The sequence below is a fragment of the Phascolarctos cinereus genome, unplaced genomic scaffold (assembly GCF_003287225.1).
Source record: "Phascolarctos cinereus isolate Bilbo 61053 unplaced genomic scaffold, phaCin_HiC Scaffold_1;HRSCAF=81, whole genome shotgun sequence".
NCBI classification, from domain to species: Eukaryota; Metazoa; Chordata; class Mammalia; order Diprotodontia; family Phascolarctidae; genus Phascolarctos; species Phascolarctos cinereus.
This window is the reverse complement of record NW_027555514.1, coordinates 169,684,135-169,807,255: the sequence shown is the minus strand read 5'-3', so window position 1 is coordinate 169,807,255 and position 123,121 is coordinate 169,684,135. Positions and strand designations below refer to the sequence as shown.

The 123,121-nt window shown below is 40.0% G+C and overlaps 2 long non-coding RNA genes across 2 annotated transcripts; both read left to right on the top strand.

Annotated features, from left to right (window-relative positions):
- The first annotated feature begins 1,527 nt into the window (after positions 1-1,527).
- LOC144455380 (uncharacterized) lies at positions 1,528-58,791 on the top strand. Its single transcript, XR_013484116.1, has 4 exons — positions 1,528-1,936; positions 7,723-7,804; positions 43,351-43,467; positions 58,286-58,791. It is a non-coding gene; the product is annotated as an uncharacterized LOC144455380 (long non-coding RNA).
- A 20,494-nt stretch (positions 58,792-79,285) lies between these two features.
- Positions 79,286-90,187, top strand: LOC110193343 (uncharacterized). The gene is made up of 3 exons (XR_002320454.2): positions 79,286-84,125; positions 87,068-87,278; positions 90,001-90,187. It is a non-coding gene; the product is annotated as an uncharacterized LOC110193343 (long non-coding RNA).
- The last annotated feature ends 32,934 nt before the right edge of the window (positions 90,188-123,121 follow it).

Genomic DNA, 123,121 nt, shown 5'->3' with positions numbered 1-123,121 from the left:
AGAGAAAATAGTATGCTTCAGTCTGCATTCAGACTCCATAGCTCTTTGTCTGGGTATGGATAGCATTTTCCATCATGGGTCTTTTGAAATTGTCCTAGATCATTGCATTGCTCAGAAGGTATCTTGCAGGGTTGTTTTGAGGATCAAATGAGATAATAATGGTAAAGCACTTAGTATAGTGCTTGGCACATAGTAGGTGCTTCATAAATGCTTATTCCCTTCTCCCTTTTGCCTCATACTCTGCAAATTGGCAAAAATGACAAAAAATGGGAATAGTCAATGTTGAAGGGGCTATGTGAAGGTAGACACTCTAATGCACTGTTGCCAGACTCATAAATTCATCCAATATTTCTTGATATCAATGTGAAATTATGCAAGAAAAGTGGCTAAACTGTCCATACTCTTTCACCTAGAGATCCTATTACTGGACATATGCTTCCAGGAAGTCAAAGACCAAGGCCCAAAATATTCACGTCATTGTTTTGTTGTTCATCTGTGTCCCACTCTTCATGATCCCTTGGACCAAAGCACTCCAGGCCCTTCTTTTAGCATTTTACTACTGGCTTCGGAGTTTTCTTGGCAAAGATGCTAGCATGGTTTGCCAGCTGCTTCTCCCGTGGATCACCTTTTGTCAGAGGTCTATGCTCTGATCTGCCTATCTTGGATAACCCTGCATAATGTAGCTCATAGTTTCATTGAGTTACGTGACCCCCTCTGCCACAATCCATAAGGGGAAAATAGTCATAGCAGGGCTCTTTGTAGCAGCAAAGAGCTGGAAACTTAAGTTTAGGCACCTCTCAGTTGGAGAATTACTGAAAAACTTGTAATTTACAAATGTCGTAAAATATCAATAAAAAGAAACAAAACACTGGATACCCCCCAAAAACCCAAAGATGGGGGGAAAAACCTTTCAAAGGAACCCAGAAGACAGATAAACATACCTCCTTACAGCAATCAATCAATCCGTCAACAAGTATATATGGAGCCTATATGCTAGGCAGAATGCTGAGGACAGACAAAAAACCAAAACAAAAACAGAGTACCTGCTCTCAAGGAGCTTACTTTCAATCGGGGAAACATTATGTTCACATATGAGCTAGGTAGCACAGTGGATGGAGTGTTGTACTGAGAGTCAGGAAATGAGTTCATATTCTGCCTTAGACCTTTCCTAGGCCTGTGACTAGCACTATATAAGTGATAGCTATTATTATATACATAAATACAAGACATAAAGTAAATACAATTTACTGAATTACTAGGGCAGAATGCTTTATACATTATCTTCTTATGTTGTCACTATATTGACTGTTTTTGCTTAATTGAGGGTTTGGTTGAAGAAAGAAGGCCTTCCCACTACCCCTAGAAATGATTATGAAGTAAAGACAAAAAGCATCAGTAAAACACCAAAAATCTACAAAATAAATAAAGTGAGAGAGAAGATGCAAAGAAAATTATTATTTAAGCATTTTATAATTTCTAAAGGAGTTTAGAATAAAACTTGTTAGGTATTTTTTGCCCCCAGGAGATAGAACAGAACTGTGGCAGGCATTGTAGAGATGAGCCCACTGTATGTACCTCCAAGAAGAGCAGCTGGCTTGATCATAGACAGGTCAGGGAAAATAGCTGTGCCAGAAAAGAATCAATGGAGCGTGAACCACAGGCAAAGAAAAACAATCCTAATGAACTCTTCCCCCTCCTCCCCAGAGCCCTGGAGAATGTATTCATTTCATTTATTTGGTGCAGAAAATATCCTGATTCTGTATCACGGTTGCATAGATTCTACATATGGTAAGTATCTATGTGATGCCATTCTGTGAATGGTATTTGTGTATGGCTTCTGTAGGTGGTGTCCTTGTGACTCTATGTATGAAATTTCATTTATTTGGTGCAGAAAATATCCTGATTCTGTATCACGGTTGCATAGATTCTACATATGGTAAGTATCTATGTGATGCCATTCCGTGAATGGTATTTGTGTATGGCTTCTGTATGTGGTGCCCTTGTGACTCTATGTATGACCAGCTGAAAAATTGGGAAGAAAAAAGGACAGGCATTTTAAAAAGTTTTATGTTATATTTGTTGTGCTTTAAATGCTAGACTAGTAGCAACAGTGAAGGTAATGGAGATTATAGACGGGTAAGAAGCAAAAAAAGATTATGGAAATGGTAAACAAAACAAAAAATCCTTTACAAGGACTAACAAAGGTGGTAAACCATTAGCTGACCTGACAAAAAAAAGGAAGAGAGAAGAAATCAGATCAACAAAATAGCTAATGAGCAAGGTGAAATCATAACAAAATCAGAAGAAATGAGAGAGTGATCGAAACATGCTGTGCACAGTTATATGCTACCAAAACTGAGAACACAAAAGAACTAGAGAATATCTTCAGAAATATAAAATATCCAGATGCACAGACCAATAGAGATTTTACATAATCCAGAAAAAGAAATAGAACTAGCAAAGAAAAAAACTTCCTGGTGCAGATGGATTCACAGGACAATTCTATCCAACTTTTAAAGAACAGTTAGTACCAATCTTATACAAATTAGTCTTAAAAATTCAGAAAGAAAGCACTCTACCAAATTTCTATTATGAGACAAATATAGTCCTAATATCTAAACCAGAGAAGAGTAAGACCAGGAGGAGAACTCTACCCACATCATTAATGAATATTTAAAAAATTTAAATAAAATCCTGTCAAATAGACTACAATTCATTCAAGGAATTATTCATTATGACCAAGTTAGATTTGTATTAGGCATGCAAGGATGGTTCAGTAGTAGGAAAGCAAGTATCATTATCACATGTAAAACGAAAACATCCCAAACCACAGGATTATCTAGTTCAACGGAGGCAGAAAAAATCTTTGATAAAATACAACATCTACTTATGCTAAAAACCCTTCAAAATATAGACACAAGGGGACTTTTTTTTTAATATCATAAAAAGTATCTATCTTAAATGAAAAACAAATATAATGTGCAATGGAGAAATACTAGAGCATTCCTAACTAAGTATAGGAGTAAAGCAAAGATACCCACTTTCTCCACTATTATTCGGTACAATTCTGAAAATGTTAGCAAAAACAAAAAAGCTGAGAGAAAAAAGTTAAAGAAACAGAGATAGACTCAGATTCCTAAAATCTAGCCACTGCTCCGATTCTTAGAATCTAGCCAATACCTTACAAACTCTCAGATTCCTCAAGAGTCTGGCTAATATGGCAGATCTTTAATAAACCTTGTCTTTGGCTGAAAAAAAAAAAGAAACAGAGATAAAACCATCCCTATTTGTTGGTAATATGAGGTTTTATTTAGAAAATCCTAGAGCGTCAGCAAAGATACTAATGGAGACAATAGCTTAGCTAACTTTCAGGCTACAAAATCAACATCATTTCTATATAATAATAATAATAAAAAATCCAAAAGGCAGTAATAGAAAGGGAGATACTGTTTAAAATGACTATAAAATGCATTAAATATTTTTGGGGGGTCAATCTACCAGAGCACATAAAGTATTTTCATAAATTCAATGTTAAAATATGGGCAGGTAGGTGGCATGGCTGGACCTGGAATCAGGAAGACTCATCTTCCTGAGTTCACATACTTACTAGGTGTGTGAGCCTAGGCAGGTCACTTAACCCTGTTTGCCTCAGTTTTCTAATCTGTAAAATGAACTGGAGAAGGAAATGGCAAACCACTCCAGTATCTTTGCCAAGTAAACCCCAAATGGGGTTACAAAGAGTTGGACATGACTGAAAATGACTGAACGACACCAAAAGTGCAAAGGGCTCCTTAAAGAAATAAAGAACAATTTAAATAGCTGGAGAAATATTCAGTGCTCATGGTTGGGCCGTGCCTATATAATTCAAATGACAACACTACCAAAGTTAACTTACCGTTTTAATGCTATCTATGTCAATCAAACTATCAAAGGGATACTTTATAAGCATCCTACAAAATAACAACAAAATTCATTTGGAGAAACAAAAAATCTAGACTATCAAGGGAAATAATGAAAAAAAGTAACAATGAAGGGGGAATAGCACTTATAGGCCTTATTCCATATTATAATGTAATAGTCATCAAAGCCATTTGATATAGGTTAAAAAAATTGAGAAGGAAATCAGTGAAGGAGGGAGAATCAGAAACAATGAAACTCAACAACTGAGTATTTGAGAAACTGGAAAAGGTAAATTACTTAAGAAAGAACTCTCTACTTTTAAAAAACCACTAGGGAAACGTTTCTGACAGAAACTAGGCTTAGATCACCATCTTATGGTATATTCTATAATACCTTCAAAATGGACATATGATTTTAATGTTACAGATCATCTCATTAAAAAGTAGAACAGAAGCTTGTCACATATACTTTTAAAAAAATTATTTTATCTTCAATTCACAGAACAAAATGAGCATTTCCATAACACAGTATGATAAAAAAGATGATTGCACGTGAAATTGCAGATTTACCATGTACAACTTGCTATCCCCTCCAAATAGACAGCAAAGTTATCATGGAAAGTTCTTTTTTTTTTTTTTTGCTTTCCCCCCCCTTCCTTCCACTTCCCCCCCACTCTAGAGATGGCTGCCATTAGATACAAATAGGCATATATATATATATATATATATATATATATATATATATATATATATATATATATATATATATATGTTAAATTATTCTATTCATACTTCTGTTTATCAGTTCTTTTTCTGGAAACATAACATTTTTCTTCATATGTCCTTTATTTTTAATTTGTGCATTTATAATAGTCAAAATGACTTAATTGCTCAAAGTTGTTCTTAAAACAACATTGCTGGGGGCAGTTAGGGGGCCCGGTAGATAGAGCACCGGCCCCAGAGTCAGGAGGACCTGAGTTCAAATCCAGCCTCAGACGCTTGACGCTTGCTAGCTGTGTGACCCTGGGAAAGTCACTTACGCCCGATTGCCTCAGCAAAAACAAACAAAAAACCCCAAAACCCAACATTACTGTTGCTGTATACAATGTTCTCTGAGTAGGAGATACTTTCTTAACCAAAGGATAGAAGCAATTACAAAAGATAAAATAGATGTAGTGTAGAAGAATTTGGATGAAGGACATTGAGCCACTCAGGGATAACAGTTAATAAAACTTTATTGTACTCACAAGTGGAGTTGGAGAGTAGCTATCAACAGGAAATAGTCATCTTGTGTTACTGTCATTGCCCCCAGCCAAGAACAGGGTGTGGTGGGGTGGTTTCTGAACATGAAACTGTAAAAAGGCTTTCACACTTTAGTCAGAGGCCTAGAACTCATTAGGGTCCAAATTGATAGTTTTAGAGAGACTGGTGATCATCTGTAGGGGAAGACAGTATATCATTAGTACTTGTGAAATGAAGTTTTCTAAACTGTCTAATAAGGAGTGAGGAATGAGGGGCCAATTCAACAAGAAGCTGGGTGTGGGGGGTGTGCTAATGTCTACTTTTTGAGTTTATTAGCCTTGGCATAATGCATCCTGGGGGCATGGGGTCTTACCAGTCAAACATGTTTTCATTGTTTCGCATCAGATAACTGATTACATGAAGCTGAAAAACGTCTGTACTAACAAAATAAAATGCATTTAGGATAAGAGGGGGCGTAGTTGGATGGGGAAAAAAATTCTATAAAATTTCTCAGATACGGGTTTGTTATCCAAGACACATACCCATATGTATGTGTACATGTATATGTATATGTATATGTATACATATGTATGTGTCTATATATACGTATGTAGTGTCCCAAAAGTCTCGGCGCAATTTCATCTTTAAATCTTAAAAAGACGGCACTAAATACTTTTGAGGCACTCCGTATATAAGACCAAAAGCAGTTGATAAGTGCTCAAAGCATATGAACAAAATGTTCTCAAAAGAAAAATTGCAAATTGTTAATTTGTATGAAAAAATGGGGCAGCAGCGAATAGAATGCCAGACCTGAAGTCAGGAAGACTCATCTTCCTGAGCTCAAATCTGGCCTCAGATGCTTACTAGCTATGTGACCCTGGGCAAGTCACTTAACCCTGTTTACCTCAGTTCTTCATCTGTAACACGAGCTGGAGAAGAAAATGGCGAACCACTCCAGCACCTTTGCCGAGAAAACCCCAAATGGGGTCACGGAAAGTCAGGCACTACTGAAACAACAGAGTAACAACAACAGTGAAAAAATGCTCCAAATCCTAGATCCCAAATGCAAATCAAAACAAACCTGAGTTTTCACCCCATATCTGGCAAATTGGTAATTCTGACAAAAGATAAAACTAGTGTTGGAGGGATTGTGGAAAGATAGGCACACCAGTATGTTATTAGTGGAGCTATGAAATGGCACAACCATTTTGGAAAGCAATTTGGAGTTATGCAAATAAACCGACTAAAATGTCCTTACCCTTTGGCCCAGAGATTCCATTACTAGGCTTATACCACAAGGAGGTCATTGATAAGAAGAAAGTTCAAAATATGTACCATATACACGTATACACCGTATATACACCGTCTACACCAAAATATTTACAGCAGCACTTTTTTGTGGTAGCCAAGGCAAAGTGGATGCCTACTGTTTAGGGAATGGCTAAACAAATTGTGGTGAATGAATACAATAGAATATTAAAATGCTGTAAGAAATGATGTGTGTGATGAATACAGAGAAGTTGAGCCAGGAAAACAATTTACACAATGATTATAATAATATAAATGGAAAGAACAACCACAACATGATCAAAAGCATATGTAAAATTACAATCAATAAACATGGTGGACAACATAGGAAAAGACACCCTTAGTCCCCCTCCTTTTCTCAGCAAATGAAAGAAAAAAATGTGGCAACAGTGAACTGTCATCAAAAAAAAGACTGTCAGGACAAGAGAAATGAACTTGACATTCATCTTGGTTGCTGCATGCTCTTTGGGGGCGTTGGTGCAGAATGATGCTGCAGAAAGAGATTGATATGACTGGAAGGGCACAAGCTCTGGATGTGGTACATTGCATGTATATTGGGATGTATTCATTGGTTTGGGCTAATTGTTTTTCTCTTCTCCGTCTCTTTCTGTGTCTCTTCTTTAAAATATTATTTGTTATATGGAATAGTTTGTCTTGCAGCTGGAGTAGGGATACTGGGAGACATTTTGGTGATATTTTTTAAAACATCATAAAATTTATTTTTAAAATGCAATAATGAAGCTTGAGGGTGAAAGCTGGCATATGCAGTATTTTGGTGTAGGTATCCTGAGGATGAAATATTCTGAGCTATTATCTGGGTGATTATTAATGATCTGGCTCTCAGATCCTGTCGGTCTGAAGCACAAGTGGAAAAATGCAACTTGTATTTCCCTTTGAGGTTCTTTATTTCACCAAATGTAAGAAAAAATGTGGTAATACCTGTCATTTAAAAAAAAAGTGCTAGCAGGGTGAGGATTTTATTTTTCTTTCACATTCTGCAGGGTTTCTGCAAAATTTGCAGACTGATGTTGCAGAAAGAACATGATTCAGTGGAAAAGAGCTTTGATCTGGGATGAGAAGACTTGAGTTCAAATCTCCCCTCCACTGATTTCTACCTCTGTAACCATGGGCCTATCACTCAATCTCCCTGAGCCTCATTTTCCTCATTTGTAAAATAAAGAAATTGAAGTAGATGGTTTCGGAGTCCCTTTCAGCTCCAGATCAATGATGCCCTATGGGAAAAATGAATTTATGTGATCTCTTTCATTCTTAGGATTCTGTAGAAGTCTATAGAGTTGGAAGGAAATTCGGAAGTCATGGAAGAGGATAGAGTGAATGACTATGAGTGTATAGAGGTAATATAATAATAATAGCTAGTATTATATAAGTTTGTATAGTGCTTTACAAATATTATCTCACTTGATCCTCACAACACCCATGGGAGGTAAATGTTATTATTATCTCCATTTTACAGGTAAGGAAACTGAGGTTAAGTGACTTTCCCAGGGTGACACCTGGTAAACGTCTGAGGCAGGATTTGAACTCAGGTCTACTTTGATCTGTCTGGCTACCTAGGTATACATACATTGACACTTATTTCTACTTCTCATCTAGTACAGAAGCATTTAAGTGCTTTTATTGGGAGAACAACATATTGTCTGCGATGACTTCCCAAATTCTGGCTTTGAACGAAACCTCTACTTAATTTGAGAAACTTAACTTCCACACCTTCAATTTTACTTAATGACACCTTCAATTTTACTTAATGACAGTGTGTACAAGTGGATCAGCCTCACTCACTACTTTTGGGAAACCTTAAATTGAGGTTGGGGCACCCAAGGCTGATGATGAATTTTTTTTTTTAAATTGTGGAGGTATCAGCTTCAGCTGTAACCTTTTTTATACCTGACATTCTTCAGGAATGGTAATAGGACCCTTTTAGATGTCATTAGGGCAGTTAGGTGGCACAGTAGATAGAGTGCTGGGCCCAGAGTCAGGAAGACTCATCTCGCTGAGTTCAAATCTGGCCTCAGACACTGTCGCTGTGTGACATTGGCTAAGTCACTTAACCCGGATTGTCTCAGTTTTCTCATCTATAAAATGAGCTGGAGAAGGAAATGGCAAACCACTCCAGTATCTTTGCCAAGAAAATCCCAAATGGGATCATGAAGAGTCAGATATTACTGAAAAACAACAAGATTGGTTTATATCAATCCAGGAAAAGAATAGCAGACCACATACAATTTTTGCCATTCGGCTGGTGCTTTCTTAAGAAATGAATTAGGGGGGGGGGCAGCTAGGTGGTGCAGTGGATAGAGCACCGGCCCTCAGGTCAGGAGGACCTGAGTTCAAATCCAGCCTCAGACCAAACACTTGACACTTACTAGCTGTGTGAACCTGGGCAAGTCACTTAACCCCGATTGCCTAAAAAAAACCCAAAAAACCAAACAAAAGAAGTGAATTAAGGGACTTTATTTAGCCTATCTCTGACTAGTTATTGAAGTATGTTAGTAGTTTGGCTCTGAGTAGTTTGACTATGACTCAAGAGGTACAGAGTGAGGTGGATGGGAGGGATATGCTGAGAATATTGGGACGTTGCCTGAAGACTTACCCTGGAAACATTAAAAGTTTTCCCATTGTCAAAATCTACAGCTTGGATTGCCTTAAAAAAGTGGGAAGAGATTACTATTTTCTAAGAGATCAGAACATCCTTTTGGAGGAAACACTGTTTTAGTGGCGCAGGCAGATGGAGCCCTGGGCCTGGAGTCAGGAAGACCTGAGTTCAAATCCAGACTCAGACACTTAACTAATTATATGACCCTGGACAAGTCATTAATCTGTGTTTGCCTCAGTTTTCTCAACTGTAACATGGAGGTCATAATAACATCTACATGTCAGGGTGTTGTGAGAATCAAATGAGATAATATTTGTTTTTTTTTCTCATCATGTCTTTATTTTTAATAGTATTTTTTCCTAAGTATATGTAAAGACAATTTTAGCATTCATTTTTTCCTCTTTCTCTTATTAAAATATTTATTTATTTATTTATTTTTAGTTTTCAACATTCACTTCCATAAGATTTTGAGTTCCAAAGTTTCTCTCCCTCCTTAACTTCCCCTACCCCAGGATGGCATGCCATCTGATATAGGCTCTATGTATACATTCCTATTAAACATATTTTCACATTAGTCATGTTGTAAAGAAGAATTAGAACCAATGGGAGGAACCATGAAGAAGAACAACAACAAAAAAGAGAAAAAATTGTATGCTTCGATCTGTATTCAAACTCCATGGTTCTTTTTCTGGATGTGGACAGCATTTTCCATCATGATTCTTTTGGGGTTGTCTTAGATCCTTGCATTGCTAAGAAGAGGTAAGTCTATCAAAGTCAGTCATCACATAATGTGGCTGTTACTGTGTACAATGTTCTCTTGGTTCTGCTCACTTCACTCAGCACCAATTCATGTAAGTCTTTCCAAGTTTTTCTGAAGTCTGCATACTCATCATGTCTTATAGAGCAATAGTATTCCATTATATTCCTATACCACAACTTACTCAGCCATTCCCCAACTGATGGGCCCCTCAGTTTCCAATTCTTGGCTGCCATGAAAAGAGCTGCTATAAATATTTTTGTACATGTGGATCCTTTTTCCATTTGTATGATCTCTTTGGGATACAGATCTAGAAGTGATATTGCTAGATCAAAGGGTATGCACAGGGGTTTTTTTTGTTTGTTTTGTTTACTTCTTTTAAAAAAATCTATTTTTAGTTTTCAGCATTCGTTTCTACAAGATCTTGAGTTCCAAATTTTCTCCCCATCTCTCCCCTTCCTCCACAGCAAGATAGCATGCATTCTGAATACCCTTTCCCCTGATCTGCCCTCCCTTCTATCACCACTCCTTTCTCTTTTCCCCTTCCTTTTCTATTTTCCTGTAAGGCAGGATAGATTTCTATACACCAATGCCTGTATATCTTATTTCCCAGTTATGCACAATTTTATAGCCCTTTGGGCATAGTTCCAAATTTCAGCATTCATTTTTACAAGATTTTGAGTTCCATATTTTTTTCCCTCTCTCCCTCCCTCTCCTTCCCTCTTCCTAAAATGGTAAACAGTTTGATATAGGTTATATATGTGAAATCATATAAAATATATTTCTATATTAGTCACAGTTGTAAAAGAAGAAACAGACCAAAAGGAAAAGACCATGAAAAAAATAAAGTGAAAATAGTATGCTTCAATCTGCATTCAGAGTCCATCAGTTCTTTATCTGAATGTGTATAGCATTTTCCCTCATACGTTCTTTGTAATTGTCTTGAATCATTGTATTGCTGAGAAGAGCTAAGTCATTCATAGTTGTCCATCACACAATGTTGCTGTTACTGTGTACAATGTTTTCACTTTGCATCAGTTCACACAAGCCTTTCCAGGTTTTTCTGAAATCATCATGTCTTATAGCACAATAGTATTCCATTACATTCATATACCACAACTTATTCAGCCATTCCCCAATTGTTGGGCATCCCCTCAATTTCTAATTTTTTGCTACCACAAAAAGAGATGCTATAAATATTTTTGCACTTGTAGGTCCTTTTCCCTTTTTTTTTTTATCACATGTGATAATATTTGTAAGCTTAGCACAGTGCCTGGCACATAGTAGGTTCTCCATAAATGCGTCTTCCCATGAAATGAATTGTGATTCTTACACAATTAGGAAGGCTGGCTATATTTGGCTTGTACACTTACATGGGAATTGCTAAAATGGACCGCTAAAGCCTGAGGCCTATGGGTCCAATGTTTTCTTATCTCAAGCATCCTACAGACTTGGAGTGTCCAAGTTAAATGTATAAATGTTGTTTCCCCTAATTGAGTATAAGCTCCACCGAGAGGGCAATAAGGATTGCTTTTTTTTTTTTGTCTTTCTAGCCTCAGGGACTAGCATAGTTCTTGGCTTATAGTAGTCACTTGGTAAATGCTTGTTCATCCGCTGGATCACATCCAAATCTATACAATAACAAGTCTAGCGGTGTGATGGCAAATTTTAACAGCGCCTCTCTGAAAAGCATGACCCGCTTTAAAATTTAATCTGCATAATTGACATTTTCTCCAACACTTTCTTAAGTCTAGACAACCAAAGAAACAGTGTTTGCAGATTTCCAACATGCAAAAACTTACACTGAAAATTTAACAACCAGCTCCAGCAGGTATGAGTTGGGTCTAGCACATCCTTTGAAAAGTCTTATCTTCTTCTGTAGCCACTTCAGAAAGAGGATGATTCATTGATCTGAAAACATATCAAAAGGATCCAGCCTCTGTTTAGGATGTATGATAATAAAAAACAGGTTACCAAGGCATCTGAGACTCTAACCGAACAGTAGGGGCAGCGGTGGGCAGTTGGATAGTCAATTCTAGGCTTGCTCCATGTCAAATAAGCAAGCATGGGATCGTGGATTAGAGCTGGAAGGATCTTTAGCAGCCATTGGATCCAACTCCCTCATTTTACAGGTAAGGAAACTGAGGCACAGAGCTATCCAATGACTTGCCTAGCCTCAATCACATAGCCAGTGAATGTCTCGGGCATGATTCAAACTCAGCTCTTCCCAACTCTAATGCTCTACCTATTATTCAGCGCTTGCATGGTTATTTATAGAGCTGACAGACTCAATGAGATGCTTACCTTGTTATTTATACCAGCTTATCAGGAGATCATAGAGCTGGTCTGGAGACAAAAACTGCTTGTGGCAGAGACAATAAAATGTGTGTGTGTGTGGTGTGAATAGGGTGAAGTAAAGGGGGGGGTTTCAAACAGAACTTTACACAAAGATTATATTATCAATGGGGAAGTATCTTTCTTTACCTGATTGTTATAAATTGGTTGTTATACAGTAACTTTATAAATAATTACTTAATAAATAATCATTATAAATTGGTTGTTGTATAATACATAAATTATTGTGATTTAGTAAATAACAATTGTTATAAATTGGTTGTTATACAGTATATACTATTATACAGTTATAAAGTTATACAGTACTTTACAAATAATTCACACTTATATAGTGTTTTAAAACTTAAAAATGCTTTCTTTATAGAAATCTGTGAAATGGGCAATAGTAATAGCTCTGAACAATTTCATAGCTAATGAGTCAGAGCAAGGGTTAGAATCTAATCTCCTGCCTCCATTCTAGTGTCCTTTTTTTTACAATTTAATTTTTAATTTTTATTTTATGGAATAAAGCAAGCATTTCCACAAAATAGTATAATAAAAAAGATGATTGCATATGAAACTACAAATCTATGATGTACAACTTGCTATTCCTTTTAAATATACAATAAGTTTATCCCCTGCCCTACCCTAGAGATGGCTACCATTAGAAACATACACACACACACACAGACACACACACATATATGTATATGTAAAATTATTCTGTACATACTTTTATTTATCAGTTCTTTCTCTGGATGCAGATAGCATCCTTTTTACTATACCCTTCTGATCCACTGGTGGGCATTGTATAAAGAACTGCTGAGAAGCAGTTCTATCTTTTGGCATCTGCAAAATTTGGACTGGTCTCAGTCACATGAATGAGTGCCATTGGTACCTACTGATCTGCCCATGAGACTGTGACCTCCTTGAGGGCTAGGATTGTCTTTTGCCTTTCTCTGTATCCCCAACACTTAGCACAATGCCGTAACAAATAATAAAGGCTTTTTTGGACTTACTCCTCACCCTATTAAGAGTTGTGGGTTACAGTTTCAGTTTTAAGTGTTTGTTAGTCCACGCTTATGAGTCAAGATTTCCCCATAATCTAATGACCTTTTTAGTCACTGACTAATTCTCTTTTAGAGTTGATTTCCTTTACTGTTCAAGAATTGAATTAGGAGAAAGTGAGAAAGCACTCTGAGAAATTAACAATCTCAGTCTGCTGCCTGACACAAAAATCCATCTTTTTAGTGCAAATGTTCTCCTGCTGTCTGGTTACAAATTTTGGAACACTGTAATTAATATCTGAAGTTAAGGTTCACGTGACTCCAAAGGCAAGATGCATGGTGAACATAAATACACTCTAACTTCGTATTTATCTTTTTTTTTGCAACAATAATTTATGCACAAGGGGTAGTATATGGAATATTGATTAGGGAATGTATGAGTAGAAAAGGAGGTAGCCTGGTTATGTGATGAGAGAGAGGGAAATCAGATGGACATCCCAAGCTTCTTATTGATACCACCAGAGGAAGGCCCCCAGTGCCTCGGGGACATCCTCTCAGGAGGATCTTCAGGAGAAGGAAGACAAGAATGGTACAGAATGAAAGGGTTAATGTGTGAACTTCCTGGATCTATGTCCCCTTCTGTTTTCCTTTGTGCTCTTGTGTTGCTAAATGTAGTATGAGTAATCAGGAAAGCCCCTCCCGTCTGCCAGACCTGGACCTACCGACCTATGCTTATTGTTCTGTGGATTATAGCTAGGGAAGGACTTGTGCAGTAAGCTGCTTCTGGGTAGACCTGTGCCCTTATCTCTCTAACACTGCATGACTTCTGCCTTGAAATCAAGTCTTTATTACTTCCTCTGAACTTGCTTTTTGGGACGATGAAGTAATAACTGGGAGGTAGGTAGTGTGGTAGGTATAATACGGGACCTGGGACCTGGAGTCAGGATGAACTGAATTCAAATCCAGCCTCACATACTTACTAGCTGTAAGACCCTGGGCAAGTCATTTAATCTGAATTACCTCAAAAAAACTTACTTTGTAATAAATAAGCATATTTTTTCCACTTTATTTTTCTTGCTTTTTTTTCCCCCAACATGGCAATATGGAAATATTTTATATGACTTCACATGTATAATAGATATCATATTGTTTGCCTTCTCAGTGAGTGGGGGAGGGACTGGAGGAGGGAGAGAATTTGGAATGGAAAAAAAAATTAAGTGTTAATAAATAAATAGATAAAAATAAACTATCAAAAAATTTTAAATAAAGGCTATTAAATGGATAAATAGCCCCTTATGGTTTAGTGGCCAAACCTCCTTTGGCATAGTCTCCTCTTCCATCACTGGGACCAAAATGACAAATAAGTTAATAATAATAGCTAACATTTATATAATGCCAGGCACTTTGCTAAGCACTTTACAGTTATTATCTTATTTGACCCTCTCAATAACCCTGTGAGGTAGGTGCTTTTATTGTCCCTATTTTACAGATGAAGGCTGAATAAAGTATGATATATGAATGTAATAGAGTACTATTTTGCCCTAAGAAGTGATAAAAGGAATGGTTTTCAGTAAAACCTGGGAAAACTCGTATAACTGATACAAAGTGAAATGAGTAAAACCAGAAGATAATTTTCTAAGATAACAACAACATTGTAAAAACAAATAACTTTGCGAGTTATAGGAGCTCTGATCAGTCCAATGACCAGCCATTTCTCCAGAGGACTGATGATGGAACAGGCAGTCTCCCTTCTGGCAGAAAGGTGATAGATTCAGGATGCAGAATGAGACATTTTTTTGGACATGGCCAGAGCAAGAATTTGTTTTATCACTGGCATGAGTGCACACATTTATTAAAAAGCTTTGGTCTGTCTTTTTTTTTTTCAGTGGTAGGGGAGCAGGGAATAGGAGGGAGAGAAAATAGATTTTTGTACATTGAAAAAAAAAGTAACATTAAAAAGTGTATGGAAACATTTGCTAAAATGCAATAGGCATTAGAATATGGCATTAGGAACATGAAACAGACAAAAATAGTATCAATCAATCAAGAAGCATCATTAAATGCTTATTATGTGCCACACAGTGTATGTGTTAGTGACAAAAATGAAATATTACCTGCCCTCAAGGACCTTACATTCTAATGTGGAAGGCAGCATGCACATAGACAAAACCTATATAAACAAAACCTATATATAAAGGTAGGGGAGAGGGGGAGAGGAGAAGGCCCTGTCATTTTGGTGAGAGGAAACTAGGAAAGACCTCATGCAGAAGATCTTGATCTGGGTCTTGGGGGAAACTAGGGATTCAATAGAAGTAGAGGTGAGGAGGGAATTGATTCCAAGTATGGCGGCCAGTACATCGAAGCACTGTGTGCGATGAATAGCAAGATTCAGCAAATAACAATGTTGTTATGACGTAACAACAGATAAATAGCAAATAACAGTTTGGTTGGACCATAGTGTATATGGAGGGGAGAAACGTGTAATAAGACTTGAAGGGGAGCTTGAAGGTTGGGAAGGCCTTTACAAGCCCAAAAGAGGAATACTGTATATCCTGAATCCTAGGACAGCCCTTCTTGGCTTTTCCCTATTTTAACTTCAATTCAATTTGACAGATATTTATTAAGTGCCTGTCGTTTTCAAGGCACTGGGCTACCTTCTGGGGATACAAAGACAAAATCAGACAGCCCCTGCCCTCAAGGAACTGAGGTATATGATATGTATATAGTCATGTAAAGTACTTTGAGGTTGAGAGATTAGCAGGGGCTGGAAGGATTTAGCAATACTTCACAAAAGAGGAGAGAATCTTGAGTTGACTCTTGCAGGAAGACAAGGATTCTGAGTGGTCAGGTTAAGGAAGGATTACATTTCAGACATGGGTGTAACTACTGGTAAGTAAGAGGTGGGTTAGCCACAAAACCCTCTGGGATTTATAGTTCTCCCCAGTTTGGGAAGAGAGGAAACTGAGGAAGGATCAGCCCTCCCTCCAAATGAGGGAGGAATGAAGGAAAGGTGTATGCCTATGGTGGGCCTGGCTGAGAGCTCATCACAGTCATAGGAATACTGGGAAAAAAAACCTGGTATGAGGAAAAGGTGGTTCCTTACTCTGCCCCTGCCTCCTACTTGTGTATTTTAAAAAATTGTTAGAAGACTACATTTACTAGATTTTTAATATCCATTTTATAAACACCTGCGGCTGATCTTGTCTTTAAGTCATCAGGGTCCTTTGTTTGCTGCCCCAGGTGTAAGAAAGCATTGGGAGCCAATGGAGAGAGGGGCCTTAGTACAGGGCTGGAAGCTAAAACCCCAACCCACTGTTCAGCTCTCTAACTGGGGGCATGAGCACGAGCTATTTCATAATCACAGAATCATTGCAAATCTGGGCCCTATTGCATAAATGTGCCTCATAGACTTGAGCCAAGGTTACATGGGTGATGGCCTGAGTGAATGCTGGCTTTGTTTGTCAGCTTATTTACTTGTTTTCTGAAAGGCATTTGGAGGAAGGAGCTTGCAGAATGAGATGCTCCAAGCTGTGACAAAAGTGGATGGCTTTATCCCATGTCTTTGGCTTCAAATAATTGATATTCAACCCTAACTCACTGTCTGGAATCATGGTTTCCGGAGCCAAGAGAAAACATGATTTGAATTTGGAATGAAAGAAAACACTAGGAAGCATCATTGTCCAACTTTTTTCCTCATTTAGGGCACATATGGCAGTGATTTCTACTGCTTTGTTTGAAGACCACTTTTCATATGGCAGAGCCATAATGAGAAATTCTAGGGCCAGGAGCAACTTCCACAAATGGCAAGTGGCAGAGAAAACATGTGCCCAGTTGACAGGGAGTAGGAGGTAAGGAAGGAGCAGGGCAGGCAGAGGACAGGAAGAACTCACCCCACGCCATCTCTGGCAGGTTCCTAGAGTCAGTGTGGCATAGTGAATAAAAAATCAGTGTTGGATCCAGGAAGATATCCTTCTGACACATATTGGCTATGTGCCAACCTGTAACTCACCAATATAGCTCATTGTACCGATGAAATCACAGGACCAGTCCCTATCTCCAACTAGTTGCTAAGGTCTGCTGTTTCTAGCTGCTCTTCCTTCAAAGGGCTCTCAGTGCCCTTTCAATTCTGAGCCCTGGGACAGAGCCTGAGTTGCCCCAGCCAGGCAGAATAGCTCCAGGTGGTGGAGATTCTCCAGACAGGGAGCTGGCATTCCCGGGGAAACCAGAATATTCTTCCTGCTGCTTTTCTATGCAGTTGGGGGACAGTTGCCTTCCACTACTTTCTGGTTAACATGATATAATAACATTTGTAACACTCATGGTAGAGTCAAGAGCTAATTAAAAAAACAAAAACAAAAGCAAAAAACCTTTCTCCTTTGAGTGCATTTAATAGAATTGGAGTGACAGCCTTGAAGACCTAAGACTGTCTTTATGTAGCCATAGGAGGAAGAAGGCAAGGGGACAAGCATTTATTTAGTACCTATTATGTGCCAGGCACAGTGGTAAGTTTTTTACAAATCTTATCTCATTTGGGCTTCACAATAGCCCTGGGAAGAATGTGCTATTTTATCCCTATTTGTCAGATGAAGAAAGTGAGGCAGAGCAAAATTGAGGGTCAAACAACTAGTAAGTCTCTAAGGCCATATTTGAACTGAGGTCTTCTTGACTCCAGGCCCAGCACTTTATGGACAAACACAGGCAGGGTGCTAGTGTGTGGTAGACAGGAGGCAAAGAACTGGGGGGAGAGAGAAAGAGAGAGACAGAGACAGAGACAGAGAGAGACAAAGAGACACAGAGAGAGAGACAGAGAGAGACAGAGAGAGAGAGAGAGAGAGAGAGAGAGAGAGAGAGAGAGAGAGAGAGAGAGAGGGAGAGAGAGAATAGAGGACAGAGAGAGAGGCAATAAGAGGATGTACAAGGTGGTAATAGCCAGAAGATAGAACTGGTAAATCCAATGCATCTTGTAGAGCTAATGTCGCCCTACAGAAAATGTCATCTACAGGGTTTTTTGAGGGATTCATAGAGCAGTTTGGGAGCTAGGGCAAGCTGCATATCTCAGCAATTTTTTTTAAAGGACAGCTCTGAAAGAGGAACGCAAGGACTGGTAATTTAGTCCACAGAGGAAACTCATAGTGTGGGAAACCCTCAATGACTAGTCTTCTCACGTGAACTTCATCTCCTGTGCCTTTGCACTGACTGTCCCCCTTTGCCTGGAATACACACCCTCCTCACTGAAACTTACTGGAAATATTTAGTTCAAAGTTCAGTTCAAGTTTCATCTTTAGCAAGAAACTTTTCCTTGATTTCCCAGATGCTAGGACCTCTCTCAGCCCTCCCATATTAATTTTGTATACACTTATGTATGTCTCTCCAGATAATATTTAAGTTCTTTTAGGGCAGGGACTATTTAATTTTTGTGTTTGGATCATCAATGCCTAGTACAGGGATGGGGAACCTTCGGCCTCCCTGGAGGCCCCATGTAGCCCTCTAGATGGACCTAGACCTAGACCTAGACCATGGGGCCTTGCGGGAAGCCGAAGTTTCCCCACCCCTGTACTAGTATAATGTCTGCTACATAGGCTGTTAATACATGATTCTTGATGGTTTGATAGAAGATAAATTCTAGGGAGTCGCCTAATGCCTTGAGAGGTTAAGTGATTTACCCAGGATCGTGTGTTCAGTAAATATCAGCACCTAGACTTGAATCCAGGCCTTCCTGACTCCAAGGCCAGCATAGTGCCCATGAGGCCAGGGTGGCCCACCTGGCCAGACAGGTCCATAGTTTTTATGAGTGTAATGGGATATTATTGCTCTGTAAGAAATGACATATATGAGGAATTTGGAGAAATTTGGTAAGACTTGTATGAACTGATACAGAACCAAATAATCAGAACCAGGAGAACACTTTACACAACAACCACAACAAAAAGGAAAACAATGTTGAAAGCCATCAGAACTCTGACCATTGTAAATGCCACCCATCACTTCAGAACACTGATGTATGCCTCCTGCCTCTTTACAGAAAGGTGGTGGACTACAGGTGCTGAGTTAGACATATGTCATAAGATATGGTTGGTGTGTTAATTTGCTTAACTTTACTTATTTGTTATATTGGAAGGTTCTCTCGAGTAGCAGAGAGAGAAGCTGTTGGCAAACGATAACAAGGTGGTGTAATCCATTAGATTGTAAACTCCTTGGGGGCAGAGACTGTCTTTTGTCTCTGTAACCCAAGTGTTCAGCTCACTGACTTATGTGTGGTAAATAGACACTTAATATATGTTTATTGAACTGAAGGTAAAAAAAAAAGCATTGTTTTTTTAATTTAAAAGTCAAGCCAGGGAGGAAAAAGATTATTTATTGGTTTTGGGGAAAGAGAATTTGAATTCTTATTGTGTTGTTTATAATTGGACAAGCCATTTCTCTTCTCTAGGGCCTTGGTTTCCCCATTTGTAAAGTTAGTATCTACATAGTGCAGTGGATAGCATGCTGGGTCTGGAGTCCTAGACTCATCTTCATGAGTTCAAGTATGGCCTCAGATACTTACTAGCTGGGTGACCCTGGGCAAGTCACTTGACCCTGTCGGTCTGTTTCCTGATTTGTAAAAATGAGCTGGAGAAGGAAATGGCAAACTATTCCAGTATCTTTGACAAGAAAATCCCATACACGGACATAAAGAGTCAGACGTGACTGAAAAATGACTGAATAACAACAAAAATGATAGGACTAGAATAGATCATCTCTCCCATTTTCTTCCAGCTCTAAATTTTATAATCTTATAAAAACAGCTTGCTCAATAGGGGAAATTTCTACCTTTGCACTCACTTGGGCTTCCTGATAGTTCAGGACTATGTTTAAGAAGACTGCCTGACCTTTGGAGATCCTGCTGGAGAAGTCTTCTCCACCCCTTTAAAGATTATGAAATTCTAATGATAATGAGCCTCTCAGGCCCTGTGTCAATAAGACTAGATTCTTTCCATGTCAGTAACTTTTTTATTGCTCAGTCATTTTTCAGTTGTGTCTGACTCTTCATGACCCCATTTGGGGTTTTCTTGGCAAAGATCCTAGAGTCGTTTGCCATTTCCTTCTCCAGCTCATTTTACAGATGAGGAAACTGAAGCCAACAGGGTTAAGTGACTTGTCCAGGGTCACACAGTTAGTAAGTGTCTGAGGCCAGATTTGAACTCAGCAACATGAGTCTTCTTGACTCCAGGCCTGGCACTCTATCCACTGTGCCACTTAGCTGCCCCCATCTTATCCCACTGAGTTGGTTTGACCATTTGGTTAGCTACTGGATGACTGTGAGCCTGGCACTTGAGCCTTGTTCCTGATCTGGGTCTCCAATCCATCCCAGCAAGATAAGCAAGCCCTGTCTGCCTCCTTCCACCCTGCCCCCTTGCAAGGGCGGTGAGGACAGGGTACAGTTATAGTCACTTAGCTCTGCAGGCTCCTGAGCAGACAATGCCCTTCTTGCTCATACTCTTCATTACATCCCTATGAGTCAGCACATACGTCAGCACTCAGCACCCCACTGAGCCCCTCCATCACTGGGTGACTCACTTAGAGAAACTGTGCTAGTCTTCCTGTCCCTGGGCTCTAACATCTGGCATAGAGCCAGACTCCACTGAGGAGCTAGTATAGGGACTCTGATCACTTACCCTGCCCTGGGAATATGGGCCACTGCGTCATATGGCCCCATTTACACTATTTCTGCACCCCTCTCCCCCTCAAAGAAAAAAGAGATTTCAGTGCGTATAAAAAGCAATACACGCACTCTTGTTTGACAAGAAAAAGGTTTTGATTCTTGCGAGTTTATACCTACACAGAAAGTGGAACAATGATAAAAGTGTCTTAAATGATTCTTAAGCAAGTACAGAAGCTATACCTTTTAATCCAAAAAGTGGTATGTTTTATCCATGGAAGCAAGGGTAAAAAAAAAAAGCAAACTTATGGTTCTTGATCCTTAGAAAAAACTTTAGATCTCCGGTAAAAAAGCCATTAGATCAAATAATAGCTTCCATTTCTTGGAGGTCGTGTAGTATCCGGCAGCGGTGAGGAATGCCGAGGCCACATGTGGCCCTCTAGGTCTGGGGTGTGGCCTTAAGGGGATTTGTTCTGTGAAGTTTGGATTCAGTAAAAGGGCTACACCTGAGGACCTAGAGGGCCACCTGTGCCCTGGAGGCCGCAGGGTCCCCATCCCTTGTATAAGGGAGCAAGGCAGGCTTTGGATTTGAGTTCTACTTCTGGCCACTCATTGTGAGTGTGACCTTGGGCAAATCACTTAATCTCTCCCAGTCATAAAATGAGGAGGCTGGATGCCTATTCTCCGAGGCCCAATGCCTGTTCTCCGAGGCCCCTGACACTTCTAGCCCTATGATCCTATATTACTAAGTAGCTTACAAAGGGTTCTTATAAAATCCCTGTAAGGTTTAAGATCACTGTGGTATTTTGCAAGGCTCAAATAGGACTTGAACTCAGGCCTCCTGGCTTTAAGCCTAATGATCTTTTGGCCAATCAGTGAGTCAACAAGCATTTATTAAATGCCGACTTATATGCTAGGTACTGTGCTAAGTACTACTGCTTCTCAATACAAAATGAAATGTATGCTGTTTTACGGTTCAAGTGCTCATATATATGTATATATATGAATACACATATATTTATTTGTTTGATCCTCACAACAGGTAATGAGACAAGTAATGTGTTGTCTCCCCTACTAGAATAAGAATTCCTTGAGAAATTGGGGTGCCTTATTCTTCTACTTGTATCCCCAATGCTTACCATAGTACTTGGCACCTAGAAAGGGCTTAACAAATGCCCTTTTCATTCATTCATTCATAACGCAAATATTATCTGATCCTTTTTATAGTTAAGCAAATAACGCAATGATGCTCTTAGACTGGGAAGGGCTTTCTTTTCTCACCTTTGTACGTCCAGAGCCTAGTACAATGCCTGGCATATATTAAGCTTTTAATAAATGCCTGCTGAATTAAATTGAATTGAAGGGCCTAAGGTCACACAGAGGACCAGGGGGCGGAGCTAATAAGTGGTATTTTTCTGACTCAACATCCATCCTCTTTTTACTGAAATCATCATTGTCTAGCTTTGCTTCGTGAGTCAATTTGACCATTCAATAAAATCTAAGTAGGACATGGGAATAGATGGGAAAAGTCCCTGGAAGTAATTCAGCTGTGCAGATTGAAGAAATCGTTTTTTTTTTTTATTGTTGTGTATCAACATACGTCTTAGCTGATTTTTTTTTTGATATTTGATTAGGAAAAGAGTAAAAATGGTTGTTAGTACTGAGGCCCCACACCCTGGTTGTAAAGATCACATACTTTGAATGAGGCCACTTGCTTTATCTGCTGACTCAAGGGCAGTTACATTTTAACAAGAGTTTACTAGGCACCTGCCCCATTCACCTCAACCTGAGTGGTGCCAAGACCAGGACCATCTGACCACCTTTACATGCTCAGGCTAATTTTCTCCTGGCTACTGACATGGCTGAAATTTTGTTCTGCTAGAGAAAAAAAAATACAACTATAGCAGTATTTACAAATCCAGAAGATGACCCTGGGGCAGCTAGGTGGCACAGTGGATAGAGTGCCGGAGATTCATGTTTCTGAGTTCAAATCCAGCCTCAGAGACTTACTAGGTGTGTGACCCTGGACAAGTCACTTCACCCTGTTTGCCTCAGTTTCCCCATCTGTAAAATGATCTGGAGAAGGAAATGGCAAATCACTCCAGTGTCTTTGCCAAGAAAACCCCAAACGGGGTCACAAAGAGTAGGACATGACTGAAATGACCGAACAAGGTGGAACTGATATATGTTGTCTGTTGGATGTGTGTTTTAGAGATATTAGATGATGAAAGCCCTTGGTAACCTGCCTCTCCCCCCCCCCCAACACTTTCCCAGTCTTCTTACACCTTATACCTCTAAATGGACTCTTGGATCCAGTAACAGTGGCCTTCTTGCAATTCTTGCTATAAAAAAAAATTATATATTCTTGCTATATACTTTAAACCCCAAATCCCGACTCCAGGATTTTCTATGACTTTCCCCAATGTTTGGAACTCTCTCCCTCCTCATCTCCACCTAAATTTAGGCTTCCCTAAATTCCTTCAATCCCTGCTAAAATCTCATTCCCAATCCCCCTTAATTCTAGTTCTTCCCTTTCTTAATTATTTCTAATTCATCTTGTATATGCTTTGTAAGTAGCTATTTTCATGTTGTCTACCCTATTAGATTATGAACTCCTCAACAGCAGAGACTATCTTTTATTTTTCTTTGTATTCTCAAGCACTTAGCACAGGGCCCAGAACATAGTAAGTGCTTAATAAATGTTTCTTGACTGACTGAAGAGAGCGAAAATACAGAACCTCAAAAACAGATGTTGCTTTTATTATGAAACCAACCTACATATACACGCATATAGATGGTGTCTACTTAATGTATACTCAGCTTTCCTGACATCTCAAGAAGTCATTGGATAGTAGGATACTGGAATCTGAGGACCTGGCTTCCAATCCTGCCTCTGAGGGTTCCTAACTGGCCTTGACATAACCTCCCTGGGGTTTGCTTTCCTTATCTAGACAATGAGGAAGTTGGATGAGACAGCCTCTGGGGCCATTTTGGTCTCATTGTACTATCTACTACCTGTGTGACCTTAGACCTGGACAAGTCATGTAACCTGATAGGCCTAGTTTCCTGCCTTGTAAAATGAAGGTGACTAGATGACCTCTAAGATGACTTTCAGCTCTCTACATTCTCATCATAGACACAGATCTCTCTGTGAATATCTGCATATTATATGCATTCTTCAAATAAATGACATTTTCAATCAACCCATTAATAAACATATTATTATATGTTATATGATGACATATATAAGCCTGGTACTGTGTTAAGCACTAGGGATACAAAAAGAAGCAAAAGATGGTTCCTGCCCTCAGAGAGCTTACACTCTAATGGGGGAGATGACATACAAACCAACAGAGAATATACAAAGCAAACGATATACAGGATAAATGTTATTGTTGAGTGTTTTTTCAGCTGTGTCTGACTCTCTGAGATCCCATTTGGGATTTTCCTTAATTATTTTTTCTTTCTTTCTTTTTCTTTCTTTCTTTCTTTCTTCCTTTCTTTCTTTCTTTCTTTCTTTCTTTCTTTCTTTCTTTCTTTCTTTCTTTCTTTCTTTCTAAATTAATTTATTTTTAGTTTTTGACATTCACTTCCACAAGATTTTGAGTTCCCAATTTTCTCCCCATCTCATCCCTCCCCCCATCCCAAAATGGCACGCAATCTGAATACATTTGGGATTTTCTTGACAGAGATAGTAGAGTGGTTTGCCAGTTCTTTCCCCAGCTCATTTTACAGATGAGGAAACTGAGGCAAACAGGGGTAAATGACTTGCCCAGGGTTGAGGCCAGATTTGAACTCAGGAAGATGAGTCTTCCTGACTCTAGGTGCAGCACTCTATACACTTGGACACCTAATTGCCCCCCATACAGGATAAACAGGAGATAATCAACAGAAGGAATTTTTGCTTAATATTGTAGCTTATGAACATTCGTGGTTTACCTTTTTTGGGGGGAAGCAAGCCTGTGATTTCATTGTAATAGGGAACGTCAAAGAAGGAAATTCTCTCTACAAGTACAGATTGTTACCTGTCTCGTCAACCATAGTCTAGACAGTTGCTGGAGGCACTGAAAAGCTGAGTGACTTGTCTGGAGGTCACAGAAGCCAGTTTTTGTTAAGGATAGGACTTCAACCCAGTTTTTCCCCATTCTGAGACCATTGTGGTTTAACATATATTAATTATATACTTTAAATATATTTGGATAAAACACTTTTTTCCTCCCCTCTGCAGATGTTAAGGGAAATTTATTTTCACAGAAGGCAAGGTCAGTTTGCCTTTCCTTAAAAGAGGGCTCAACAGGTTTTCTTTTCCCTTTCTGATAATATTATAAACCTACTTTTATATAATCAGATGTCATGGTTATTTTCTTCAGTCATTGCTGGAAAACTGATAACCTACTGGAGCAAAGCATAGACTTTTTGGTCTTAAATGTGACCATTTGTAGGCTTTTGCCTGTGTGCTGGGGGTCACGTTCAGGATAATTATCCTCCAGTGACTTCTTGGCATGTCAGGAGAATGCTGAGTCAGACCAACAGATCAGCCAGCCAGACAATCATATGGTAAAGATCATAAATTAATCATTAACCAACAATGACCACAGAGGAGGTGAGCAAAGACTGTGCCCTCTTCTGTGGATAGGCCTAGTTTATACAAAGACCCTTGCATTGTTCTGTAACAGACGCCAGACCAGAGGTGAAGGTATTTTCTGAGAATTGTTTTTTTAAAAGAATTGACTTCTTACAGACAAAACAAAACACTCTTCTCAAATCATTAAAAAAAAAAGTTAATGATTTTTTAAGAATCCCAAGTTCCCCTCAGTGATTCAATCAGATAACTTTTTCACACTTTGTAAAGGGATAAACAGGGTGTAGACAAGTCTTTGTATGTTAGTATTAGCATATCAATATTTCATTAACTATTATTTTATTATTATCTTTTATGTGTAATCCCAATCATGGGTTGGGGGGGGGAGGGAAGACAAATAACTCCCCTCCCGTTTATCTTTTGTTTTTATACCGCCTTCATTTCCAGATAAATCCCTTATCCCTTCTCTGTTCAAAGGACCATCCTGTAAAACAAAGAATAAAAAAGAGAGGAAAAAAACCCCATTAACATAATGGAGTCTGACAGTACATGCGATATTGCATACCCATAGTCCTTTGCAAAGAGGGGATGAAGGGCCATATATTTTCTTATCTCTTCCTTGGAATCAAGGTTGCTTATTATAATTACACATATTACAATTTTATTCTCAAATTATTGGATAACAAATGAAGAGCGACATAACATATACCTGTCTAATTCACACCCATACTTACTGGATATTACTATTCAGCATGATTTTCCAAGTAGTATCTCCTGGTTATGATGAAATACTTTGAGAATCTGTAATTTCATTAGTTCCTTTGTCTAATTCCCCTATAATGTAGCAAGAGACTTTGAAATAATAATAATTGATAATACATATGTAACACTTTAAGATTTTGAAGTGCTTTACATATATTATTTCATTTAATTGTCACAACAGTACTGAGAGATAGATGCTGTTGTCCTTATTTTACAGCTGAAAAAACTGAGGCTGTGTTCTATTTAGTTATCATCTATCAATTTTATCTATCTAATAATCTATCTAGCTATCTACCTATCTCTAATTACTTCTACCTATATTATCACTTATGTAATGTCTATTTTATCAATTATCTAATTATTCTTTGTTATCCAACCATCTCTATCTTATCATCTAATATCTATTTTATCATTTATCTAATTATTCTTTGTTATTCAATCATCTATCATATCATCTAATACCTGTATCTTATCACCTACCTAATCATCTCTATCTTATTTATCTAATCCACTCTCTTATCAATTGTCTTATCAGCTATATCTTATTATTTATCTAATCAGCTCTATCTTATCAATATCTGATTGGCTATATCTTATTATTTATCTAATCAGCTCTATCTTATCAATATCTGATTGGCTATATCTTATTATTTATCTAATCAACATCTATATGATAATCTCTAATAATCTGTTCTTTCTGTCTGTCTGTCTCTCTATCTATCTATGTATCTATCTCAGGAAGGTGCCTGTGATTGGTGGTTTTCATGCTGGCTTCCAGGTCTGGGGATTGTGAGGAGAGAGAGAGAGGGAGAGAGAGGGAGAGAGAGAGAGAGAGAGAGAGAGAGAGAGAGAGAGAGAGAGAGAGAGAGAGAGAGAGAGAGAGAGAGAGAGAAAGAGAGAGAGAGAGAGGGAGAGAGGGAGAGGGAGAGGGAGAAGGAGAGGGAGAGGGAGAGGGAGAGGGAGAGGGAGAGGGAGAAGGAGAGAGTATGTATGTATGTATGAGGTAGTAGGGGCAGGGATGGTAGGAAGTGGAGGAAGACCTAAAATTTGCTAGGAAGTTATCAGAGGTCTCTGGCCTCTGAGACTGAAAGTGGTGTGCTTCTGACAGCTTGGACAGATGAGAGATGTGCTGCATTCATTTCAGAGCTGCACATAGTTCCTGGTCTAGGCAAAGAAGCTCTGGTAGCATTTCTTCCAAGCACCCTCTGAGGGAAAGAATTATCATCTGGGGCCACTGAACTGAGACACCAGCCTGCAGAGAGCAAAATCAGACAGTGGATGGAGAAGCTCAGATAAGCCTCCCTTCCCAACAGGCTGAGCAACCTTGGAAGGGCTGTTGGTGCCATCTGCTGGGCACTACTGAGAATTGCAGGCTGAGTAATGCAGACTGTATTTGAGACTTCATGTGCTAAAGGAAGGATTGCTCACCGGCTACAAGTTATTTTCTAGGGGCTTTGATTTGAGTCCCATTTGCTTTCCCTGCCACCATAAACCTGTTGGTTCTTTAAGCCTGTTATATTTATGTGCTTGTAAGGGGAGCTGGCGATCTAGTGCTAGGTGTGGTGTGTTAAATAATGAAGTTCCTAAATTATCTGCGTGGAAGCAAATGAGCCAGAGAAGTAGAATCCCTACAAAGTGACCAGGGGCTCATATCAGGTATCAAGAGGTAGCCTCAAACATGATACTTACTAGCTGTGTGACCCTGGGCAAGTCACTTAACCCCAATTGTGTCACCAAAAAATAAAGAGGTAGCCTCTGACAGAAAGTTACAATAGAAATGTAGAATCTTGGAGCCAGAAGAGATTGAAGAGATTATTTAATCCATTCTCTCCTCACTATGGGCCAAAAGACCCATTTAAAGCAAAGCTTAAAATGTGAATGAGGAAGGGTTTATCTTTGGGTGCTAATCACTTTTTCTTTCTACCTTTCTCTTGGTGAGGATCTCTGTGAGATGATATTGCCTTTCATCCTCCTAATCTTTAAAATGAGTGGGTTGGACTGCATGCCCTGAGAGTTCCCTAAATCTACAATTCTATGCGTTAATGATGATGAAAGTTTGATACATGAGCTTTCTTGCAGCTATTGCATCTTTTAAAAAGAGGGTAGAATTTTGAGAAGTTTTGCAGCTAAGCTAATATTGGGAAAAGTCCCGATAGGTAGGGATGGCCTCTCTGTAACTCTTCAACATGTAAGGCGCTTGTATTCACTTGTGGGTGTGAGGCCTGACTCCTTCACAGGTGCTTCTTAGCAAGGGAAGCTTTCTGTTCCCCAGAACATCAGGAAATACTCCTAATTTCAAATCTCTTCTTGGTCCACCATTGGCTTGCCAAGGGGACAGTCTGCTTTTCTGTTAAATAGGTTGTGCAAGAAACCACACAGTCAAAAAAGTGAGATCTAATAATCTGATCTGACTGGCAAAAAAAAAAAAAGGCTGTGAATAGGTTAGGACAAGCAAATAAGATAGAACAAGATGCTTTGCAAATCAAAACGGAATTAAGCTCGTGTTCCTAGTAACTCCGGTTGCTACCATGAGGGTGCCAACATTTGGAATTCATAGATACATTTGAATCTGTAGAGCTGTAGTGTTTCCCACTAACCCTAATTAGGGCAATAGTCTCTCTCTTACCCAGTAGGCTTTAGATAAAAACGAGGAGGGTGGGAGCCTCTAAACTGTTTGGGTTGGCCCCGTTATATTGTGTTGGTAATGTTGTGCTGGACCTATGGTCAGGAAGACCTGAGTTCAAATCCAACTTCAGACACTTATTACATCTCTGGCAGTGGGCAAGTCACTTAACCACTCTCTGCCTAAGTTTCTTCATCTGTAACAATGGGCATCATAATGGCATCTTCCTCCCAGGATTGTTGTGAAGATAAAACAAGAATATTGGCATAGCACTTTGCTTTAAAGGGCTCTATAAATGTTAGTTATTGTTATAATATCAGGGAGGAAGATTGCAAGAGGGCCAAATGGGACTTCCGCTGCCCCAGAGTATCAGGATTAAGTGGGTGCTTTTGCCTCCGGAAATGTTTATGTTTTGTGGGATGTGGATACACTTGGGGAAAGTCTTGTGTCTGGGAAGCATACTCCTTGTCTGGGTCTCAGACAAAGATGACACCAAAGCGTTGGGCAATGATGACTGCGTTGCGAGGTCAGAGACAGCTTAGCTGCGCTCTAGGCCCCAGTGCATAAGCCCTTCCCTATTCTTTTGGGTTTGTCTCAGTCAGAGGCCACAGGACTTTGGCAGTCAGCACTTTGGGGTGGTTAGCTATTTTGGGGCACTGCTGGTAAACTAGATAGAGACTTGGGAGTCAGGGGACCTGGGTTTGAATTCTATTTCAGATACTTCTTAGTTGTTTAACCATGAACAAGCAGTCACTTAATCCTCAGTCTTAGTTTCCCTATGTGTAAAATAATAACAATACTACCTATCTCATAAAGTTTTGAGAAAAATGCTTTGCAAACCTTAAAGCACTATTTAAATGTGAATTGTTATTACTTACTGAAACAAGTTAACCAGTATAGGAAAACTTCTCTTGACTTCGTTTAAAACTTTCTCTTCATTTAGTTCTTCCTCTCATGTGCCCCCCATCTTTTGGCACTCACAGAAACCTGGCTTCCCCCATGACATGTCATCCCTAGCCATCCTTTCCAGTCTTGGCTGCATTTTCTCTGAGCCCCCCCCACCCCAACCGACTAGTTCTAGAGTGGGAGTTAGAATACTCCTTGTTCTGCCTTCTAGATTTCTCTACTATCACATTCACAGCCTCTCCTCCTTTGAGGTTTACTCTATCCACATTTCTCACTCAGCTCCATCCTGGTGGTTGGAGGTTATCTACAAATCTCCGAGACATTCTCCATCCTTTCTCAGTGAGTTCCGTGGTAGGCTGATAGTATCCCTCTCCACCCCAACTCTTCCACTCCTTTTTACAAGAGATTACATCTTATGGGATGATTTCTAAATCTACTGAACTCCCATGGCTTACTTCTATTCTCCATTTTATTTATGCTGGAGGATGGTTATACCCTTGATTGTTAAATCACTTGTAAATTCCACTTCCGTCACCAGGGACTCTGAAATTCATTTATCCAATCATGATCTTTTATCATTCCATATCTTTCTATGCCTTATTCCTCCAGTCCTTATCCCCCCTTAGAACTTTCTCAGGCCATCATCCCTACTCTAGCTTATACCTTCCACCCTTCTCAATCTTGACCCCTTAGGGAACTACTTTCAATTCTCTCCTATCTTCTACCTTGCTTAATTTTCCTTTTATGGCTTGTACTTTGCCAAATTCCAATCCTGCTTCCTCCACTCACATTTATGTGTACCTGAATGGAGCAGGAGGAAGTCAGTGCAGCCAGACAACCCTTTTACTCCTCCCTAATTAATAGTAATATTAATAATAATAGCTAACATTTATAGAGTGCTTACTGTGTGGCAGGGACTGTGCTAAGCACCTTACAATTATTATCTTATTTGATCCTCACAACAATCCTGGGAGGTGGGTACTATTAGTGTCCTCATTTTACAGAGGAGGAAACAGACAGAGGTTAAGTGACTTGCCCAGGATGACACAGCTAGTAAGGGTCTTAGGCTGGATTTGAACTCAGATCTTCCTGACTTCAGGTCCAGCATTCTATCTACAATGCCACCAAGCTGCCCACTTATTATTGTTTCTTCATCCTACTCATCACCTTTCTTTTTTCTTCTCAAGCTTCCCATACCACCTTGTCCCTGAACCCAATAAGCAGAGAACCTGACCTCATACAGTACTTTACTGAGAAAATTGAGGCCATTCACTGTGAATGGTCTTGATTCTGTTATAGGGCTACAGGCAGAAGCTAGGACAATTTGCAATGGAAATGCTAGACTTAGTTATAGTCGTTAGGTCTAGGGCAGAGGGAATTGGCAGTCAATAAAGGCAAAAAAGCAACATGATTGCTTTAAGTCAGGGTTGGGGAACCTGTGGCCTCGAGGCCATATGTGGTGGCTCAGTCAAAGGGCTGCACTTGAGGACCTAGAGGGTCACATATGGCCTCGAGGCTGCAGGTTCCCCACCCCTGCTCTAAGATGACTACATAACTTGCCTGAATAATAGTTTGGGTCTTTTAGCCTCCTTTAACCAGGATGATCCAGCTACCCTCCCGCTTAATCCAGCCAGCCTCTTGCCTGTGGCCTGTCTTCACTTCTGGGACTTCTTACAGAGCATCAGATTTAGCCTACATCAGCCAAGGCACAGCCTATCTGCTTGGGGCCTCTTTGATCCTGTCTTTCCAAGGTGTCTGGTGTGAGTCCTGGATCCAGTCCTTAGGCTTCTGTCTTCTGATTTTATCCAATGGACTTTTCCAGTGCTTCAGAGACTATTCCCAAAGCAGACCCATCTTGAGTTGCCAGTCGCTGCCTCTGTCCAGACTCCTCTCCACTTCTCTCTCCCTGACTTTCTCCTCTCCTGCCAATTATGAGGTGGGCTTCCTGGGCCTCACAGGACTCAGCATCACCACCAGCTGCAAGGTTGGACAACAAGGAAGGCCCTGAATAGGCTAATCACCTCAGGCCCTTCCTCAGTGGACTTCGTTCCAGTCACTGATAATTTGCTTGAACTCATTCTCCAATAGTTAGCGTTCTCTCAGCCCGTCAAACTCCCATTCCAAAGATTCTGAACCCTGGGCTACCACTATACAAACCTATTCCCATTTCTTGTCCCCCACCACTTGTTCCCATGCTCCCTTACTCCATCTCCCAATGTCTTGCTCCAGACCTAAACCTCTCCTTCCTTTGTCCTCTCTGGAATGCCTGCTTCCTGGTTAAGAAATTTGATTTCACGGGGCAGCTAGGTGGCCCAGTGGATAAAGCTGTGGCCTTGGAATCAGGAGGACCTGAGTTCAAATGTGACCTCAGACACTTGACATTTACTAGCTGTGTGACCCTGGGCAAGTCACTTAACCCCATTGCCTTGCCAAAAAAAAAAGAAATTTGATTTCATCTTATACCTTATCCTTTCTCACTTCTTCCATCTTTTAACAGTCACTGAGTCCTAACTCCCTTTTGATGTCCAGACATCCCTGGCCACCTTTTCAACAGTGGTTACACTTTGGCTCACACTCACTGGTCATGGTAGGGGAGATAGAAAACTCCTTGTTCCCCACTGCCACTTCGAGATTCTTCCTCTATTTCCATTATCATGACCTCTTCTCCTTTGAGGTTCATTCAATTCATATTTATCATCCAATCAAGTCTTTAGTAATAGTTGTCTACCAACCTAAAGGACAGTCTTCTTCCTCAATGAGTTTCTTACCTGTCTCAGAGTCTTTCTCTCTTTCCCCAATCCTACTCTCTTACTAGGGAACTTCAACACACATAATACTACTCCCTCAAATACTCAACTTCCTCAGTTTACTAATTTCCCATGATCTACTCCAGTATAGACACTATTCAGCTACCAAAGTGATCTTCTTCAGGGTCAGATGTGACTATGCTAACCCCATATTCAATAAACTCTGGTGGCTACCCATCCCCTCCAGGGTCATATAGGAAATCCCCTGTTTGGCTTTTAAGCTCTTTATAACCTGGCCCCTTACTACCTTTCCAGTCTCAATACTTCCCTGACTTCCCTCAACATATTCTACCAGCAAGTGACACTGGACTCCTTGCTGTTCCTTGTATAAGACATTGCTGAATCTGTCCCCTATGCCTAGAATAATTTCCCTCCTAACCTCCCATCTAAGCTAAATTCCACCTTCTGTAAGAAGTTTTCCCTGTCTCTTTTAAAGCTAGTGTTTTCCCTTTTAGATTATGGTCCACCTACCCTATATATATATATATATATATATATATATATATATATATATATATATATTCATACACATACATACATACCTTATGTATATGTGATTATTTTAATGTTGTTGCACTATTATAACATTGCCACAATTATAGTACTGTTATAATATCTCTTCTTGAAGGCAGGGATTGCATTCATATCCTCAGTGCCTCAGCACTATGCCTGGCACAAGGTAAGTAATTAACAAAGGCTTATTGACTATACACTTCCTTTTCTCCTCTTCTCACCTTCTATTCCCCTGACATCCTCCCTCACTACCTCTTTCATTTCTCCAATATCTCATAGAGAGGTGACCTGTATCTTTGCCAAGGCCTTGCCCTTTACATTCACCCTTGATCCCTGCCCTCCTGGGTTGCCCAATAGATTGCCCCATTATCATTAGCCCTTTCTCATTAATCTTCAATCTTTCCATATCTGCTGGTTCCATAAACATAGCCAAGTCTCCCATTCATGTGACCCTTGTCAGGTCACTTCACTACTGTCTACTTCAGTTTCCTCAACTATAAAATGGGGATAATAACAGCATTTACCTCTGAGGGTTGTTGTGAAGATCACATGAAATAATATTTGCAAAACGCTTAGCAAAGTGTCTGGTACATAATAGGCACTTTTAAAAAATGCTTGTTTCTTTCCCCGTTCCCATTCTTCTTTTTTAGGGCTAAACTCCTTGAGAAAGTCATCTACACTCAGTACCCCCACTTCTCTTCTTCTCCTTCTTTTCTACATTTTCTGCAATCTGGCTTCCTTATTCAACTGAAACCACCTTCTCCAAAGTCTTATGTCTCTATTCCCATCTCAGTCAAATTCTTCGAAAAATAAGTCTTCACTCATCATCTCTCCTTTTCTTCTGAAGCTTCTGACATTTAGCTTGCAGCTTTTCCCCCAAAACAGCCATCCTTCTGGTTTGGGTCCTTATCACCTCACTCCTGGACTAGGACAACAGCTTTCTAATTGGATTGTCCTGCCTCAAGTCTCTCTACTCCAATACAGCCTCAACACGACAACCAAAGTGATTTTCCTAAAGTGCTCATCTGACCATGAGAATCTTCTCCTCAGTAAAGTCCAGTGGCCCCCTCTAGGGTCAAATATAAAACCCTCTGGCATCTAAAGTTCTTCTACACCTGGACAACCTTATTATACATTACTCCTTGCCGCATACTCTATGGCCCAGCAATATTGGCCCTTTTGTAGTACCTCATCCATGACATTCCATCTTCTTTGCACTGACTCTTCCGGATGTCTGGAATGCCCTCACTCTTCACCTCCATCCTTTAGAATGTCTGTTTTCTTTCAAGACTTAGCATAAGTACACCTTCTGCTTGAGTCCTTTCCTCATCCCCTTTGCAGTTTGGACCTTCCTTTTCCAAATTACTTTGTATTTGCTTTGCATGTGTTTTGTATATTCCTGTATAGGTCCATATTGTTTCCTTTGTTACAACATAAGTTTAACGACTATTTAATTTTTGTCATTGTGTTCCCAGCACTTACCACGATTCCTGGCACACGCTAAGTACTTAATAAATGTTTATTGATTGATAGAAGAAAGCACAGGGCAGGGCCAGATGTTTTCTTTTAGCCTTTGCTTTTTTGTGAAAAGATTAAGAGGCTCTTACTATAAACTAACAGTAATGAATAGGACTTGGCCCAAGGATCTCTGATTGCACGATGAGCCAAACATATTATTTTTCCATTATCTTATTATATTTTCTGTAGTAACTCTTTCCAAGAGATTTTGTGAAGAGATATTATTAGTTTCTGTGCATAGATATTATGGATAGGAAAAAAAATGGGGAAATTATGAAGGCAATAACCTGCTTTTCCTCTCTTTTGGAGAGCAGGGCATGGGTTGTATTTATTTTGATTTGTCTGTGCCTAGCGTAGTGCTTTGCATAGATGCTCAATAAATGTTTATTGAACTGAATCGTTTTAGGTGAATAACCCATGGATAAGGACTACAGCTCTGAACTCATATGGGTTTGATCTTTGGGTCCATCATAATAACAATAACTCAAATAATGGCTTTAGGAAGGACACTGATAAACTAGAGACTGTCCAGAAGGGAATAACCAGGTTGGTGAAGAGCCTTAAGATCATGCCATATGAAGGTTTGTTGAAGGAACTGAAAATGTTTAGTCTGGAGAAGAAAAGATGGGGTTTGATTGCTGTCATAAAGTAGGGTTTAGTCCTGGTGGTGCAGTGGATAGAGTACCAGGCCTGGAGTCAGGAAGACTCATTTTTGTGAGGTCAAATCCAGCCTCAGACACTTATTAGCTGTGTGACCCTGGGCAAGTCACTTAACCCTGTTTGCCTCAGTTTCTTGAGCTGGAGAAGGAAATGGCAAGCCACTCCAACATCTTTGCCAAGAAGACCCCAAATGGGGTCATGAAGAGTTGGACATGACTGAAACAACTGAACAACAACAAAGGCCTGGCACCACCTAAATTAGGCCTGTTTTTGGCTCTTTCCTAGATTTTTTCAGTTCTCTTGTAAGCATCAAGCTAAGAAACAAGTTTATTAAAATGCATGTAAAAAACAGAGAAGAAATTAATATTTTAGCCTCTTTAGCAAAGAAATTGTTAGATTTGATTCCACAAGTGAAATTTCCCTCCTCTCTCCCCGATAAGGTTCATTCAGTCTCCACAAAGAAAAAACAAAAAAACCAACCAAACCCCCAAGCCTCCCCAAACCCCAAATAAAACAAGATCTTACCGTGCCAATTAGTGAGGTTCCTGTTGCGTGAATAAAATAGAAAACCTCATAAAAGAGCAGCATCAGCATCTCTTCACTTAGCCGTTTCCATCCGTGATCATGGCTCACAGCACCACCATATAGTCATGGCTCCTACAGCTACCAGGCTTGCTTCAGGACCTCTGTGCCATTCACCTGGTTGTCACGGTCTACCTCGACTGCTTCTGTTTGCTGCTACTGGCTCACATTCCTCAAAGCAGTGGCACCCTGGAAGCCCTGCCCATCTTCCTTATGGCTCCTTTCCCCTGCAATCCCTTCTCTCTTTTTTTCTTTGCATGTTTATCTCAGGCTTATGATTTTCTGGAAAAAGCTCCTGGTCTTTTTGTGTTGTGGCTTATATTCCCTTATGGATGGTCCAGCTGGGAAGGGAGGGGCTGCTTTGCTCTACCTCTTCTCTGTATAAGTCATCCCCTCTGCCTGCCGCAGAGACATTATTCTTCTTGTTCACTGTCACTTGAGAATTGATGGGTCCTATTCTCAGACAATAATTAAGGAGAATTTCAGTTGTGAAGTGGTGTGATTACTAAATGGCTTATACAATCTTTCAAATGGATTCCAGTAATGGATTTACAGGAAAACATTTCCCAAACCCTTCCCACAGTCACCAGCACCATATGAACGTCACATCTTATGGTCAAGCATGTCATTTACCGTGAGCTTGCTAACATGGCTGCAGGAGGAGGGAGCACTGTGCATCCCAAGGCTGGGTTAAGGGATGCATTCCATCACCATAAAGAGCTAAAGTGTTGGGGGTGGGGGCCAGGTTGGCTCACTTAGCTTATTGGTGCTCCCGGCAGATTGCTTCCTGATCCAGTTTGCAATTACCTCGCTGTTTTGAAATCTCAGATTTCTGATCCAGCCTTGTGTGGTTTTTGGTTTATGCTGATTTAGATCCTGGTGTGAATTCTGCCTTTTCTCTTTGCCCTGGGTGGGATTCTTTTCCTCATTTGGCTACATTGCTTGTCCTAATCATCATATTGTACATTTTAGTCTCTTCATGAAGATACAACAAGAATAGTAGTTTGATTCTATGTACCAACCAAAATGACTTTAAATTGTACCAATTTCATTTTCTGCTATGATAATGTGAAAAACCATTCAGAGAAGGAAGAAGCAGTGGATATAATTTATCTTGAACCAAGAAGGTTTTTTTTTTAGTTGAACTGATTTTTTTTTCTTTTATAAAAATTTGTCAAAAGAGACAGTTACTAGGGTGGGGGTGGGGAGAATACAGGTAGAGCAAAAATAAAAGGGACCTACAAAAATTAGGGGATAAGTGGAAAAATAAAGAAGCAAATAGACCCATTAAATAAAAATTGGGAATAAAAGGGACAAGTAGGGAAGCAACCTTGAGGAAGTGATGTGAAGGAAATTACACAGTAGGTCTCTATGACAAAAAACACTGCACCTTCCAATGAGTCCCTCATAGGTCATCAGGTAATAGTTAAAGGCAGCACATCCTTAGTAGTACCACTGTAATTAAGCATTAACACCTCAAATGCAAACTCTAAGTTGGAATCTTATACCACTTTACAGATACTTTTAAAAAGGCCTATTATGAAAGACTTTTTTCAGAAACAATCTCCTGAAATCAATAAATTAATTTCTACACAGCAACTTAAAAAAAGCCAGTAGGGTACATGTGATTCACATTAAAACACACACAAGACATCTGTTTTTTTTCTTATGAGTCAATTTTTTGTTGGTTTTTTTTTTTGGTTCGACATATCATTCTTACTGACAAGAGAGGTGAGTATATTCTTGACTATTTGACTATTTTATAATTAGACCAATGAATGTCCAAGGAACTAGGCATAGTTATCAATAGTTTGGTATGAATGGTAATGTATCAAGTTGTGTTTTATAGGGATCATGATGTTCTACAGCCCATTCTATTTCTTGATGAGACATCTTTAGTGGTGAGAATTCACTCATCATTACATGGAATTGGTACTAAATTAGGTGGGATTTCCGATACTTGAGTGGGTGGGCAAAGGATTGCATAGAACAGAAATGCCACTTGTCTGATTCTATAGCCAGCAGGACTGGTCATCACATGAAGATAAAAGAACTACAGGAAACCTGGACCCCAGACTTCTGATATTTAGACAGAGGTCCAGTGGACTCAGAATCTCAGCTTTGTTCATTCATTCATTCATTCATTCATTCATTCATTCATTTATAGCACATTTATAGAACGTGGACTAAGCCAATATAGAAGCTCCTACGGCCATTTTATTTTTATTTTTTGGTTCTGGCAGTCCTGTCACTAGTAGGGACCTCTCTTCTAATGGGAGCTAGTTCATTGCTCCCAGACCCAACTGTTGTATTGCTCCAGAAAAAGAACTGATGCCACCATGCTGCCCTGGTATTCCCCTTTGCTCTTCGCCTTGACATCCCTCTCCTGTCTTGACTCATCATATTTCCTGTCACCCACTTTTCTTTTGATTCATTTACCAAAGCTCTGCCACTCCCATTTGGGTGAGGAGATGAAGGTGATTAAGTGATTTCTTCTAGCTTTACTAAACCCTGCCATCTTCTGATAAAGATTTTGTTGCCGGTTGATGCTGGGAAAGTCAGTGGCTCTCTCCTTTTCCCAACATCACTCTGCTTTCCAAATAAGGATGGGTATAACTTCTAACCCTAGGGGATATTTTGAGAACTCAGGGCCTTTCCAAACCCTTCTAACCCTAACACTCACTGTCTTTTATTCTTTCTTTTAAATAATCATCAAGAAATAATCTGCTTGAACCAAGAGAACTTTGTACACAATAACAGCCACGTTATGCGATGACTAATATTATTAAACTGAACCCTTCTCAGCATTACAAGGATCTAAGACATCTCCAGAGGCCTCGGGATGGAAAATGCTGTCCACATCCAAAGAAAGAACTATGGAAGTTGAATTGCTATAACTTATTTTTACCTTCTGTTGAGTTTTGTTTCATCTTTCTGATGGTTCCTCCTATTGGTTTTAATTTTTACTTACAACTTCACTAATGTGAAAATATATTTAATAGGAATGTAAATGTAAAGCCTATATCAGATTGTGTGCCATCTTGGGGAGGGTGGGGGGGAAGAAGGGGGAGAAAAATTTTCAACTCAAAAGCATATGGAAGTGATTGTTGATAAATAAAAATAAATTAATAAAATTTAAAAAAAATAATAAAAAAAGAAATAATCTGCCTTAGTAGATACAAACTCTCTAAGACACTTAGACCTTAGAACCACTTTTTAAAATTTCAGAAATGGATTTGGCAGCATTCATAAGCCATCTTGTGTAATGTGTTTCAAGTCATATGGGAAATAGAATTCTAATTTCTTGTAGTAGTCTAGACAAGGAATGCAAGATTAAAAAAAATCACTTCTTTTGTTCTAGTTAAGCACCAGGAAATTAGATCACATTATCTTTGTGAAAAGAACAAAGGTTGAGTGTCAACTGTTTTTCCATTATTTCTGTTCTAATCTTTATTAGTAATTAATGTGTAATTCAATCTCATATGCTTCTTAATGAATCAGTTCACAGAAATTTCAGCGTTGGGAGACCTCAGAGGTCATTTAGTTCAAACTACATCTGAACAAGAGTCTACTCTATAATATCTAACGTAGCTGGAAGAGTGAGAGGGAGCCTAATTCACTTAAGAGAAGTTTTTCTTTGTTTGCCTTATTTAAAAAGCCTCTCAGCAACACCCTTCTATTACTCCTAATTCTGCCTTCCCAGGACAAACAGAACAGTCCTTCCACCTCATGTTGTCATTGTTCACTTGTTTCTGTCCTGTCTGATTCTTTTTCTTCTTCTTCTTCTTCTTCTTCTTCTTCTTCTTCTTCTTCTTCTTCTTCTTCTTCTTCTTCTTCTTTCTTCTTCTTCTTCTTCTTCTTCTTCTTCTTCTTCTTCTTCTTCTTCTTCTTCTTCTTCTTCTTCTTCTTCTTCTTCTTCTTTTTTTAAGGTGAGGCCATTAGGGTTAAGTGACTTGCCCAGAGTTACACAGCTAGGAAGTATTATGTGTCTGAGGCCAGATTTGAACTCAGATCCTCCTGACTCCAGGGCTGGTGGTCTATCTACTGTGCCACGTAGCTGCCCCATGTCTGATTCTTCTTGACCCCATTTAAGGTTTTCCTGGCAATTACTGGAGTGGTTTGCCATTTCCTTCTCCAGTTCATTTTTACAGATGAGGAACCTCATCTGTAAAGGTCAAGTGACTTGCCCAGGGTCACATAGCTAGTAAGTATCTGAGGATGGATTTGAATTCAGATCTTGCTGACTCCAGGCCCAGCACTTTATCCACTGTGCCACCCAGCTGTCCCCTTCCATGTCATAATCCTTCAAAAACTTGAAAATAGCTACCATGTCTTTCCCCAGATCTTTGCTTCTCTAGGCTAATCATCTCCAAATACTTCAGTCAATTTTCATTTGATATAATGTAAGGCCCTAGATCATCCTACCTGCCACGGATTCCTTTATTTGCCTTTCCAAGGAGAACATGTGAGCCATCTTTTCCTTTTTTCTTTTGGTTTTACTTATTGTGAGAATGCCAACATTGATTAGATTCAGTTCCTTTGCTCGTATATTGGCTTTTTGGTCTTTGGACAAGGACCTTACATGTAGATTAGCAACAACAAAGTCATGTTTGTAGACGGGATTTTTAACACCCTCAGTAACCCTTTTCTACCATTCTACCATAGTCAATACAGAAGCAGAAGAGGGGAGAGGATCAGGTTATATTTTTGTTGTTGTTGTTTCAAAGGGACATGGTGGCCAAAAAGCCTAATAGAGTTTTGGGTATTAATTATACATTAATAGAAATGCATAGTACAGAGTGAGGGAAATTATAGTTCTGATATACTCTAACCTGTTCAGACCCTGTTTGGAGTCAATATGACAAGATCTAGATACTATATTTGAGGAGGGAAAATGACAAGCTATGTAAAGTACACTTTGTTCAGTCGTTTTTCAGTCGTGTTCAACTCTTCTTGACATTTGGGGTTTTCTTGGCAAAGATGCTGAAGTGATTTGCTATTTCCTTCTCCAGTTTATTTTATAGATGAAGAAACTGAGGCAAACAGGGTAAAATGATATACCCAGGGTCACAAGGTTATTAAGTGTCTGAGGCAAGATTTGAACTCAGGAAGACTCTTCTTCCTGACTCCAGGCGGGGCACTCTATCCACCTAGCTGCCCCAACAAAGTACCTTAAGAGGAGTCTAACTAGAAAGATGAAGGGATTTGAATCTATCTTATGGGAAGAACAGTTGAAGGAACCAGGCGTTTTGAGCTGGGAGAAGGGATTTCAGGGATATATTATAGTCCTTTTCAAGGTCTGTCACATCTTACAATTGTAGAGTTTAGATCCAGAGGGAAGTAAATGAATGAGCAGAAGTTACTCAGAAGCAGATTTCAGATCAACATAAGGCAGGGCTTCTTAGTCATTAGGGTTTTCCAAGTCAAGAAGTGGATTACCTCATCAGAGAGCAGGTGCCCTGACCCCTGAAGTCTTGAAAGTGACAAATGCCCACTTGTCAGGTACGTTCCAGGATGGTTTGGTCTAGATGACTTCTGAAATCCCTTCCAAGGTAGAGATTCTATGATTCCAAGGAACTGGAGAAGGATCTTGTCACATCTCATGGGTAGGTGACCAGCCTAGGAAGGGAACAGGACTTGCTTAAACTTAGAACTTGATAGTTGATCTTGGGAAGAAGTAATGTCAGAACTCAGTAATGAGATGGGCAGGTAGGTGGCATAGTGGATAGAGTGTGGGCCCTGAAGTCACAAGGAGGACTTGAGCTCAGATGTGGCCTTGGACACTCTTACTAGCTGTGTGACCCTGGACAAGTCACTTAACCCCATTGCAAAAAAACAAAAAAAGGCACTTTGGTAGCCAAGTGGAGGATGGACTGGAATGGGGAGAGATTTGTGTCAAGAAGACTAACCAGAAGTGTTGTAATAGTTCAGGCATAAGGTGAAAGGGGCCTGCATTGGGGTAGTTGTAGTGTCAGAGGAGAGAAGGGGGTGTAGATGAGAGATGTGGTAATGGCAGAATTGACAGGGGCAAGCATCAGGCTGGTTATGGGGGTAGAGTGAGAATGAGGAGCCCTGGATGACACCTATACTACAAGCCTGAGTGAGTGGGAGGATGGGAATGTCCTTAATGGTGATAAGGAAATTTGAAAGTGAGAAGATCACGAGTTCAGTTTTTTAAGACTTTCTATTCATTCCCTCTTGTCATTTCCCTTCAGTCCATACACTCGATCCTTGGAGTTACAACTATTATGACTAGCCTGCTCTACTAATACTCTTTAGTCCTTAGGTGTAGTGAGTGGATAGAGTGCTGGACCTAGAGTCAGGAAGACCTGAGTTCAAATATGACCCTAGACACTTACCAGCTGTGTGACTCTGGGCAAATCACTTAACCCTAGTTGCCTCAATTTCATCATCTGTAAAATGAGCTGAAGAAGGAAATGGCAGACCACTCCAGTATCTTTCCCAAGAAAACCCCAAATGGGGTTGTGAAGAGTTGGATACAACCGAAATAACTCAACAACAACAAAATTAGAGGGCATATCATATAGTGAAAATAACATAGGACTAGAAACAAGTTATGAGTTATAATACTGATATTATGAATTATAATACTGATGCTGCCACTTAATTTAATATCTCTTCACCTCTCTAGGCATTATCTGTAAAACAAAGGGGGGGTGTGATTAGATGATTTCTGAGGACAATTGCAGCTGTTATAGCCTATGCTTCTACTCTCTTTAGTACCTGAAAGAAAATTTTTTTTTAATACTTCTGAGGAATCAGATGTTTTCCTGCTTGGACCTCAGATCCATTTTATTTGGATTTTGATCCAACCTACATTCAGCATAATTTCAATTTGGTTAATGTTTCTCCCTAAAGAATCCTCTCTTATGACGATATCCTCTTTCTGGGCTTTGCTATTGACCTAGTGGCTATGATTAATCTCCTAAGCTACTTATTTAATCATAGATTCGCCTATCTCCTCTCAATTTATCCCTGTCTTCGGCAATTGTAAGAGGTATTGTTCTGGGTAACTGGAATTTGAGTAATTGATAAGCTAGGAAGAGTTACTAAGATGATAATGTACTGTAAGATTGTGCCCTGTGAGGAGCATTAGGAGTACTGGAGATGGTTAGCAGGAAGAAGAGATATGATAGAGATGGAGATATAAACACCTGTCTTCAGGCCTTTGAAGGGCGGTCATGTGGAAGAATGATTACAGATGCTCTACTTCCCCCTTCCCCCAACACACACACACACACACAAAGGCAGAACTAGGACCAACAGGTGAAATTTGCAGAACTGAAGTAACTTGATGTAAGGGGAAAGTAACCAATAACAAAACTTCTTGACCATGAAAGCTGTGACGGGGCATGGGCTGCCTTGGGAGATGGGGGAGGGGGAGGTTTTCTGAGCTTCCTAGAGGGCTGTCTTCAAGCGAAGGCGAATTGCACAGTTCTCAGATAGGTTGTAGAGGGCATTCTTGATCAGGTGCAGATAGGCTGGGTGAGATGCTTCAGAGATCTCTTCTAACTGGGAGATCCTGGAATTCTGTAAAGCTGAACTGTCTTTATCTCATCTTATCTTCCAATTACAGAATCATGGAATGTCAGAGCTGGAAAGGGACTAGAGGTCATAGGGTTCATCCATTCTCCTCCCTGAAGAAGAAACTGAATCCCCAGGGAAATAAAATAACTGAAGTAAAGTGATACATGTAAGTCTCTGACTCCTGTCTTCTTGCTGTCTCTTCATCGTTTTTCTGATGCACATTGCTGGGGTTCCATCCAATCCAAGAAATATTTATTAAGCACTTATGACGTACCAGGCATTGTACTAAATGATGGGGATACAATTAATAAAAAGACAGTCCCTACCCACAACCAACTTACAATCTGACTAGTTTCCAATGTAACTTCCCATTTGGCCAATTTTAAGATTTTCCTCTTACCATGCAATATGGATCTTTCTCCTCTATTACTATAGGAATAAAGATTTGAGAACTGAGATAGCAACTTGCCCATTGTGGGAACAACTGGGAAAAAATTCCAGGAAATCTGTTACTTGATAATTTAACTGATATAGCCTTCTTCCTTGTAAATGATGTGATTATAGTTCTTTGAACTATATTATACTATATTATATCTTCAAAGAGAAAGCTTTATTTTTTGTCAAGAAGATGACATTTTTATCAAACATATTGTATTTTCTATTCCACTACTACCTTTCCCCTTCCTAGAGCTGCATGGTTGCTACTCTTTTTCTGAACATAAGCAAATTTCCAAAAGCAGAAGGACAATGCCCATTTTCTCTTTCTGGATTATGGAATAAATGCTATCATAGAGTAGCCTAAGATTTTCAACCATCCATTTTATGGTATCTTAGAATTGGAAAGGGTCTGATAATTCTTCAAATTCATGCCTTTCATTATATAGATAAGGAAACTGAGGCTTAGAGAGTCCAGGGGATTTGCCCAACGTCATACAGTTTATTAGTGGTAGAGCTGCCCCTAAGACCCAGATTTTCTAACTCCCAGTTCAGTGCTTTCTCTACTACATTGTACTTGATTGGAATGTATATACTTGCATTATATAGGTTTTAAGAACTTTCCCAGAACTTGTGGCAGATCTGGAAAGGTTGAAGATTCTTGTTCTTTCTTTTCTTTCACATTCATTTGTTCTTGGTTTTCTTGCAATTCACTTTTTGAGTAACATCATCTTGTACTCCAGATGGTCTAAACACTATAAATTTTAATGATTTGCATCCCTTTTTGCACCAGTATGTCACAGTCTTGAATCAGAAGGTTGAAAAAGACTGAAATACATTCTCTCTCTCTCCCCTACCTATTTTTGTTTCATGCATTGCCATGGACAAAGAATGCCAATTACCTGCTGAATATCTATCTGAAAATCTACCTGGATGCCTTGGTAGGCATCTTGAACTCAACATGTCTCAAACAGAACTATTTACATTTCCTCTCAAGTTCATCCTCCCCCTCAACTTCCCTATTTCTGTCGAGGGAACCATTGTCTTTCTGATCACTTAGGTTCACAACCTTACAGTCATTTTTTTTGGGGGGGTTGGCAATGGGGTTAAGTGACTTGCCCAGGGTCACACAGCTAGTAAATGTCAAGTGTTGGAGGCAAGATTTGAACTCAGTCTCTCCTGATTCCATTAGTAGGTGCTCTATCCACTGAGCTACCTATCTGCCCCTCCACATACATAGTCTTTATTCTGGTCTAGTTCAAATCTCCAACACCTTTTGCTTGGACTATTTCAGTAACTCCCTAATTGGTCTCCCTGCTTCCAGTTTCTTCCCCCATTGATCCATCCACCGCTACCATAATGACATTATTAAAACACAAATTTGACCATGTCCCTACTAGTCAGAAATCTTCAGTGTTTCCTAATAGGGAATAGCCTCAAAGGTAAGGGAACAAGCATTTCTTGAGTGCCTACTATGCGCAGGTACACATTCACAAATATTAGATTATGTGATCATCACAACAACCCAGGGAGGTAGATGATATTATTGTCCCTATTTTATATATGGGAAACTGAGGCAGAGAGAGGTTAAATGACTTGCCTAGAGTTTCACAGCTAAGTATCTGAAGCAGGTTTTGAACTCATCATCTTGATTCCAGACCCAGCACTCTTTCCACTGCCCTATCTTGCTGCTAGTGTGGTATCTTTCCCTACATGGATACTTAATAAGCAATTGGTGAATTGGTGAATTACAGAGTAAAGAAATGAAGCTTAGAGAGTGTCAAAAATCCCTGCAAGTTTTGTGAACTACTTGCTGCAGGAGCAGATACAATTGCTTAAAAGATAGGCTTATCCAATCATTTAGCATGGAGTTGAGAGAAAATGGCCCTATGAATTAATTTCATTTAATTAAAAAAGTTTAGTAAGCATGATTTACAATCACAAGCAAATAAAATAGTTCCCAGTTTTCAGGTTTCTGATTTTGTAATCACAATTCGCTGCCTGAGAGGCAGCCCAGGACACCAGAAATACCCTTGGCCAGAGAGCTGGAGGACCCGAATTGCCACCCTGGCTCTGCTGCTTAAGACCCATGTGACCCTGGGTAAATCACTTTATTTCTTGGGTGCTCACTTCGTTTCCTCATCTGTAAAGCCAGGGGGATGGTGTCTAAATTATAGTCCTCTGACCTATTGCTTCCGAGTTAGGAATGATTCTTTCAAGCATTTGAAATGAATTTTCCTTACATCCATGTGCAGGAGGAATGTTACCTTTCCAGCTCATTATTCTGCCCCAATCAGAAAAATTTCCATACCAGTCCAGATCAGTGCAGGTCTGACCTGTTCCTAAAGACCTCCAGGCAAGATCATTACACAGACTGTATTATTCCGTTGCTAACCAATTCCCACTATCAGTGATTTTTCCTTGCAGCTGATCTTATTCCTTCAAACTGAAGCAATAGCCCCCTCTTCTGCTGTTAATGGTTATGTCAACTTTATTGCTGTCCTCTCCTATGAAGGTAACATTTCTGATTCACCAACAGTATACGTTTTGTTTTTTCAGGTAAGGGGATGGTTTTACACAGACCTGACTACGTGCTCACACTCGCTCGCCTAGCACAGAGATAAGCAGCATACACTTGCAAAATAGCTGTTAGCAGCTGACCAAGGCTAATTAATAATTGCCACATGGCAATTGAACTAACAACATGCACTTGAAAAACAGCAGTTAGGAACTGAACAAAACTAATTGGCAATTGCAGCCTTTGATTTTGTAATGTAATGGAGTTGGGAAGTAGCCTATCGGGAGGCTTGGGTTTGAGGCTTGCTTCTGTTGCTAACTATATGACTTTAGTGAAGCCATTTAGACTCCCACCAAGCCTGGTGGGATGTATGAGACCACTGGACTTGAAGTCAGAAGATTTAGATTCAAGTCTCATATATGGTGCTCATTTGAGGCATCTACATGGCACAGTGAGTAGAAAATTGCACTTGGAAGTCTTGAGTTCAAATGTGACCTCAGATGCTTACTAGCTGTGTGACCCCGGGTGAATAGTTAAACCTCTGTCTGTCTCAATCTCCTCAACTGTAAGATAGGGATAATAAAAGTACATATTCCCCAGGATTGTTGTGTGAATCAAATGAGATATTTGTAAAGTGCTTAGCATCGTGCCTGGCCCATAATAAACACCTAATAAATACATCCATTCCTTCCTTCCTTCCTTTCTTCCCTCCTTTTCTCCTTCCTTCCTCCCTTCCTTCTTCCCTCTCTCCCTCTCTTCCTTCCTTCCCTCCATCCTTTTTCCCTCCCTCCCTTGTTTCCTTCCCTCCCTCCTTCTATCATTCCTTCCTCCCTCCTTCCTTCATTCCTTCTTCTCTCCCTCTCTTCCTTCCTTCCTTCCTTCCTTCCTTCCTTCCTTCCTTCCTTCCTTCCTTCCTTCCTTCCTTCCTTCCTTCCTTCCTTCCTTCCTTCCTTCCTTCCTTCCTTCCTCCTTCCTTCCTTCCCTCCTTCCTCCCTTCTTCCCTTCCTTCCTTCCTCCCTTCCTTCCTCTCTTCTTCCCTCCCTCCCTCTCTTCTTCCTTCCTTCTTTTCCTCCTACCTTCCCTGTCTGTGACATAAGGCAAATCCCTTCACTTTTATTGATCTCATTTGCTTTACTTGTACAATAGAGATAATGATACCTATACTGCCTCACAGGGACAGCACTACATTACAATTCCAGTCATCATTTTCCCCCTTCAACCACATAGGAAGTTATCTGGGCTGTTATCTAAGGAGTTTCAGTAGCTTATAGTTATAGAATATGTTTGCAAAGTGCTTCATGTATATCTCCTCATTTGGATCTTGCAAAAGTACGGTAAGCTAGGGGCTATTATTATTCCTTTTTTTTTTTTTCCAGATGGAAAAACTAAGGCTGGAGGTGGGGATAGGGTGCTAGATGATTTGCCCAGGGTCACCTGGCTACTAAGTGTCTGGGCCAGGATTTGAACTCAGTTGTTCCCCAAGTCCAGCCCTCTAGCCAATGAGCCACCTTCTAGCTTTAATATGTGATAGAGCATAGGATTGTGAACTATTACTGTCAAGGGACCTGTGTTCTAAACCTGTCTCTTAGACAAGTCATTTAACCTGATAAAGCTAGCCTGGTATAGTAATATTCTGTAATTATTCATTAGTAAAATTCTCTAAAGAGACAGAAGGACTGCCTTGGGTAGTGTGGTGAAACCTATAAACCCATTCTCAGAATAATATTTTTCAATGCATAAAATACAATAGATTACAAAGAATGCTAATTATATCAACATATTGTATATAAACATCAAAATATTAAAATCTATATATCAAGTACTTAAATATCAAAATATATATTTTTTAAACTCCTTAAGTTTACAGATCCCAGGCTAAAAAGCCCTGGCTTAGAGAAAGGTAATGAGTAGATTGGCCAGGGGCCAGCTGGGAATGATGGATTTTTTTTCTGAATATGTAATCAACATTTCCATTTACTGTTGGTTGTCATGCCCTAAAGGGATCCTTATGATTAATGGAAAGAGGCCTATGAGATTTGCCTCAGCTTTTCCACAAAGGGTAGGGATGAATGGGGGAGGTTTGACCTGATCCTTTCCCTCCTTCTCCTTTTTTTTCTGAGAAAGCACAGGTCATATATCTGGATGTTTGTGGGATTTATGGGTCATGAAGGTTCTTGATTCAAAATTTTCTTATTCCCACATCACAATCCCTTCTCTACTCATCACAAAGTGGGAATAGATAAAGTAGACATTATGATTGATAAGTGATGAGTGAGAAAAGTTTCTAGACTTCTGAGCACTCTTTAGCATCACTTGAGCTTAGAACTAGCCATGGTTATCACTTCCTAAGAGCTCAAGGGTAGAAGAGACTTGAGGAGTTTGTGAGTGGGATCTTCTCACCTGCATAAAGCACTCGCAAAGTGCCTGGCACATAGTAGGTGCTTAATACATCTTTACTGATTGATTAAAAAAGATTCCAAAATCTTGAGGGCTAAACTAAATTCTGTTACCAATTCTGTTCAATTTGATTTGTATTTATTGAGAATTCAGAAAATTTTTTTAAGGGGCTTGTGATTTCGTAGTTGTAGGGAACTCCAGGTGAGGACATTTTTTCCACAAATGCTGATTGGTACCTGCTACATGGTGAGCCTGCCTCAAAGTCAGCCTGCATTCAGGCCCCACCTCAGACACATGAACAAGACTATCTGATTCTAAGTAAGATAATATGATTCTAGATGTGAGCAGATTTATTGAGTATTTATGTGCCCAAAGAACTTTCTGGAGACTACCCTTAAAACTGCATTAGGCTTTTATTACTTTGGAGCATTTCTTCCATCTAAATCATTTTTGCAAAGATCACCTCCATTCAGTGGGTAAGCCCTTGGAATAGGACTTTGGCAACTATCACCTGTTCACATTCATGTTAACTGGGCATGATGACCCTTCCACAATCATTTTTCTTTACTCCCCCTCATTAACTCTATGCTCTAGCTTGACTGGCTTACTTGGTGCTCCTCAAACAAAACATTCCATCTCTTGTCTACAAATCTTTGTACAACCTGGACCTCATACCTGGAATCCTCTCCCTTCTCCCTTTTTCCCCCTTGGAATCTCTAGCTCTAATCAAGGTTCAATGGAAATGCCCTTTCCTAGATGAGGCCCTTCCTGATCCTCAAGCGGTTAATCTCCTCTTGCCTTTACTTTTTATTTACTTTGTGTATATTTTGTACTTAGTTATCTCTGCATGTGTAGTTTCCCCCCAGTAGAATATAAGCACCTTGAGGGCAGGGACTTTTTATTTTTGCTTTTGTTTTCCAAGCATCAAGCTTTGGTACCTGGCACATAATAGGTGTTTAACCCATGCTTGTTGAATTAAATTAAATTGTGTCTGCTTTTCTTTTGTTCAATTTTCTCTTTTCATTATGAATTTATCAGCAACAAGCAAAAACATTTCAACTATCAAAAAGAACAAGAACGAGAAACCACGAACTTCCATAATGGATACTTTGCCAGATTTGATTACAAATGCATAGACACATAGGGATGAGGCTGAAATCATCTATTTGGCTCTGGTACCTTGACTAAGAGCAAACTTGTTTTTTTTTTTAATTAGACCATCAGACCTCAGTATGAACTGGGCCTGTACATTTCCTTGAATCAACCAAAGCCATTGTGTGAGAGATGTGTGGCTTATGCCCTAAACACATTTTATACAAAGGGGACACTATCTGAGAATGATGAAGAGATTCCAAGTGTCTTGATCCAAGAGGTTGGAGCAAGCATGGAGGAAAGGTATGAATGAAATGTGTCAGAGAAGGGAGATATAAAGGAGAGTACTTGGCTCTATTTCCATCATAGAGAAGAGGGTTTGAACTGAAGTTTTCCTGACCCTGAGGTCAACTCTCTTCTATATACCATGCTGTGCTATCTCTCTTTCTGTGTGTGTGTGTGTGTGTGTGTGTGTGTGTGTGTGTGTGTGTGTGTGTGTGTGTATGTATGTGCGCGCGCAACTGAAGTGTATATATGGAACTGTATACACAAAAGGAAGCTGGAAAGGGGTGGGGAGAGGAGGAAAGTGAGCTGGAAGTCCAATTTCTGCCCTCTATAAAGTGAGCAGTTCAGTGCTCCATTCTCCAGCCCTCCAGGTCGAAGCCAAAGGAGGCTGAGGGAGGTGGAAAGGTAGAATGGTCTGTATATGGGTTTTGATAACAATAGTATTTGATAAATATTTCCATGTAATTAATTTCCTTTGTATTTTATTTTATACATTTAAAAACATTCTCAGAAGGATTCCAGGAGTTTCACTAGATTGCCTAAGAGGTCCATGACACAAAGAAAAAAGATTCAGAACCCCAGGCATTTAGCCTTGTTGAAACAGACTCCCCCAAGTACAAGTTATACATGCTTCCTCTACTTTCTATCCTATCTTTGAAGCAGGTTAGGTCCTTTTATAAACTACAAGAATGCTTTTGAGTCACTAGAGTATTATTTAGTAATTTACCTAAACAAATTTATCCACGTGACCTGAAAGAGTTGATGAAGTGTCTCGATTTATTCCCAAGGATCAACAATTTTTGCACAGCCTAAACTGGTGAATCCTGACAGACCTTCCGTTCTCATTAGATGTTTGAACTTGGCTGTGTTTGAACAAATTTGTTTTCAGTACTGGCAGAGTTCATTGTTTTCACAGAGTAAAAGAGAAAAACCTCCAAGACAATGGTTTCTATGCTTTAGTAGGATGACTTCTAAACTATTTCTGTTTGATGGGGTTGGAGAATCACATTGGTCCTCTTCAAGAACAAAGGACCCCCACCCCCACCCCCACCAGCCCTTATGTGTAGCTGCTGTTAGAGCTGTTTTCTGGAAGCATCTCATAAGGAAAGGTTGCTGATCTCCTTGCATCTACAGAAATAGAACTGCACTTTCATAGTTCCTTGCTTGTATAAAGACTTGACAGCAAGTTGTGTTCTTTTAGATACATTTAGCAATGAATGCTTTAGAGACTTTCCAATGCCCCGAACCAGAAATCCATCTTGGATGTCCAGTGAAATGTTTGAACTACTTCTCTTTCATTTATGTTGATATCTACGGTATTATAAAAGACCCCCAATAGAGATATCCATTTTTTCAACAACTTAGTTTTTACCATTAACCCACGAAGAGAGGATAGCTGAGCTGTTAGAGCAGGAAGACAGGAGACATTATCAAAAGCCCTCGTAAAAGCATCAGCCAGCCTCTCTCCCACTTCGAATCTGCCTATAGTTAGCAGAAAAAAAAAGCAGAGGCCAAGCCTTTGGGCTGGTGTTCATCAACTAGCACTCATACCATGACTTTAGGAAGAACAAGGAAGCGAGGTAAGACTTCATCATGGCAGAGTCTGAAATGAGCTCTAGGGGGAGGGGGAGAGAGGAGAGGGTCTGATTGAATGGGTGGCTTTCTCTGTGTGTCTATACCTGTGACTGATCCCATGGGACGGATCTTCTGCATTGGTGGGTGCCACCATCTATTTGATATCTTAAGCACAGAGTATACTCATCATCTATGGAGTGGTGACTGCATCACAAGGTCAGATACAGCCAAGGCCTCATCCTTGACAACCTCGTCTGAGGACATCCCTGTTCTCGTGAGTGTACTTGCGGCAAAGGGTTCAGGATCCTAACCCCAGTCAAACCGGAATTGGATTTTTGCTCCTTCCATTGCTCTTAATAGGATGTAGTGTCCTCTATCACTTGAAGTTGCTTAGGAATGTTTATAAACATAATCTGATGTATATTCACAGCATCTTTGAGATAAGGAAAGGAATTCTTTCTGTTTTACACAGAAAGAAAAATAGTTCTCACAGAGAAATAAAGGATTTTGCTCTGGTTTGCTCATCAGGAGATGCAAAAAAGAATAGAGAGGAAGTGTGGTGTATGTAAAATGACTGACTTGCTAACACCTGGCCGACAGACATGCCTAGATTTGTCCTCCAGTTCCACTTCCTAATAGCTCTATGACCCTGTGCAAATCACTAGCTAGTTGTTACAGGGCACAGAGCACTGGTCTTAAATTCAAATTTGGCCTCAGATACTTGCTAGCTGTGCAACTCTGAGCACGTCACTTATACTCTGCTTGCCTATAAGATGGGATAATAACAACACCTACCTCCCAAAGTGGTTATGAGGATCAAATGAGATAATACCTGTAAAGTGCTTAGCACAGCACCTGTCACTGTGTATTAGTCATTATTATCATTATTACTATTTGTTGTTGGTGTTCAGTCATTTCAGTTGTGTCCAACAGTTCGTAACCCTATTTGGGGTTTTCTTGGCACAGATATTGATGTGGTTTGCTATTTCCTTCTCCAGTTTATTTGACAGATGAGGAAACTGAGGCAAATAGGGTTCAATGACTTGCCCAGGGTCACACAAGATAGTAGGTGTCTGGGGCCAGATATGAACTCAGGGGGATGAGTCCTCTTCACTCCAGACCCAGTACTTCATCTACTGCACCATCTAGCTGCCCCTGGTATTGTTATTTTAATATAACCTCTTTGAATCTGTTATGTCCATCTGTGAAATGGGAATAATAATACTTGTATTAGCTAATTCACAGGGTTATTATGAATATTACATAAAATAATATGTATAACATTTTACAGAGTGATAAAGCCCTATGGAAATATATAGCTAGCATTTTTATAAAGCTTTAAGCTTTACAAAGTACTTTACAAATCTCTAATTTAAATGTAAATATTAATCTATTAATATTCATCAATTTTTTCTAAGATTTTTTAATTAAACATTATCTTTTTTAAATGTATGCCATGGTTAAGTCAGACCTTTTTAATTCTGAGCTCTGTTTCTTTCTGTTTTCACTGTTGAATCACAGGAGGAGTGGAGCTCTTATTCTTGTAATGCCTTCCAAATGGAGCTCTGGGCAAATTTATTTCACCCAACTATGTAGAACATTGTCACTTGGCATTTGGCTTGCTACAGAGAGTGAAGAATGTGGAACTCTCAAGACTGGTGGCATTCTCAAAGAAAGCTAGGCAGTAACCAGCTTTATTTTGGCTAAATTATTCCACTCTCTTTTCTTCTCCTTTTTCTTTCCCAGAGAACCCTTACTCACTCCCACTCCCCATCAAGCTTTATTATAGAGATGTCTATTCAAGGTTTATTTCCCTGTTCCTTAGATGAGCTGTTCTTTGTGAATGGGGCCTTTCATCATGGCTGTGGTCTCTGATTAGAGTCTTTCAGAGGACTTCAAAAAGATCCCCATGTCTTGTAAAATTTCCACTGGCCCATTCACACTCCTCTACCAACCTATCTTAGCAAACCCAGAGACTCAAGTCAAATGCATTCAGTATAGTAATCAAGAAAAATACCCATTAAAACATCAGTGGTATCATTTACATTTTAAAAAAATTTGTGTTTTGTTTTACATTACTTTTATTTCTGAATATGAGGGTCATAAATCTATAGAGCTGGATGGGTCCTCAGAGGCCATGGGATTATAGCTGGAAAGGACCTTGGAGGTTATTTAGTTCAGCACCCTTCACCTCTCTGGGCTTCAGTTCTTCTTCTGGAAGACTAGGGAGTTGGACAGGTAATACAAGTATGAACAGGTAGTAATTGTTCAAGGTGGGATTTGAACCCAAGCCCTTATTCCAGAGTCAATGTTTATTCCACTGTACAATTTCCCCCCTTCCTCCTTAAGTGAATCATCCCTTGTAGCAAACTTTTTTTTTTTAAGAGGGGAGAAAAAAAAAACCAAAACCAGTTGTAAAATTAACTGACTGGTGAAGGAAATGGCAAACCACTCCAGTATCTTTGCTAAGAAACCCAAATGGAGTCATGAAAAATCAGACGGATCTAAAATGACTGATCAACAACAAAAATTAACCAACATAGCAACTGAGTACAACAGTAGATTCAAGGTTCTCCTCCCACCTAACCTTATAAATAAGGGAGGAAGGTGCATTTTCTCATCTCTTCTTTTGAGCCAAGCTTTGTCATTATAACTATACAGAATTTAGTTTCTTTTCTGTCTTTCTTTCTTTTTCTTGTTCTTTCCATTTACATAGTTATAATTGTATGCATTGCTTTCTGGTTTTGCTTACTTCATTCAATTTGTCTAAGTTTTTCTGTGCTTTCCTGAATTCTCCATTTTCATTGTTTCTTGTAACAGCAATATTCTATTACATTTATGGACCACAATTTGTTTAGCCATCCTACTTCATTACCAGTTCTTTGTTATACTCAAAAGTTTTTCTATTAATATTTTAGTGTATATGGGATTCTTTTTTCTGTCTTTGGCCTCTTTGGGATAACATGGTGGGATAACTGGGTCAAAGGGTCTGGACATTTTAGGAAAAAGGTCAAAGTTATAGAATTTATTAAAATTATCTTCACTTAGCTGTCTGATTCTTTTAAGCCTCTGATAAGTGACGGAGAGAAAGAACTGGATGAATCTCTAAAGATACGTAGCTATTTTTTCCAAAGCAACTCTAATAGAGGGCCAATAGGCTCCTCCTGACAGGTCAATCATTTGGGACACAATTTGCCAGTTATAGGGATCTATAAGCAGCTTCTTGGGTCATCTCAGCAAGGAGTAAATCTCTTAGTAATGGCCCAGAATATACATGTAACAACACTCCTCTTCCCACCTCAACTGAGGCTTTAAGCACTTAGTAGTGAGACCATGAGATTACCTAGGTAAGCCTGAATCCTTGACTTGTTCTGCTCTCTGGTTCCCCCTCACCCTCACTCTAGAGCATTATTTTATCAACCAGTAATCCTAGGAAATGGACATTTTCAGCCCTGGCAGCAATCTCATGAGTTGAATGTTTTTAGCCATGTAGGCTGAGTCTGAGAGGTCAAGCATTTGCTTTTGGCTTCCCATTAGAAGATGATTTCATCAACAGTATTACTTCTTAGAGGAGAAGAGCACCACCATTGACGGGCGAATTCAGTGGCTGAAGGACTAAAGCCAAAGGCAGGCCCAGTGGGCCTGGAGATCTGGACCTTGTGAGTTGCTTGGACAATAAGGATATGAGCTAACAATGACATATCTCTTCTGGAGTCCTACAGAGTTGCCTTTGTCGCCTTTATTCTCCTTTTGCTACTAATATCTTTTTAAATTTTTTTTTTCTTAATTCAGATAAGAGTGCAAAGATAATTGATTCTTCTTTCCTTTTACCTGTACCGCTGTGCTTGGCTGGCCTTCCCTAATGACACCCTAATTTAAAGGAATATCTTTCTTTAGGGTTTTTTTTTTTAAATACCTAAGTCCTGAATTTGATTCTCTTATTTCCTCAAAGATTCTTAGACTTGGGACTCCCAAGCGACAATAGTGTTGTCTCCCTTTCCAGTTTGTAAGCACTGGTTTCTGCCCTAGTCCTTTCAGGCAATTCATACTTTTATTTTCAACCTTTCTTAACTTGCTTCTGTGCATCGTTTACTGCCAACAAAATTTGAAACCCTCTCCTTTTGTTGTTTTTTGCTTTCCTTGCAAGCCTCAGCTTACTTTGAGCTCTTTTAAAAAAATTTATTTTATTAGTTTATTTTGATTTATCAACAATCACTTCCGTATGCTTTTGAGTTTAAAATTTTTCTCCTGCTTCCTCCCCACCACCCTCCCCAAGACGGTGCACAATCTGATATAGGCTATACGTTTACATTCCCATTAAACACATTTTCACATTAGTGATGTTGTAAGTAAAAATTAAAACCAATAGGAGGAATCATCAGAAAGAAGAAACAAAACTCAACAGAAGAGAAAAAAAAGATAGCAATTCAGCTTCCATAGTTCTTTATTTGGATGTGGATAGCATTTTCCATCATGAGGCCTCTGGAGATGTCTTAGATTCTTGTATTGCTGAGAAGGATTAAGTTTATCAATATTAGTCATCGTACAACGTGGCTGTTGCTGTGTATAACGTTCTCCTGGTTTTGCTTACTTCACTCAGTATCAGTCCATACAAGCCTTTCCAGGTTTTTCTGAAGTCAGCCTGTTCATCATTTCTTATAGCACAATAGCATTCCATTACATTCATATACTACAACTTGCTAAGCCATTCCCCAATTGATGGGCACGTTCTCAATTTCTAATTCTTTGCCACCACAAAAAGAGCTGCTATTAATATTTTTGTACGTGTGTGTCCTTTTCCCATTTGTATGATCTCTTTGGGATATAGCCCTAGAAGTGCTATTGCTGGGTCAAAGGTTATGCACATTTTTATAGCCCTTTGGGCATAGTTCCAAATTGCTCTCCAAAATGGTTGGGATCATTTCACAACTCCACCAACAATGCATTAGTGTTCCAATTTTCCCACATCTTCCCCAACATTTATCATTTACCTGTTTTGTCATCTTGGCCAATCTGATCGGTGTGATGTGGTACCTCGGAGTTGTTTTTATTTGCATTTCTCTAATCAATAGTGATTTAGAGCGTTTTTTTCATATGACTCTAGATGGCTTTAATTTCTTCATCTGAGAACTGTCTGTTCATATCCTTGGACCATTTATACTTTGAGCTCTTAATAGTGTGCTTTTAGGACAGCACAATAATTTTGTATGTCATCCATTATACCCCCTTGGTTCTATTTAGTAGTGATGCCCTTGCTTCTGTTTAGTGGTACCGTGGGGCCTCATTTCTCTGAACACAAGGAGAAATGCAGCATGTCTTAGGGAGCTTCTCTTCTCCCCATATTTCCCAAATTTTTGTATAGTTTTGATTGCTCACTGTCTTCTTAGATATTGAATGACTGACCTTGCTTATAGACTTCTTCCTATATTGTACCTGCTATTTTCTATAATATCTGAATTGACAGATTTAAACAGGTTCTTTTCTTTTTCCCCATTCACTTTCAATTTAAAATCTTCTTGATCAGATTTCTAAGATTCTAGACAACATGTCTTAATGGCTCTTGTTAGGTGCCCTTCGTTGGCTAAGAGACCATTATTCAATTTCCAAGCCAGAAATAATAGACCCCATACTCAAACCCCCTCTTCTTACTCAGTCGTTTGTTTCTCTAAATCTACCATTTTCTTCTGCAATCTTTTCCTTCATTTGACAACAGTTTTTGCCCATATCTTCATAATCCTTGATAATGCTTTCTAATAATGCTTCATTTGTACCTGTATGAATCACCAGTGATGGGTAGTAGTCTTTGGGTCTGACAAGTTTCAGGATGCTCTCTCTCATGTCAGGCTGACATGCCTTGAAGGTGATGAATAGCTTCTTAGGTACCCATTGGCAGGGTATCACCATCTTATTCCTTTCACCCTTACTAGATGGCTTCTTTTCTAATGACGTGGGTGGCTCTCCACTGACATTCATTAGAGAATGAGAATACGCTTCTTCTGGGGAGGGTCTGGCTCTCCCCTCTGTGGAAAGAGACTCATACCTGTTCATAGCTTCAAATGTAGAAATATTTCTAATTCCCTTTATTGTGTTTTCATCCCCTAGTCCCATGAAATTCATTTAAGATCCCCTTCTACTTCTTCAGATTATTTTTTCCCCTCTGAATCCCTTTCATTCTTTCTAGGGCTGCAATATACTTTGAGAAAGTGGAGTTTTAGGCTTTTTATTTCCTCCCAGAAGGAACACAAACCTCTACTAGGAACCCCCCCCCCCCCCCCGCTATTTCTTGTCATTGGCAGAAATACACACACAGTGCATCCTCTGAAGGTCATTTCAAAGTCAATAACAGTAACTAGAATTTATATAATACCTACTTTGTGCCAGGCACTGTGCCAAGTCCTTTTCAAATATTTTCTTGTTTTATCCTCACAACAACCTAGGGAGAGGTAGGTGCTATTATCATCTCCATTTTAAAGTTGAGGAAACTGATGCAGATAGAAGTTAAACCACTTGTCCAAGGTCACACAGCTAGTAGTAAGTGTCTGAGGCTGCATTTGAACTCAGGTCTTTCGAACTCAAGATCCAGCATTCTACCTGCTGTGTTACCTAGCTGCATTTTCTTGTAGTTTTTGCTGGAAGCAAGAGCCCCTTTCCTTTTCTTCTTTTTTTTTTTGTTATATACTAGAAACACTCCTGAGGCTTGCTGACTCTGAAGATTACCTACTTCTGGTGATTCATAGAGGGACCAATGATGCCATGAAAAAGACATGATGTTGTATTTCTGGGGATCATGAAGACTTAAAGGACACTGGTGGTGTTTCCATCACTGATGCCGGTTGAAAGTAGGGATTTCAGAAGAAGAGGCTATTTTGGAAGCAGCTTTGGTTAAGAAGATGGTATCTAAGAATGGGACTTGGGTTTCTGAATCATACATCAAGACACAGGGATAATGGAAAGGGTTGCATGGAAGAAACCACCCAGTGAAGAGATACTACAATAGGTTGCAAGTATTGAGAAGTTAAATGGAAGGGGGAGTTACACTGGGGACCTTGGATGCTATAAGTGACTGAGATTACAATGGTCTCTGAGGAATGCTTTGCTCCGTTGTGAGTACTGTTATTTTTCTATGGCTCTGAAGTGAACTCTATTTGTTTCCTTTAACCTGAAAAATAAACTTGTTTATACTTTGAACTTGTGAACTTTATGCCTTCCTGCATGTGGGTTGTAGTAGTGAACCAGAAGACTAGGGAATTCCATCCCTCCCTGCCAAAGCATACCCAGATTTTTCCCATCAGCAAGGGACCTCTGACTTAAAGGTTACACAAGCATGAAGACAAAATTACATGAAGTATTGTGTTCAGTTTGATTTATGGATTAAGAGACTTGAATCCATGTGACAGGATCAGTTGAGGGAACTGGAGATGAATAGTCTAGAGAAGAGAAAACTTGATGCTACCCTTTAGATATTTGAAGGAGTTCTTAGGTTGAAGAGGAGCTATATTTACTCTCCTTGGTTCCAGTGGGCAGAAATAAGACCAATGAATGTAAGGGAAACAGATTTTGGCCTAGTGGAAAGAAGTTCCAAACAAATGGGGCAGTCCAAAAATCGAAATGAGCTGCTTTGGGAAGTAGTGAGTTCTCTGTGACTGGGGGGTGTTTAAATAAAACCTGGATGACCGCTTGTTAACAGGGCATGGTACAGAAGGGATTAATACCTGAAGTAGGAGGCTAGACCAGATGACCTCAAAAGCCCCTTCAAACTGAGATTCTATAATTATAAAATAATTCATAATTACTATATATATATATATATATATATATATATATATATACAACATACATATAATTAATAATATATAATTACAAAAGAAGGTAAAAGAATTACATTGACTATAGTTTGAGGAAATGGTGTGTGGTATAGTGGGAAAACCATCTAACCTTGGGATAATGACCATGGCTTTTGTGGGGCCTAGTTTCATAGGGAAAATAGGATTTTGGAGAATTTGAGAGGTACCACAAGATCAGAGACTTATATTACCAATGAGAAAATGTACTTAGAGCTATATATGCCATCTCCCCTAATTGACTGTGAGTCTTTGAAGGCAGGAACCATTACATTTTTGTCTTTGTTTCCCCTGTATCAAACCCAGTCCCTGGCACATAGTAGGGGCTTACTAAATGATTGTTGATTAGAGAAGGGCAAATGTTTGTTTAAAAAAAAATAAAAAAAATAAAAGGAGGGGGAGTGGGGAAGAAAATGGTATGTGTGAATTATAGGGGCAGCTAGGCGGCACAATGGATACAGAGCTGGGCCTAGAGTCAGGAAGATCTGAATTCAAATTGAGCCTCAGATACTTACTAGCTGTGTGACCCCAGGCCACTTGTTTGCTTCAGTTTCCTTATCTATAAAATGGAGACAATAGTAGCACCTACCTCCCAGGATTGTCATGAGGATCAAAGAAGATAATAATTGTAAAGTGCTTAATACAGTGCCCGGCACATACTTAAGTACTACATAAATGTTAGCTACTATAATAACAGGAATAGCAATAGCTATTATTATAGCATGTAATAATAATAGTATCACTACATATTAATATACTGTTAATATTTATATATTATATTATTATTATTACTATTACATGCCATTTAGCCCAGCTTTAATATAATAATAATAATAACTATTATATGCCAGTTAACACAACTTTTATTCCTTGCATAATTTAAAATATATTAATGTTGTGTGGGACAAGTGAAAGTTTCTCATATGAAATGGAAGCTATGCCCCAAAATTTAGTTAAGGCTTTAACATTAGCTAGGCCTAAGTTTCATTTTCCTGTAAATCATGTGATCAGGTCATACATCTGTTGCCTACCCCCCCCCCCTGTTTTGTAACCACCACCCCAGCCTTGTCTTTGCCAAATAAGGCAATCTTCTATCTCCCAAGCTTGTTTTGGGTAAAATGTATCTCTTAGTTTCTGGGTAGAATGTAAGGTCTCTCACCTCAACCAATGGGGATAAAGAGATTCAGGAGGGTGGGATTTTCTTAGAATTGTTTTGTCTAGGGGTATATAACTGCTTGCTTGCTGCTTGTATCCTGCCTCCCTACTCCAGTCCGCCCTGGGTAGGTGATGCCCAATTCTCACGAGACACTTGCTAGAATAAAACTTCTGTTTCTACTGAGAGAAACCTCTGAATTTTTATTTGGGTAGGTGGTCTCAATCCCACTCAATGTTAATAAATTTAAATTTAATTGTGAATTTAATTTTGATATTTTTTTATATTACCTTCATTTCCAAATATCTCTGCCCTTCTCTAAGCAGTGAGCTATCCCTTGTAACAAAGATAAAAGAGAGGGGAACCAAAATCATTTTAGCAAAACCATTCAACACATTGATCATGTCTAACGGTATGCACTATTTCACATCCACAGACCCCTGCTTCTGCAAAGAAGGGGAGCTGAATTTTTAAAATTCTTCTCTGGGACCAAGCTGGGTCGATAGTAGTGAAAATCTGGAAAAGGAAGCTGTTGTCATAAACAGTCAGCATGGCTTCATCAAGAGCTTGTCATGGCAGATTATCCTGATTTCCTTTTTTGACAGGATCATAAATCAACCGACAAACATTTATTAAGTACCTACTAAGTGCCAGGCATAGAGCTGTGCACTAGGGACACAAGGAGTTTACATTCTATTAGGAGAGACAACATATTATGTAAGCATACACAAGATTTAATCAAAATAAGTAGGAAGTATTTTTTTGGGGGGTGATGTTGCTACCTAGATTCAGGCTGAACTGGATTAAATGAAATTTAATGGGGATAAATACAAAGTTTTATGCACATTTCAGCTCTGTTTCTATGATCCTATGATTCTGCTCAGTGTCTTGCCCGTAGTAGGACACTCAACGATAAAGTAAATATAGCATCACTAATTTACAAAAAGCTATTCACTGAAGTAATTCTTATTAGCCCTGAGAGGCAAGTGAGTATAACTTTAACTAAGAAGTCAAGAAAGCTTAGATGGCTTGAGCCAGCTTAGAGCTGGGCGCATGAATGGTGAAATGGGGATTTGAATTTACAGTCTGGGTTACTTTCCAGGACCCTTGAATAAAACATTGCACAGCCAAATAGAGTTGCCGATACTGGCCCGCCTCCCAGGATAGTTAGCCATGCCTAAAAATTAGCATACACTTCATGTTATTTTGGAATTTTCCACCATTTCTGGCTCACTGGAGCAAGGGTCTGTAAACACAATGGATTGTTGTGTTTTTCTTATGAGCTCTGTCTGGGAAGAATCAGTTGTTTTCTTTTAGGAAAACCACATGAATCCCATTCTGAAACCACCCACAATAATACAGACTTCCCTTTGATTTGTATGTGACTAGGGCTTCCTTCGCCCATCTTGGAGTAATGCTGCCATTAAAAAAAAATTATGTTTTTTTACCTGGCATGTTTTTTGTTGAAGCAGGTCATGGGTGCTGGATAACAATGTTGCAAGCCAAAGAAGGCAGTAGAATGAGGCAGGTGGGCATTGATGGGATTAGAGGAGAATGGATTAAGATTAGCTAGATCAGTAGGGTGGGGAACCTGCAGCCCTCTGTACGGCCTTTTGACTGAGTCCAAGTTTTACAGAACAAATCCTTTTATTAAAAAAAATTCTGTGAAGTTTGGATGAAGTCAAAGGGCTGCACTTGAGGCCCTAGAAGGCCACCTGTGGCCTTGAGGCTGAAGGTTCCCCACCCCTGAGCTAGGTGGTACAATGGTTAGAGCATGGGGGGTCTGCATTTAGGAAGACCTCCCTTTAAATGTGGCTCAGACACTTACTAGCTGTGTGACCTTGGGCAAGTTACTTAACTTCAGTTTCCTCTTTTGTTAATTGGAGATAATAATAGCACCCACCTCCCAGAGTTTTTATGACGATCGAATGAGATAATAATTGTAAAGTGCCTGGCACATTGTAAACACTATATTCAATAACCATTTATTAAGTGCCTACTATATGCCTGGCACTATGTAAATGTTAGTTATTATTATTATTATTATTATTATTATTATTATTATTATTATTATTGTTAGACCTGAAGTTAAAAAATAATGCCAGTGAAGTAAGTAATCTTTCTTTGAGGTTATTCAACAATTTTGTTGCCAGCTGACTCGATCTCACTTCTAAACTCCCACCACACAAAGTAAGGATCTTCAGATTGGTAGAATGGCAAAAATAAAAACGAAAACACCACATGACCGTCCCTTTCCCCCTCTCCCAAAAAACAACCCAACAACCATATTTAGGATGATTGTCCAGGGTGATTGTTACCCAAACCGGTGAAGCCCAAAATACTCCTTTTGATGTTAGCTCCCTCTGACAGAAATCAGAGATGCTCAGAGTGCATTATCACTAGCTAACTGTGGGTGGGAGGGGAAGAAGGTTTTTTTTTTTCTCATACCCTGGACCTTTTAAAATTAGCCACAGCAGTTTCCAATTTAGTGGTTCAAAAGCCTCCCATTAAGCAGAGAGAAGGGAGAGGGCAGATGACTTAATAGGCAGGCTTGGGGTTATTGGCAGGCTTCTTTTTCCTCTGGGGCTCCAAGTTTTCATGCTCTGTTTGAAATTAAATTGATGCCTTCTCTCCAAAAAAAGAGGAAAAAAAAGCCACCCAAGTCTGAAAAGTAGTTGCTATGCTCCTTTTTTGCAGGGGACTTCCTGTCATTGGCTTTGGGTAAGGCAGTTCACTGTGTCCTCAGTTCACCTCTGACAGGGCTAAACCATATGCAAATAATGGGGCATTTCAGCGTCTGACCGAAAAAAAAAAAAGAAAGAAAAGAAAAAAGAAAGAAGAAACAAAAAAGTAAGCCCAATTAATTCTGGTAGCTATGCAGCAAAGCAGACAGTTATGGTAAGGAGACATCCTGTTTTGCTATTCACCTGTCAGTTGCTGGGGTAGTGAACTGTAGAAGCTGGGGGAAAGAAAACATTCAAAACATTTGCAGGCCAGTCTTCTTAGGCCTCAGTCATCTGTACTGCTATTCTGGGAGTTAATTAGCTTTGGGGTGGGGGTCGGGGGTGAGAACGGAAAAAAGTAAGCTCTGTAATATTCTTACTGGAAATATTTCGAAATGGAGTAACTGTTTATTTTTGAAAGAGTCAAATAAATGTTAGCATAGCCTTTGTTGCTGAACGCTTAAAAGTTCTGGGTAGAAGAGGCACTTTTAAGTTGTACTGACTTCAGGAAGAGGGAGAGTTATTACATGCCACAGATAATACAGACCTTGGTGCTGCTTTAATAAATCAGAGTCATTTGGGTCATGGTTCCTATTTCCTAGCTTAGAGATAGTATCTTTTGGTTAAAAGAAGAACGATCTTTGGGGATTTCTCCATTTTAACCAAGGATAGAATAAGAAGCATAAAATTTGGAGCAAGGGGTTTTTTATGGAAGTTATTAAAAATACTTTTGTAGATGATAATAATAGACAATACATTTGCCTTCCCTTTCAAGTTTGCGCAGGGCTTCACATATATTGTCTCATTTAAACCTTGCAACAACCTTGTGAGATTAGGTGTTATTATTATACTCATTTTAAAGTGGGAAACTGAGGCAGACAGCAGTTTAAGTGACTTGCCTAAGGTGTCCTGAGGGAGAATTTGAACTGAGGTGTCTCTGAGTTTGAGTGCTTGATCCACTTTGCCACCTAGCTTCCTGTGGAACCTCTCAAACTGTTATGGTCTCCTTACTCAGGAATGTTATAAGGTGATAGGGTGGGAAAAGCAACCGACTTGGAGCCAGAAGTCTTATATTGAAAGCCTAGCTTATTCCTTATAAGTCCTGGGACCTTGGCTTAACTTTTTTCAGGCTCAGCTTTCTCATCTGTAAAATGGGGATGTTAACACTTGTACTTAACTCATGAAGAGATAATATGTAAAAAGCTGTCATAATCAAAAGATGCTATGTAAATGAAACTCATATTTATGAGAGTCAGACATGTTTTTGCTCTGGATGCCGAGTCGAGATGCACGTTGGAGCCCGTAGTTGCAGTCCTGCATAGAGACGTTACTGGGTGGACCAAGAGTTCGACTTCTTCCCTTTCCAGTCTCTGGTTCTAAGGATGCTTCCAAGTTTATCATTGTATTAATTTTTATAGGTAGACATGAGTCATGGGCACTTACAGATTTTTTAAAAATGAATATACTTAAACTAAGTAAAACTTTCCTTAGTCTCTTGAGTAAAACGTTACTGAAGGAATGGCTGGTTGGCTTTGGAAATGGATTGGAGATTGATACCTTTCAGTCTATTGCTTGTTTACATGAAATAAGTTATGGCATGTATAAAGAATTGGCACCATATTCTATAACATGGCTATATACATGTACGTATATGGTGTGTCTATGTGTGTGTGTTTTTGCAATGCTGTGTCCTGGCACAGCATGGTATGATAATTATAAATGTTTCACGGTGTGGCTGGTATACTCAAGGACCACTTTGGGGTTCTTTGCTTTCTCCCTTGGGCTTCTGAAGGCAAGTATAGTCAGGGTAGGACTCCACTGGAAATAGGTAGGGTGTTAATTGGGCTGCTAAGTGTAGTAGAAAGAAAAAAGGAAAAAAAAAGAAAAAAAGAAAGTTACACGGTAACTTTATTATATAATTAAAAGAATAGTAAGTTGTACATAGTAGATATAATAATTTTTTTTCCCTATTCTGCTGTGGTATGGAAATGCTTGTTTTATTTCTTAAGTTCAGAATAAAATAAATAAAATTAGGAAAACAGAACACTCAACATGAAAAAGAAAGAATGCTGGATTTAAAAGTCCAGGGATCTGAGTTCAAATTCCAGCTCTGCTATTTGCTCTCTATGTGGCCTTGAGAAAGTCTTAACTTCTCCGGGCTTCAGAAATGATTGTAGTAAATGATTTCTAAATCACGTTTTAGCTCATAACCAATGATCCATGACTCTTCAGCACTCAGTGCTCAAAGTTCAATTTGCCTCCTTCCCTTGTCCTATAGAACGTAGTTTGTTACCGTAATCATAACTCGTCTTTTCTAGGGTTTCATGGTAATGATTCATTTTACTTACATTTGAATGGAAAAGCCCTCAGAGGCTACCAGGTGCACCTCCTTCAGTCTACAGATGGGAAAACCATAGTAGGGAAGAAGTATTGACTTGTCCAACTAAATCTCTGAGGTAGATTTTGAAATCATGTCTTCTGACCCCAGGGGCCAGTATTTTTTGTTGTTGTTGTTATATCAAGCAACTTATTCTTATTAAGTGCTTACTCTATATCAAGCACCATGCATATTTTTGGTGTTATTGTTCAGTTGTCTTAGTCGTGTCCCACTCTTCATGACTCCACTTGGGGTTTTCTTGGCAAAGATATGGGAGTGTTTTGCAATTTCCTTTTCCAACTCTTTTTACAGATGAGGAAACAGAGGCAAACAGGATTACAGTGACTTGCCCCGGGTCACATAGCTGGTAAGCATCTGAGGCCAGGTTTGAACTTAGGAAGATGAGTGTTTGTTGCCAGCAATTAAATAGTGCAGTGAATGGAAGAGCACGAAATAAACTTGAGACATGGGCCAGGCGGAGCAGCAGAATTGACTCAGTTTATTCATCCCAGGGTACAGGATATATAGAGAAAACCTAGCCTAACTTCAAAGAGTCCTCCTCATGAGATACTCCCCAAACCATCTGCTGAGGATGTGACAACATACATTTTGTTGTTATCAGGGTTCCTAGATTGGGTTGTATTTTCCAAGGTTTTCCCAGGTGCCTTGGTGCCACCTGCATAGAGGAGTGAATGTGTAAATCTAAGGCTCAAAGATTGAGAAGGAATGTCTCAGGAGCCTCCATTGCAGGGGGAGATTTGGAGAGCCCTGCTTCCTAAATGATTGAGCCCTGTGGGTTAAGCCTGGGCAAGAGTCAGACTCTGTCCTGGATCTTAAACCCGGATTGGACTCTTAGAGCCGGCCCTCAACAAGTGCTCCTGACTTTGGGCCCCGTACTGTACACAGTGTGCCACCTATGTAGTAAACAATAAATCACCCTTTCATTCATACATTTCATTCATAGTGAGGCAGTCTGGTTAAAATAGAATCCTTGAATTAGAAGGAAGAAGAGGAACAGACATAGCTAGAAATGAATGATGCAACTTCTGAAGACCAAAAGAAATTGACCAACCCTTGTAATTTTTTTTAACAATAAATTCAGCCAACAGTCATCAAGCTCTTACTAGGTGCAAGGCACTTTGCAATCTACTGATGAGTTGGAGACAATACAAAGTAGTCCATATTCTCAAGGGGATTTATGAGTATTTTACAAGATAAAAGGAGTCGAGAACATTAACTGGGGGGGGGGGGATTAGTGAAGGCTTCCCAGAGGAGATCTTACCAGTTTATCTAAACCTTTATGGAAGTCAAAGATGTTGAAATTAAACGTGGGGATAAGATTGAGTTAGGGGATGATTTGTATCAATATGTGGAGGCGGGAGAAGGAATTCTAAGTTTGGGGTATAGTTAGTAGTCTAATATCTCTAGAACATGGAGCTCATAAAGGGAAATATTATGAAGTAAGTCTGTAGAGGGAGGCTGTGGCAGATTGCGGAAGGCCTAAAATAGCAGGCTGAAGAGTTTTAATTCTATCCTATAGGCAATAGGGAACCACTGGAGAGTTTTAAAATTTTATTTTTTATTTTTGCATTTAATAATTTTTGAATGGGGGACTGACATAGTCAGATCTGTGCCTAAGAAAGATTATTTTGGCAGCTATGTGGAGGATGGAAGCAGGGAAACCAATCTGATGACTTTTGCAATGGTCCAGGCGAGAAGTAATGAGGACCTGAATTAGCATAGTGGCAGTTTGTGTGGAGAGATCAATAATCAGCTAGACATTTGTTCTGAGCGTGTGTGTGTGTGTGTGTGTGTGTGTGTGTGTGTGTGTGTGTGAGAGAGAGAGAGAGAGAGAGAGAGAGAGATGGATAGCTATTTTTTTTTCTGTCACTCTAGGCATCTAGGTGATGAATTGGACAGAGTGCTAGGCCTGGAGTCAGAAAGACCTGAGTTCAAACACAGCCTCAGATACTAGCCGTGTGACGCCTGGGCAAGTCACTTAACCTCTGCCTGCTTAGTTTCCTCAGCTGTAAAATGGGGATAATAACAACACTTGCTGTGTTGTTGTGAGGATCAAATGATAATATTTACAAAACTCTTAGCACAGAACCTGGCACTTAGCTGTTGCTATAAAAATGCTTATTTTCTCTCCATGACACTTCTTCCTCAAATCCCCCCCAGACCAGACGTGGCAACTGATTAGTTATGGGGATTAAGGGAAAAGGAAAATCAAGGATTTTAATTCAGTAAACATTTCTTGTGTGTCTACTATGTGCCAGGCATGGCTGTAGGCAATGGGGACACAAAGACAAAAATTAAAGCCATCCTTGCCCTCACAGAGCTTTCATTTTACTGGCAAGCTAACAATATGTACCCATTTAACCACTAGATGGCATCATTAGCCCCAATCCTGATTCTATTCACTTTAATTGTTCCCTACCAGTTTGTTCTCTACTCCACTGGGAAGGAGTATTAAGGAAGTCCCAAGTCTTTATAATTCTCAGGAAACAAATGACTTTCTGCTTCTCAGATCCACCTCTCTGTAGGACAACACTATTCTTATCTAGGGAATGTGGATTTTAACTAATTCAAAATCAGCACTTGATCTCCTACCTCTGACCAGCCCTACCTCTTTTTAGAGCTGCCTCTGTTTTATGGATTCCTAATCATGTGGCCTTGATATAATGGAATTGATCTTACAGGAGGATATCAGGTATGCTTAAATAACACCATATGCAACACTGACTTATTATAGGGGGAAAAAAAGAGGACAATACCTAATATAACATCTACCAAAAGGTACCATATCTGTAGGCCCTCCCAGACCATCTGGTAATTCCCAGAGAGTAGGTGGTATCAATCTATTTTGAGAATTTCTTGGAAACACATTTTGAGTGTCTTTGTTTCCTCACATTCATGCCCCATGCAGGCAAAGGACCACAGATAGTAAGTGGCACTTTTACCTGATGCTTGACTCTTCCATCCAGTAGGTCTAGTCATCAAATGGAGGCTTAGCATCTTTGTAAGAACTCCAGACTCAGGACTCCAGGCATGCACAGGGATGTGGGATATAGAAGACTCAGGATCTTGACTCCTAGAATGAAGATATAGATTCAAATTAAGAAAGAAACTTACATAGAAGGTGTTTTTCTTGGTGATGCCTATCCTTATGCTGACAGGGACTTAGGATCTCTTTATTTCTTGTGGGCAGGAGAGCTGGTGGCTGACCTGAGTAAGGAGACGCCTACCTAGTATCCCTCTCTGATCTTGAATCTGGCCCCCCTCCCTTGAAGTTCTGTCATGTCACTTCCTTTTTCCCTCCTCCATTAGCAACCATATTTGACCACTTCTTTCTCCTTCTCCAACCTCATATGCAGAGAGGAGTGGGGTGGAATGAGGTGATAGTTAAGTAACTTCAAATATAATAAAGCATCAGTGAACCTCCTGACCTGATGGATTAAGATGCCTGCCATGGAATTGGGCATGCATACTCTAGCTCTGTGGGAATAGATGATTGCTCCAGTTTCAGCACTGGAGGACTTTCACTTTGCAATGATGAAGCAGTCCTTTATTGGTCCCCCATGACCCACTCAAGAGGCTTTGAAGAGAAGAGAAAGGCCTCATTTCCCTGACCCTCCCTCCTCTTCTTTTTTGAGTGCCAGTTTTGCCTTGGGCAAAGCAAGGGGTGAAAGGGGAGAGTTTTCTCATCCTACCTTCAAACCCCAACAGCAATGACAGTTAAGTACACATGACAGCAAGGACATGTAAGCCCGAGGCTATATCTCAGTCCCTGGTTGCTTCTTTGTACTTATTGCTCTCAGCACAGATAATTGAACAGTGATTTAGAGAGAGAGAGAGATGTTTCCAGCCTCATGAGTTAGAGAGTTTCTGGGTTCCTAAGTCATTGATGGTTGCTCAGTGAGAGGTATTTCACACAACTGTATCATTTCTTAGAGGTAAAGATGCCACACCAGGAGAAATTGCGAGTTTCATGGACAATGCAGGTCCGTGGGGAGAGTGAAATATCTTTTCAGCAGTTCCACAGAGTGGTTTTACCTTTCAAGAGTGCATTCATAGAAGGGATGGGTTATTATTTCATTTTAAGTACTTCTAATGCTTGCTTATGAGTCTTTTGTGTTTTAAGCATTTCTTTTGTAGTAGTGGAAACACTTGTTATCTACTTTGTACATTGAATGAATACCTTTTCTAGAAGGGACTTTTTTTTAAATATAAATTTATTTATTTTTAGTTTTCAACATTCACTTCCACAAGTTTGTGAGTTCCAAATTTTCACCCCATCTCCCCCCTCCCCCCACCCCAAGATGGCATGCATTCTGAATATCCCTTCCCCTAGTCTGTTCTCTCTTCTATCTCTCTCCCCTTCTCTTATCCCCTTCCCCTTCTATTTTCCTGTAGGGCAGGATAGACTTCTGTACCCCATTTCCTATATTTCTTATTTCCCAGTAGCATGTGAAAAAATATTTTTTAAAACATATGTTTTTAAAATTTTAGGTTTCAAATTTTCTCTCATCCTCCCTCCCTACCCACCCTCATTGAAAAGGCAAGCAACTCAATATAAGTTGTACATATACAGTTATGCAAAACACATCCGTAGTAGACATGTTGTGAAAAACTAACTCTATTTCCCTTAATCCTATCCTGCCCTCCCATTTATTCTATTCTTTCTTTTGACCCTGTCCCTCCTCAGAAGTATTTACTTCTGATTACCCCCTTTCCCAATCTGCCCTCCTCTCTATCATCCCCCTGCTCTCTTGTCCCTTCTCCCCCTATTTTCCTGTAGGGTAAGAGATTTCCATACCCAATTGAATGTGTATGTTATTCCCTCCTTAAGCCAAATCCTATGAGAATAAGATTCACTCATTCCCTCTCACCTTCCCCTTTCCCCTCCACTGTAAGAACTTTTCTTTTCTGTTTTTTTTGTGAGATAATTTACCCCATTCTACCTCTCCCTTTCTTCTTCTCTGAGTATAATCCTCTCTCATCCCTTAATTTTATTCTCCAGATATGACCCCTTAATCTTCAGTCACCCTGTGCCCTCTATCTATCTATCTACATATATACATACATATAATTTTTTCCCTCCAACTACCCTAATACTGACAAAGGTCTCATGAGTTATAAATATCATCTTTCCATGCAGGAATGTAAACAGTTCAATCTTAATAAGTCTCTTATGATTTCTCTTTCCTGTTTACCTCTTCATGTTCCACTTGAGTCCTGTATTTGAAAGTCAAATTTTCTATTCAGCTCTGGTCTTTTCATCAAGAATGCTTGAAAGTCCTCTATTTCTGAATACCATTTTTTCCCCTGAAGGATTATACTCAGTTTTGCTGGGTAGGTGATTCTTGGTTGTAATCCTATCTCCTTTGCCCTCCAGAATATTATATTCCATGCCCTGTGGTCCTTTAATGTAGAAGCTGCTAAATCTTGTGTTATCCTGATTGTGTTTCCACAGTACTTGAACTGTTTCCTTCTGGCAACTTGTAATATTTTCTCCTTGACCTGGGAACTCTGGAATTTGGCTACAATATTCCTAGGAGTTTTCCTTTGGGGATCTCTTTCAGGAGGAGATCTGTGGATTCTTTCAATTTGTATTTTGCTCTCTGGTTCTACTATATCAGGTCAGTTTTCCTTGATAATTTCTTGAAAGATGATGTCTAGGCTCTTTTTTTGATCATGGCTTTCAGATAGTCCAATAATTTTTAAATTCTCTCTCCTGGATCTATTTTCCAGGTCAGTTGTTTTTCCAATGAGATATTTCACATTGTTTTCTAATTTTTCATTCTTTTGGATTTGTTCTACTGTGTCATGATTTCTCATAAAGTCACTATCTTCCAATTGCTCTATTCTAATTTTTTTTTTTGCTTTTTAGGCAATTGGGGTTAAGTGACTTGCCTAGGGTCACACAGCTAGTTAAGTGTCAAGTGTTTGGTCTGAGGCTCGATTTGAACTCAGGTACTCCTGACTTCAGGGCCGGTGCTCTATCCACTGTGCCACCTAGCTGCCCCGCTCTATTCTAATTTTTAAGGAAGTATTTTCTTCAGTAAGCTTTTGGACTTCCTTTTTCATTTGGCCAATTTTGCTTTTTAGGGCATTCTTCTCCTCATTGGCTTTTTGGACCTCTTTTGCCATTTGGGTTAGGCTATTTTTTAAGGTGTTATTTTCTTCAGTATTTTTTTGGGTCTCCTTTAGCAAGATGTTGACTTGTTTTTCATGATTTTCTTCCATCACTCTCAGTTTTTCCTCTACTTCCCTTACTTGCTTCTCAAGATCCCTTTTGAGGTCTTCCAAGGCCTGGGACTGATTTATATTTTTCTTGGAGGCTTTGGACGTAGGAGCTTTGACTTTGTTGTCTTCTTCTGGTTGTATATTTTGATCTTCTTTTTCACCAAAGTAAGATAATATAGTCTGACTCTTTTTGTGGTGCTTGCTCATGATCCCAGCCAATTACTTGAGTTTTAAACTCTTTGTTAAGGTAAGAGTCTGCTTCCAATGTGGAGAATGTACTGTCCCAAGCTTCAGGGGTTTGTACAGCTGTTTTCAGAGATACTTGTAGGGACCTGTAAATTTTCAGTTCTTCCAAGGTGGTATGATAAGGGGTGAGGTGTTTACTCCTTTCCTGGCTTGTGAGCACAGGTACTCCTTTCTGTCCTGTAACTGTGAGGAGGGGGTTCCTCTCCACAGCCACTACAAGCTCCACCAAGCCAGCGCTCCTCCTCACCCCGGCACCGCCTCCCAGAACTGTGGCCCAGATCCAAACACGGGCAAAGCAAGAGATTCCTGCCTCAGCACTGGCAAAGAGATCCCTGCAATCCCTCTCTGATCAGCCACTGGATTCCCCCTCAATCTGTGGGCCAGAAGCTTGGGAAGCAGCTGCCCCCACCAGGGCCAAGCTCTTGGGGAATGGAGCTGAGACCCCGCCTTCCTTTCTCAGCACCGACAGAAACAGACTTTTCCCACTGACCTTCTAAGTTGTCTTTGGCATTGGTGGATTGAGGAGTCTGGAAACCTCCACAGCTGCCTGAGATTCAGTCCTCTGAGGCCTGCTCCAGCCAGGCTGCGCTGCGCTCCCAGCCCAGTGCAATACACCTTTCTGATCAATCATCCAGGTTGTCTTGGGCTGGAAATTTGTTTCACTCTGCCTTTTTGTGGGTCCTCCTGCTTCAGAATTTGTTTAGAGCTATTTTTTTATGAGTATTTGGAGGGGTTTGGAGGACAGCTCAAGCAAGTCACTGCTTTCACTCTGCCATCTTGGCTCCGTCCCCTAGAAGGGACATTCTTAATCCTTTTTTGGGAAAGACTCTAGACATGAGCCATTTTGACTTATCTTGGTATACAGTGTGAGGAGTTGGTCTATACCTAGTTTCTGCCAAATTGCTTTCCAATTTTCTCAGCAATTTTTGTCAAATAGTGAGTTCTTGTCCCAAGAGCTTGGATCTTGGTGTTTATCAGGCTCTAGATTACTATGGTCATTTACTATGCATTGGGTACCTAATCTATTCCATTGATCCATCACTGTATTTCTTAGGCAGTACCAGATTGTTTTGATGATTAGTGCTTTGTGATACAGTTTGAAATCTGGTGGGGCTAGGCCACCTTTCTTCACATTTTTTTCATTAATTCCATTGATATTCTTGACCTTTTGTTCTTCTAGATGAATTTTGTTATTCTTTTTTCTAGCTCTATAAAATAATTTTTGGTAGTTTGATTGGCGTGGCACTGAATAAGTAAATTAATTGAGATAGAATTGTCATTTTAATTGTATTGGCTTGGCCTCCTCATGAGCAATTAATGTTTAGATCTCACTTTATCTGTGTTTATCTGCGTGAAAAGTGTTTTGTAATTCTGTTCATATAATCCCTGGGTTTGTCTTGGCAGGTATACTCTTCAGTATTTTATACTGTCTAGTTATTTTAGATGGAATTTCTTTTTCTACCTCTTGTTGTTGGACTTCGTTGGTTTTTATATATATATATATATATATATATATATATATATATATATATATATATATATATATATATATATACACACACACATATACATATATATGTATATATATACACATATACATATATATATGTATACACACACGTATACATATATATAATATATATACACATATATACATATATATACACATATATACATATATACACATATATACATATATACACATATATACATATATATACACATATATATGTAATATAAAGAAATGCTGATGATTTATCTTGCAACTTTGCCCAAGTTAATTATTTCTTCTAGTTTTTTAGTTGATTCTCTAAGATTCTCTAAGTATACTATCCTGTCATCTGCAAAGAGTGATGTTTTTGTTTCCTCATTGCCTATTCTAATTTCTTCTATTTTTTCATCTTCTCTTATCACTATCAAAGTGATTTTCCTAAAGCATAAGTTTGACCATGTGAACTCCCCACTTAGTAAACTCCAATGATTCCCTATTATTTCTAGGACAAAATAGCAACTTTCTTTGGCATTAATAGCTATTCTCATAGCTATATTTTCCCTACCTTTCCAGTCTTCTTTTCTTTTACTCCCCTTCACACACTTTATCATCCAATTATGCTAGACTACTTGCTGCTTTCCACCATGCCACTCCATCTCTTTATCTCATGCCTTCGTGCTGACTTTTCCCCATTCCTGGAATGCTCTCTTCTCCTTACCTTATTTTCCCTGGCTTCCTTCAAGATTAAAATCAAACTTCCTCTTCTGTAGAAGACCTTTCCTGATATTCCCCCTTTTCTGTCCAGCTTCTATCACCTTCCCTTTTGCTATTTCCTTCTCTCTAATCTTTACTATATCTTGTAAGTACCTAATTATTTTCCTGTTTGTCTCCCCTGTTAGAATGTGATCTCCTTGAGGATAGAGGCTCTTTCTGCTTCTCCTTGAATCCCCAGCATTTACCACAGAGCCTGGCACCTGGTAAGCATTTTATCAATGCTTGTTGACTACCTGAGTAGGGTCAGCATATTGGGACTGGTTTAGGTGTTCTCCCAGGTGAATTAGTACAAAATTAGGACTGCCTTGTTTGTAACAAGATGACAGATTTCCTACAAAAGGCCACAGGGTTCTGGTCCTGAGGAAAGGAAGCAAAGCCTGCCCACAAGGGGGCCAAAACCTAAAATATTAAATCATGCCAGTCCACTTCCTAGCGTCTGTCCAAGTACCACAAAACAACTGGCTGCACCACAGATTGTCTTCTTCTTGTGGGATTTGGAGGAAACCTAGAACTGGGCATGATTTGAGGCCATTCTTTGTTTTAAATCAGAGGGTGGACTATCCTCCGCATGCCTGTGGGGTGGCAGTGGGAAATAGGCTGTAATTCTCCTCATGTTGAGGTTAGGCCTAGTGACCAACAACTACACCCATGAGTGATCTAGAAATGACAGGCACATTGACACGATGGATGGTGTGTCTCAGTACTGACAATGGTCTGCGTTATTACGGTTGTGCCCCAACAAGGGAATATAAATGAAAGTAAGGGCAAAATGAACCATAATACGGGGACACGATGAGGTCTAGCGCTGTTTGTTAGTGTCTGCTTACCAGGAGAGTAGCTATATAACTTGCAATTGGCCCTATGTATCTTTGGACTGGACCAAAGAGGAAATTTCTCCACTGTGTGGAAATTTCTGTTTTTATTTTGGAATCCAGAATGTGGAAAGATCAAATAATTAGGCACCAGGAGATCTCCCTTTGACAGGGTGGCCTATTTGATGCACCCCTTCCTTCTGGATCACATCACCACCCTCTTGCAGATAACATGAGATGGAAATAGAAACTTAGATGGCCAGACATCAATGATAAGACCTTGAGCTCTTGTTACTGAGAATTGTACCTGGGATGCACCAAAGAAAACAATTCTACCATTACCTACAGATTATTTTCTGTGTCTTTGCTTTGGATTTTGTTAGGAGGTCTTATGCTTTTTTGCTCATTGTATGTGGCTTATTTAATGATGGAGTATAAATGAAAACAACTACAGTGACCATATCTGTGTATAATATCAGTTAAGAAGTGGAATGAGGCAGTCTGGTCAATTTATGCCCCTGCTCTAGAAGGAGGAGAGGAAACATGGAGACAGAAATAGCCAGAATGATTGAGGAGTTCAGGGAGCCAAGATGGCGGAGTAAAAGAAGTGACTTGCTTGAGCTCTACCCCAAACCCCTCCAAATACCTGTAAAAAATGGCTCTAAACAAATTCTAAAGCAGCAGAACCCACAAAAAGACAGAGTGATTGAGGAGTTCAAAAGTCTACTGAACTCCAAAGGAATTTTACCAATTATTTATTATGGAATATGCACTATTCCCTACCCATAGTCCCCTACATCTGTGAAGAAGAGAGGAAGATATATTTTTACCTTTGACCTTTTTGCAGCATTTTTTTTCTTTTCCTCTTTGTGTTTGTTCTTTCCTGCTTTTGATGAAGGAATCCTGGAAATGTCTCTGAACTTATAAGCTTCTAAAAGATCAGAATAGGGATTACCAGATGTCTGGGAGTGGAAGTCCATGCTGGGATTTGCTGGAATCCAGCTGGTGAGGAGTGAAGTGCCCAAGAAACCAGTTTGTCCCAACATGGCTCAAAGGCTACCAAGAGGGAGCTACAGAGAATCACCTATTGGCCCTGCCAAAATCAGAAGTAGATTTTATGGGCCACAGGCTATTGAAACTGCTTTAAGTTTGAGCTCACTCTCCCCGGGGACCAAAGTGCAATGTTGCTGTTATTCAGTTGTGTCTGACTTTTCATGACCTCAGTTGGGGTTTTCTTGGCAAAGATACTAGACTGGTTTGCAATTTCCTTTTCCAGCTTATTTTACAGATGAACTGAGGCAAAGAGGGTTAAGTGACTTGCCCAGGGTCATACAATTAGTAAGTGTCTGAGGCCGAATTTGAACTCAGGAAGATGAGTCTTCCTGGTTCCAAGCCCAGCGCTCTATTCACTACATTACATTTATGCATGAGTCAGAAGGGCAGTGTGTGCCCTCATGTTTCTTAAGGGGATGCTTTGTAACTTACATTCTTGGTATATTTCCATGCTAAAAGCTAGCTGATTTTATAAATGAAACTGGGTTTCTAATCAGTGGTGGAACAGGAAGAATACACCAGAATGGGAACTTGAGCAAATAGCATTAGAGAAAGAACTCTGAAGGGTAATATAGTTAGCCTTGCTCTGGGAGAGTATCTTCATTATTTATATTATTTTCCTTGATTTTCTTACTTCACCATGTATCAGTTCATATCCTCGTCTAGAAAACAAGGGAGATGGACTCAATAGCTTCTTTTTCAGCTATAAATCGATGCTCTTAAGGGATTTCTTCCTATTCTCTGTGTTCTTCACTATTTCTTATAATATAGTAATAGTTGAGTATACTCATGTACCACAATTTGCTTAGCCATTTCCCAGTCTAGGGGGAAACTTTGTTTCTAGCTCTTTACTACAACAAAACCAATCAATTAATCAATAAGCATTTTATTAAGTGATTATATGTACCAGTTTGTATGCTATACACTTGGAGATACACAGAAAAAGCAAAAATAGTCCCTGCCCTCAAGGAGCTTACATTCTTTTTTTTTTTTTTAGGCAATTGGGGTTAAGTGACTTGCCCAGGGTCACACAGCTAGTAAGTGTCAAGTGTTTGATCTGAGGCCTGATTTGAACTCAGGTCCTCCTGACTTCAGGGCCAGTGCTCTATCCACTGTGCCACCTAAGTGCCCCAAGGAGCTTACATTCTAAGTACATACAAGATAAATGCAGAGCATATAGAAGATAACCTTGGAAGTGATGACATGAGTAGTTGAGAGGGCGGGGCTAAGAAAGACCTCTAGGAAGAGTTAATACTTGCATTAAGTCTTAAAGGAAGCCAGGAATACTAAGAGTCAGAGGTTGGGAGAATCAACATTTCAACCATGAGGACCAGTCAATACAACAGAGACAGAAGACCAAATGTGTTCTCGAAACAGGTCTCTAATCCAGGTCAATATGCTGTTGCTCTTTGTCCTATAGAATGAGTGGATGGAAGTAAACTGTTAGAAGAATGGAAGGCAGAAAGGGACCAGGTTCTGAAGAGCTTTAAATGCCAAATAGAGAGTTTTGATCCTGAGGCCAGACAGGGAATCATTGGAGTTTATTGAGTAGGTGGTTGCCATGGTCAGATGACACTTTAGGAAAATGACTTTGGCAGCTGAGGCAAGGAGACCAATCAGAAGTCTATGGTAAAGTCTATGGCAGAGCTGACCAGCTCCTTGTTGAACTACATGTCTACTATGAGATGTCTCAGATCAGGACAAAAGGGACTTAGGCACAATGTTGCAGGTGGGTTCATGTCATCTTGATTTTTTACATTATAGCATCAACATCATGACTAAGTAAATTCACAATGAGTGTTGTCTTCCTTAGATCCAAATGTACTGTGATAGGTAGAGAATGTATTATTATCTCCATTTTCTCAATGATGAAATTGAGCCTCCAACAGGTGAAATATTATCTCACTATCACACAGCAGAATTGGAGATTGAATTCAGTTCTTCTGACTGACTCCAGGCCTAATGTTCTTATAACATTTAGTTGCCATCAGGCAGCAGGGTCAGACTAATGAGCTGAAATGTATTTGTCTACTAAAAGGCCCTCAGAGGCTGAACCAACAGACAGTTGTGTGTCCTCATGCATCACGTCTTCCTATGATCTTTAATTTGTAAGTCTGATTTTAGTCCAGCAGCCTCTCTTCCTGGGCTCATATAGGAACATAATGTATTAAAAGCGAATGCAGTGTCTGCAAAGTGCCATCTAAATGCTAATTAGCAATGATATCCATCTCAGGCCTCTCTCTGTGGAGGTGATGGTTTTGGCAAAAGCTTGATGCCCACGACATTTTGATGAGTTAATCTGTCCAGACGCACAGATTAAATTTCCTTAAATACACGGCAATTTCAAATGCCAGAGTAAAGAGAGGGGAAAACAAACAAAAAAACCCCACTCTTATTGGCAAAAGACTAAAAAAATCTGCAGTACTCAAACCGCATGAAAGCTAGTTAGAATCATTTTTGGAAGCACCAAACATGGCATGGATCTCTCATTAAAAATCACTGTTCTATAGATTTCATAGGATTTAGGACTAGAAGAGACCTTAGAGATTAGTTGAAAATGTGTGATTGTTGTCTCAGAAATAACAAATTTATATGAATAATTCCTAGCACAGTGCTATACACATGGTAAGTGTGTCAGTAACTACTTGTCCATTTGATTTGAATAAATTGTTGAAGAAAGTGAGGGAGGAAATAAGAATGGAAGAAAGAAAAGAAAGAATGAAAAGCAAAGATTCAGTTGACTCAGCAAAGGGATCAGGCTAAGATTTCTAATCCCATGTTTACTCTTGGCTCTCTGTGTGACCTTGGGCAAGTCATGATCCATTTCTGTGTCTCTGAAGCTTCATCTGCAAAAAATAAAGGATAGCAACCCACCTTATAAGAAGGGTGCCAAATAAAAGCTCAACCTGAAAGCAGCATTTCTTTTTTTTTTTCTTTCTTTTTTTTTTTTTTAGTGAGGCAGTTTGGGTTAGGTGACTTGCCCCAAGGTCACACAGCTAGTACATGTCAAGTGTTTGGTCTGACGTTGGATTTGAACTCAGGTCCTCCTGACTTCAGGGCCGGTGCTCTATCCACTGTGCCATTTAGCTGCCCCTGAAAGCAGCATTTCTTAAGCACTTACTGTGAGCAGAGCTTCCTGGGGACTTAATAGAATGTACAGTGCTTATATTTAAGAAGAGCTTACTATCTTATAGAGGGGATGGAACAAATGTGCATGAACACAAACAACAGAAACTAATAAAGTGTGTAGGATCAAGGTAAATGGGGAGATACTTGAGTCAAGAAGACCAATTAGCTGTTTCAATAATCGAGGCTGGAGCTGATGAAGCCCTGAATGAAGATGGGTGAGTAGAGAGAAAGATCTGGATGCAATAGATGTCGAGAAGGTAGTAACAGAAGATTTGGCAACTGACTGGGTATGTGGAGGGATTGAGAATGAGGAGTTGAAGATAATACCAAGGTTACAACCTTGAAAAAGTAAAAAGATGGTTGTGCCCTTAAGAATAATAGGAAGTTTGAAGGAGGGAAAGTTTGGGAGGAAAGAGAGTGAATTTGGTTTTGGATGTGTTAAGTTCAAGATGTCTCCAGGATTGGGTGATGTCTGTCTGTCTAGCTATCTGTCTCTGTCTATCTGTCCCTGTCTGTCTCTCTCTCTATCTGTCTGTCTGTCTCTGCCTGTCTTTCTGTCTCTGTCTATCTATCCATCTCCCAGGGCTGGTACATAAATCTGGGAGCCATCTGCATCTAGATGATGGTAAGTTCATCAGTTCCTGTGAATTTAACTAAAAGGGTACAGAGGGAGAAGAGAAGGGGGCCTAGGGACAGAACCTTCAGGATGTACCCACTGATAGGGGGGGGAATATGGATGACAAGCAGCAAAGAAGGCTGATAAGGAGCAATCAGACAGGTAGGAGGAGAAGTAGGGGAGAGTGTGCCACAAAAATCCAGAGGAAAGAATATCCAGGAGAGGGGAGCAGTCAACAGGGCTAAATGGAGCAGATAGGTCAAGAGGGATCAGTACTGAGAAAAGACCATGGGACCTGGCAATGAAAAAAAATCACTGGTAACTTTGGAGTGAGCAGTTTCAACGTAGTGTTGAGGCCAGAAGTCAGATTTCAAAGGGTTGAGAATGGATGCAGTGAGAGGAAATTGAGTAAGCAAGTATAGATAGCTTATCTAAGCAGTTTGGCTGAGAAAGGGAGGAGAGATGTAGGATGGTAGCTTAAGGGAATTGTAGGGCCTAGGAAAGGTTTTTTGTTTGTTTCTTTGTTGTAGTGTGGGGAGATGGGCATAGGGAGATGGGTAAGGAACGAATATGTAGGGAGACTTTGAAGATTTGAGAAAGTGGGGCTGATTGAGGATGCACACTTCTAGAGCAGTTAGGAGGTGCTGAGATCAAGTGCAAATGTAGAGGGCTGGCCTCGGCTTCTTTGTTAAAGAGCAGCCATGTTTGTGTCCCTCATTTGCATTCCAGAATCTGGCACCATGGCTTCAGTCTTCATGGAAAAAGGGCGAGAAGATTCTGAGTGAAGTTAGCCTGTGGATGTGCAAGAGGCTTCCCATAGACACAATGTTGTTATTTCAGTCATGTCTGACTCTTCATGATCCCGTTTGGGTTTTTCTTGGCAGAGATACTAGAGCGGTTTGCCTTCTCCAGCTCATTTGAAGATGAGGAAACTGAAGCAGAGTTAAGTAATTTGCCTATGGTCACACAGCTAGTGAGAATCTAAGGCTGGATTTGAACTCAGATCTTCCTGACTTCAGGCCCAGTACTTTACCCACTGTGCCACCTAGCTGCCCACAGATACCATAGTATAGTGGAAAAGGCTCTTGATTTGGAGTCACAAAACCTGGATTGGAATCCTGGGTTAGCCACTGGGTGACTTCTGCCTTTGGACCCCAATTTCCTCATCCATGAAATGACCAGGTTGAACTACATCTCCTAGGGATCAGAGATCCAGAGCTGGCAGATACTTTAGTCCAACCCCCTTATTTTACAGATGAAGAAGCTGAGGCCCAGAGAAGTTAAGTAGTCTGTCTGAGGCCACCTCTAAGACCCCTTCCAATTCAAAGTCCTATGATGAGAGATTTGGAAAATTGCCTTATTTTAGTCACCATCCCTCACTAGCTGTTGTCTGAAATAAAGGTACTACTTGCATGTGTGTGTTATGCCTTCCTTTCCATCCATCAACAGAGTGGCTTTAAAGGAAGCACTTCATCATCTGTGAGGCACTCAACAAATATAGATGATTAGCAAAAGCAGTAGCAACAGCAGTAATAGCTGCAGTGATGATAGTCATAGCAATAAGAAAGGACATCTCACTTAAGCATGGCTGGCCATCTGGTCACAGTTAACAAACCATTTTATTTTTATTTCCTTTTTTTCCCCAAGGAAACCAAAGTCTGAAGAGGACTTGCCCATGAATCAAGTGATGAATTGGGGCTAATGCCAAGAACATGGACTTCTGACTTCAGGGCTCTCTCTCTGTTTAAAAACAAATTTTCCTTTCCTGCCTCTGACTTTTCTTTAGGTTCCTTTCTTCCCTGATGAATTGAATGGGGATCTCAAAACTGCCCCATCTTTGACCCACACATCAATAGTGTGGCAGCTAGGCATCACAGTGGATAGGGCCTGGAGTCAGGAAGACTCCTCTTTCTGAGTTCAAATCTAGCCTTAGTCACTTACTAGCTATGTGACCCTGGGCAAGTCACTTAACCCTATTTGCCTTAGTTTCCTCATCTATAAAATGAGCTGGAGAGGGAAATGGCAAATTACTCCACTGTCTTTGCCAAGAAAACCCTAAATGGGGTCATGAAGAGTCAGATACAACTGAAAAATGACTGAATGGAATGGTTCAATAGTATGTTAAGATGTTGGTTGATGCAGGGCAACCTTGTAAACCAATTTAAGAGTCTGTCATCCCATACTCATGAAAAAAAAAATAAACTCTACCTTTCTTGAGGACAAGCATGGCCATCTGACTCAAGGGCAAGAGCCAGAATTTAACCAGTGTCACTTCTAGTTAAAATTTGAAAATAATAATAGAGAAGTAGTTGCTAGTTGTGGTGTTTTGATGTATCTCTACACTGAGGTCATTTTAGGTCTTTGAAAGGACACAGTGTTATTTCTGACCATTGCAACAATTCACTTCTTTTTAAAAAAAATTTAATTATATTTTATTTGTTTCAGTCAGCAAAAAAACCTACCTTCTTTCCCTCCCACCCCCACTCCCAAATGAGAAGAAAAGAAAAACAGGTCCATTTTAAACATATATTCAGTCAATCAAAACAAATTACCACAGTGGCATGTCCAAAAAAAATATTTGTCTCCTTCTGGCCTCTGAGCCTTTCACCTCTCGCAGGAGTGGGGTAGCATGTTTCATCATTAGTCCTCTGGACAGCATTGCAATTCTTAATGGCATGTATTCATTCTGTTCACATGTGCTTATGTGTGAGCAGGGGCTATGGGTTAGCCATCTGGGATTTGGGAGATAAAGAGATGATAAAATCATTCTTTTCTAGCCTGCTCCAGAATCAGTATCTGCTTAATATGTGCAAGTGACTCAGTGGGATGGTAGTGGAGTGTGTGGATTTCTCTTGACAGTATCCATGATAGAATCATAGGATGCTGAGATTTGCACTGATACTTAAGCTCAGGTAACAATTTCTTTTCCCTGTCTCTTTATATAGAAGAGGATGCCAAAGACATTTGTTAAATAGGAATGTTGGAAAAACTTGATTAAGGAGAAAGAAATCCTGAGCCTACTCATAGAGCTAGTAAAGAAACCTTTGGAAAGTGAAATTGAATGCTCTGTAATTATAAGGACCAAATGTGGCTTCAGAGAAGAACGAAGACAACATAACTTCTCTTTGCATCATTGGGGGATTGTTGGCATAGAATGTTGCATATATCATTAGATACAGTTGTTTAGATCTCTGTTCCTGAAAAATTGTTGTCATTGGGCTCATAGAGTTCCTGGGTCTGTCTCAGCAGGTAGACTCCCAAGTAGTTGATGCTGTCTGCAGTTATTTGCAATAGAACTTTCCTCTTTCTATCTCTCCCTGCTGAGCTTTGTTGGTCAGAGACCTGATGATGTTGGTGGGTTTATCTGACATCTGCTGTGCAATTTATGTTCTTAGAGAGTTTATCTGGGGTTACACAGAAGTTAAATGACTTATCCAGAGCCATATAGTTAGTATGTGTCAGAGATTAAACTTGAACTCAGGTCTTCTTCATTCCAAGACTCTATCAATGATACCATGCTGCCTCTCAAAGAAAAATCACAGTAAAAAAATTCACTTCTGTTGAAACAGAAGTTGAGGAAACATGAATGATCTGCTCTTGGTGGACAAGATTTACCAGATCCTCATTGTGAAAGTAGGGAGAGAACAGGATTAGCCACTCACTGCTTGTCAGGTGAGTACAATAAAATCCAAGCTCTTTCCTAGCTGGTGTCAGATACCTCCATTGCTTTTTAAAGTAGAAGCTCCCAGGGGTAGTATAGTGGGCCAGGTTGACTGAGGCTAGTCTAGATCTAGAACACTGGTTTTGAGAGCTGACCAAAATGAGACACCAGTCTCATCCAAGTAGTCCATCCAAGAGTTAACAAAAGGAGGTTTACTTAACCACAACAGGAGAAGGATATTCAGCCAAGATACAGCATTGGATTCAGCTGAGCACAGTTTCCCCTTGTGGGAACCAGGAGCTACATCGGTGACCTGAGTCTTCTGAGTGAATTGTGTCTTCAAGATGATTTTACTGTCTTTTAAGGAAAAGAACTGGAATATTCTTCTTAACACAAGTGAGTACCATGTTGAATAAACTGAAAGCTCTTTGAAGACAGTCTAGAACATTTTTCATTTTTTTTTTATTCCCCAGCACTTAGCATGGAGTAAGTGCTTAATACACTTGTGTTGTATTATAGTATTGAATTTTAAATGTTATACAAAGTGTCTTTATTTCCAAATTGGCTGCTGCAGGGGGATGAATTTTTTTCAGCAGTATTAGCTCTTGAAGATCAGTCAATGACAGTCAACAAACATTTATTAAGCACCTACTAAGTGCCAGGAACTGTGCAAAGTGCTGGATCACTTACCAAATCCTAGAGGGGCTGTGATCTGCACCAGTGGAGGGAATATTCACAATGATGAAACTATGGATCTTTGAGGTATTTAATTGCCAGGATTTCTACGTTTCTAACTTTTTAACCACCCACCATGATGGTTACACATTTCAGTCTACTGGTGCTGCTCAAAACAAGCCTTCCTCTATGAGACAGGGGATGAAAGTTGGTATCAGCAGCAGCACAGCTGATATTTCCTTCATACTGTAAAGTTTGTGAAGCTTTATACATACACTATCACCTCCTTGCTTTTTGATGTGTGTGACCCTTTAGTACAAAATCATAGAATCCAAAGTCTAAAAGAGATTGTCTATTTTCCTAGTGTCTGGCATAATTGCATTTAAATCAACGCAGTGAGACAATTGCACAGCATTCATGGCACATACATTATCTCATTTGATCTTTATAAACGCCTTATGAACCCCCCTAGAGCAAGTCATCTTACATATGATGAAGCTGAGGCTGAGAGAAATAAAGTCACGTGACTGTGGTTTTATGGTGAGAGTCCATGGAATTTTGAAGCCTGGTTCATGGAATCATGGCTCCAGAGCTTGAAGGGACCTCGGAAGTCAATCAAGGACAACACCCCCAATTTACAGATGACGACACTAAGGCCCAAGGTCCCACAGGGAGGACTCAGAAGGTTTTAACCCACAGCCTCTGATTCCAGAGCCGGTCTTCTTTCTACAGTAATTCTAGCACACTTTTTGCCTGTTGATGGATGTCTGGGTCTATTTTTAAAAAAGACTGTCAGTGAAGGGGACATGGCCTCAGCAACCAGCTGCAATATTTAATTTAATCATCTTCACTTGATTTAGCTCTGCTGTTAGGAAATTCTTCCATTTCCCTAAAATGGAGTAGAGTGTGGGGCTGGGATGTGGGTAGAGTGAGAGAGGTTATAAAGAAGAATTACTGGAAATGTTTCCACTGAAAACACTCAGAAAAGGTATAACAGCAGAGAACATGAAATCGGCTTTTCGAGGGACTGGAGGTTTGATTGTCTTTTGGTGTAAATGAATCAATATTCTATTCTGGAGGCAGTCCATCTGGATCTTTGTCTTAGAGGAAACACCATGTCCCTACCAAGTCTGAACTTTCTTTGTTTTCTCCCTGGAGAAAATATCATCCCTGTCACTTCTGAGAAATAGGCTTTTGGTGAAAAATCAAGCTAGCTTCAGTGAAACCCAGGCAATACCTTGGGCCTGAACAAAATGTTCCCTCATCAGATAGGCAGAATTAAGCTCACCAGATACTCATTAAGGCTCTCTTCTTTCCTGAAACAGAGGTGGTAAAGTGGATAGAGAACCAGACCTGGGGTCAGGAAGGTCTGAGTTCATTTAAATCTAGCCTCAGACACTTATTAGCTGTGGGACCTTGGGCAAGTCACTTAACCTCTGTTTGCCTCAGTTTCCTCATCTGTAAAATGGGGATAATAATAGCACCTACCTCTTAGGGTTGCTGTGTGGATCAAATGAGATAATATTCACGAAGTGCTTAGCATAGTATCTGATACATAGTAGGTTCTATATAAATATTATTATTATTATTATTATTATTATTACCATTACTATTACTACTACTACTTAATGGCTACTGGCAATGTACTACATGGAATCATAGGACCACGGATTTAGAACTAAAAGGGACCTTAGACGTCGTTGAGTTTAACTCCCTTGTTTTACAGATGAAGAAATTAAGGCCCCAAAAGAATAAGCAATTTGTCCAGGGATATACAAGGTCATAGTGTCTGAAGCAGGATTTAAACTCAGGTCATCCTGGTCTGGTCTTCTTAATAGATATGGGAGTCCTCTCAGGAGATGGGAAATTGGGGAGGGGGTGAGGGTAGTACAAAAGAAGAAGGAAATGAAACAATAGGAGTGATCTTGGGAAACTCACTTTCCCCTTTATGTGCCTCAGTTTCTTCATCTGTAAAATAAGGGTCAAATTATCAATCAACAAGCATTTATGAAGCACCTACTATAGGGAAGAACAATTCTTTTTTTTTTTAATTCCTTAAATTAATTAATTTATTTTTAATGTTCAACATTCACTTTTATAAGATTTTGAGTTCTGAATTTTCTCCCTCTCCCTCCCCTCTCCACTCCAAGATGGCATCCAATCTGATATAGGCTATACATGTACAGTCATATTAAACATTTCCACATTAGTCATTTCCACATTCCACATTGTAAAGAAGAATAGGAACCAAAGGGAAAAAACACGAGAAAGAAAAAACAAAGCAAAAAAAAAAAAAAAAGAGACAGAGAAAATAATATGCTGAGATCTGCATTCAGACTCCATACTTTTTTCTCTGGATGTGGATAGCATTTTCCATCATGAATCTTTTGGAATTGTCTTAGATCACTGCATTGCTGAGAAGGGGAAGGGGAATTCTATTGTCTTCACTACATGGTTTGGAAAGAGAGCATGTTTGTTACAGAATTTTCTTTCTAGGTAAAGGAGGGAGGTGAGGGGAGGATAGCTGTTAAGGTTAGGAGATGACTATGAAGGCACCAGCCAAGGGGTTCAGGTTTAAACGATGTTGGAAATATCCAAACTGATTCATGAGGGCAGCAAAGTGGAGGCAATAGATGAAGAGTGCCATCTTTCTTGACCCACAGGTTTTATGCAATTTTGGCTCAACTTCACTTCAAAAGGAATTTTGTGGACTATGGTTTAAGTATATTCCATGAATGGAAGAAACTACTATGGAAGGAACAACCAGAAAACCTTCTGTTGATAATGCAGTGGGGAACTTGAGCATTAGTTCTCTCCACAGCTCCTTTAACCTGGGAGGCTATTTCTAAGCTCAGCCTCTCAGTTCTAGAAAAGGTATGTTGAGTTTTCTCACCTTGTTCTCTTTTCTCACTCAATGTTCGCGGTGCAAAATCAAAGAAATGTGCTATCTTCATCAGAATTAGCTTCTTCCCTTTAAAAAAAATGCATAAAAGTCAGCCAGAGATATTGTTCTTTGCCAGCAGATTATATTAATGACTATATATTATAACTAATTATAACTAATGACTAAAGAATTGGATGTGTGTCATTTATAATCTTAGGGCCTTATTGCCAGTTAGACTTTGGCAATAACTTCTACCTGCCCCAACTCCTCCTCCCATGCCACCTCCCTGCCATTCATCTTTCACACAGCCAGCAAAGTGGTTTTCCTAAACAAAGCATGGATCTGACCATGTCATTCATTCATTTATTCAATAAGCATTTATTAAGCACCTGACACTATGCCAGGCATACTAAGTATTGGGATTACAGAAGGAGACAAAAGACAGTTCTTGCCCTCAAGGGCTTACAATCTAATGGGGGAGATAATACACAGACAATGATATACAAAGCAAGCTATATATAGGATAAATAAGAAATAATTAAGAGAGAAAAGGCACTGGAATTGAGAGGAGTTAGGAAAGGCTTCCTGTAGAAGGTGGGCTTTTAGTTGGGACTTAAAGGAAGCCAGGGAGGTCAGTAGTCTGAGGGGAGGAGGCAGAGCATTCCAAGTATGGGGGACAGCTGAAAAGAATGGCCAGAGATGGGATGTCTTGTACATGTAATACCCAGGAAGCTAGTGTTACCCAAAAGCCCTTTCAATAAATGCCAATGGCTTCCTATTACTGCTAGGTCAGACATAAATTCTTCCATTTGGCATTTAAAGTTAATTACAATCTGGTGCCAACCTACTTTTCCAGGTGTATTGCCCATTAACCTCCTTTATCCATATTGTTTACTGTCAAGTCAAACTCTCCTCCCTCTGCCTCATAAATGACACCATGTCTTTGGTTTCTATGTATTTGGACAGGCTGTCCCCAGGCCTTAGATCTACTGTCTCTTCACTCTCACCTTTTAGAATTCCTAGATTCTTTTAAGGCTCAATTCAAGTGTTGCTCCGTACATAAAGCTTCTCCATCACCCCTAGATGCTAAATGCCTTCTCCTCAAGCTGCCTTGTATGTACGGTGCACATATTTTGTTGGGTCTCTGCTAATACAAGAATCACTTTAGAGTCATTTAGGAGGCCCCATGATATTCACTTGTCTTTGGGAAAGTGAAGACTATTTCAATCACATAGTTCATTATATCTAGCTGCCACCAGCCAGGATCATGCTTCATATCCTATTCAGCTGTCTATCCTCATCATCTTCTTGCTGTCTGCCCTGATATCATGTGTTCCTTGCCTTTCCTTTTCTACCTCCTATTCTGGGAACAGCAATCAAATCAATACTATCACTACTTCTAGAAGAGACTGTTATTTAGTTCAGCTAGATGGCATAGTGGATTGATCGCCGGGACTGAAGTCAAAAAGATTCATCTTCCTAAGTTCAAATCTGGCCTCAGACACTTACTATACATAGTATCTTTATTTCCCAATATATACTCACTCCTTTCCCCTTGAGAATCATCCCCTATAACAAAGAACAAAAAAGAAAAAAAATCAAGCAAAACTTATCAACCAAATTCAACATTCTATACAATGTTCCATACCCACCATCCCTCACATCTGTAAAGAAAGGAGGGAGGCACATTCTCACATCACTTTTGGTTGGGAGGTGGTGGGGTTTGGAATAGCTAGGTGGCCAGTCCTGGAGTCAGGGAGACTCATCTTCTTGAGTTCAAATCTGACCTCAGATAATTACTATCTGTGTGACCCTGGACAAGTCATTTAACCATCTTTGTCTCAGTTTCCTCATCTGTAAAATGAGCTAGAGAAGGAAATGGCAAACCACTCCATTATTTTTGCCAAGAAAACCCCAAAAGTGGTCACAAAGAGTCAGAAAATTGAACATGACTAAACAAGTTTGGATACAGGGAGAAAGGGTGGGAGAGCAGGCTAGGATCAAGGTGGAGAAGGTTGGAATGAGGGAAAGGGGAAAGGGAAACCACTCGGAGATAACAGGACTGGGAACAGTGGCGCATGGACACTGGAGTTCTAATCTTAGGTTTCCCTTGTTTCACAGCTTTGCCTAGGTCAAAGATGCTTCATCGCTCAAAAGAGCACACAGACCTAATGGACTAGAATACTTGCACGTAGCCTTGCTATCATATCAGCAAGTCTGCCCAAGTTGCTCCCTACCCTCAGAGAGCTTTAGTGGCTTTTTCTTGTCTTGGCTGTAATTATAAACTCCTTATTTTGGTATTTAAAGCCCTTTACTTTTTGGCTTCAGGCTATCTTTCCAAGCTCATTGCACATTACTGTCTTTCAGCCTCTCTATGATTCCCCCCAAATAGCCTCTTTGCTCAGGCATGCCGTCTTCCATCTCCATGTCTTCAGGCAAGTGGTACCCTGTCCTGGAATGCACTCGCTCCTCCCACCCACCTATAGAATCCCTGGTTTCCTTCAAGGATCTGTCATGTCCTATCTCTTACAGGGAGCCTTTCCTATTCATAACAGATGCTACAGTCTTCTCTTGCTCCTGAAATTACTTAATTTTTTTCATTTATTTACCTATGTACATTTTGTCACGCAACCCTCCCCCCCGCCCCTTTAGAGTGTAAACTTCTTGAGGATGGGGAGACCTTTTCATTTTTATCTTTCCATCTGGCCTCAGACACTTGCTAACTGTGAGACCCTGGGCAAGTCACTCAACTATGCCTCAGTTTCCTCATCTGTAAAATGAGCTGGAGAAGGAAATGGTAAACCACTCCTGTATTCTTGCCAACAAAATCCTAAATGGGGTCACAAAGAGTTGGACATAACTGAACAACCATCACCACCACCGTCACCACTGTACCTGGCATGTGGTAAGCTCTTGAAAAATGTTTATTGAATGAATTGTGGTGATACGTGCATAACAGTCTTTCTGGCAAGGCTTGAATTGAACTGGCTGGCTTGTGAGAGAATCTAGGTGTCTAAACACCCTGGAAGTTGTATTTCTTCAGAGCTCTGAAAGACAGGGAATGATTTCTGCTAGATCAGCAAGTTTTGTTTTTGTTTTTTAAATTCCCCAGAGAGAATACATGGAGAAGAAGGGATGGTCGGGCTGTCTCCAGTCATTAGAAATTTGCCACAGCAAGGTGGTGACATTGGCAGTCCACTCCATCCCCCCATCAATTGCCCAAGCCTATGCCTCTAGGAAGACTGGAGAGGGGAAAGGTAAATGGGCAAGCCGTGAGGTTGTGATGGTGTTTGGAGCATCTGTTCCAGTGGCTAGAGTGCTAGATTGTGAGCAATATAGTGGAACTGGCCAGTTTATCTGAGTTTCTGTGAATATTCTTTTCTTCTGTTAAAGACTGTATCTGACTCACCTGATCCTACTTCTCATAAACACCTGTGGTTGAGCCTGTCCTTCACATTTCTTTGAGTCCCAGTTTTGTGGCATGAGGGCAAGAGAACCCTTTGGGAGCTGCAGTAGAGTAGTGTGATTTTTCCTGGTTCATGCCGAGGATCTCAACACCTCAACTTATTATTGGAGGGTTTTCTTATATCGTGAGCCATTTGCGTGTTCTGCAAGTAAACTCCCAAAGGCCAGATAACTATGAATCTGGTACTTTCCATTCTGCCCCATCATACCACAAGCAAGCCTAACCTATGATGATATCTAATGCCAAGGGGCAGAGATGTGCTGGTAAATGGTTAACAACTGGCTCCTTGGAGAAAGAAAAAAGTACATATAGCACACTTTTAAGTTTAATTTGCATTATTAACATTTTCCTCTATCATTTTAAATCTAGACAATCAATGAAGCAGCAAATCAGTAAATGCTAATGGAAAATTTAACAATTTATACATGTTCATTTTTCTTGACTTTCCATTAGAATACAACCTTCTCGAGTCAGCATGTATTAAACACCTACTGTGTGCCAGGCACTGTGCCAGATGCTGGGTGGGGATACAAAGAGAGGCAAAAACTGTCTCTGTCTTCAAGGAGCTCACAGTCTAATGGTGGTGGTGGGGGGAGAGATAACATAGAAACAACGATGTACAAACAAGATATATTCAGGATAAATTGAGAGTAGGCACTAAGATGTGTCTTCAAGAAAAAAACCACCAGTCTTCTTCTACAATTCCACATACGTTCCACACATGCTGGAGATTTAATGAATGTTGGTTGACAGCCAGAGAAAACCAGTGGGGAAGCAGAGATGATCAGGAAGCAGAGTGAGGTGTGGGTAGGCTGAAGACTCCTGCATTTGGAATCATCAGACATGGGTTTAGAGCCTGGCTCTGTTGTGTCCTAACCATGTGACCCTGGGCAAAACGCTTCCTTTTTCTGGGGCTCACAGTTCCCCCATCTGTAAAAGTGATGATGGCACCCTCCCTTAGGATTCTCTGCAGGGTCATTCCAGCCCATCATCTTATACTCTGGCCTATCGTGATAGCCTGCTGGTTGTTTTCTCTGCCTCCCTCCTGACTCCAATCCATCCTCCACTTAGCTGTCAAACTGATCTTCCTAAAACACAGGTCTGACTCTATCATCCTCCCCTCCAATTAATAAATTCCCAATGCCTCTCTGTTATCTCCAGGATCAAATATAGAATCTTCTGTTTGACTTTCAGACCCTGTGTAGTCTGGTCCCTTCCTGTCTTTCCAGTCTTCTTTTCCCTGACTGCCCTCCAAGTACTCTGATATTCAGGGACACCGGCCTCTTGGCTGTTCCTCGAAAATGACACCCCGTCTCCTGACTCCAGGCATATTCTCTGGTTGTTTCCCATGCCTGGAATGTTCTCTGTCTACATCTCTGCCTCCTTGTTTGCCTGGCTTCCTTCAAGTCTCAGCTAAAATCCTGCCTGATATAGGAAGTCTTTCCCAATTCCCCTTAATTCTAGTGCCTTCCCGCTGAGGATTATTTACAATTGTTCTATATTTAGCTTGATTGTAAATGTTGTGCAATCGTTTTTCAGTTGTGTCTGACTCATTGTGACCCCATTTGAGGCTTTCTTGGCAAAGATACTGGAGTGATTTGTCATTTCCTTCTCCAGCTCATTTTACAGAGGAGGAAACTGAGGCAAACAGTTATGTGACTTGCCCAGGGTCACGCAGCTAGCAAGTGTCTGAAGCTGCATTTGAACTCAGAGAGATGAATCTTCCTGATTCCATGCCTGGCATTCTATCCACTGAGCCATCCAGCTATCCATTTGATTGTCCGTTGTTGCTTGTGATTATACATAGTTGTTTTCATATTATCTTGTTAGAGTATAAGCTCCCTGAGAGCAGGGACTGTCTTTTGCTTTAGCACAGTGTCTGACACATAGTAAGCATTTAATAAATGCCTGTTAATTGATTGCTCCCCGATATCCCCTTTACTCTTGCGAGGGAGTCACTTTTCCTGAACGGTTAGGTGTGGAGATAAAAATTGTAGAAACCCAAGGCTTTAAGAAAACTAAAAATAAATAATTCCTGGACCCAAAGGAAAGGACTGTGATAGGTAAGAGTGACATCTGGTGGTTTTTAGATTTGCTACCCTCTGCCACAGGTGTCTTGGTTAGTAGAGCTTTTGCCAGCTTGACATTGGACTTGGACTCACCCCCGCTCTTACTTTCTTTTAAAGTTTTAACAGGATAAGGAAGGAAGGAACAATGGAAAAAGTATTTTGAGAGGAAGATATGTTGTATGGGAAACTAAAAACATGACTTGCAGATAGTGGGAGAGAGTGAGACATAGGAAAGTTTGTCTCTAAGAAAATATTAAATTATTATTAAATTAAAATATTAAATGTTAAATTCTACAACATCCTGACAATGATAACAATAATTATAATAGTAGCTAGCATTTCTACAGCCTCTGCTATTTGCCAGGTTTTGTGCTAAGTGCTTTACAAATTATCTCATTTGATTCTCATGACAACCCTGGGAGGTAGGTGCTGTTATTATCCTTATTTCACAATTGAGGAAATTGAGGCAGATGGAGATTAAGGGACTTACTCAAGGTCACTCGGCTAGTAACTGTCCAAGGCCCAATTTGGACTCAGGTCTTCCAGAGTTCAGGTCTAACTCTCTAATCATTAGGTCACCTAGCTGCCAATAGAATCCCACAGCAGCACTCAGAATACCAAGCTATTATCAGTAACAAATAATAGGCTGCACTTGGCAGTTATTCATTGTCATTATGTTAGGTCTAAAACATGTTCTAGACCTCTGGCTCAATTGTGTTTGTTACCCATTTAGGAGGTGGTCATTTCACCTTCTAATTTCTTTTTTCCAACAACAGATTACTGCATGTATTTGGCCAACAGGACCTGTGCTATTCTAGCAAGTTAAGACCAGATTGATCTGAGTCATAATGATGTTATGTTCTCTAGAGCATAACGGTCTCTCAGACCAAAGACAGGAAAGAATTTACCCAGTGAGATTCTTTAGAGTAGAGTTTGAGGAACTCAAGCAAGATTTCTTCCCAAACTTCTGCTTTTATTTTGGGATAGATTTATTCCATTCCAGTAATTCTATAGCAGCAACCCAAATGCCCTTTGCCTCCTCAGATGCCAGGTCTTGACAATGTGGAAATACTGAGATGGTACTGGTAATGGCTATAGAGTCTGACCAATTAACCTATAGTCTGGAAAACTAAATTCCATAAACATGGTCCAGAACAGGCCATCTATGGCCTCAAGGTCACATGTGGCCTTCTAGGTCCTCAAGTGTGGCCAATACTTGGATTTGGGCTGCACTTGAGGGCCTAGAGGGCCACATGTGACCTTGAGGCCTCAGGTTCTTCACCCCTGATTTAGAATAAATAGATTAGCCTTTAAGTAGCATGTGAAGAATTTCAAAGCACTTTATGTTGTTATTTCCTTAGGCAGGATCTGAAGCTGTTTTCCTGATCGCAGGTCTAAAATTCTCTCTACTATATTACCCAGCTATCTGGCTATAGAAATAATTTCACTTCTATAAATCTTCATTTCTTCAACAGAAAGATAACAGTTGATATCTATGTAGCTTAAATAGCTTAAAACTGCCCTAAGACTTTTGTGACTTTTGGGACTAATAGAACCCTTCACCTCTTGTTTCATTTGACTACATTATCAGACCTGAAGGGTAGCCAGGGCAGGGATTATTGCATTTTAATGTAGGGTGAGATATTTTAAAAATTGTGTGTTTGTACACACACACACACATATGTATGTTCATACATACATACATATATGTATGTGTGCATATATTATATATATATATATATAACTATAAGAATAATGAAAGAAATATGAATAAGATGCCAGATAATGGAACAATATTTCCAGGTTGTTAGGTCCCTGTGTGTCCTTGCATAGAACACTGAAATATTCAAAGTGCTGCTTATCTCCTAGTCTACTAGATAAAAATTCAATCCTCTTTACCATATATGTGTGTATGTATGTACACATATACATATATTTGTATATGTACATATGCACATATATTTTTAAGATGTCTTCCATTTCCTTGTCCATAAAATGAGGGAGTTGAACACTGTGCATGTTTGTGTTTGAGCTGGAAGATAACCTTAGAGATCAAGGTCCCCCCATTTCCCCTGCCCCCTTTTACAGATAAGGAAGAGGAATGTCAGAGTTTAAATCAGTCACCCAAGGTCACACAGTTAATTTGTGGCACGGTTGATTGCTGTCATCAGGGTTCTTTCCACTCCGTGAAATTGCTTGTCCAGAGTGGGTTAAAAGACTTAGGCCACAGGACTCAGTCTATAAGCCTGCCAGGCTAACGGTCAATGGATTTATTGACCCAGGGAAAAATTTTACCTGTGGAAAGCTATGCGTCAGAGAGCAGTAAGTTCGCCATCCCTGGAGGCACTTCAGAACAGGCTTGCTAACCACTTGTTGGGCATGCTATAACCCATATTCCCTGATAAGGTTTTGACTAGGTGGGCTTTAAGTTAAAAAGCATTTGTTAGATGCCTCCTGCGTTCCAGACACTGTGCTAAGAGCTGGAAATAAAAATTAGGCAAAAGATAGTCCTTGCCTTCAAGGTGCTAATAGGAGATGCAACATGTGTGATTATATAAATAAAGGCTACCCTGGAACAAGACAGGAACCCAGGATGACTTAGCCAAGACCAAGCTGTGACTCATAGAAAGCCAGGATCAATCTTCCCCTAGCCATAGCAGGCTGAACTTGAGGTCTGGCTGTCTCTAAAGGCTGGGAGATACTTTTCTCTTGAGAACATCTGGGAGCTAAGTTTTCCTTTTGGTGGGCAGACAGTTGCAGAGTGGCACGTAGGCAAAGGTCAGTGCCTGTGGGCATGGGCAGGAAGGAAACCCTTCTCTAGCCCATCAGAGTATGTCTGCACAGCAGCAGCACGCTGTGTGCCCTTTTTTTCTTGTCTCTTTCATTTCTATTTGGTTTTTTTGGCTCAGGGTTATTGCTCAGCTGAGATTTCAGCTTGTCCTTGCCAGAAAAGGAAACTTTTTAACTATAGCCTCCACCATGTTTGGTTTTGCAAATCACTTTGTTTCTGGTTGGGTCCCAGGTCTACAGGCTGGCCTTTTGCTCTCCCCAGAATATGCCAAAAGGAGTTCAAGGGGCTGGCAACTTGTCAAAGGTTTCTAACCTATGCCAACAGTGTAAGATGGGAGGAGGCAGTGGGGCTGCAGAAAGTCAGAGGACCAGGGTCTTCATCCACCTGTCTCACTTACTTGGTTGTTCTTGGACAAGTCATATCACTTTCTGGTGCTTCAGTTTTCTCATCTGTGAAACGAAGGGGTGGGACCAGATCTAGCTCTAGCTCTGAGATCCTAAACGAGCCAGGAGTCAAGAGATGTAGGTTCTAATTCAAATTCTGGTCATTTGTAGAGTGACCTTGGACAAATACTTTCATTATTCTGTACCTCAGTTTCCTTTGATGGAGATTTCACATAAATCCTATGTCACAGGACCTTGGTAAAAAAAAAAATCTGTTACCAAGCCTGGGGTGAGACAGACCTGAGTTAAAAATGGGGATAATAGTAGCACCTTCCTCCCAGGGTGGCTGTGATCATACAATGAGCTGATATTTGCAAAGTGCTTTATAAACCTTAAAGGTGCCATGTAAATACCATTTATTATTGTATAAATGGTAGCCAGGTGATGCAGTGGGGCTTGGAGTTAGGAAGTCCTGAGTTCAAATCCAGCCCCAGACACTTACTAGCTGTGTGATCCTGGGAAAATCACTTGACCCTGTTTGCCTCAGTTTCTTCATCTGTAAAATAAGCTAGAGAAGGAAATGGCAAATTACTCTAATATCTTTGCTAAGAAAACCTCAGATGGGGTCATGAAGAGTCAGACACAATTATTATAAATGCTAGCTCTTATTAAACTCTATTTAAAAGTCTGTAAAGATAATGTTGATACAGTGCTTTAACATTTCCAAATCACTTTATATACATTATCTCATTTGATGAGGTTTGATGGGATGAAATGTATATATTGAGATGCTTTAGAAAGCAAATAAATTGTATAGATTCAGGTATTTTTAAGGTTATGCCCAGTAGTCTAGATAAGCATGTAGAAACTCATCACTATAGAGCTGACCCTAGAACTGGATGGTGTGGAACTAGATCAGACCTAAAAAAAGTCCATTGGTCAAACTTATGTGGAAACAGGGGCCACTAAACTGTAAATAAAGACCTGCTGCATACCGACTTAGAAAACTACGTGTTAGGATTATCCATGTCCTATTGTCTTTTTATAAATTGTGTTAAATATTTCCCAATTACATTTTAATCTAGCTCAGGCTGGCAGGAATGCTGTGGGCATGCTGCCTATGGCTGGGAGTTTGTCACCTCTGAGAGTCTAACCAGATAAGGACAGTGACGCCCAGGTGCTAAATTAGGATTTGAACCCAAGTCTTCTAATTCCATACCCCCTGTTCTTTCCACGACACCGCATTACTTCATTAACAGGTTTTTAACTACAGCAATTCACAAAGTCCATTCACTAAGGTACAGATTGGTCATGACCTATGTTGGAAGAAGTGCCTATTCTGATGTAATCACAAACTCATGAAGTATATATAAAATCCTTATTATCCTGAATTTTTGAAAGGGCACAAGGGCCTTTGAAGGCAGCAAAGCTAACAAGGGAGCCAGAAGCATTTAGTGGAAAATAGGATTTTTTTCATTCCCCCTTCCCCCGCCCCACACCACTCCTACTTTTTGTTCCCTCACAACCTGATACTGAGACATTCTGAAACCCTCTCTCTCCAACCCACCATCCATATTCTTAGCTCCTTCTCCTGGGATAATACTAATACTGTTGGAATAAATTACTGAACTGTGACTAAATCCATACTACACACACAGTCGTGTTATGTAACCTCAACTAGGCCCTTGCTCCCACGATCCTTTTATGAATCTCTGACTAAATCCCCGTCACACTCCCAAGAGTGACTGCTCTGAAGCTTCTCTGAGAACCCCAAAGCCCCCAACTTTACCCTCAGCATCTCTTGAGCAGATGACCATATTTTCTACTAATCGAGAAAAAAATTGAAGTTATCTCTTATGAGGTTTTATTTCCTCTCCTCCATGTTTTAAAACCTCCCTGACTTTGCCTATGCCAGGAGTGGGGGAGCCTGCAGCCTTAAGGCCACGTGTGGCCTTCTCCTTATGTGTGGCCTTTTCTCCTGGCCTATCCTCTCTACTTTCTCTCCTCCTTGTCAAAGTTAATCATTCCACTTGTGCTCTGGATCCCCTCACCCCCCACTTCTTTGCCTCACTGTCTCTCATCTTCAATTCCACCTCCCCCACCATGTCCGATAAACACTTCTTTCCCTCTGTCTAAAGACACGTTATCCTGGCCAAAGCTTCTCTTGCCCTGCTGCCAAAGCGAGCTCTCCCAGTCTATAGCTCTCCCAAGAAAGCTGCTGAACTTGTAGAAAGAGGTTTCCTTTGCTGCTTTTACTTCATCAGTCACTCTCTCCTCTGTCCCTACAAATTTGGCTTTCTTTCCTCTTTACTGACACTTTTTTCCCCTGAGGTCACTGATGACTTCTTGATGCCCTACCCTTTGGCCTTTTCTTAGCTCATGATCTTAACCTTTCTGCAGACTCTGATGCTGATGCAGACCCCTTCCTTCCCGATTCTCTCTGTTCCCTCACCTCTGCCTCTTAAAATCCTTGACTTTCTTCAAGACTCAGCTCAAATAGGAGTCGTTTTTTAGTCTCCCCAGTTGCTAGTGCCTTCCCCTTCAGATTGCCTTCATCTTGCTCTTCAGTTGTGTCTGACTCTCCATGACCCCTTCTGCGGTTTTCTTGACAAAGACACTGGAGTTGGTTTTGCCATTTACTTCTCTAGCTCATTTTACAGATGAGGAAACTGAGGCAAACAGGGTTAAGTGACTTGCCCAGTATCACACAGCTGATAAGTGTTTGAGGTCAGATTTGAACTCGGGAAGATGAGTCTTCCAGGCTTGGCACTCTATCCATTGTTATCCCCATTTTACAGTTGAAAAAACTGAGGCAGGCAGAGGTTAAGTGACCTGCCCAGGGCTACACAGTTAGTAAGTGTCTGAGGCTGGATTTGAACTCAAGTCTTCCTTGAATCCAGGTCCGGTGCTGCTAGCCACTGCAGCACCCTGCCTTCCATATACTCTGCTTATATCTTGTAGGCACCTAATTATGTGCATCTTGTTTCCCCCATTGGAATGCAAGCTCCTTGAGTGAATCGTTTTTCTGCCATTTGTTGCATCTCAGTGCTAAGGGTGATGTCTGAGCATAATAAGCCTCTTGACTGACATACTCTGTCCTGTGTCCTGGTTCTCTTCCATGTGTGACTGCTCCTTCTCAGTCTCATTTTCTCTGGTGTATCTTCCTCTGGCTCTCTCCTAAGTGTGAATGTACCCCATGGTTTTGTCTTTAGCCCTCCTTTTTTTCCCTCTCCCTCTGTGGTCTTTCCTGATAATCTTATTCACTCTCATGGCTTTAATGATTACCTCTATTCAGATAACTCATCAGTCTGTATAGACTATAACCCTCCCTAAATTGCCAGCTGCCTGCTAAGCACTGGGAGGCCACTAGGTGGCGCAGTGGGTAGAGTTCTGGACTTGGGGGTCTAGAAGACATGAGTTTGAATCCTGTCTCAGATGGTTACTAACTGTGGGGCCTTGGGCAAATCATTTGACCACCTGCATTTCCTCATTTGTAAATTGAAGGCTCTACATCCGTGAGACTGTGATCACCCTTCGAGTGTCCTGTCACCACATCAAACCTAACACATACAGAGCTAACCTCATCCCCCAACATGCCCCCTTTCCTAGATGCCCTGTTTTTAAAATTAATTTATCTATATCTATCTATCTATCTATCTATCTATCTATCTATCTATCTATCTATCTATCTATCGGCAATTGGGGTTAAGTGACTTGCCCAGGGTCACACAGCTAGTAAGCGTCAAGTGTTTGGTCTGAGGCTTTGACCTGACTTCAGGGCCGGTACCCTATCCACTGAGCCACTTAGCTACCCCTTGTTTATTTTACTGTCGCCATGCTCCTCCTCATTGCTCAGGCCTGAAACTTTGGGGCTACTTTGGAGTCTTTCCTTCCCCCTCACGTCTCTAATCAATTGACAATTTCCATGATTCTACTTTTATATTAATGTTAACGTCCATCTCCTCTACCCTTGCACTGCCAGACCCTAATTCAGGCCCTTATCATTTCACTGCACCAACTGCTCTCCCTGACTGTAGTCCGTCCTCCAAACAGATGGTCCCCAAACTTGCCCTTCCTCCTTTTATCTGTGGTCATCTACGCTGCCTGGAATGTATTCCCTTCACATCTCTTCGTCTTGTATTCTCCCCATCTCCACACGTAATTCCAGAGGTCTGTATGTGTTCTGTGGCCAGATGGTCATCAGGCCACTTGTTCTGGATGTGAGGCTGGTGACCTTGTAGAGCCCTCCCTCCCTCAAATCAAAGTCAATTCGAGAATGAAGGACAAACACAACAATGTATTCTGTGAAATCCTTCTCATCATTCAGTGTTTGGCTCAGGTACAAGGCATAAATCTATCCTTAATCTCCCCCCCGGGCAGCTAAGTGGAGAAGTACATAAAGTGCCAGGCTGGAAGTCAGAAAGACCTGAGTTCAAATCCAGCCTCAGTCATTTATTAGCTGTGTGACCCTGAGCAAGTCCTTTAACCTTGTTTGCCTCAGTTTCCTCATCTGCAAATGAAGGAAATGGCAAACTACTCCGATACCTTTGCAAAGAAAACTCCAAATGGGATTATAAAGAGTCGAACATGCCTGAAATGTCCAAATGACAACAAAAATCTCCCCATCTGAGAAAAATATTTTTTTTCTTCAAATTTCTTTATTTCCCTTTGCCTGCATCTCTTTTGCCATGATCATGTTCTATATGGTATCAAAGAATGAATGAAGGAATAAACATTTGTTAAGTGATTATTAAGTGCAGAACGCTGTAATAAGCTGGGGATACAAGCAGATAAGATAATTCCTGCTCCCAAGGGGTTCGCATTCCAATGAAGAAGACAACTCACGTGGTGGACTTGAGCTCCAAGTCAGATGGAAAGGACTGAGGGGGCAGTGGCTAAGCATATGGTGAAAGCCCTTCTTTAATGTTTTCACTGATAAAATCCCATCCATTTCCAATGATGATGAACCATTTGACAATGCCAAGGACTGGGGTGGTGAGAACTTTCTTTTCTGAGTCTTTAGTAGCTGTGGCTGTGGTCCATCCAGGACCATAGATTTAGAAGTGGAAGAGAACTTAGAGACTGTCATCGAGTCAACTACGCTAATTTTATAGATGAGGAAACAGAGGCACCAAGAGACTGCGACTTATCCAGGGTCATACCACATTAAGTGTCTGAGGTGGGAATTGAACCCAGGTATTCCTCACTCCAATCCAGTGCCCTATCCATGCTGCCTCTAAATGACAGTATCATACTTATTTTACATGTGCCTTCTTCCCTTGTTGCCGAGTCATTTCAGTCATGTCTGACTCTTCGTGACGCTATTTGGGGTTTTCTTGGCAAAGATATCTGAGTGGTTTGCCATTTTGTTCTCCAGCTCATTTTGTAGATGAGGAAACTGAGGCAAACAGGGTTAAGTGACTTATCTAGGGTCACACAGCTAGTAAGTGGTTGGGGGCCAGATATGAACTCAGGTTCTTTTGATTCTAGGCCTGGCACTTTATCCACTGCACCACCTAGCTACCCCATACACACATATATATGTATATACAAAATATAGAGAAGGTAAATGAAACATAATTTCAAGGAGAGGAGATGGCATTATTTTATTTACACCTTTATAGAATGGAAATGGATCAAGTCGTTAAATGTAAGGATACTGGTTCCCTCAAGTTTTTAGAGTAAGATCAATTCTGCCTATTTAAGGGAGCATAAGGATCCTTGGCAGCTGGGAATGGGGAGGGGGGAAGGTTTAGAAGAGAAGCTAGGCTACAAGAAGGTTATAGTCTCTCTTTCTGATTCTAGCGAGGCCAGAAACAGCACCAGTAATGGAGCGATGGTAAGAGTATATGACAGAAGGGAGTACAGTCAATAGAATCAGCCCTGTGGGGCAGCCATGTTCCCTTGATAAACCGTAGTGTGTGATGAGATGCCAAGGACATCCCCACCAGTCTGCACCAAGGTTTCCTACCACCTCCTCACCTTGAGGCATCACTGGTGGGGTAGAAGAGTCCCCGCTGACTCAGGCACTGAGATTTCAGCATTTGTCAATCAGACAGGTCCTTAAACATTTGCTTGTTATTTGGACCTAAGAAACAGCTTGGGAAAGTGAAGATGCTTGGACTAGCATCACCCTTATCCCAGAGCTTTGATGAGGGGAGATTGTGCTTTGGGAAATAGGTGGTAAGAGGGTATGTAGCCTAAGCTACATTCCTTGTCATTTACGTTCAATTTCTATCTTAAGTCAATTATCCATTTTCACTCCTGCCATGGGATGTCACATCATTGATAGTAAAATGACTTTTTTTTCACTCATTTGAAGAAGAAATTAAGAGGGACTGGGGGCTCAGGGTTATTTAATTTTAGGAGATTGGACTCATCTTAGACTTTTAAGCCTGGAGGTAGCTTGGGGAAGCTATAGCTCTGACACTGACTTTCTGGACCTCAATTTCTCCATGGTAGCTATCACCTTTTACAATTTATATTTACTTCAAAGGAAATTATGAGAATTAGATATGTTTGAAGTACTTGAAACACCTTATGATACATATTTCTGCCTGCACCTTTGAAGTTTTAGTTCTGTTATTGTACAGTTCTTATATTTTATATTTATTTTGAACAAACATTTGACATCTTTTCCTCAAAGGATCATAGATTTGAAGTTGGGATCTTAGTAAAATCCTCATCTGTCCAATACCCTCATTTGACAGATGAGGAAACTGAGGCCATGGAGTTAAGTAGCTTGGAGTTAAGCTCACACAGAAAGCAAATGGTAGGGCCAGCGTTTGGACTGAATGTACTTTCCACTGCACCATGAGATTGACAGAATCTTGCTGTGGCCATAGCCCTCTACTTGTGAGCAGAGATGCTATATTTTATTCCTTCTATAACTTGAGTTCTTAGTCAAGCCTGGGGCACTATGCATGAGACTCTCTTAATTGATGGAGAAAATACTGATGTGTGAGGGGTGGAGTTGGTATGAGTTGGAGAAAAAAGACATTCTATCATTGAAAGGGTGCACATGGTGGTGCTAGACGCTCTTGGGGATCTGCTCCTAACATATGGGAGGAGAGAGAAAGAGAGAGAGAGTCAGAGAGAGAGAGACAAAGAGAGACAGAGAGACAGAGAGAGACATATAAAGACAGAAACAGAGACTGAGAGAACAAGTCATTTATAGAACATGTTGGCAAAGCTGGTAGATAGCTGGACTAAGAATCAGAAAGACCTGACCCTTAGAGTCAGAAGACCAGAATTCAAATCTTAGAGTACCTACTTATTGCTTGTATGACTTTGGGTGAGTCATTTTAACCTCTCTCTGGGGTTCAATTTATCATCTGAGTAAATGGAGGAGTTGGACTAGAATGACCTTCAAGGTCTCTTCAGCTCCAAAATCTATGACCTGAAAAGTTGGGCAAGTCACTGCCCTTTTTCAGGCTCAACTTCTTCACCCATAAAACTAGGATAATATTGATAATGATAACTAGATAACTTTCAGGTTGCCAGAGCACTTTCTGTCCCCATTTCATTTGATCCTCCCAACAATCCTGTAAAGTAGACGCTAATATGGTATGTATTTTCCAGATAATATAATAATAACTCTAGTACTTACCTCATGGGGTTTTGTAATGGTCAGATGAGGTTATATTGTAAAAGACTTTGCAGGTCCTTAAGGTACCATATAAATGTTATATCAACTGGACCAAACCAGCCTCTAACCTGTGGATGGCCAAAGCCGAACAGAGCAGGCTAGGGACAGGAGAGTCAGGAATCAAATAGAAGCTTAATTTCAAAGTGAGGAAAACGGCTTGCAAGCAAGGACCGTGTGCCAGGGCCCTGCTCCTAGTGGGAGGACCCCAGGTACTGTGGGGAGATCTTAATCCTTATGCCAATGGCTATGCAGTGAGTTGTAACCCTGACAATGAGAGGATACGTTTGATTCACAGCAGGGCATCATGATCAGAACATGCGTACTTGTCTGAGCTTAACTGAGTTCAGAGAACACCTGGTGCTGGTCAAAACAATACAATAATTATATGATTTTGCCAGAGGGTGTGATCATCTAGAGGATGAGTGCAAAGGATTGCTGTTATGCCAAGCTCAGGGCACAGCTTGCTTGCTGGGTCTTAGCTCTGGAAAACAGGGCATCTCCTAATATCTTGACAGTTATTATTATTTCATCTCAGTACGAACTTATCAGTTCCACATCTCAAAGGTAGTTGTATTTTAAGCTTAATTGTAATTATGCAATGACAGACTGTCCCCTTGATCAGGTGGGCAGATGTTGGAGGCACAGGGTGGATGGCTGTGGTATATTGCAAAAAAAGAGCTGGTAATCAGTGTTCTAGCCTGGCTTTGACTCTAACCAGCTTCCCTTGTTTCCCTCAAGTCCTAGCTAAAATCCTACCTGCTTACAAAGGAAGCCTTTCCCGACCAACTCCCCTCAATTCTAACGTCTATTTTCTGTTGATTATTTCCAGTGTATCCTGTATGTAGCATGTTTGTACATAGTTGTTTGCATATCTGTAAAATGAGGTTGGACTAGGTTTTTCTAATGTCTCTTCTGCCTCAAAAGTCCTGTGGTTCTATGAAGACTTAGCTGTTTGCATTTATGAAATCACTAGACCTTATAGCCCATATGTCAGTCAGCCAACTAGAATTCATTAAACACCCTCTTTTGTGCCAGGCATCATGCTAAGAGCTATTGGCAAATTGGGTGAAACTCACTAAATCAGAGAATCATTGAGTCTAAGCAGCAAGGGATCTTAGAGACCATTAAATCTAATCCCCTCATTTTGTAGATGTGAAAACTGAAGGCTAGAGGTTTAAGTGACTTGTTGGGGGTATAAACCTAGGTAGTAAGTAGTAGATGAAAGATGTTAATCCAGCTACCCACACTCTAAAACCAGACTCTTTTTACTATAAATCTCTAAAGGGAACTCCTTCCATGTGTGTCCTCTGGGGGGTTAAGGGGGTGTGTGGTATACTGAGAGGATGAGAGCCAGCCAGCCTCTGAGATGGAAAGCCTTGGGTTCCAGTCTTATTTCTGATACTTACTGACCGTGTGAACCCTAGGCAAGTCACTTAATCTCCTAAGGCCTCTGGCAATTCTCTAAACCTATGTGCTGTAGAGCAAGTACTGATCTGCATGGGCCAGTGGGAGTTTCCTCATAAATAAATGATAAAATCACAAACCCAATACAAAAAAAAAAGCCTCAAATTTCTGTGAGAGACTTCAGGGTGATTTTATAAAACTTGTTTCCTGCTTGTCAATCTTGTAACAAAATGCAATAGCATTCCCTAAATCTCCACCAGACTCCCCACCATCTCCAAGACAATAAATAGTCTTGCTGAGTCAGAAATGTTGAAAGCCTGGGGAACAGGAGGCTGAGGATGCAGCTCCAAAGTCACTGCAGTGAGAATGAAGCTTCTAAAAATGTGCACTGTTATGTAATCCAGGAGAGCGGATGGAAAAGTACCAGCTGGTGTGAGCTGGAGTCCATCCCTGCCTCTGACTCACTTAAGCAGACATTTGAGTTAAAGATGCTTCTCAGAAAAGCCAGAACAAAACCCATTCATTCTCTAAAGTTTCTGAAACATAGGAGACAGACCAAGTTTCCTGCATAAGGCCTAGAAAAGATGGTCCCAGCATATCTAGATCAAGTTGAACCAGGTGAAGTTTGTTTTGGGTTGCCTTTTCTTTTTTCCCTTTCTTTAAAAAAAATTCTTCCCCCTACTGTGAACAAAAATCTGTTTTCTCTCCCTCTCTGCTTCCCTCCTCCCATTGAAAAAGAAAAAAAATCCCGTATTACAAATATTCACAGTCAAAACAAATTCCCTCATTTGCCACATTCAGTACATGTGTCAGCCTATATTCACCATGAGTTTACCATCTCTCTGTCATTAGCTTACCTTCTTTTTTCAATGCCCTTCTATTGTTTATTTTCCTTTTTTCTCAGAAATCAAGTTCAAGTATGCTATTCCCTATTGTCCAAGGACATCAGTTGTGCTACCAGCAGCACTTGTGTGTCAGATGATACCCCCTGTTCCCTTCTGACCTCGCCTGTCTCCTGATAATTTCCTCCTCCTCCTCCTCCTTCATCATCATCATCATCAGCATCAGCATCACTAGCATTTTTATAGCACCTACTTATGTGCTAAACACTGTGCTAAGAGCTTCACAAATATTATCTCACTTGATCCTCACAGATAGCCCTCTTAGTGATAAGCTAGCCCAGTTTCCTCCATTTGCATTTGAGGAAAAATGAAACTCACGGACTTAAAGAGATTTGCCAAGAACACAGGACTAGAGGCAGAAACCTATCCCTTCCCCAACCCATTGAGAAGGCAAGAAATATACCTGTTATATATATGAAGTGTGCAAAATATTTCCATGTTAACCATGTTGTGGGGAGAAAAAGCAAGAAAAACAGAAAAAAAAACAGAATAGAAAAAATATGCTTCAATCCACTCTCAGTCATTAGTTCACTCTCTGGAGGTGGGTAGCATTTTTCATCATGAATCCTTTGGAATTGTCATGGATCATTATATTGATCAGAGTCATTAAATTTTTCATAGTTTGATTATCATCACAATACTGTTACTGAGAACAATATTCTCCTATTTCTGCTTACTTCACTTTGCATCAGTTCATATAAATCTTACCAGGTTTTTCTGAAAGCATCCTGCTCCTCATTTCTCATAGCACAATAGTATTTCATCATAATCATATACCACAACTTGTTCAGCCATTCCTGATGAGCTCAGGTTTCAGTACTTTGCCACCACCAAAAGAGCTGCTATAAATATTTTTGTATGTATAGATTCTCTTCCTTTTTCTTTGATCTCTTGGGGGTATAGAGCTAGTATGCTAAAACATTTTAAGAAAGGCAGTGTAGTGCTTCTTGAACAGAGGGATGGGGAGGTGGGGTCAGGTAATCTGAGTTCCAGGCCCTCATCTATCAACAGCCACCTCTATAACTGAGTTTAAGGCAAGTAAGTAATTTCCTTTCCCTTCTTCTATAAAATGTAGAGTATGGACTAAAGGATTTGTCTCTAGGGTTCCTTCCTGATTTACTATCTATTATCCCTACATTATAATTTTGTTGGTCTTCAACGACAGGGAGACCCAAGGCAATATGAAAGCAGTGGGTTCCCACAGAGGAAGAAGGTAGCTAGCTCTGGGTAGGTAGGGAAAGGGGAAGAGTATAAGGACGATGAAGGAGGAGTCAAGAAACCTATTATAATTTTACTTAGGACTGGTCTTGGGATTAGATGGTTTGGAGAACAATGTCAGTTCTCCAGTCTTGCCTATGGAGCTCTGGCCTCTAGAATTTGGTGTTCATTAGTGTTTGATACTCATGGGATCACAGCATCACAGAGTTAGAGCTTAAAGGGATCTGAGAGGCTGTTTAGTGCAGTCCTTTCATTTTACAGATGAAGAAACTGAGGAGGAAGCTGAGACTCAGAGTTTGGCAAAGGGACTTGCCAAAAGTTATTGTTCGGGGCAGCTAGGTGGTGAAGTGGATAGAGTCCTGGTCCTGGAGTCAGGAGCACCTGAGTTCAAATCTGGTCTCAGACACTTGACACTTACCAGCTATGTGACCCTGGTCAAGTCACTTAACCCGATTGTCTTGTAAAAAAAAAAGTTATTGGGGCAGGTGGGTGGCGCAGTGGATAGAGTACCAGCCCTGAAGTCAGAAGGACCTGAGTTTTGTTAGGAGCTGAGTGAGTCCTTATGGAAAATCTCTAAGTGGGGGCAGCTAGGTGGCATAATGGATAGAGCACCAGCCCTGAAGTCAGGAGGACCTGAGTTCAAATCCGGCCTCAGACCAAACACTTAGCACTTACTAGCTGTGCGACCCTGGGCAAGTCACTTAACCCCAATTGCCTAAAAGCAAAAAAAAAAAAAAAAAAAGAAAGAAAGAAAGAAAATCTCTAAGTCCTTATAGACTTAAGGGGTCAGTGCGTAGAGAGAGGCTTGCCTTGGGATAAACATTCCCATGACTCTTGCCCCAATTCCGTTTGTTATAGTTTGTTGATTCTAAGTTCTCACTCATGCCCAGCCTTGAGGCCAGGTGGCTGACTCGGGCAGATAATACTAAAACTGGGCAGGGAAACAATAGATAAGAATTTGGGCATTAAAACTACTTTCTCATGAGAAAATGAGGATCTTTAGTTGCTTGGTTTGTTTATGTTATTAATTAGCGCTTGTAGATCATTTCTCATGGAACAAAGCTGTTTGCTATGGGTATATACTCATGAAACACCTGAAATAAACTTGTCTTGAGCATTAATTTCAGATCGTCTAGCCCGACTTTTCTTTTTCCATTTCCCCTTCCCCGTTTTTCTTTCACTGCTCTGTCTTGCACCACGCCGGCTGCTGGCATGAGTTCAAATCTGCCCTCAGACCAAACACTTGACACTTATTAGCTGTGTGACCCTGGGCAAGTCACTTAATCCCAATTGCTTTAAAAAAAAAGTTATTGTCCAAAGTAGAACTTGAATCCAGACTCCTGAGTTCAAGTCTGGTGCCTTCAGGTGGAGAGAAAATTCCCAGACACTTAGGTTAGGTGCAGGTTATTTCTAAAAGCTGATCTTCCCTCACCATCCTCCCCCTCTTCCCCATAGTTTATCTGGGACTTAAGAAGTAAGGAAGGCGGGTGGAAGATCCTCTCACAGGGAGGTCAGTGCTGTTGTAAATAACGCACAGTTCCAGTCATTTTTCGTGGGTGCCTGGGAAGTGACCACAACTACTAAGGTATTGGAGATAAAAATGAAAGTAATGTTGTCCCTTAGGAGCTTACATTCCAGTAAGGGAAGACAACACATAGAAGGCGGGGGAGAGGAGTGCCACTAAACAGAGTATGTAAAAGGTATTAATAGGTTCCATCCCTGTCCTCAAGGGAGCTTACACTCTGACCTGCAAAATAGGACAGACCACAAGAAGCAGGCTACTCAGAGGTCAGGAACTAGAGGAGAAAGGGAGACAAGAAGCTAAAAAGGGCAAAACTGCCCAGGGTGTGGGAAGTGTGCGGGAAAGTGACAACTATTTCTATTGGCACCCGTGACTCTCCTGGGAAAGTATATCCGGCTTTCCTGGCAGTGATAACTGAGAGCTTCCTGAGGGCAGAATTTTCACCCTGGATGTGGTAAAACCCTTTGAAAACACTGGCTGCTGCTGCTGCTGCTGCTGCTGCTGCTTCTTCTTCTTCTTCTTCTTCTTCTTCTTCTTCTTCTTCTTCTTCTTCTTCTTCTTCTTCTTCTTCTTCTTCTTCTTCTTCTTCTTCTTCTTCTTCTTCTTCTTCTTCTTCTTCTTCCTAGACAATGGGGTTAAGTGACTTTCCCAGGGTCACACAGCTAGTCAGTATTATGTGTCTGAGGTCAGATTTGAACTCGGGTCCTCCTGACTCCAGGGCTGATGCTCTATCCAATGTACCACCTAGCTGCTCCCAAAGACACTGGCTTCTTAAGGATGCTTGGAAGACTCCACTATGGGTTAACAGTAAGAGTAAGGCAACAGTCAGAACCATTCAGAAGTGAAATGTACCTTCCAATGTACCTAAATGACTCTCAAGGAACAACTCATGCCTTGGGAAAATTGGACTGATTTTCTGGTAATGGTGAAGGTGAAACTCTTGGCAAATTTAAAGGCCTAATAAATACAGAATTTCCCCCATTCTCCTTTGCCTCCTTCACTACTCACCCAGGATCCACTGGGTTGCTGGAGTGAAGATGTGGCTATGACTAGTGTAGAGACTCATTATCATTAGAGGTCAATTAATTAATCAACAAGCATTTATCAAGGGCCTACTAAATTCCGAGGACTATGCCAGATGCTGAAGACAGGGGAAAAAAAAAAGAACTAACCAAGAGATAGCTCTAGCCCTCAAGGGGCTTGCATTCTATTAGAGGAGACGACATTGGGCATTTGGGGGAGAGGGAGGAGGGGATTTGAGATCAGTCTTAACTAGACTTACATGATCCAAGCCATTACTTCAGTGTCTCGGTCGTGAGGTGCTCGCAGGTACCAAGCAGAGCGGACTGAACACTCTGGCAACTTCAGGATTTGTGTAAACTTGACACATAGAGATATGTAGGCCAGACCAAGTACTTCTAATATATAAACAATAGCCAAACCATTTGCTTAAATGTCAACAAATCCATTAAGGACAAGGAGTCTCCAATTTGCAAAGAGGTTATGGGGTAAAAATTCATTTGTTGGTTGATTGGAAGTCAGAATTCATTTTCTCATGGAAGGTTGATGAGTGAAAGTCTGACTGAAGTCATAGGTTCTTCAATGACGGTTAATTATCCCTGTCTCTCAAAGATTCTTTCCAATGGCAGTTAATTGTTCAGTCAGCTCCAGGGTTTGAATCTTGGCTCTTCTACTTACTTCCTGAGTGACCTTGGACAACTCACTTGACCTCTTTAGGCCTTAGTTTCCTCATCTTTAAAATGAGGGCATTAGATTAGACCTCTTAGGTCACGTCTAGTCCAGCACTCTATTCATTGCGCTACCAGATCCGTAGAAAGAAAATGCCCCGAGATCCTCAGTAAGTCTGTGACCCTGGGAGAAATCAGCTCTAGGCTTTCTTGGTCCCTAAGTATCACTGCCTCAGCTTCCCTGCTAAAAGGGATTTCTTGTTCCTCAAATACCTCACAAATGGTTTGTTAGGAATTCTTTGCAATTATGTCGTTATCCTTGTGTCATCATTACTGGTGTGCAACTTGCCTCTGTAATAGATGGTAAACCCCTTCAAAACATTCTTCGTTGTATCATTCTATCCTTCTAGCACAGTGCCTTGGAGCCAGTAGGTACTTAATATTTGTTAAATTAATAAATTAATGATTCAGGGGGCCAGTGCTATTACCCACCTCTCTGTTTATCACTTTACAGGAGTGAAAAGGCACAATTCAGACCGGCACTTATGCTGAGTTACTTAAGACTGGAAACACTGATATTGTGTTACTGCTAAGTCATCTGCATGTAATTAAATGGTTTGCATAATGACAGGACAGTTTATTTTACAGTAATTATAGTGGGTCGAACAAGCATCATTTTTAATCTCCCTGCTATATGAACTGTGTCTCAATTAGATATTGCGTATTTCTTACAGCATTAACTTAGAATAGTAGTTCTGAAGAGGACATCAAGAAGCCAACTATTTTGAGCCAACAGTTGTATAGCTGCAGCTGTGGGGGTTGTAGCGGTTGTGGGGGGGGCATTGCTAGCGTGGCCACTGCCATCAAGGATATGATTCACTGTTTGATGAGGTATGATGAGTCATACCTCTTCCTCTTTTGTTTCCGACCTTACTTCTCTAAGATTCTTCCTCCATCTTCTTTTTGCTCTCTGACTCTGTTTATGACCAACTAGTTTCCTGGATTATTTGCCTTTGTGATTTCCTGGCGTGACCTTTGGCTGATCTTTGTCTACTCGAATCTAGTATTGAATCTTTTTTCTTTATCCCCCCTCTACTACACCCCCCTCCCCAGACCTGCTCTCTTTTGTCTTATTTTCAAAATGTCTTTTTATTTTTTTAATCGCAGATCCAAGCAAAGATCTAGACTTAGCGTGGTTTTAGAGTCATGTGTGTTTTTTTTCCTGAAGTCATTTTTTCCCATTCATCCAATTTTCTTTTTTGGTTTGTTTTATTGTGTTTTGCTTTTACATTCCATTTTCAGATCATCAACACTTGTGGGAGCTATCTTCTGACAAAGTACTATAAACATTTAAGCAAAACAACAGTGACTTCATCCGAAAGTGCATGCAACATTTCACAGACAGAAACCTTCTACCTCTCTATTTTTAAAGTATTTTATTTTTTTAATGAACAGACATCTCTTCCTGCCATACTTCATCCCATTTAAAAAGAGAGCAGAAAAGCAAAGAAAACAAATTCTTTGTAACAAATACACATAGTAAAGCAAAATAAAAATGGTTTTGCTTGAATAGTCATATATATATATATATACACATATGTATATGTGCATATATGTAAATATGTGTACACACACATATACATATGTATGTATATGTTTCATTCTGCATTCTAAAGCCATTATCCATCCGTCAGGAGGTGGAAAGCATGTTTCATTGTCAGTTCTCTGGAATCATGGACGGTCATAGCATTGACCATATTTCTTACATCTTTCAAAGTTGTTTGTCTTTGCAATGTTATTATGTAAATTGCTCTCCTGGTTCTGCTCTTTTCTTTCTTTATCATTTCATAACAACTTCAAAATTGATCACTTTATTGATATCAATATCAATATTGGTGTTCGATTATGTATTGTTAACATATAACACATTATTAATATATAATATATTATCAGTATTGATCTATCATATATGTCTCTCTATGTCTCTTTGAAATAATTTATTTCTTGTGGCACAATAGCACTCCATCATAACCATACAACAAAATTTATTTAGCCATTCCTTGAGGGACATCCCTTTAGTTTCTAGTTTTTTGCCACTACAAAAAGAGCTGCTATAAATGTTTGAATTTTCTTATTTCTTTGATCTCTTTTGGGTATAGTCCTGGCAGTGGTGTAGATGGGTTGAAGTTGTAAAATGTTTAGTAACTTTTTGCATATAATTCCAACTTGCTTTCCAGAGTGATTGTACCTATTTACAGGTGTACCAACAATGTAGCCGCTACTCCACTATTTGTCATTTTCTTTTTTGTCATCTTTATTACTTTTTTAGGTATGGAGCAGAAACTCAGAATTGTTTTAATTTGCATTTCTTTAAATAGTAGCGGTTTAAAAAAAATAAATAGTAGTGATTTGAGGTACTTTTTCATATAGCTATAGAAAGACTAGATTTCTTTCCTAGAGAAATGCCTGCTCAAACCATTTATCAATTGGGAAATGGCTTTAATTCTTATAAATTCGAATTGGTTCTTTATATAATCTTGAGAATGAAACCTTTATCAGAGAAACTTGTCACAAGGATTTCTTTCAGTTGTTTCTCTTTTAAATCTTAGCTTTATTGGATTTGTTTGTGCAAAAAACCTTTTTATTTTTATGTAACCAAATCTTTTCATCTTAACTTTGATGATCCTTTTATCCCTTTTTTGGTCAAGAAAATTTCTATCCATTGAACTAATAGCTTTTTTTGTTTTTTAACGTTTCTCTAATTTGTTTGTGGGGCAATCCATTTTATTTAAGTCATGTATCCATTTGGAGCTTCTCTTGGTAAAAACTGTGAGGTGTTGGTCTAAATCTAATTTCTGCCTTCTGTCCAAAGTTCCCAGCAATTGTTTTTAATCAAATAATGAAATGTTATCTATTAGCTGGCGTCTTTGTGTTTACTAAGCTGCTAGGTTGATTTGCTTCTGTGTGTTGTACATCTAATCTGTTCCACTGATTTATCTATTTTTAATCCATACCAAATTAGTGTGAGAATTACTGTTTTGTAGTATAGTTTGAGATCTGGCACTATTGAGCCACTTCATTCCTATTTGAAAAAAATTATTACCCCTGAAATTCTTGAACTTTCTTGCCTCCCTATTTTATCCATTTTAAAAATTCTTTATTTTTTTCATGATATTTCATGAAATAAATATGTCATATTTAACTTTTATTCTTATTTTTCTCGTTCTATAAAGTACTCCTTTTGGTAGTTTGATATGGCACTAAATAAGCAGAAATTCATTAGTATCATCATTTTTATTACATTGACTCATTCTACCCATGAACAATTAATATTTTTCTGATTATTTAGATCTGTTTGTTTCAGTGGTTTGTAGCTGTATATTTATAGGTATATTTTGTTAAGTAGATTCTCAAGTATTGTATATAATCTGTGATCTATCTTTTCCTGCTATCTATCTTTTCTTTCTGTCTATCTTTTCCTGCTTCATTTTATTGATACCACATTGAAATGTGGATTTGCATAGATTAATTTTGTATCCTGAAAATTTGCTGAAGTTATTATTTTTATTAATTTTAGTTGATTCTTTAGGGTTCTTCAAGCATACTGTCATGCTAGCTGCAGAAAGTGATAATTATATTCTTTACTTACGCTTATTCCTTCATTTTCTTTTTCCTGTATTCTTGCCATAGCCAGAATTTCTATTTCTACATCAAAGAGAAGTGGTGACAATGGACATCTTTATTTTACTTCTGTTTTTATGAGAAAAGATTCTTATTTATCTCTCCTATATAATGGTAGCTCTTGATTGCAGATATATACTATTTATCTTTTTAAGGAAATAATAATAATAATACTAATAGCTAACATTTATATAGCAGCTACCATGTACCATGCACTGTGCTAAGTGAAGGAGGGTTTTAGGTAGGCTGTGTAGGTTAGCGGAAAGAGTATTGAATTGGCAGTCAGTATGAAAGGATTAGAAGATCACCTAGTCACAGGCAGTATAATGGGAGGAACACTAGCTACTTTTTAAAAAAAAAATATTTATTTGTTTTTAGTTTTCAACGTTCACTTCTATAAGATTTTGAAATTTTAATTTCAAATTGAAATTTTATCCCCCTCCCTCTGCTCCTTGATCCCCAAGACTGGATACAGTCTGATATAAGCTGTACATGTACAGTCATAATGACCACTGAAATCCTACTTCTGAAAGTTCCTACCTCTGTGGCTTTAGTTATTCAGGTCCCTTAAATTCCCTGGGTCTTGTTTCCTCTTTTGTAAAAATGCTGCAGATTATGATGCGATGATAATAATTAGATTGACAGACTCACAGATGCTCATTTGGAAAGGAACTGTTTGGTTCAACCCATGTCTGGGCAAGAATCTCTTCTATAACATATCACCATTTTGCTGGAAGACTCAGCCTCTTAAAATAGCCCATTTCAGCTTTGGAAATTTCTAATTATTAGGAAGGTTTTCTTTGTTTAGTCATTTTTCAGTCTTGTCTGATTCTTTGTGACCTCATTTGGGGTTTTCTTGGCAAAAATACTGGAGTGGTTTGCCATTTCCTTCTCCAGCATATTTTACAGATGAGGAAACTGAGGCAAATGGTAACCCTGCAAGGGACTTGCCCAGGGTCACACAGCTAGTAAGTGTCTGAGATTGGATTTGAACTCAGGAAGATGAGTCTTTCTGATTTCAGGTCTGGCACTCTATCCATTGTGCCAACCAACCTCAATACCCTGTAGACTTTGAAGTGTTATATAAATACTACCTGTGTGTGGTAATCAACTGTACTATACAGCTAGCAAACAATTTTTTCTTCTTCTATAGATCCCTATGAGTCTTATTTGAAACTTAGCTTGGCTTGGACATCCTTCCTCTCATGCTCCATCACCATTCTCTTCAGGGCTATGCCTCTTGTGTCCCTATTAAGCTCTTCCCTTCTCTTACTTTGTACCCTCTGAAGCATCTTCTATTTGTTAACAAATGACCTTCATAGTAGAACTCCTTTGAACTCCTTTTCCAATTATGGAAACCTGGCTCCTCTTAGAAGACAAGGCTTCCCTGGCCGTCCATCCTCTCTAGTAAAAACTTGCTGCAATGTTATATTGCTTCTCCAGCCTTTGGAGTTATCCTAGTTCTTCAGCATCAGAGCTGTCAGATTTCTGACTGTACCCCATGTCAAAAGCTGGTCCCTTGAGAACAATCACTGGCCTCCATTTTCTCCTTGTCACCGCTGCACTGGCTCTGTGGCATGAGCGATCCAGGACTCGAATGCACCTTCAATAACATTATATTATAACCTTCCTGACAAGAATTAGAACTTCCCATAGGAAAGTGCTTGCTCTGGCTTGGATCCCGCTTCCTCTTTATCTCCAGATGTTAACTTTATCTTATCTGTGTGTTGGACAGCAGCCTCAGACAGTATTTCCCTTTGCGGGATAGATTTTTCAGTGAGGCTGAGTAACTAACTTCCAGGAATTCTTCCTGACTTTAGTATGAAGAAAGGAAGAGAATAAACATTTATTAGCTTCCTACTATGTGTCAGACACTGCGTTAGGTGCTTTACACCTAGTTTGATGGTCACAACAGCTCTAGGAGGTAGGTGCTATTATTATCCCCATTTGACAGCTGAGGAAATGGAGGCAGTCGGGGGTTTAATGACTTGTCTAGGGTCATTCAGCTAGTGTCTGAGACTGGATTTGAACTCTGTTCTTCCTCACTCTAGCTCTGCCCAGTCTTCTATCCACTGTGACACCTAGCCCCTGCCTCTCTCTAGGGTGTGCCACTGAAGCAGATAGGTGAAGGTTAGATGAAGCCTTATTAATGAGCACTCCCCATCTCCCCAAATCATTCTCTCCCCCCAGGGATTGTGTGACAGCTTTGTCTTCAGTGCTATTACGTGCTCCTTAGAATTAAAAATCCTCAGTGGGGGTGCAATTTGAAAACTTCACACCAATGCTGTTTATTTTAAAAATACAACTCATTTTATCTTAAGTAGCAATGAAACAATCAGACTGAAACACACAATAGCAAATGTAAACTTACGGCATTAAATGATAAAATCATAGGCCCTAAGAATTGGAAGGGACTCCAGTGATTTTCTGGTCCAGCCCATCCTCCCGGTGCACACCTGACAATTGGTCTTCCCGTGTGCTTGAAGATATTCTGGAAGGTGGAACGCATCACTTCTGTAGGTAGCCCACTCTGCTTTTTGGCAGCTCTAATTCTTGGGGAGCTTTTTCAGTCCAAACTGGCCTCTTTGGTGACTTTCATCCATTGGTAATAGTTTGGCTCTCTGAGGGCAGGAAAAAGCAAGCCTAATCCTTCCTTTTCAAGACTCTCTCAGGTTTTCATTTAATCTTGTGGCTGTTGAGTGATAGGGTTCTCATTACGTTCCAGTTTTACAGAGCTGTAATTCTTAGTTGGGGGGAGGGATTTTTTTCCCCTTATCTATCTCTCTTTAAGTTCTATCCATCAGGTCTAGCTAGATTATGGAATCTTCTCCTCAGGAAGAAAAGAACTGCCCATGAATATGAAAAGTCTTGGTTGTAATCCTTTCTGGAGATTAATGAGATTGGTGAGAAAGATGTAGGTGTTTTATCAGCTGTGCCTAGGAAATTCATAGAATGTGACATCTATACATTTTTTAGCCTCTTTTTTGGGAGGGAAGGGAGTGGTGGTTGGTGGGTTGCTGAGAAAGCACACATAGAGATTTCACATAAGGTTGGCCCTGACAGTACTGAGGTTGTTTGTTGTTCAACCAATGACATCAGGAGGGTGATGTTTGGACTTGCAAGGGAATTGGATTTAAGTGAGACAGGAATGTGCAAAGTCACCAGCCTTACCCTCTCCTCTGGAGCCATCTGGGGGTAGTGGCGAGATATAGGTCAGGACAGCTAGAGATGGCCCGGGATGCAGTGGGAGACACTGGCCTTTTGAAGCGAAAATTCTCAGTTTGTCTAAGGCTACATCCAATTCGTAGTTAAAGGCCAGGTAAGATTTGAGGCAAAAGATGGCCTAGTGTTTGCCATCACAAAAGAGGAAAAAAGGAAGATCCCCAGTTTTGTTATCACATACCTAAGCAAGGCTTAGCCTCTGATGGTTTGGTTGGAATTTGACACCCCCTCCTTGCCTTTTGAAATGCATTGTCTGATGTTAGGGTCCATTGTCTATCCCCTGAGGAGCACAATCTCAGAGACAAGAGTATATTATTTCTGTGAAATACCCATTGTTGAACTGTAACAACATTGAACAATTGGGGTGGAGGGGACATGGTGAATTTCGACTCGGCTTAGATGGGTCAATCCTTTTTTATCCATCTTTTATAAACCAGGAAGAAAACAATAGTAACGTTGGCTGGTGTTGACAAAGAACAAAATAATGGTTTGTATTCCTGAATCCTTTTGTGGTTCCTTTCATGTAGATTATGTCCAGTGATTGTCATAATTGTTCTGGGAGGTTGAGCCTCACCTGAAGAAATTCAGAGACTTGCTGGAGGTCACACAGTAAGTGGTGGAATTTGGCATGTCTCAGATCTAGGTATTCCTCAACCAGCACTCTTTCCAGACACATTCACTAGGGATTGTAACCTGAGGGAAAATGACCCAGTGTGAACCTTTGCAAACTCCTTGGGTCATTGGTGTGTTAGAAACTTTTCCCAGATTCCCAAAATAACTACGGGCATCAAGATATAGGAGTTTCACTAGAGACACTATGAACTATGCCAAGTAAAATAAAATGAGCTGATCCCCAAGTCAGAGGCTGAGAGGATAGAGAACTGGCTCTTGAAACCAGGAGGGCCTGAGTCTAATCCTATTTTTGACTCATATTGACTGTGTCGTCCTGGGCAAGTCATTTAATCTCCAAGTGTTCTTGGAAATTCCCAAGTCTATAAATTGCAGCTACTCAGTAGAATGGATAGAGCTCTGGACTTGGAGTCAGGAAGATTTGAGTTCAAATGTGACCTCAGATACCGGCTGTGTGAACCTGGGCAAGTCACTTAACCCTGCTTGCCTCAATTGTAAAATGAGCCAGAGAAGGAAATGATGAACCACTCCAGTATCTCTGCCAAGAAGACCCCAAATAGGGTCATGAAGAGTTGGACACCACTGAAATGACTGAACAACAACAATAAATTACAGAGAAGGTACAGATTTATGTTAGGAGAGGAAGACCATCACCTTCCTAAATCACTGAAATCACAGGACCAATCCATAAGTCAGAGCTGGAACTCAGAGGGAAAAAGAATAATGATAAATTGAGCTGTGATTCAGGAATGGAAAGGTACAATAGAAGGAGTAACTCAGTGGTTAGGAGACCTAGGTTCAACCTCTCAAACTATCTGTGTAACTTTTGCAAAGTCCTTTTAACTCTCCAAGCCTCAGTGTTCTCTTCTGTAAAGTGAAAGGGTTGGACTGAATGGTTTCTGAGGATCCTTCTAGTTCTAGATCTATAATCTGCAGTAAATTCCATGGTGTCTTGACCAGTATGGTTTGGGATAAGTGAATTCCCCTTTTGCATCTCATTTACCCCAGTGCCTAGTACAGTGCCTGGCACACAGTAGGTACTTAATAAATGTTTATTGGTTGACTGCTTGGGAAAGGGAGTGGTGACTACCATCACTTCTCTTGTGAGAAGGTAGCAAAGAGAGTGTCAAATACCCGGCTTTCAGATATCTTGGGCATCTTAAATTCAACACATCTCAAATGGAATTCCTTATTTTCCACCTATTCTGAACATACACGCCTATCGTCATGTGCAGGTTGTCTTCTCCATTAGAATGAGAGCTCTTTGAGGTCATGGACTATGTCTTTGCTTTACTTTGTATCTCTAGGGCTTAGCTTAATGCTTGACACATGATAACCACAAAATGAATGCTTATTGGCGGGCTGGCCACTCAAATGGCTGCTCACAGGGCACCTGAACTTCGGTGGCATGGTCATTGGCACAAAATCTAGGGCTCATCTCGAACATTTAGGAGCTCACTGTTATCAGTTGACCCAAGGTTCACTGTACTCTAGGTTAGCTATTTTAAGAGTAGGAAAAAAAAAAAGAATAGAAGCAATGTGATATACTAGGAAAAAAAATCATTGGATCTGGTATCAGGGGAAACTCAATTTGAATCCAGCTCTATTCTTTGCTATATCTGTGTGACCTTGAAAAAATTACTCAACCTCTCTGACCCTCAGTTTCCCCATATGTAAAAAGGGATATGACACCTCACAAAATTTTTTTTGATAGGATCATACATTTAAATTTGGAAAGGATCCCAAAGGTCTTCTATCATAAGCACAACATATTAAAGATGAGTAATTGAGGCCTAAGAAGTTAAGTGACTTCTCCAAGGTCACGAATAATAGATCCAGGATCAAACTGTCATAAGGGCCAAATGAGATAATGTATGTGAAAAATGATTTGTAAATTGTTATACTGACCACACGTTCTAGATTTTTGCAATTGTCCCAATTAAAAAAAACAAACCCAAACATCCTTCTATCAAGGTTTCCCCAAAGGAATAACATTTGTCAGACCATGTGTCCTGAGTTTTGGTTTGGAAAATATGGTCACCATATGGTACATCTCTGGAAATACAAAGACAAAATAACACATTTATATCACACTTTAAGATTACAAAGTGTTTTCTAAATAGCAGCTCTGAGAAGTAAGTAGTTACGGAAGATTGTTAGCTCCATTTTCCAGATGAGAAAACTGAGCATCTGAGAAATGAAGGTACCTGCCCATGGTTGTACAATTGGAAAATGTCAGAGCTGGAATTCAAACCCAGCTCTCCTGAGTCCAAGTGCCTGATATGTAATATCTCTAGACGGTGAGATTCTCTATCTTCATGGAATTTAAAGCCTAATCTTATCACATTTAAATGAATAATTAATTGTTTCCCAGGCATACTTTAATAAGAGCCAAGCAAGTCTTTTGCTTTACGTGCCAAACTTTTTCCTTTAATACTTTGTTGGTAAACATATAAACTTTATTTTTAAAATAAAATATTTTCCATTTATCCATTTTTGCACATTTGGAGATGTTTTGAGATTTTAGGAACTTACTCTCTGCCTTCCAACAACCTACTATCTTAGATAACGAGGACATGAAAGGTCTTGACTTTCCAAATATAAGAAATGGGGCAATTTTAGGACAAGTTCTCTCACAGATCAGTAAACAATGGGCTGTTCAAACTTGGGCTGATTGCTCATAATACTTTGAGAAGTCCCATGTTAGAAAATCCTAGAATTGTAGAATATCAGGATTAGAAGGGGCCTTAGTAACCATTTAATTCAATTTTTTTAACAACTGAAGAAACTGAGCCATTAAAAAAAAAGCCCTTTTTAAGCACCTACTATGTACTAGGCATGATGCTAAGTGCTAGGTATACAAAGAAAGGTAAAAGACTTGGCCTGCTCTCTAGGAATTTACAATTTAATTGGGGAAGACAACATGCAAATTATGTATGAACAAGATATATGCTGGATAAGTTGGAAATTATAAGCTGGGCAAAGGCAGTACCATTAAGGGGGATCAGGAAAGGCTTCTTGCAGAAGGTGGGATGTTAGCTGGGGCTTGAAGGAAGTTAGGGAAGCTAGGAGTCTGGGATGGGGAAGGAGATAGGTCCAGCAATGGGGGACAGCCAATGAAAATGCTTGGAGTCAGGAGATGAAGTGCCATGTTTGAGGAACAGCAAGGAGGCCAGTGTTTAGAGGTAGGGAGGAGAATATAAGGAATACATAACGGGGAAGATGGGAAGAGGCCAGGTTGTGAAAGACTTAAGCCGAATATGTGTGTATGTGTACATGTATGCATGTGCGTGCGTGTGTATATATACATATATGTATATATGTATGATATATGTTTATACACATACATATATACACATGTACATATGATATATACATATATAATATGTGAGCACATGTATATGCATATATGTACACACACACACACACACATACATACATAAAATCTTGGAGGCAATAGAAAGCTACTGGAATACAATGGAAAGAGTGTTGACCAGGTTCTGAGGACCTCCATTCAACCCCTACCTTGCTCCTCCTGTGGCCTTGGGTAAGCCACATCCTCCTTGGGTCTTAGCTTCTTTAGTCTATTCAATGAGTAGGTTGGATGATATGGTTTTTGTTTCCCCTCTAGGCTTATGATCCTATGAAGTCCAGAAAGGCAAAGTCACTTGGGTGAAAACTACAGATGTCACTCAAATCTAAAAACTGTAAATATCAGAACAATATGATTTTAAGACTGGGTGTTGACATGACTCAAATTTGAAGATTTCCTTCTATAAACTATCCAGTTTCTTGACTATCAATATTGTTCTTTTCATTATCGCTCTGTTGATTGAGGCCGTGAAGGAAGCTTATATTTTAACTCGAGTAGACACTTGGACTTTATTTGCTATTTGACACAAGGTGACTTAAGGCAGGTTAAATAAACACCTGGAGTCCTGCTTGTATCATGAGAACAGGAAAGGTAAGAAGCCCATAGGAAAGAGTAAAGGGGTCAGACAGAGTTCCCAGCCTTCAGGGGCTGAATTAATATTTTTTTTGGGGGTGGAGATATGCCAGTAGTAGTTTTAGTGAATTGGGAATTGGGGGAAGCCCCTTTGCTCCCATCCACAAATCATGATTCTTTTCACACTGTGTGGTGTCCTTCTCACATGACTAAAAGCACACAATTTACTGGATGTTTTGGGGTCAAGTTCTGGTTGTCAGTGGTCATATGACAAGAAAAACCTCTTAATCGCCGAATCTATTTCTTCATCTGTAAAATGGCAATAATAATACGTAATTATCTTGTAAAGTTGTTAGTACTGTTTTAAGATTTTTTTTTAAAGTTTAAAATGATACTAAGACTTTTGGGACTCCCTGTATAAATATGAACTCGTGATTTTTGGGATGCTCTGCCAGGTAGGTAAGCAACTTCATAGGTCCTAATTTAGCATGGCTCATATGTTACCTGGGCCTTAGAGCCCTTGACAAGGGTGGATTTCAAAACAATTTGGTAGGAATCTCTCATGAAGTCTGTCTGGCTAATGACCCAGAAAAACCTTGGGGAAAGAGAATAAGCATTTATATAGGGCGTGCTTTGTGCCAGGCACTGTTCTGAGAGTTTTACAAATATTACCTCATTTGATTCTTACAACAACCCAGTGAAATAGGTGCTGTTGTAACCTTCATTTTACAGTTGAGGAAACTGAGGCAAATAGAGGGTAAGCAGCTTGCCCAGAGTCACATAGCTATAGTGTCTGAGGCAGGATTTGAACTCAGGTCTTCCTGACTTCAGACCCAGGGCTCTATCTACTGCATCACTTAAATACCTGAGACCATCAATATATGCTCAAGCCTCTCACCAAACAAATAAAAAAATAAAAATTCTGAGTCATGCTTCTACCTAAGGAAAACATTAAAAATATTAATATCTGGTTCATTTTTCTGGCCCAAAAAGTGACCTCAGTTTCCCTGAAAGCACTAATGCTAAGAAAGGATCAAATTGTTTAACCTGATCCCCACCCCTTCCACTGTCACCACCAAAAAAACCCCAAACAAATGAACTTCAACTATTAGAAAAACTCTTCTCCCCTCTCTGGTGGGTGACAAGAAATCCTGCACTCTATTGATGCTGTTTTCCAACAATATCTCTTCAGTCCACATGACTTGCAATATCAATGAAGGAATAGGGCATTTCTGCTTCTCTGGGAATATGCCACACCAATCT